The sequence below is a fragment of the Hakea prostrata genome, chromosome 11 (assembly GCF_041222555.1).
Source record: "Hakea prostrata isolate BN-2017 chromosome 11, UWA_Hpros_2, whole genome shotgun sequence".
Lineage (NCBI taxonomy): Eukaryota > Viridiplantae > Streptophyta > Magnoliopsida > Proteales > Proteaceae > Hakea > Hakea prostrata.
Window position 1 is genome coordinate 9,552,544 of NC_142610.1, and position 144,179 is coordinate 9,696,722.

Sequence of the window (144,179 nt, forward strand, 5' to 3'; positions counted from 1 at the left end):
CGAACCATGAAAATCAATCAAGTTCACAAGCTTTCCTCTCCCTCAATCTGTAAACCTTCTCTTCCACAACTTTTGCTTCTCCTTTGAGCTTATAAGTTTGTTGCCAATCTTACTTCCATCGCTTTTGTAATATTTGATGTCACTGCCATTGTCAAGCTTTGTTGGCTTTAGAAGGATCAACTGCCATCGTCAAGCGTCATTGGCTTCTAGAAGGATTGATTCAGAGATCGAGAGCAAGAGGGAGGGTGAGAATCATAGAGTTTGGAAGTGAATATATGATTTCCTTAGACTTTATTGTGGTTGTTCTTGTTGTTGGAGTTTGAGATTGATAATCAAACTCCATTCTTTATGAAATTATTATACCCCCTTCACTTCTAATGCTATTAACATATTGTTAAGATTAGATCTGTAATGTTTATTTTGCCCTTCGTTAAAATGACTGATATCCCCTTATACTATAGCTTAATTACTATCTTATCCCTTGTACTTTTTGAAATTAGTAATCTAGTCTTAGACCTTGTTAAGCTCTATTAGTTAATTAATGACGTGACATCTTTGTATTTTTCAAAAATTCAACAATAATCCTTAATATATATATATATATATATATATATATATATATATATATATATATATATATATTTATATATTTATTTATTTTTTTTTTTGTATGAGAGAAAAATGTTTTTAACAATTTTATTTTCTTTAACATGTCATTTTAAATGGATTAGTGAATATAACTTTTAGATCCCTAAGTACATCACATTTTCGCAGTGCACCATGTGCGATGAAAAGATTGATTGATCTTTGAGTGAAAAAAGCAGAATCACTTAGATAGTACAAATTAGAGTGTTTTAGTACCTTTAAGAAAGTGTCAATGGGCACATTTTAACTTAAGAGGGATATGCATAACTATTAGAAGACCATTCATGCCATTTGAAACATCCAAGTTTATATATGTTGTAAGTGTTTTATTTCCTCATAAGATTGTGGTAGATAAATTTCCAACAGAGACACTACTAAAGTCCACTCCAGCCTCATTATCCTTTTTCTTGCATTGGGCTAAAATCCTCCGGGCTTCTCTCATAATATCATTTTACTTGCATTTCATAAGTTCAATGTTTGTCTGTGGTAACCCTAACAAAGCAGTTCTTTCTTTTGGTAAACCAACAAACCAATTCAACCACCTCTGTATGGTGCAGTGAGTAGTAGATCCACCACTGCAATGCCTGATGGAGGAGAACCCTGTATCCGAGGAAGGATCCCATCGTTGATGAAGTCGATGGTTGTACCTGCCATTAGCCGCTATCCGGGATCACAGTCAATGAATGATTAACAGTTGCTCTACAAAAACACAGGCATTAATATTTTTACATGCTAAGGCTTGCTTTAAATTAGAAAGAACTTCCAAAAACTACATGACCTGTGAAAATGAGTGAAAAAAGGAAAGAAAAGAAACATGAGTGTAGTAGAGTAAAGGCAACTCCAATGCCAACATTTCAATGAAGCAGTGCCTGTGTGTATCCATCAAACTGAAATAACATCATAGGTTCAAGTATACAGGCCTGCATGGTAAGATGGATATAAGGGCAAACTGTACAGGCCTTACAACAGGCAATGAAGCATTAAGTACACTAGTAATTGCAAATCCCAAAGGCAGAATCATCTTCCACCAGATCACAACACTTTCCCCGGTAGTTTCAAGTTGGGGCTTTTTTTAAGGGGGAAAAAACTAGTTTTTTTGGGGTGGAGGCGCAAATGAGGTTCATCCTGGACATCAATTAGTTTGGTTGGCATTTTGTTATTTGCAGAGGAACCTAATCATCATCAGCCTCAGCAAAAAAGTCAGGATCTTCAGGCTTCCGTACGGGAATGTCAACACCCTTGATTTTCTGACCCCTCCTCGTGTTTGCAGCAAACCTTGAAGCCAATATTGTTACAGAAAGGTTTGATGATGTCTTGGAGGTATTCGTCAAAGCAGCAGTAGAATCTTCTCCCTCTAGTACTGTATCAGCAACGGCTTGGACATCTGACGGATATGATGAGAAAGACGAGGACTCCTGCATGTAAAGATCCTTTCCCATCTTCCTCCTTTTGTATTGACGCCAAGCAGCCTGTATGAAACAAGCTGCCCATGTCTTCCAATGGTGAGAGTAGTAGCGGAATGTATGTTGCAGCTTCTTACTGTGTAATCGTCTAAACTGACTGGCTACAAACTTGAGATCTTCTGCTTGCAAGGCAAAAGCTTCCACTTCAGTAAGGGCTCTAACTGTCCTTGTTGAAGAAGGCAAGTTAACAGTGGATTTTGGAAGCAAAGCCCATGCAAGCAGCTCCTCTCCACAAAAATCACCTGGTCTTAAAGTAATCGAATTAAAGAAACCTGATCTCCCCCCATTGGTGGTAGAGCTTTCCAGTCTTCCCCGGATTATAAAAAGCATCTCACTTACAGGATCACCTTCACGAACAATATAGGTACCTTCAGTACTCAAGGAGGATACAAGGCGCTCACATATTGCATCAAGTAATTGGTCATCCATCTGTGAGAAAAAGGGGACCTGCAGACAGGAAATAAACATGTTAAATAGGCCAGGGAATGAGTGTATTTTGTTGTTGGTTACCACAAAAGAGAAGCCACCACCATATTAGATAGGTAAGTATATCGCATGTGGAATAACATTATTCCCGCCACCCCATGGTTCCCAACTTCAAAAACAAATTACTGCCTAATGCTTGCTAGCTACACATGTGGGTCCATCATAGAAGGAAGTGAAATTGAGGTTAGCATTATGATTGACGATCCATACTAAAAGTAAGCTCATAGCCATCATAAAAAAGATATAATCAAGGGAAATATCCTGGGTATCCGATTGACTAAGAAAAGTATCCAGGCAGACAACTTGGGTATGCCAAATGCAAACAATCAGGTGATATATGTGCATGCATCTCAAGAAGGCAAATAGGTTCTTCCCTTTGTCCCCTCCCCCCCCCCCCCCCCCCCAAAAAAAAAAAAGGGAAGCCTCATCCTATTCTCATATCTAGTAAGCATTGTCTGTTGAAAATACAGTGAATGGTCCAACATCGAAAAAGTGAACAGTCAGGGAAAGGCCTGATGGCTCGAAAGTGAAGTAACAGAAAATTTTGATGACACATCTAGGTTGTCCAAGTCCATATCTGGTCAGCATACTTCGAGAAAAGTAAAACTATACTACAAATGGAAGCAGAATACATGTCTGGTAGAAGAAATGTCCAATCCAACTGAACAAACCCAAGTTCATGCTAATCTATTTCTTTTGGACAGAAAACAAAAACCCAGGAAATACACAAACGAAAATGATGGCGCAACAGGTGAACATCTTACAAATCAGTATGTTTCATCCAAGATAGTAAAGGAACTAAAACTACAGTCAATAAAAAATAGCTGACAATAATCTATTTCATCCATTTAAACATCTGAAACGCATAATAGTTACGGTGCAGATTGTAAAACATTCACAAGCTGTAAATGTTCTGGTTGACAAGAACTCTCAGATATGCCATGCATTTGAAATATGAAAACAGTTCTCCAAGCACAGCATTCAAGTTCTCCATGAATGTTATTCCCTAGAAATATTCCACCAGCTACACACGAGTTAAAATTACAGATTTGAAGAACTAGACAGTAAACCAGGAAGTGTATGGCGACAGGCAAGGTTCAACAAGAGATTCAGCTAAGCCAACCCCATCCCAGAGATGATTGAAGGGTTCATAATGGTGGAGGCATATAAGAGATATTGAAGAAATTCAAGGGAAAAGATAATTTATGAAAAAGAGGTATACAATACAGGCTACAAATATTCAGGCTTGGAAGAAGGGTCATGGTTTCACACCCGACTTGGACCCAACCTGAACCTGCCACGAGCTAACCCAAATATGGAATCGAAATCCTATTAAGTCAAGAGGGATGATCATATACCCGCCGAACAAGGTCCAAACACAGATGGCGTTGGATGTCTCGACGAAGATCAGTTGGTAACGCACTAAGGATAGCTTCTTCATCAACTCCTCGTGTTGCAAGCCACTTATATTGAATATATTTCCTCACACGTTCTTGCAAATCTGGAGGGAGTTGGCGATGCTCCATCCACTCTTCAGTGTCTCGCCGTTTAAGTCTCCACTCCTCAAGCCTCGCTGTGATGGATTGCAAGTAGGTCTAGAATAGAAATGACCAGTCAAAGCATGTACAGTATATAAGATCACAAAAAATTAAAAACAGTGCCAAGAAAACAAGGAAGAATCGATCATGATTGCCACAACCACTATTCACTTGACAACAGGTGTACCCAAGAAGCTCTAAGAAAATAATATTGTACCAGTTTGCCCAGCAGAAATGAAGACACAACTAGCAAGAAAACAAATGACTGAATAAATAGGACTCCACTTTCTCAGTCCAGCATAAAGCCAAAGAAAGGAGTGTTATATTTCAAGACAACATTAGCAATCTTAAAATAATTTTTTTTCACTTCATATAAACAGTAGTTTTATTAATTAAACAATAATAGCTTTGACAATATGGTTCATCATGGTACATGAACATATTATTATTAAACAAATACATAAAAGGAATAACTTCCAGTCATTCCAATTCAAGAATATGTAGTTCTTTCCACATCTTTCTTTTTTTTCGTGTGGGGGGGGGGGGTTGGGGGTTCTTTCCACATCTTCACAGAAGCAGATATTGTGATGCGGAACTGTAAAAAGTACCAAAAGAGCAAAAAGGCACCGAGTCAAAAACTCACTGAGCTGACCAGGTTTTATTCATCCAACTTAATTATCTATTTGTTAAGGCTGGATATTCTTTTAAGTTCCAGTCCTATTCCTAGTTGCTTTTCTTCATCATTTTTTGAATTTCTAGTCTAAGTAGGAAGGTCCCTTTCCAATGACCTGAAGTGGGATTCCTAGTCTATTTTCAACCTTTGCTATTACAATGTCATTTCCCATTGGTATGAAGCTTCCTTTTGGTGTACTTCGTAAAATATTTGACATTTTATTCAAGTTTCTCCATTTGGAAAAGCTCCTATCCAGTAAACCCTTCGACAACAAAAGTTTTAGTCATCCCAAACCCCATTCAAGCTACTAATCCTCTACATCATAACCCTAGAATTCCCCATCTGTGCACTTCTTCCCTAAACCCTAAAACATCCATAAGCAAATCCAGCCATAAACCTTGACCCAAGCTGCAGGCACAGCTGACAATTCTAACCCCAGAAATTCCATCTTTTTTCAAAAAACTCAAAATCCTAATCCTGTGGCCACTCCTTTCTAGTCTACTTCCCACCTTCAATACTCAAAAATAACCATCAGTGTAGACTCCCCTACTTTAACTTTGACGAAGCCTACCATCAAACCTAACACTCACCGTAAGTTGACCAAAATCCCAGTTTAACCTAGCTGAATTACCTTGTTCACGGAAGATCCTAGTTATTGGCTTCTAGTAACTCTCGTACCAATCTAAAACTATAGTAGAACAATCTCTAATATATCAAAACTCTTCAGTTATTGGGTAAGTAAGGAGGCTTCAAGTTTGTCTTTAGATCTATACACTGCAGGTTACTCTACACCACCCTTAAGTTCTAAATTTTTGAATCTGGAATTATTTGATGAAGTCCCATTGATTCAGAACTCTTCCATCGACATCTTCCTTAAGTATTAATCTGCTGCTGTTTCTGTGGGTCCAATACATAATGTCTGCTGTCCCATCAACATTAAACTTCAGAACTGATCTGCTATATTCCTAAGTAAACAAAGGAAGCTTGTTTTTTCCCTCCAGGCAAGAAGAGAGCTGCCAACTTAATTACAGATCCACCGTTTATACTTTGCTGATTTTGGAGAGACAGGAACAACAGGGAGAAAAGAGAAAAGGGGGGGGGGGGGTTTGAAACACTAGAAGCTTTTGTTATTCACCATAGCAAAGGGGATTTTTATTTTCTGCAGCAGTTGAAGCCTGCAACAAGTTGTTATGATTGCACCACTTTTACGAATTTTGCATCCAATGGGTTATAATCAAGAGTGCAAGGGCGTGTTAGTAAATATAATATTTCTTTTTTTTATTTTTTACTAAGGACTTCAAATTTGTAAATTTGCAAAAAGAAGCATCTGGCTTTTTTCTTGCCGCAGCTTGAAAAGCCCAAGAAACCCTATATGGTTTCTATCCAAAATAACAACTAACTTCCTGATTACATGGATAACCAACCAGACCTTCCTACCTGAATGCCTATCTCTTCCAACCTTCTTAGATTCTTCTTCTTCCCTCTCTCCAAAACCCTCGCATGGAAGTTTTTTCTTACGGTTTTTTCAACTATCTCACTGTTATTGGTAGTTCTTTCATTTCCATCTGGTTTTAGTACTATCTTTTACGTGAAACTCTTTGCTCAGGCTTCTGGTTCGATCCCTCTCTTCTCACTGAAAGTGTGGGCAGGTTGCTGGTATTCTGTTATTGGTCAAATCAAGTCTGTTCCTTTCCCTCTTTCTTTGTAGGCATTAATCTAGGGTTTGGTCTCATTGACCTTGGATACAACCTAGGGATCCAGTATTCGACTTTCCAGTGGATCGCAGCATCCTTGCAAAATGTAAAGATCTAAAATCTGCAACCTAGAGTATGGGAATGAGGTCGAAAGTCAGGTATGAGCCAGGGGCTTCTTTTTGTAAATTTAAAAACTTGAAAACCTTAAGCATAAAAACAAAAATTATATTTACTAACACACCCCTGCACTTTTGAATTAAACCGTTGGATACAAATTTGTACTTGTGGTGTGATTATATCGACTCGCTGCAGGCTGCAACCACTGCAGCAAATAAAAATCCAGAAAAAGGGGAACCAAAGATCTTTTCAGTTAGATAAGATTAACCATCTAACAGGTTGGAAATCTTTGAATGGCTGAGAATGCACTACAATAAATATCTAGAAAGAAAAAATCTTAACAGTGATAAAAGATATCTATATATCATCCTAGCTAGATTATACCTGATCAACTGTTAACAAAGTCATACCTGTCGTACCATATGAACTATCAATTATTTCTCAGAAAGTATCACACATCAGGTTAATGGTTTTAAATAAGTAAACAAATAAGTTTTAATGGTTTTAAATAAGTAAACAAATAAATGGAACTATTTTGTGGCAAGATATGATCATGGAGGGATGGTTTCAAGCTGTCCATCCCTTAGTCATACTGATAGCTGGACTGGTACAGTCAATATCCTACTGATGAGAAACCTGGCTAAACCCCTGATGCAAATCCTAGAAGTTGCTAAGCTCGGAGACAAGAAACACAGATTCAGTGTCAGATTGGCTTGGAACTACTCCTTATTGGAGCATTGGACATCGAAAGGAAAAGAATAAGACATCTCTTGAAAATTTACAGGCTGTGTCCATGGTGATGCCAGGGTACTACAATCATTGCATACGGGATAACCATTTATCACTGAAAATTTACAGGCTGTGTCCATGGTGATGCCAGGGTACATCTTGCATGTTTGAGATAGCTTCAGGTGCATCTAAATACTCAAAAACTGGCTTCTGACAGAAAAATGCCCAGACCAATCAGAGACATCGTTTTGGGATAACCACTGCCTCCTGCCACCACACAAGCCTGCCCTTCTCTCTCCGTTCCCCCTACTTCTTGGATTTTGGCACTAGGGGCAGTGATCATTCCAAAGTTACAATATTTGGTTAGTCCTGCCTCTCTTGCTATTACAAAGCCAGCTTCAGGGTATCCAGAAACAGAACCTTCAGAAGCCCCAAAAAGCTGTCCCATACACCAAGAACGCATACTGCAGTCAAGTTCCCAGAGATACAACCCCTAGAATTACAGAAAAGACAATAGAACTTAAGTAAACAGTCACATGGAAAATTAAGGAGCAAGCATACATCGCCTTACTGAATACCTGCATGTTCCCAATCAAATGGGCGAATAAGACCAGACCCACAATGACAATGAGTATAGCAAATGAGGTCTCCCCAATAAATGTGCTTGTAGACAGAGTCTGTCCATATGAACTGGAAAATAACAAAGCAAACCAAATGTATCACAATTTTGAATAAATATAAGTTAACCAGGTGGATTTTTCCCCTCCACTGAAGAAAGCCAAACAGTTTTACATTTGATAGAATAAATAAATCTATTTGATATGGCATTGGTTTTATGGGTCAACTCAAACAAACCTTGATTCCAACTACTTGGGGTCGCTTGGGGTCCATTCACTAATACACTTTATCTAGGGCATTAATCTAAGAATTGGATTTAGGACTGGATTGATTTTTATCTGATCTCAATCAAGTTCACTGCATATCGACCCAAGCCCATCAATGTGAGGCTGACCAACTGTGTCGAATGTGATGCAAGATTGATCCAGATAGACCTATAGTAGAAACCATCATGATCTAAGGCCATAATTATTACAAAAGATTCGAGTGGCATGGGTTCAATTGGGGATGGTGATCTCTAATGCAAAACCCAGCCTAATAAGATAGTTTCAGCCACATGAAAGGGACTTGCCAGTTCCATTAAATAGCCAAGGTGATGTATTCAAGAAAGGAGGGGCTAGTGGCAAGCTGGGTTTCTCAAATACCATACCTGACCCAATGTGCAGAAGCCATGGGAAACCCAACAAATAGTAATGGGGCAAAGCTACCCTAGGATTTGACCCCTCCCTTTGCCATCACTTTATGTATACACACTACTTAAATCATACATGTTTCATTAGTCAATAAAAATGTCAAGCAAAATGCAGAAACCAGCTTTCTAATAAGTGGCACAGAAGGGAACAATTTCAAAATAAATACCCTGTTATCAACATTCCAGTAAGAGTACGTAATATTAGTTATCATAAGTTCTATAGCAGATTCATTTCCAGTTGCACAGGCAGAGCAGCAGAAGGTTCATTTTTGAACTAGGAGACCAAACTGAATGATGAAAATAGTCCCCAAATCTGCTCATGGCATCTGACCCATCTCACCCACCAGAATAATTTTTGTTATAATAGATTTCAAGGAATAATAAATGATAGTAGTTTTTTCTTCCAGACTTTTTATCTAGCCTGCAAGAACCAATATCAAGCCTACTGTTTAGAGTGCAAACTAAAACGAAAGCATGTAATTTCTCTGTTAAGTCAAACAGAGTTGATATAAAAAGCAATAGAAACTATTAGAGCACCATGATCGGTTGATGCATTTTATAGCGTTGCAACTTGCAGGGGGCCTTTTTGAACCTACATCCAGAACAAGTAATAAAATAAGGAGACGAAGTTGAGTGCTTATGCTGTTTAATACTCATCTAATACAGTAACATGCTATCAACTTCTTTTGCCAGCTTATTCAAAAAGTGCACATTCCATGTTTCCCAGCTAAAGATGGCAACAGGACAGCATATTACTAGCTGGGCCAGTTTGCTTATCGACTTCTTTTGCCAGTTGATTCAAAAGTGCACCCTATGTTCCATGTTTCCCAGCTAAAGACAGCAAGGACAGCATATCACTCCCCACAGCCCTCCTGCTTGCTACAGTTCATTCCAGAGAAATTGCTGGCTATTCGTTTCTCGTCACAAAGAGTGTTGGAAGAGTTGGTCCAGTGGAAAGGGCTGCCTTCCAGTGAAAAAACTTGGGAGCACTATAACGAGCTGCATCACCAACTCGGAGCTTTTCACCTTGAGGATAAGGTGAAACTGTTGGAGGGAAGTGTAAATAGGCCTCTAGGATCATGGGCATATACTTGCAAAAATAAAAGGAGAAGCAGGGGATCACATGAGCAGCATTAATAAGGGAACCAGATCTGAGACAGAGGTTGTAGGACCGCTGGACCAACTGAACTGGAAAGGAGGCAGAATTCGTATGGAACAAGCTGTTATATTGGGGAAGGGAAGAAAGGGGGAGGGAGATTGCATTACCGTGAGGGAAATTGCAAGGTGGACCTTGCAGGGGGAGAGCTGTTGGTCTCTGGTTGCTGTAAGTGAAGAGTGGAATTGCTGCATTAATCTAATTCTATTTGCTGATCTTTGTAAGCTCTTTTTATGTTCTTGAATGAATAATTAATAGAGTTACTTTCATCACTTTAAGCTAGTTCTCTTTTTTTATTATTATCATTAAAAAAAGAAAGATAAAAAGAAAGAAAGAAAGAAAGAAAGAAAGAAAGAGAGAGAGAGAGAGAGAGAGAGAGAGAAAAGGAGTAGATGCAGCTGCTCGGAGAGGGCTACCTACCGCTAAAGTGTGAGCTTCCTAGAGTGAGAGCCATCGAGGACGACGACTATGGAAGCGTGGTGGTATATTATGTGCCTAATAGGGTCCACTTTGGCGGGTGGACACTAGATAGGGCCAGCCTAGTATAGGATAGGTTAACAGGCAATGACTCAACTCGTTCCATCAGCTTTGGAGCTTTTGGCACATTAGTCAAGTATCTAAACATGTCACTACCCAAAAAGGCTACAACTGCTATCAACAGATGTTTGTTACCATGGGTTCCATATTTTCAGGAACAAGCCCTTCTAATCCAACGTTCCACTGCTTGAAGGGGAGATCTGTTGAAGTAAAGAGATGCCCTTGTTGATTGTTCTACTGGAGATTATGTCAAACGTTTCAATCCTTCCAGATGATGTAATCCTTGAAGATGGCATTATTGGATCAGAACAAGAACAGACTTTGGTTCAAGGGGAGCAAGAGATTTTGGCTCAAAGGGAAGAATAAGAAGAAGAAACAGTGGTTCAGTTTCCACTCTAAGTTTTTGCTCGTGATTGAAAGAAGGGAGATTAGCCCATTATCAAGCCTACCATTATTTCTCCAAAGCAATCACACCTACCAGATCCAAGTCCAACACATGATTCTCTTCCTAGTAAGTCCCTTCCTACAGAAAAGAAATGAAAAAGAATGCATTGACCACAGAGAGTCCCAAACCAAAAGCAAAACAACCCCTACCTAATCCCTTTAACCAACAAGGAGGTGTAAAACAACCAAACTGATTCCTTCCCCTCACCCCCCCCCCCAACACAATCCACAACCATAAAAAAATGGAATGCTACCAAAAGCCCTAAATGTTACTAATTCTTAAGGAAAAGACAATCCCACCCTAACTTAAATGGGACCCAAAATTAAAAATAACTTCAAGCAGGAGGCTGGTCCAACCAACTAACATGAAAGACATAAAGTAAAACTAAAATAAACTATGGGAGATTTTTTTAATTCAATCCATGTACCCTTGTTTTAGGTCCATGAAGTTGGCTGATTACAAAACCAGCCAATGAAGCCCAAACCATTCAAGAACCTAAAGAACCATGTCAGTGATCAATGGTTGTCAATAAAGTGTTACTGCTATTCCTATTGAAATTCCAGACCACATTCATATGTGCATGTATCTTTAAACATATTTATTTCAAAAATTACAATAACATAGATTATGTCCACCACAGAGAACAGATCGCATCAAGTCAAAGGACATTGCTTAGGAAAATCAAATGCTCATTGTTTGCTTGCAAAAAGTAGTATACAACAGAAAAGAAAATTGTATAGGATATACCTCAATATTTGTAACCCCCACCACAAACAATAGAAGTATTTCTCAAGGAATTTTGAGGAGACCACTTGATTATCCAATGCAGGTTTAAACATGCCAAAATCGAAAGTTATGTTTGGATTACTATCATCACAGATATCAAATACATGTGTATTGTTTGCCCAAGAAATGCGATCAGGAATTTCCAAAGAATCACAGTCTAAATAACTAAGGCTGCACTTTAAAGGATCAAGCTCATTTCTGCATGCTGATTTCCAACATGTTGTATACCGCTCAATTGACAGTAAGTACCATGATGCCCCTAAAACCTGCAAGTTATACAAACAGCACAACTAATCAGGAACCTCATCTTTGAAAAAAAAAATAGGGAGGGAAGTGATGAGAAGTAGATGGAAGGGATGGAAGCGATGGACTAAATGAAAGGAGATGGTCAACTCGTGATCCCCATGGGAGAACCTGTTATTCGATTGGAAAAGCCAGGCTCGACCCTTTTCTTTTTTTCTCATTTTTTTCTTTTTTCGTGGTGGGGGGTGGGCAGTTGGGTTTATGGAGATGGGAAGCATCATATACTGCGCTACCACTCCTTTAAAGCATATTGAAATTAAAAGAAGTAATACTGAACAAAGGAACAGAAGTTACTTACATGACTAGCTATCATGTACAGTAGTAGATTGTATGCTGCCCCAGCCCAGGCAGTCTTTGTGATAACTCCATTAGCCTTGATAATTTCGGCACTGAGAGGAAATATTTGATAAAATCTTGGAACATATTGGAGCAGAACAATGAGCGCAAGGGCATTGTTGGTATGAGCACTTTGGGAGCTTCTAGTAGCTGGTATTATAAACCAGACGACAAACTGCACAACCAAGACTGCAGTTAGGTTTCATCAATTCTCAAAATTGACTAAACTTGGGTATTAAACAACTATGATAAACAAAAATAGCTATAGACTTCCAGTATCGTCCATAAAAAACTAAGGGAACATATATGGTCTTGAACTTGGGGCAGGCCTTGGCGCAAAGGTGGGTGAACCACAGTTGTAGCCTGAGGTCAAGGTATTGAAACAGCCTCTCAGCAAAAATTGTTGGAACAAGGCTGTGTAGGAAAATTTGCCCACTGGACTCTGTTTATGCAGAAGGCTTTGGCACTGGGTTCGCCCTTCATATGGTCCTGAACTACAGGATGATTAGAAGGGTCTGGGTTTGGGTCTAGGTCTTGGGTCACAAGCTCACAACCCATGACCAGGTCCAAGCTGTAAGATAAATAGGTACAAACATTGGCATGAGCATATTATTGCAAATATTATGCCCCAATTGCTTACTGGACCGTCAAAACAGGGGGTGAGGGGTAGAAGAATGAACTACATGTGCCTTGATATGCTTCTCTCAAAACAATTATCCTCCATGTACACCTTCATAGCAAGCTCTCCCAATGTGTTCATTCAGATTTCCTCGTATAATATTCGTCCAAGTATTCCTAAAATTGTAACTTAACGCTTTCGTCCAATCCTACTTGGGGGTGCATAAGAATTAATTATATTTAACCTCTTTCTCTAACATAAGATTAACTGGTATAATCTAACATCTAATTCTTTTTAGCTTCCACCATGTCATTTTTTAAATGTTATACACTACCATGCCTACTTCACTCTGATTATCCCCCTATAACACAGTTTAAATCCGTATTTCTTAATTCTTTTTACCTTCCATCTAGTTTCTTGGATATATGCCATGTTAATCTTTTTTTTTTTTTTTTTTTTTCCCTTCAAATATCCATTAAAGATCCAATGATCCAAGCTGCCAATCTGATCCTACACTTTTGACTAACATATTTAACAACAATGTCCATATAAGAGCTTCCAAGGCAGCAGCTAGGAATCCAAGCAGATTTGGGCTGGACGAGGCAGTGGCTGCCTAATTGGCGTTGAACACCTTGGCCCTTATTTATGCCTTGAGAAAGGTGGTATCAGTGCACACTCATCCATAGCAGGATTTTCAAGGCACCAGCTAGGCATCAACCGGATATTGGCTGGACTAGGCAGTGGCTGCCTCATTGGCATTGAACATCTTGGCCCATAATTATGCCTTGAAAAAGGTCATATCCAATGCACAATGCTCCTGCACTTAGCAACTTCTGGTGACAGTCAGATGTATGCAGCCTTACCCTATTTATGCCTAACAACATTTAAATCAAACCTCTATTTGAGATTCATAAATAAGAATATACCCCCTCCCCCCAAACAAATAAAGAGAAGTTCAAGAATAAAAACTGCATGTTTGGTAATAGGTGAAATTTTCAACTATTGTTTCGATATCTAAATTGCTATTCCATTCGATGTGATTTTGGCAACATTTGCTCACATCAAATAAAATTTGACCGGAACTGAGCATTTCTTGTACAAATCAACTTAAACAATCTTGGATTCGTTTGGAAGCTGGTTTTATGATCTACCTAATACACACACACACACACACACACACAAAAAAAAAGGTTCTACAGTTCTACCAACTAGTGAACAAACCTGAACATGCCAGAATTCTCTCCTGAACACACCAGAACCTTCCCCTTTTGCCCCTCCTGGGGCTCTTTCTTCACCTGCAGATGCTCCCCTCCAACACCAACTATCCATCTCACCCACCGCCCCCCAAGAGTGCCACAACACTCCCTCCTCGCCTTCCCTTGCCATTGGTAAATCCTGGTCCTCCTTGTTCTCAACTCAAAACCCCTCCCATCTCTGCAACACTAACCTCTCGTGTGTTCCCCCTTCCCCTGAAGACCCCTGCCTCCTTGCCCACTATCCTAAGGCCACCCTTGAACCTGGAATTCTCCATGCCAGTGGGTCAATTCCTTGGCCCCTGCCCATCATTCAATATCATCAATTCCTCCCTTTTTAAACATTGGCATGTTTAGGGGAGCATGGCACAAATTTCGACTGAAATTTGCAAAATCTCGGTCGAAATCTCTGTTTTTGAGAAAATCGAGATTTTGCAGGTTTCGCCTAGTTTTGCGTCTTTCGCTAAGGCTGTTTCGACCTCAACCTTTTTGCTGATTTTTTTTTGCTTTAAACACATTTTTCACTCAATTGCAGTCACTCTTTGGCCTTCCATCTCACCATTTGCTCATCCTTTGGGGATTTTGGAAGATTTTAGCAAGGTTCTTTCCAAACTTCCCATTTTTTTATTTTTCAGTGGCTTAAGTGGTCGTGAATGGCTTCGAGATTAATATATGTTTAGTCCAAAATTATGACCTATGATTGTAAGTTGTTCACTTTTACAAAGTTTGTATTTTTCAGAACCACTCATATGTTAGGATACTTGAATGAAAACTTCTCATTGGTTTTTTTAGAAAAATACCAATTCCGTTGTGTTCATTATGCTTTACATAGGTAGTAGGCAGGAAATCAGATGAAAAAACCATCAAAAAAAAAAGGCCAAAACTTGCAAGGAAAAGTTTCAACCAAAATTTTGATCGAAACCACGATTTCTGCCATGGTCGAAAATTGATAATCGGATCCTTGTAGGGGCGCGTAGACTCTTTCCTCCTTAGTAGTGGCCTTTTCATCTTCAAGTTCTTCTCCCCTCTACTAAAGACAAGCTCTTGATGGACCACCTTGGCTTGTCAGTAACAACATGAATTTTTCTCTGCCAGTGGGAATGCTCCATCCTTCCCCACGAGTTTGACCTCAACACCATTCCCTTGTGGATTAATTTTCCAGTCTTTTCTTCAAGTTTTGGAACATTGAGTGTCTGAGTCGGATAGGCTCGACCATGGGTATCCCCCTTTGCACTGACACCAAAGCTAAAAAAAGGATCATCTCTCTTAAACCCGATAATATGTCAAACTCTCTACTTCAATACCGCTACCTTCTTCCATCAATATTGAAGCCAAATATGGGTTCCAGTTCAAGCAACCATCATCCTCAGGTAAATTCCTTCATGCAGTGACTAGTCCCAGGTCTTTGGTCACTCCCTTGCAACCCACACCCAATCAATTCCAGCCACTAATCCTTTGACCGCCCTATTGTTGAACTTGTTTCGTTTGCCCACCATAATCGAAGCCGAATGTCCCTTAATGATGCTATCCATGCTATTGCTGGTTATGACCCGAGTCATGGTCAAATAAGAAGCCGTCGTCAAGATTGTCGACAAAGAAGACAAAGTTCTACCCTGCTGCCACCTCGAGACAATCTCTCCTCTCTAGTCTTTGAGGTTCTAACAAAAGTACCTTCTCTTGCTGCTATAAACTAAATACCTGCTGCTGTCAATTTCGTGTTCCTACCCTGGTGGTCAACCTTAACATTGTTGCTCCACCTACAGTGACCTCCAGTCACTCCTTTGAGTCTACTAGATCACTTCTTGGTCTTAGTCCCCCCATTCCTCTTATCTCATGCAACCCTAACCCCTGCATCCTCCTTTCCATTTCTATGCAACCTCTGTCTCTTCACAGTACCACCCCTTGAAATTTCCCCTAACTCTTTTGTTTTCCATTTTCCCATTAACAACCCTTTGCAACCCCCCCCTTGCTAAACCATGTTGTCGCGAGTTTGTTGCCCCTGGTGGGTCCCGCTTCCACCTCACCTCCCCCTAACCCACTTGTTACGCACTCCAATTTTATACCCCCACTTTCGTAACTCCCACTTGGCTAGGCCCCACCCTTCTTCATGTAACTTCCACTTAGATGGTCCCTCTTTTGTTAGCCCACCTTTGAACCAAACCAACCTTAACCCCACCTACTTCACAACTATCTTACCTATCCCCCTTAAACCAAAACAAACCAACCTATCATAAACCTTTCCATCCCTCTGGCTCCCCAAGCCAATTAACCCACCCCTCTCTCACCCCATAGACCCCTTCCACTCTTCTCCTTAGCTTTGGATCTTCAATTGGTGCCAATTTATTTTAAGCCTCCTCCCCCATTAGTTCAAACTTGTATGAGTCTCCCCCCAGTGGATGTTAGCTCCCCCTTAGGTTTCCCCTAGTAGGTTGTTCCTACCCCTGCCAGTGATGTAGGTTCCCACCTCCATCAGTATAGCACCCCCCCCTATCCTTGCTATGTTTGATGCATTTTATGGAATGTTACAGGACTATAATCCTTTGCCAAACGAGCGGGCGTCAAAGCTGTCCTCTCCTCCTCCAAGGTTTCCTTTGTTGCCCTCCTTGAGATTCGCATCCTTCATGACAATGTTATTGGATTGCCTCTTCCATTGCCCCTTTGTGGTCCTTCCTCTCCAACTATGACCACGCCCCCAAGGGCCATATTTGGATCCCTTAGGACCATTTTGAAATCCGCATGTCCTCTTTTTCCTCCCAAATTTTACATCTTTGTGTGTCTTTCCCTTCCTCCCCCTCCCACTTCTTCCTCTTCATCATGTATGACCACAATCGCCCTAAACTCTAGTCGAATTTATGCTCTGTTAGTGCTTCTATCAAGAGCCGTCCTCGAGGTATGGGGGTAGACTTCAATGTAGTCCATTTCAATCATAAGAAAATGGGCCGCCACCACCCAAATCCTATTGCTATTGACTCCTTTAGTTCTTCCATTGAGTATTTGTCTATGATTGACCATAGATGATCAGGCCATCTCCTTGCTTGACACAACCGCAAGATTTGAGGATTTGAACTTATTCTTCCAACCTTAATCGGTTCCTTGCTAATGATGCCTAGTTCCCTCTCTTTCCCTCCTCGCATGGTCTTTTTCTCACCCTCAGTCTCTCTGATCACTTGCCCTACCACCTCCACATTCAGACGTGGCCCTAAAGTCTTCAAGTTCATCACTATGTGGACCTCCAATGCCTCCTTTCTTCCTGTTGTCCGAACAACATGGGATAAGCATGTCCACTGTTTCTCCTTTCCCCCACATTATATTTGTTCATAAGCTCCGCAATTCCAAATTGGCTCCCAAATCTTGGAAAATCACCTTTAATAATGTATCCTCCCAAGTTTCTATCTATCAAGCCAATCTTACTAGAGTGCATACTCTACTCCAAGAGGACCCTCTTAACCCTTCTCTTTTGCCTCATATGAGAAATCCCTCTATACTAACCTCCCCTCTCAATATGCTTAAGAGAGCTTCTTTCATCAAAAGTCCAAAATTAAGTGGCTTGAGCTAGGAGATTCGAATTTTGCCTTCTTCCACCACTCCCTCAAAGCTTTGCCAAAACTAAAATTCTATCCCCCTCCTTTCTAGTAATGGGATCTAGATTTCTGATGCTTCCCAATATCAAATCAGAAGTGGTTTCCTTCTCGTCTCTCCTTGCTTCCCCTAACTCCCCCTTCCCCCCCCCCCCCCAAAAAAAAAAAAATTACTCCAAACAATATAAACAAATTTATCCACCCCTCCCAAGTCCCACGTTGACTCCCTCATGCCACGTTCATAAATTCTTGCGGCCACCCATCGCGACAAGTCCAACTATGCCCTGGGGCCTGATGGTTTCCACACGAACTTCTTCTTGGCTACTTGGGACCTTATCCTGGAGGACCTTACTAAAGCCATCCGCAGCTTCTTTTTAACCAAACTTCCCTTTGTCTCATCCCCAAGAGGCCATGCCTCTCTCACTAACTTCAGGTCCATCTCTTTTGCAATTTCTCGTACAAGTTCATTGCTAAAATCCTTGCCACCTGAGCCAAGTTGGTAATGCCTACTCTTGTCAACCAAAAGCAATCCACCTTCATTTCTAGGAAAGCATCACTAACAACCTTCTCTTTTATGTTGAAATTGTCGAAGGGTTTGATTCCTCTTTGCACCCCCAGCTGTCCTCTTAAAGGTTGACTCTCCTAGGGTGGTCGATAACCCCCTTTGAGTTTTAACTCAGCTATGCCTCCCTCCTTAAAACCTTTTCAGACCTGCAATAGGTCCTACAGGGGTTGCCAGAAACCTGCGATCCATCTAGGCCCATCGCCTAAACCTCTTAGACCCTATGATTGGCTCTAGAACAATCGCCTCCCCTTGTGAGTGCTTCTAGGGCCATCACCCTTATCTCCCTATGTTCTGAAAATTTGTTACAAGCATGTTTGTGGTAGTGAGCACTTTTCTCCAACCCAATCTGTTTTTTTCCTAATACATAATCCTTTTCTGTTCCAGGGATGGCCGATTCAGTCACCTCCGCCTCTTCTAGTACATCTAGTATTGAGGATCCTCTTGTTTTTTCTGTTTCTTGGGATCGAGATTTTTTTTTTCCCATTCAAAGGACCACTGGAAAGCTCAATGGGACCAATTATCTTTGTTGGTCTTGTTCTGTTTCACGAGCGGTTAGTGATCGTGGTTTGACTCATGGAAAATTGGTCTTCTTCCATTTCTCTTGTGGTTAGTGCTCGTGGTTTGACTCATGGACAAAATTTCAATCAAAATTGGGGAAATTTTGGCCAAAATGCATGCATATTTTGAAAACAAAATAAAACTCCCAAAATTCCGTCCCAGTTCTTTGTTTCGACCAAAACTTTGCCGAAATTTTGGTAAAAACAAGTTTCAGCTAATCAAAATTGATGGAGGGATGATGATGATAATGGAGGGGATGATAATGATGTTGGACCTCATGATCAAGCTTCGGCTGATCCTAGGGAGAGACCACCACCACCACCAAGAGTCAGGGATGGGGAGGACAACCATCGAGATACACGAAGACGACCATCGATATTCACAAATGAGAGTCAGTTCACCCATGTAACACAGGATTCAAACCATGGTGGAGCTACATCTCGAGGTCGTACTGCATCGACATATACCAAGAAAGGTAATGGGAAGGGGAAACAACACGGCTATGGCACAAAGGACAAATTATCATATGGGTCTTACAGTCTAGTTGATGCAGGGATCTTGGTGGGCTCTATGGGATCCATGAGGCTTAGAGGATTCCAGAGCCTCCACTTCTAGAGGATTAGGATGGTATAGACTGTCGATTCCCCAGTCACATGATAGTGCTATTGAGAGTGTTAGTTCTACTTTTGGTTCTAGTTATAGACCTTATGGCCATAGACCTTATGATGTCCCTCCCAACTATCAAAATCAAACACGAGTGGGACCTTATCCTTATGGTTATGCTCATTATGGTATCCCTTCTAACTACCAACACCAGGGTTCTTCAAGTTCACATAAGTTTGTGGATCAAATCTTTGACATTCAACAACCACTACCACCAGCCCCTCCAATAGCATTTGTTTATTCAGACATCCCACCATTAGGACTTCTTAACCATATGGATGAGGTGATGTATAGAAGTGCAATTGTCAACTATGTAATGTAGTACTGTATTTGATTTATCAAAACAGTAGCCAAATAGGACTTTTCACAGGGAATCAAGTTCAGATTTTATAGACTTAAGATGAAATAGAATTTAGATGTGAAAGAGGGTAGAAACTAGAGTGATTTTATAAGGATAAAACGGGCTAAATAGATCTTCAAAATAGGGGTAGAACTATGATGAAGAAATTGAAAGGACAATATGAGGGAATTGAAAATAACAATATAACACCCGGGCTTCACACCATAAGGTGGGTCGATTGGATTGAACACCAACCTACCTTGATCAAACACAAGGAGTCTCCATAGAGAAGGAATGCTAACAAAGCAATTTGATTTCAATAGATGAATTGTGTCTTCACCTCTTACATAAGTCTATTTATATAGCATTCTAAGAGACAAGCATTAATGGTAACATTCAACCACTAGCTGACACCACCTACCTATAAATAACTCAACTACTACCTAACTCTTTGACAATGAGTTCTTTTTATTTTCAAACCACAACCCCTTTTATTGACTTTTCAAAATCTAGACTTGGGCTTAGGTCTAGACTAAGTTCAACATATGTGGGCTAACTTTAACCCACTAAAATAGTCCTAGCCCATGAAAGCCATGGGCTGATTCAAGTTAAAGCTTTAGGCCTTTAATGGGCTTAACCCAATAGGCTTCTTATTTCTTAAATATGTCTTCAATTCAGCATCAACTCTCCCGACTTGAAAACATTCGTCGGAGACAAATGAATGAATGACATGTAACATTCATACAAATCGGGATCAAGTTTCTTGAAATCATCAACATGAATCCAAGTACTATCATGTCGTGGACGATTCTTCCATTTGACAAGGAAAGCATAGTATCCAATGCCACGACAAGTGGTTTTGTAATAGTCATCCAAAACCTCCCCAATGATGTCAGTGATTGGTGGCTTGAGTTGGGGCAACTTCAACATTTGTTCAATGTCTCCATCATCAGAGTGGTGTCCTACATAAAGATGTAAGCCAACCACGTTGAAGACATTGCTTATGTTCATTTCTAACATGGCATCAAGCTGCGGTATAGAAAACCTATACTCGACTGTAATTTTATTGACTGCTCGACTGCCCACACACATACGCCATGATTTGTCCTTCTTTGGAGTGAGTAATGTCGGTACAACACATGGACTTAAGCTCTCTTGAATGAATCCTTCATGTGGCGACTCATCCACCTGTCGTTTGAATTCATTTTGCTCCGCTAGGCTGAGGTGATAGGTCAGTAGGTTTGGTAACACTGAACCTGATACCAAATCAGTGGCATGCAAAATATCACGCATAAGAGGTAGCTCCTTAGGCGACTCATCATGAACCACCTCAATAAAATCAGAAGGTAACTCTTTGATAAGTGGAGGGAATGGAGCATGAGTAGAGGAAACAACTCTAGCCTCCATTGCTGAGAACCTCTCTTCCACTTGCTTGTGGCTTGCAATGATTTGGTTGCTCAGTTGTTGCAACATCCTCATCATTGCTGCCATAAGGTCAGTATCCAATCCAGAAGTTTCACTCCCTGTCATGGCTCTGATACCAAATAATGTAGTACTGTATTTGATTGATCAAAACAGTAGCCAAATAGGACCTTTCACAAGGAATCAATTTTAGATTTGGACAGAATTCAGATGTGAAAGAGGTCTGAAACTAGAGTGGTATTATAAGGATAATAGTGTAACAAGATGGGCTGAATAGATCTTCAAACAAGGGCAGAACTATAATGAAGAAATTGAAAGGACAATATGAGGAAATTGAGAATAAAATCTAATACTCGGGTATCACACCGCAAGGTGGATCGATTGGATCGATCACCAACCTACCTTGATCAAACACAAGGACTCTCCATAGGGAAGGAATGATAACAAAGCAATTTGATTTTAATTGATGAGTTGTGTCTTCACCTCTTACATAAGTCTCTTTATATAGCATTCTAAAGAGACATAAGCATTAATAGTAACATCCAACTACTAGCTAACCCCACCTACATATTAATAATTCAACTACTACCTAACTCTTTGACAAAGGAAAACTCCTTTGACAATGAGTTCTTTTATTTTCAAACCACAGCCCCTTTTATTGACTTTTCAAAATCTAGACTTGGGCTTAGGTCTAGACTAAGCCCATGAAAGCCATGGGCTGATTCAGGTGAAAGCTTTAGGCCTTTGATGGGCCTAATCCAATGGGCTTCTTCTTTCTTAAATATGTCTTCAATTCTGCATCACTATGTCAACAACTATATGGTCCATATTTTAAGGGATATGTATTGTGCTTGTTATGGGGAGCAAACATTACGAGGAGACATGTATTAGACGGTAGTAGTCTATCACTTTTGTTCATTTATTGTCCACTTGTTTATGTACTTGTAATTCTTGAAAGTTGAAACTTTGTGACTTGAAAGTTTCAAGTTCTAACTTGAGTAACTTCTAACCATTACCATGCTATGTAAATGTAACTATGTAATACAGTTGATACTTCTTGGTTCTTGTCATATGGTAATATATACTTGAATGTTAACTCTTCAGTGGGTTTTTTTTTTTTTTTTTTTGGTAAAATAGTATTTCCACTATGTTTATTATGATTTAAATAGGTAGAAGACAAGAATTCAAACCATTTGCAGGTCATATAAGGCACGACACCCAAGGTGAAACTTTCAAAAAGAAGTACCAAGTTTCGACCAAAATTTTAGTCAAAACATAAAAATTTTGGTCTCGGTTTAGGTCAAAACCTTGGTTTCAACCGAAATTTTCTCCATGGTTTGACTAGCCATCTTTATGAAACTTCCATGAAGCCCTCTTCACCTAGTATGGCTCAAGACAAGTGGGAAAAAAATGAGTACTTGGTTATGGGATTTCTTCTTAATTCCATCGAATCAAGTATTGTAGAGAGTTACCTTTTCCTTCCTAATGCTGCTAGAATATGGAAGGTTGCCAAAGAGACTTATTCCAAGGTTGAGAATGATGCACAGTGCTTTGAGATTAAAAGGAAGATTCATCAATTGCAACAAAAGGAGCTTACTTAATCTCGATACTATAACCCTTGACTTCTACGGGCAGTTTATTCCATCCTGTGCTAATGATGTTGCTGCTTATCAAAAGTGGGAGGACAAGCTCCGCGTATGTGATTTTCTGGGGAGCCTTAGTATTAAGTATGATCAAATCCATACACAAATTCTTTCATGGAAGCCTTTTACTTCTCTAGAGCAAGCCTATGCTATAGTCAACAATTGACACTAAAGATAGTCACAGGGTAGCTATGGCACATACTCAGACATCTGACGGGTCTACACTGGTGGCTGGCTCTGGCAGCAATAAGTCTAGTTCTGGTTACTATTGTGCCCCAGTGAAGTGTGAATATTGTGATAAAGAGCGTCACAAAAGAACAAGTGGTGATGTTGTATAGACATCCATCAAATTCCTAATGAGGAGGTAGGAATGGAAGTAAGGCAGCAATCAAGCATCCGCTTATCAAGCTAATTCTGACACCCTGAGTACTCTAGCACCTCTTTTCTCTGACAAGCTTCAGCACCTTTGCCAATTGATGTCCAAACATGATGTATCATCTTTGGCGCCAACTTCCACTGCGAGTGTAGCCTCTGCCATAGTTCCCCCTACTAGTCCACAATCTTCCACAAGTATTTTTGAATACCACAGTGATAATTCGACTTATCCCCCCTAGATGATTGATTATGGGGCAACCGACCATATGACTAGTTCATCATCCTTGTTTCATACTTATTCTTCTATTCCCTTGACTCAGGATATTAGAATGACCGATGGGTCTCTTTTTCCGATCTCCAAGAAGGGATTTATTATCTATTCACCTTCTCTTACCTTGTCTTCTATTTTTTCATGTTTCTAAGTTTTCGGCTAACCTCTGATTCAGTAGTAGCCTTATTCATGATATAAAATGCAAAATAACATTCTTTTCCTTCTCAGTGTGTTTCCAGATCTGGAAAAGAATATGATTGGCAATGGTAAACAAAAGGGGGGGATTCTACTTATTAGATGGATCTCTATCAACTTTCCATGGCCTCTAATTCCATCGCTCCTACACTTTTTACCTTATTACAGTGGCATCATTGTCTGGGCACGCTTATTTACCTATTTTGTCCAAGTTGTTTCCTAAATTGGTTACATGATGTAATCTGAACGGCTTCTTATTATGAGGCCTGCATTTAAGATAAATAGACTAGGCATGTTTACCCTGTTTCAAATCATCATAGTATTATTCCCTTTTTTGTTATTCAGTCTAATGTGTGGGTCGTTCTTGGACTATATCTCTTTATGGTCATAGATGGTTTGTCATATTCATTAATTGTTGCACTATGACTACGGGGGCTTATTTCAACCAGAAAAGTGATGTTTTCCATGTTCTAACATTTCCATAAGATGGTTAGGACGCACTTTGGGGCCACAATCAAAATCCTTCGCATAGATAATGGGACAGAGTACTTGGGTGGTGCATTCCATCTTACCTAGCAAACCATGGCATTATACACCAAACTAGTTATGACAACACTCCACTTCAAAATGGGGTTGCTGAACACAAGAATAGACATCTTCTTAAGGTAGCACATTTCCTACTATTTATTATGCATGTGCCTCCTCAGTATTGGGGTTATGCAGTCCTTACTATAGCTTATTTGACTAACCGAATGCTTTCCCGAGTTTTGGACCAACGCTACCCCTTTGAAGTTCTTTTAAGGATAGCCGCCTTTACTGTACCACCTAAAGTTTTTGGTTTTGTTGCATTCACCAAAAACCACCATGTTCGTGGTAAGTTGGATCCATGTGGGGTGCGATGCATCTTCTTGGGTTATCCTCATACCCAAAAGGGATATAAGTTTTATCATCATAGATCCCATCGTTCCTTTGTCTCTATGGATGTTGTGTTCTAGGAACACATTCCTTTATTTGCCTCTATACCTCTTCAGGGAAAGAGTATAAGGAAGAGGCTCCAGTGTTGATTCCTCCTTTAGATATTTCTCTCGAGATTCCTATAGATGATCCTCCTTCAGAAAATGTAGTAATCTGACAAGAACAACTGGTGGATGATGTGCAGGGGGAACAAAGACCTCTAAAGACTTATCAAAGAAAGTTGTGAGAACCCCGTTTTATGTTTAGCCAGTTGGAAGCTTCGGCTCCTAGTCCTGAAGTACCCATTCCTCTAAGTGAGTCTATTTCTAACCCTTCTCTTAATCCTACTTTGGACTAACCAATTGCATTGAAAAAGCAACCACAGACTTGCACCAAATATCTTATTTCCAATTATGTTTCATATCAATCCCTATCCCCAAAGTTTCAAAGTTTTGTTTCCTCTTAGTCCTCTACTTCTATTCCTAACACTTGACAAGAATTACCTCACTCAAACTATAAGGAAGCAATGGATGAGGAAATGCAAGCTCTAAAAAAAAGAAGAAAAAAAATACGAAAATTGGTGTCTTTGCCTCCAGGAAAGAGGACTGTTGAGTGCAAATTCATGTTTGTTATCAAACACAAGGTAGATGGGACCGTGGAAAGGTACAAAGCAAGATTGGTGGCCAAGGGCTTCACTCAAACTTATGGGATTGACTACCAGTTGACATTTGCCCTTGTTGCCAAGATGAACGTAGTTCGGGTTGTCCTTTCATGTACATTGAATAAAGGGTGGAGTCTATAGTGTCAAGAATACTTTTCTACATGGAGAACTACAAGAGGAGGTGTATATGAATGTGTCACCTGGGTATTCTACTACTAAGACTCATGGGAAAGTGTGCAAGTTGAAGAGGGCATTATATGGGTTGAAGTAATCTCCAAGAGCATGGTTTGAGAGATTTTATAAAGCCATAATCTCTAATGGCTAAAAGCAAACTAATGTATACCACACCTTGTTCTTTAAAAGAGATGGTTCCCACACTACTGTACTTCTAGCGTACGTGGATGATATTGTGATCACAGACAACAATGAGGATGAAATTTTATCTTTAAAAACATTTTTGGGAACTAAGTTTGAGATTAAAGATATAGGAAAACTCAGATATTTCCTAGGACTAGAGTTAGCATACTCAACCAATGGTGCGTTTCTCTCTCAGAAAAAGTATATTGTGGATCTACTGAAGGAAACTAGGATGTTAGGACATAAGCTAGCTGAGACTCCTTTTAACTCTTAAGCCTAATTTACACTTGAAGGCAAAAGAAGGAGAAACTGTTGATAAGTCAAGCTATCAAAAAACTAGTTGAGAAGTTGACTTATTTTTCACAACTAGACCAAATATCACATTTGTAGTCAGTCTTGTTAGCTAGAATATGCATGATCCATATTCCTCACATCTAAATGCAGTAAATCGGATCTTAGGATATTTGAAGGCGACTCCAGGGAGAGGTATTCTGATTTCAGGCACCTTAGAGTTAAGGCATACATAGATGTGGATCGGGCAAGATATCCAGATGACAGGAGCCTCAGGCTACTGTGCATATCTAGAAGCCAGTTTGGTTGCTTAGAGGAGCAAGAAGTAGACAGTAGCAGACAGTAGTTGCAAGGTCCAGTGTGGAAGCAAATTTTCAAGCATTAGTTCGAGGTATTTATGTACTGTGGTTGAGGGACTGCTTTAAGAGCTTAGGACAGACTTAAAAACACCTATACAGATGTATTTGGACAGCAAATGAAATCAGCATAGCTCATAATCCAATACAGTATGAAAAAAACCAAGCATGTGGAGATTGACAAGCACTTCATCAAAGAAAATATTGAAGCTGGACTGATTCATATCATCTTTGTTACCTCATATAATTAGTGGGCCAATGTGCTTTCAAAGAGCTTAAGAGTTAAAATGTTCAATAATATCACTGACAAATCGGGCACGATAAATATCTATGCTCCAACCTTAAGACTGTTGTAAGACAATAATAATAGTAGATTTACTTTTCATACTAAGGATAGATTTGTTAGGATCTTTCATTTTCCCTTGTAACATTCCACACTAAGAAGCATTTGATTTGTCCTATTGGTATAAATCAGCTCCGTCTCTCCAATTCTTTCAACGAAACATTTTAACAATCGAGATGGGAAATTGTCTTCTCTTTGTACATAATTAACCGACTATGGAACTCTGTCAAAAGAAGCAAAACAAACCTGCGGGAGAGGTAGTGTAGCCAACAGATCGATGAAGAAATCTGTTCTCAAATATCTTTCTGCAATCTTCTTAGGATCCATTACAAGCTCACCCCTCCCAAACACCCGGGAGGTCGGCGCTACATATGCTGTCCTGAACTTTATGAGCATATGCAACAGATAGAACAGATCGGCAACTGTTCGGAAACATGTCACAACAATTCCAAGAGACACATCCGTCTCCATACATGTTGAGGTATCAGTCATGTTACCGGATATTTTAGGGAAGTAGAAAAACAATGGGTCTAAAATCAGAGCCAGCAAAGACGAGAACAGGAAAACCCGGTTCCATCGCAAGACAATATCACTACCTGGGTCAAGTATCTTCTTCCTCCATGTCTCATTGTCTTCTTGAAAGACTTTAGACCTTCCAAGTTTGAAACTTCCTGTAATTTTTCTTCCGAAACCTCCTCCAGTTATAACTCGATCGTGGTTAAAGCCAGCTATAACTCGATCGTGGTTAAAGCCATAGTCTTCAGATTTTAAGCCATCAGATTTCAGCAGAGGAGCTGAAACCTTGTGAAGTGGTGAAGGTGAACGAAGGTGCAGAGGTTCAGACACTGGGGTTCCATCAGGACCGAACCTAGTAAAAACAAACCCATTCAATCGATTACCAAAAACAACACCAGCAAGAAAACAACAATACAGAAAAGAAAGAAAAGAAAAGGGAAAAACAGAGCAAAGCAAGACCCTGATCATGCTTACCTCACCATCTTCGCTGTATTCAGTTCCATAGCATCCCCAGAAGGACCAGCCACTTAATCCTGTTAATAAACCTTTAAAGATTGTACCCAAATTCTCCACAATCCGGAAAAGAGAAAAATCAAAACTCAAAGAAACCCAGGAACAAGAAGCCACTTAGGCCCCAGCATTCCCATTGTTCTGCTTCAATCTTCGATTTTTTTACGAAAGAAAAATTGGGTTCTCAAAGTAGAATACAAAACACTTTCGTGGAAATCTTTCCAAACTCCTATCTGAAACGGATACAGAAAGAACCCAAATCCTGATCTTGCGACGGTGAAGTTTGAAGGGAGAAGCTCCTCCCTGGTTGGTATGTGTTGACGGCATGAGGAAATTAATAAAATAGGAAACGTTGGGATCCAACGGGAATTTTATAATAAACAAAAGCGATGACAACCGGGCCAAGTTGCTACTACAACCTATGAAATTTTCTAAAATGCAACAGTGAAGAGTTTCTGAGATGTGTTGACTGCTAAACGTGAAGGCAACGAGGTCACGATTCACGACACCAGATAAAATACTAAAAAACAACACTATAATTGACAAACTGATCAATGAATGTTTCTTTTCATCCCTTGAGATGTGCCAGAGATCAAAATCAAAAAGATATCCGGTTCTCAATCTGGAATTTTGGAAAATGACTTGCAGAAAGCTTTAACTTGATGATGTTGACTGATGAGGACTGAGAGTCTAAGACCCACTCCAACATTTCTAGGCTACATTGCGGTGGAAGTGTATAGAAAACGTTTGATAATTCACTGAAGAATTAGTTTATGGGGTTTTTTACTTAAGAAAAAAAAACCCACAAAGAATTGTCTGATAGAATTATTTTATTTTTATATTTTTTAAAATATAAATTAAAATTTATGATAATTTATCATCAAGAAAAACCTTTGACTGTAGTAATTGTTTGTTGTTTCGTCAAGAGTTGATAGATAGATTTATCTAAAGCATATGACAGATTAGAATAAATTTTATTTTAAATGTATTTTTGTTGTGCCACCCAAGAAGATTTGGATGGTGATGGTTGGATGCAATTAAGGTTGTCCTTGATCTCTTCTTGGTTTTCTTTCAAGTACAATTAAATTATCAAAAAAAAACAGAGTATTCTTATGTAAGAATGTACACTTTCCAAAGCAACAAATCCCTTAATTTAATCACTGAAAGTGTCTCGGAACTTTTTTGTTTCCCCTTTAAATCTCCAACATGTGATTTTGATATTTTTTTAATCCATGAAGTGATTTTAAACTAAATAAAAATTGAAGGCTAACCTTTTAAGTTTTAAAGGGAGGCAATTACGTTAAATCATAATAGCTTGCATCCCAACTTATTATATGAGTTGCTTTAGTATTAAGCAGGTTTGTCCTAAAATGATTTTTTATCTATAATGGTTTTTGGAATGCTAATTTGGATAAATGAGAATAACTTTGATGATTTGCTAGGACAACTTTGCCTTCCTAAAATGGTAGGTGGGTTAGGTATTCGTAAAGCTCTACCAGGCTCTTCTTAAGCATACTTGTGACTTCTTTCTAAACCATATTCTATGTGGGCTAGGATCATTAAAGGTAAATACTCCCTAAGTTTTTGATTTTCAATCCTACCATCCATAAAAAAGAGAGGATATAGAATTTTGGATAGCTTGGCATTCGTTTCCCTCTTAAAAAGTCAGGGTTTTTAAAATAATCTAGGATGGACAAAACATTTTCTTCCAGCTTGACCCTTGAATCCTTAGAATACAAATTAGATGCCCCTCTTGGTCTTGGAATAAAATACCCTGTCGAACAAAATTCATTCTAAAAAACTATTTGATCGACGTGATTTTTGTAAATGTGCAAATGTATAGCTTTTTTGAAATATTTGGATTTCACCTCTTACCCAAATGTATAGACTTTATTAAAAATATTTGGATTACAAGTGGGTTTACCCATCAAATTCATACCCAAATTCACGTTTTTAATGTCAAGGTGAATCTGTGGGAGTGGATGAATCTAGAGATTTTTACAACCAAACAAGTATAATTCTCAGATTCATGAATCCAGAGATTTCTGGATCTCTGGATTCATGTAACCAGACAGGCCTAAACAAAGTGGGTTTGCATAATTGCATCTCAATGGACGTACCAAGAGGTACCCTTCTGGATCAGTCAAGTAATTGTGGGAGTGGAGATTCAGTGTGTTCAATTTGTCATTGTGATGGATGGGGAGATGCTACAAATGATGCCTAACTGTCGACGATGCTTGTTTGAGGCTTAATTAATGCTTCTTGCCCTATTTGTCGCAATTCGCACTTACCCACCTTGTTATCCACTCCACTCTCTGAGCTTGTGCTGCTATCACAGTACCTAGGTGATCGGAGGAGGTGATGCTTTGTCTTCTGTTATTCTACCCTTTTTTGTAAATTTTGAGTTAGCAAATAGCAACTAGAGAAAGGAGGAAGAAACGAATTCTCAAATCAAAACCCCCTTTTTGGTTTGCATATGGCTTCATCATTGTTGCCCGTTGCTGTTTGTATTTGTAACTTTGAATTCGTTTTGTATCTTGACTCTTCATCAGTATTTGGAGAATCGTTAACAGTTGAAAAGAAGAAATCGATAACTACTAATCTTAGGATTTGCGAATCGGTTAGAATCAAGGGCTTGGTTTGTAAATTTGGAAAATATAAAATACTTAAATAGAAAGAAAAAAAAAAAAAAAAAGAATTGTATTTACATATTTATCCCTGCCAGCTTAGCTAACACCGTCGGATCATCTTGGCGTCATCCTGGCCGTTGGCTGCAGCCAACAGCCGCGGCCCCAAATAAAAATCCTATAAAACCATTGAAGTTGATTTGTTCCTTCACAATTTCCCGTTTTCCTCTTTGTCTTCCCCATTCTTTTTTCCCCATTCTTGTCTCCCCTTCTCAGAGTTCAATGGCGGACAGGGTACGGATTCAGTCGCCAAATTTCTGAAGAACTCGATGGATGCAGCTGATGTCCCCCTAGAAATTTCGAGGGAAATAGACTGGTTTACTGGAAGAGTACTTGCACATGGTCGCGGTCCTCTGGTTCTTGGAGGCTGTTACTATCAATGTATCTACTGCAAAGACGTGTTTCATAGCCTTGATGGCGATGAAACAGATCTGAATTCTGTGAAGCGTAAAGAATTCGAATCGCATCTGGTGCAGTATCATGGAGTTCATCTCATTAGTTGGTTTAAAGCTTTTCTTGAGAGGGTGGAAGAAGACCCCTCCGTTAGAAATAACGTGATTCTTCCCATTTTTCGCTCTTTCACACCGACTTTTCGCTCTTTCACACCGACGCTTTTTGAAGCTCTTCTTTGATCGTTCAGAGCAGTGTCCAACCCTGTCAAACCCTAACCCTAGATTGTTTTGATTTGGTGATTTCGTCGTTTCATACTGCTGTGATTTGGATTCGAAGATTGTATTGAGTTTCATACTGGATCTCTGGAAAGACTAGAGACATCAATATACAAACCCTTACTTTCTTGATTTGGTTTCGAATATGGTATTGATTTGATGATTTCGTTTCATACTGGATAGACATCAATATACAATGTGAAGATTTGACTGTTGTTCTTCCAGTTCAGGTTTCTGAATAAATTATTAGAATAACACGACCTCTTAAATCAAGAGGAGGATTGTTGTCTTCTACCTCCAGCTGCTCTCCTAAAATGCAAGTCATAAGAACTGCAACTCACCACGTAGCAGCATAAATCAGATTGAGATCCAGGTTACCCCCTACTTATGTTACCCTTCATATTATGTCAGTCATTTTTGAATGAACACCAACACCAAAAGAGAGGTAGAAATCCAGTTTCTTGGAGAGCATCAGATGTGAAACTTTTGAAAGAAAAGTAAGATTAAATCAGAGCTGGTAGAGAGGAATTTTTCTTAAATTGTATATAAAAGCTACATTCTCTTCAAAGGTAGAGAAAAACCAACACGTATTGAAACCAACCCAGAAGAAAACTCAGGGAATCAACAGAGAATAATATTCAGCACCAGAGGACAGGACCAGCAGGCTAAAAACGTATTGCTTCCAAAGACACCCATAACATTTTCGTTGAATCCCAAACATCAAATTGAATTTAATCTGTGGCTCTGATAACCCAACCCCAAGTGGTGTTCCCTAGAGAACATCACAGAATTAATTGTGCTAATATTAACAACAGAAACACCTCTTAAGAATTTTGACCTCTAAGTAGGACCATGGACATTGTTTGACACATTGCTCCCAGGATTCATTAATCCATTTAGATCTCAATCAGTTGTTGCTTGAGATTGGTTTTAAGAATATTGTCACCAAGAAACCATTATAAAGCTCTGGCTGGGCACTAGTGTCTCCGCTTGTAGACGTAGCAATAGCAGGTTTCAAATAACTGAGGACGCAAGCTTCATATATTTCAAAAAAACATATCAAGGTCACCAATCCCAATGGGTAAGCAAGCCAGATTGCATTACCTTACCTCTACCTGACTTGCATCAAAGCACAATACACTTCTAGCCTCCTGAAGATTGAGATCAGAAGCCATCAACAAAAACCAGATCAACCACAGCTCATCATTTTTGGACGAATGCAACTCATTTTGATGTGGTGAGGACCAAAAGCAGGATGCTCAACACTTCTGGGTGCTGGTCATAACGTCTGAAACATACTATAAATTCTGGAAATCACATCACACCACACCAAAACCATAAAAGCCCTAACCAAAGAAAACGTAGACAAAGAATGAACCAACATTTGAAAAGTTTTCCTAAACCTTAAGAACCACAAAAACGAGCCCCAAAAGCCCAGGTTCCTATTAAAATTTCTCAATCGATGAAGTCTACAATTAAAAAAAGAAGTAAACTATGACTCTCAAGAGAAACTATTGCGTAATGAGTTTTAAAAATTTCTCATCCCATAGAATACAGGTTCCTCTCTTACTTGAAATTAGAGATCATTAAACAATATTTTGATTTGGCATCTTCCCTCCCTCCACCCCCTAAGTCCTGGTAATTTCAAGACAAAACCAAGCTCCCAAACTGTAGAAAAACAACCATACCTGCAAACAAGTGCCTGAAGCAGCTTCTCAATCCTTATATTAGGTTTGATAAACAATTAACCATCAGAAATTTGAAGATGCCTTCATATGTGGAGGGAATGAATCATGGAGAGAAGCATCTATAGCAGTAGACAACCAGACACTAAATCAAACAGAAGATCCCCAAAGTAGATCCAGCAGATGAAACCATATGGGTGGAAGCAACAAACAATCGTATAGCGAAGCAGGCAGCATGGGTTCTCTAACAAGTCCTACAAGCAGAGGGAGCTCGCATCCTCGAAACACAAAAAGAAGGTACAGAACTCAGTCACATACTCTGTTTTAACCTTTACTAAAATTACCCTCTAAACCCTCATGTCTATATGAATCAAAGTGAAGTGTAAAGATGGATAAAAGGAAACAACAAAAGCGATATCAAAGTAAGCAAAGAAACTTAACCAACTCTTTGAAGTTGTCCGAGGGCGACGCCCCAACAAAAAGTTTGCAACGATGTCCAACAGTAGTAATTCTTAGCTCATTAACAATCTATATTTTGTCACCTACACAACTGAGTTCAACCTTCCCAAGACTTAGCTCCTGCTTCTGCGTCGGCCTCTAATAGCATGACTGCATAAAACAGACAGACACAATGAGTTTAAAACATTAACATGTTAAGTACTTAAAACGATATATACTCTTACATGATATAACATCTTGTTCTACCAAAAAAATAGCAATAAAAAGGGGCATACCCAGTGCCCAAGGCTCCCGGCACTGTAGGGGTCTGGGAAGGATCACAATCCACGAAGCCCTCACTTAGCAAAGAGGCTGTCCCAACTCGAACCATGACTACTAGGTCACATTGGAGCAACCTTCTTGTTGAGCCAAGGCCCGCACTCACCAACGAAATAGCAATATGGATAGTAACATAAGGAACAATAAGGGTGAGGACCAACAGTCCACTAGATCAAATTTGTAGTCCGAAACAGAAGTCAAACTGACAGCCTCAATTGAAGACCCTCAGGGGGATTATATTTATGACCGCCCATGTGGATTAGAAGATCCAGCACTAAATATCTCTGACCATCCAATCCAAGCCCTCCTCCCAATTGTCAGAAGATAAGGAAACTGAATGGAGGATCCAACTTCATCATGCACACAATCAGGCTGTTGGTGTTGGGTCATCTTTACAGTCCACTAACAGAAATGAGTGTCCAATTCAATGTGTGAATTAGCAAAATCCAACAGTTGTAGGCTTTACCCATTTGCATACGGAGAGTCCTCCCTGCCACGGTAAGCTGGTGACTTGCTATAGGGTCCACGATAAGGTGACGGACTGCGGCGCCTTGGAGAACGACCACCAGGACTATAACTCCTGCCCAAAGTCAATAAGCAAATGTTCTACAGTTTAGTAGTAAAACCACAACAATGACAATCTAGAGCATTACACAAAACAATTGACAGAGGGACTGAAGTTCAGTTTCTATAAGCAACATTTTAAAAAGGAAAAATACCAATATATCGTGCATTTTGATGGACATGTAGCCCCTATTTTTTACAATAGTTACCCACTTACCCCCCCCCCCCCAAAAAAAAAAAAAAGAAGAAGCATAGAAGCTACTCATAAGAATGAATCTGCTGATTCTATCAATTCCAAAACCCATCACATGCAGATAAAATTCATTAAGCAGATGATTAAGTGAGAACAGTTGAAACTGAAATTCACCTATGACCATAGCTTGGACTCCTCCGGACTCTAGGGCTGCGGCTACGACGCCTTCCAGAACCAACACGCAAGCGGCATTCTCGAGCAAAATGACCAGGCTCACCACATTCATAGCACTTCAAATCAGAACCTCCTGAACGACCACGGCCACCACCACCACCCCTGCCGCCACCACCATGACCCCCCCTGGAGTTGTGAGACAGTTCAACCCTCCATCCATTCTTACCTGTTTCAAGTAAAACACGCCATTATACTCCATCCAAATTCGAATGAGACCTGGACTGGAAAATGCATTTCAATTTGATGCATCATCTAACCCAACAACAGGTTCAGCATAAATCAAAAGAAGAAATGGTAATTAATCAATAATTTAACTCAAGCGAGAATTTAATTGTCCATATCCAGTGATCACTTTAATAGAATATGTTCCTAGTCTGTAAGAAGTGCAGCAACAAAAATTAAAACAATTAAAAGTCTTGAAGGAAAAATAATCAAACTATAGTAGCTGAAAATTCATCCTATTTACAGATCCAGACTTCTCTTCAATAGATAAGCATGTTCCCTCTATGAGCTCCGATCCCAAATGTTAATGAAATTTAATACTGGACAAAATTTTGAACAAGTAAAAACCCACAAGACACAGAGAAAGGAATAAATACAACAGTCATGAATATTCATACAAGTGATGTGCAGGTGGCACAGATCCTCAGTATGCCGTTAGTATACGCAAGCCAAGAATTTCACACAAATAATAAGATATTGGCGGCATACTTCCCATGTTTGTCATTGATACATATAATTAAATGCACTTCATGGGCTAGTGGTAAGATCAAACGAGCATCATTAGTTGCTACAACTAAAATGCACAAGCAAGAATGTACTTTGAACCACCTTGTTGAGCATTTCGGAAGGGCACAAACCCACCAAATGCAGACTGCCAACAAGCTTCTCCAGAAAACGTATTATTTCCATGATAAAAACCAAGAGCAGTTGTTCTAGTAGAGTGAGCTTGCTTCCATGCCTCAAGACATCCTTCAGAACCCTTATGAAACTAGTATAGAGCCATACATTTAGACCACCAGATTGTAGGTCCCATCAATGAAGATACAGAACAAATCCAAATGTAGTTGGAAACATGATTAAAATAAGCAAACGAAATTTTGAAAACTTGGAGATCAAAAGCATGATAGCCAAATCAATACAAATACATTACATGTCCCTATATGCTTAAGTAAATTATTCCCAGCAGCAGTATCAGTTTCAAATACAAAGAATTATGCACAACACCAAAAGACAAGTATACGATGTTAAATATAATTATATAACATTGGTTATGTCCCTAGTGGAGTAACAAACATCATGCGCAGGACCATCAGCAGTTCTACAAAGTATATCAAAGAATCACATAAACAGAATCTTTAAACAGAATCTGTTGTATAAACTTGGTAATTGGCAATTCAACCTAATTATGTATAACATCAATTAACTTACCGATATAGAACATTCAGACATTAATGTGGTTATTGCCAAGATAGTACAAAAGTCAGCGCTTGCCGAATTGCCAAGTACATTTACATTTCAAGTGGATTTTAAATAGAAAAATTTATACATACCATCCAATTCCCGAATTGCATCTTGAGCATCCCTACGATCATCAAAATCAATAAACGCGTAACCTGGTGGCTTTCTTGCAACCCATATACTACATCAAATCACAAACATAAATAAGTCAAAACAAATCATTGCAAAACTATATTATCTAAAAAAATGAATGTGAAGTTAAATAAAAATAAAAAAAAAAAAAAAAAAAAGAAGAAGAAGACAACATTCCTCCAGAATTGGTAAACAAGTTAAGGTCATGATATATTTTCTAATAAGGTCTTCCTAATTTCGCACATAAAATAATCTTGCAACAGTTCACCTTCTCATACCCTGTAGACCGATACAACATGACAATAGCATTAGTGAGAGAGAGAGAGAGAGAGAGAGAGAGAGAGAGAGAGAGAGAGAGCAAGGGATATGTTTAGCCCACTAGCAGAACTAGTTTCCTAGTGCATCTCATTTTTCTTCATACCTATGGTTTCATAGAATAACTTTGGATATCATTTCCTTTCACCTTTCTAATCCAAACAAAATTATTAACCAGATAAGAAAGAATAAAGGGGCACATTCTGTGCCATTAATAGACCATCATTCCCTACTTTTTTATATTTTTATATATGTGATTACATAAGAATTGAAATAATTCCAGACCCAGTCACCCCACTGTGTAGCCATAGAATTGCCATAAGTTCCCAAGTCACGAAGCTATCCAGAGGCAGTGTGTCAGAATCCAGCAGAAGTGAAAATCAAACAGTAAAGAAACAACCTCTACAAGTTTGATCATTCTTCTGATATACATAGAAAGTATGATAAGAACTCATCTAAAAGTTTGCCATTGATTTTTATGCATAACTACTCAAGTTATATAGGAAAAATTTGCTCATTTTACCTTCTAATAACTCCATAGACTCGAAAATCATCCTCGAGTTCTCGCTCAGTCACTCGGGGATCTAAGTTCCCAACATATACACGAGACATTGTTACAGAAGGCACCTATCAAATAGAGGGAGAAAATAATTAAAATTAACTATATAAAAATTCAAGAATGAGCTATTTAACAAAAGGTAATGCTCAGGATAACATATTAAGTTCACAAACCCACCATAAATCTTGGATCAGCAGAAAGTAAGCGTTCATATTGATTTACATGATCTTAAAAACCCTTTCTATGGATTTAATCATTTAAACAACTCATTAGTTAGCATGTAATGAATGTACATTGTGGATGAAAACATTAAAATACAAACTTGAAAAACAAACTGAAAAACATGGCAGGCATATAAAAATTATTCATCCCAAAAAAACATGGCAAGACCAACAAAATAAGTAAATGAATAAAACAAAAATTAAGTTTATTAGGAGAAACAAAGTTATCAGGCATCACACGAACTATAGACATGGAAGGAAGTCCAGGGAGCACAGAAGAATTTCAGCATTGCACAGAAAAAAGAAATATGGGTTCCACGCTATGTCAAAAAAGGTAAATCTCAGTATACGGAAATGATATCCCCTAATGGAATCCTATAGGTAGCCAATTTCCGTCAATTTGTCAATAAATAGCAAGACATTAGGGAATACAACCGAGTTCCCTACGAGAACCCCAGAGGGAATGACTCCCCTCATGGCTTTCCTTGTCATAGAATAAGTGGAAGTTATATATCTCCGTTTTAATCTAAACAAGAATATAAAATCAAGAATTCACTCTACAAATAATCAACATAAAAAACACATTTTTATGTGGAGAAACGAACAAAACTGTGAAAATAATAGATACTACATAAAGCAAATCTTTCGAATTCCATGCGTTAAGGGAGCATTACAATGACGAGAGATCGTGACCCAAGACAAGGTCTTTCTCTATGATAATGTAACTTCTCGGGAAGAACAGACAAATTACTTTCCCCCAAACTGTATGTGTTCAGTAACCCTAGAAATGACCCCTAACCATACAGGTAGGCAAGATCATACTAAATCAACACAGTTAAAGATATGATTTAATCAATAAAAGTGAAATCTTTACGTCTAGGGTTCCATAATCTGAAGATCAAATGTATCTGAATCCAGAAACATACGCCGAAGAGTATGAATTTTATCACTTTTGGATCTAAGAGAGAGAAAGAGAGTTAGATCAATACCTGAACTGAAAAACGCTAGCAACGAAAATCCCTTGAACAGAAAGTCGACGAAACCGTAAAGCAACTCAACAGAGGATGTTTCGGCCGTCACGGTCGCTATGTAGATTGAATGTCCTCAAAACTGACGCTTGATCTTATTTATACAGAGAAGATGACAACGGCCCCCTTAATAGGGAAATTGCTTCAGTCCTGCGCAGGACTCTCATGCCGAATTTCGGAACGTCGGATCCGAAATTTCAATTGAGATTTCGATCTCGACTATTGAATATCAATGGCTCCACCGAGATCAAAATCTCCATCCTTCGAAAAATGTTTTGCTTGACAAACCTGCGCATTAAATGCACAGGACTGAATCAAGGTACCCTAATAATAATGCCGCACTTGAGGTGTGGGACCTAAAGACAGAGGGCTGCCTTTGTCAGGTCAAGCAGGATGGACCCACACTCATGTGAGTGTGAGAGCATAGATGTACAGGCAAGTTGAGGGCCGATGATCTGTTTCAATTAATAATCTAGTTTATGTTGTAGACTGACGAATATGACCTTTGCCTTTAATTTTAGAGTTTTTTTTTTGGAACGGGTAGTTTTACATTAAGGGGTACTATTACGTATACCACTAGGAAAATTTGAACCGTGATCTCTTCACTAAGAAGTGTAGTTCATTATCAACTGAACAAACTTTTGATGATAATTTTATATCTTCTTAAGAATTCACATATGTTATAGCCATTTGCACAATGGCAATTCAATGGTTTATGCTAATTGAATTCAGAATTAAAATCCCAATAAAAACCGTTTTTGTGTTAATCTAGGATTCATTCTCCAAAACAACTTAACCAACAGAAACCGAGTTACCAAACTTGGAAATTAAAGGTGCAAAAACAGATGAGTTCCTCCTACTCGGTAATGACTAAGAAGACTGCTGCTATCCTAGCCTGAGAGCAAAGGAAATTACTTAACCGTGTTCCAGACTCGATATCCATTACTAAATTACTTATGATGGCAAAGGAAATATTGTCCTCTCCATTAGTGGCAATCAAATGATCAAAACCTCCAACCAGGCATTCCAACATTCCTTCACTTAAAGTGAGGGCTTCCCCTTCAATGATTTTGTTCAAGCCCAAGGGAGAGGCTATACATAGGGAATTGCCATCTAACCCTCGAACAACAAATCCTAGGTAGCCCAAAGACCTTGTCCATATTGCATTCAAGATTCAATTTAACTTACAAAGGGGTGATGGCACCCAGATCTTCTCTCCCTATCTACATTATCTTCTTCGATAACTTTTGCCATTGAATCGGATATAAGATCCATCCTTCTTGGCATGATTCAATCGAGATCATCGATGGAAGAAATAAACTCATCCAAACCACCACAAAAGAACTAGGGGAGGAATAACTACTTTTTATTAAGACAAAAACTCAATAGATTAAGAGAGTGATTGAACTTACCTCCACTTAGATCCAAAAGTCAAAAAGAGTTCAGAAGACCTTCGTGAAAAGGGGTTTCCTTCAACCAACCATGTGTTCACTACCTCCACTCAGTCCACAATAGCCTTCAAGAATAAAATAATACAAATTTAGATCGTGGAAGGCTTTTAAATAGGGTGTCGGGGCAAATTAGGGTTTCTCGGCAAACTTTTCCAATCAATTGCCAAGGTGGCTAGTCGCTTGGTCAATCAACCACCTTAAGCAACTGCCCACTGGTACTCTTCAGTACTTGGGCATTGTGCTCTCTAGTTGATTCTTAACACTACTCCAACCTTAACCAACATGTTGAGGGGTCTTACCTTGTTTTTGGACATCTCCCGACTCGACCTTTCTTGCGTTGGATATCCATTTGCCCAATCGATCGTTCCGGCTAGATCTTTTTTCGGTTCCTAGTAGGGCAAGTTCTTCACCAACAATATCCAGATCCATGAGCTCTGGGGTCAAAACATAAGCTTCAATTTGGATGGCCCACAACTTCCTCCGACTAGAGCTTCGAATACTTGGACCTGCAATTCAAATTTCGGGTTATAAACATGGGTTTTTTACAAAACTTATACACAGATCTCTGTTTAATGTTAATGACTTTTCTTGTGAAATATATAGCAAAAGTTGAGCTCGCAGCATCCTGACCCATGTTGTCGTGATTGGTAAAATTTATGAGAAATGAGGGGAAGAATGCATTAGAACCACTTTTTCATCATTTTTCAATTGGAAGTAGTTCTCTAGGTAGTAAAAACAGTTTTCCTTTATCCATCTGAAATGAAAATCTCCTCACCAACAGGATTTGAACATGAGATATGATTCACTGTAGGAAGAATACTTCAAGTCATTGGCTACAATAGAGACGCTAAAGAAGGCTTTCAAATTTCAATTACACGTTCAAATCAATCAACCCTCCCACAAAAGAATAAAGTTTGAAACTCTAGCAATGATAAAGAAAGGCTTTTTACTTTGGATTTAAAAACATATTTAAAAAAAGAAAGCACCTTAAACTTAATGATTTTCTAGCTGTAGATGGTAAATGTCAAATAATACATTGAGAAGTTGTAACACAACATCAGATCACATTAAAAGGTTTTATTAATTTTTTAACCCCAAAAAAAAAAAAAAAGAAAAATTAGTCTGTGGAAAAAGCATCACGACTCTGCTGGGGATCGAACCCAGAATCTCTGGTTCCGTAGACCAGCGCCTTATCCATTGGGCCACAGAGTCATTCTTCAAATGAAATCTTTAAAAACATTAAAAGACCTCTTTCTTTTTCTCTTCTTCCTGGGTCAACAATTTCTCACAGCCAAGAATGACTGTTTTGGAGATAAATCTCTGACAGGGAAAAATCCCTTGGATCTCTCGGGAAATAAAGAGATTCCTTCTTTTGTATTTCCTTTGTTAACAGCTGCTTTAAAAACAGTAACCCATTAATTGCTTAAAGTTAAATAAAGATTATATCATTAATTATCATATTTATGAATAAAAATTTATAATCTCGAACATCATTTAATAATACCTTGAAGATTTAATGCATTGAATGGATAAGGATAATTAAGAAAATGAAAATACAGCCATCCTTCTTTGAATTTATGAAAATATAACCACTCTCTGAATTCATGCTTGTATGCATGCTTTAAAAATAGTAATATGATAAAAGGCTGACATTAAACATGTGAAAAATTATTAAAATTATATAAGAATCATCACCAACTTTGGTTACATCAATATTTAACCATTATAAAATCAAAACCCCATATCACACGAAAGTATGACATGTTGAGACTTAGTTATATATATGCTTGCATTTCGAGATTATGGTCAAAATTATTATAAAATATATTCAATTTTACGCTCTAAAAAGTTAATTTAATTGCATAATATTGTTTTGTTTTGTTCTCGTCTTTCCTTGGTTTCTTCCCATTGAGGAAATTGGTGGAGAAGTTGAATCCCCTGCTTCCAATGGTGAGAGAGTAATAAGAACGGAATTAATGAAAGAAGAAAAAGAATATGGAAAAGAGACAAAATGGTTGGATATTGTTAGTAGTTGCCAACTAGGATGCCATGATGTACCAGAGTCAGCTCAGCCATCTGTTAGTGTTTGGTTAGAGAAATGCTGCAAATCTTGATAGGAAAACAGAGCTTATGACCCAAAAATTTCAACTCAAGGGTATTTGATAGATTAACCTCAATCGAAATGTTCTTCAATTTCACTATTGGGTTTCAAGTGACAAGTTGATGTATGCATATCTGTACAAAGAAGGCAGCTTTTGAAACTTTTGTCAATTACCCAGACCAATTTCAACAGAGAAGTAAGTCTGCTGAAGCTTTTCCCTCATCTTGAATCAACAAATGATACCAAAATGCAACGCAATTCAAAGAGATCCTTCAAAGGACACATGAAAATTTGCAGACTTTGGTGGCTGCACTGCTTCTGTTGCAAGACCTTGAAGCAGCTTTATAACATCAACAGTATCATCGAGGTAGTATTTTGCCTTACTCGGCTTCTGACCAACAGTGCAGTCAAACACTTCGGCAATGGTTTGGAAAGATGGATTTGAGACTGACCTCGCAATGCTCTCGAACATGTCTTCATCCGACCGATCATCGCCTATACACAGCACAAAATCTGGTGGCTTCTTCTGATTCAACATTGATATAAGGTTCTCAACAAAAATACCCTTGCTCACACCCTGCAATTACAAGATAAGAGGTTTCATTATAACCAACCATTCATTAAGCAACCACATACCCACATTATAGGCAAGGAAGATGGAGGTCACTGATCCTAACCTGAGGCTTCACTTCTACAATGTGTTGACCTTTTTTAACAACAACAGGCTCATTAGCAAGCACACTCTCAAGGTGATTAAGCAGCTCCTTTGCCTGGCAGGACCCAAAATCCGGGTCAGCTTCTTGATGGCGCCAGACCAATGCACTCTCTTTGTGCTCTATATAAGATCCATCGGTTGTCTCTGTGTAGGGTTCCATCACAGGCTCAGCAATCTTTTTCCAATCAAAGTCCGTCACCAACAAGGGTGATTCCCATTCAGAATCCCCACTCCATCTACAACAAAAGAAACAGAAATTTTCAAGGGGTCACATGAGAAAAACAGGGAACAGAAGTGAGCAGACCTTACCTATATCACCAAAATAAAAGAAATTTAGCTGTTTACCTAATGAAGTAGCCATGCTCAGCAGCAATACCCAGCTTCTTGCAGGGAGAAAACCATTTGCTCAGAGAATCCTTTCCTCTGCCACTCACAATGAAGACGATATTCTTTGGGTCACAACATAAGCTATTCAAGATTGAGATGACTTCATTGCTAGGAGTCTTGTCGACAGATGTTTGTGGCATCATGGTACCATCATAGTCCAAAAGGATCACTCGGCTATTTGTCCTCTTATATGCGGAGACAATGTGCTCAACTGAAAGCTTCCTGAAATATGAGCCCAGGGCAACCACCCTGAAGCCCAAACCAAACCCAATACCCCAAAACCTCTTGAGGAAATGCTCTCTGCAGGCTCTCTCCAGGTCTTGATCGAAACTTCGAGCCCAGTAGGCAACATCATGGGAGCTAATATATTTAAAATGTTTCTCATGTCGCATTTGCTTTTCCACCTCTGGAAGGGTGATGGCCGAATTCATGGCTTCAGAGACCGCATCAATGTTCCACGGATTGACCCTAATTGCACCACTGAGGGAGGGCGAGCATCCGATGAACTCGGACACAATGATTACACTCTTCCTTGGGGTGTTTGATCCATCAATACCCAAGGCCTTGTCCAAAACATGACTACCTTGCCTGCAAACAGTGTACTTGTAAGGGACCAAATTCATTCCGTCCCTCACAGCATTAACCACACAACATTCAGCAATAGCATAATATGCAGCCTTCTCAAGCGTAGGAACTGTACGATTGATGAAGACAATTGGCTCATAACCGGGTTTTCCATACTTCTCATTGATTGATTTTGCAATGAGATGCGTCTCCTCTTGAACTTCTTCAACATCCTTTCCCCTAGTCCTTGCAGGATTCGCAATCTGAACCAAAACCACCTTCTCTTTCAGTTCAGGGTGCTGTTCCAGTAGCTGCCCCATTGCAAGAAACTTGAAACTGATACCCTTAAACATATCCATATCATCCACACCCAACATTACAATCTTCCCTTCATATCGTTCTTTCAGCTCCCTAGCCTTGTTGGCAGTGTCCGAGAGTGAAAGAACAGATTCAAGCTGACCCATGTGTATCCCAACAGGTAAAATCTTGATGCTCACAGTACGGCCATAATACTCGAGCCCAATGTAACCCCTCTTAGATTCATAATCTAAACCCAACATCCTACTACAGCAGGACAAGAAATGCCTTGCATAATCAAAAGTATGGAAACCAATAAGATCAGAATTCAGTAAAGCCCGGAGGATTTCATCCCTCACAGGCAAAGTTCTATAAATCTCTGAAGAGGGAAAAGGGCTGTGAAGGAAAAACCCAAGCTTGACTCGGCGGGAACGTTTCCTCAAGAAGGTGGGTAACACCATGAGATGATAATCATGAATCCACACATAATCCTCATCTGGGTTTATCACTTCCATTACTTTGTCTGCAAATATCTTGTTGGCCGATACATAGGCCTGCCACAGAGCTCGATCAAAACGGCCTCCATGGTTAGGCGATATAGGCAACATGTAATGGAACAGAGGCCACAAGTGTTGCTTACAGAAGCCATGATAGAACTTATTCTGAATATCAGAAGGCAAAAAGGTAGGAACGCACCGAAACTTGTCGAGAAGCAACTGGGCTACCTCGTCTTGCTCTGCAGCATCGATCTCAGCCTTCAAGCAACCAACGTAAACAACTTCAACTTCAGGCGAGAACCCATCTTTGAGCTGCAACACAAGCGCGTCTTGGTCCCACTCAAAGGACCATCTTTTGCTCTCTGAATTACGCTGAGCTTTCAATGGTAGCTGATTTGCAACAATAATCCTCCTTTCCTGCGAAACAGAGGAGACTCCATCTGAACCTCCACATTCACTCCGATCCTCATCGTCATAATCGCCGTCAAAATCAGAGATTATCCCAGGAGCCGTCATAACCCTTGGAAGCCGATTCATTCTTCTGCCGATGTTAGGGAAATCCTCACGAGAAGAGACCAAATTCAACAAATTTGCACACGATCCAGAGACCATCTCTGTTCTTTTCCTTCCGAAATCCACAGAACTAAAACCACAGAGAGCCCACTCCCTGACCAAAATGAAATCTGGGTAGTCGAGATTCTTTAGGCTTTAAGAATTTTTGAGGGTGTCTCTCATAAACAGGTATTACAGATAAGAAGAGAAACTTTCATCGGCCGAAGAAGAATCAGAATAATCAGAGAAATAAAGAAACCCATATAAAAAAAAAAGAAAAAAAAAATCCCCTCCCAGAGAAGAAGACCAAATGAAGAACAGAACCTGCTAAACAAGGAAGGTTTATGTGTGAAATTGACGAATAGAAGCAATCACCATCAATGCAACTCCTCGCTCATCTACTGTATCCGTTGTCGATTCTTTTGATCTCCTGATACATCCGGAGCTGCTTTTGTTGATTTTTTCTTCTCTTCTCTCTCTTATCTGAGGCAGCACCGTAAATTGATGGAAAACCTAACCTGTTTAATCACCTCGGGTATGTAAATAACGAATTTACCCTCCACAACGATGGAAGGCCATGAATCATTTGTGGGGGTTGATTGGTAATTCAGCGATTGAATATTCTCACAGCTAGAACAACTGGACACGTGTCTGAACTAATAAGTACAGCTGTAAATGCCCCCCTCGGTCATGCACTTCTGTTATCTCCAGCTGGCATGTAGCGGATAACAATTACATCTATTTACATTCGTCTTGAAATTGAAAGTTGAAATTGAAAGTTGAAAGTCCACTGTTTTATTTTTTCCTTCTCATTTTTAGAAAAAAATAAAATAAAATTACAGAGGCATGTGGGAAATGGAGTGGACACGTGGCAGTTAAACAGAGTTGCCGTGAGTGGTTGGACCGTTTCCAATTACTTGAATTAAAGAGGGACACATCATGTCGGCTGCCACGTGGATCAGTTAGGCAAATGGAATGACGTGGACAACACTCAATGGAGTCACGTGGGAACGCAGAGACGAGAAGGAGGAGAAGGAAAATAAAGGGATTTGGATACCGTTAGGTACATAGTTATCCAAAATCCCTAGGTGGGGGCCACGTCACAAAAGTGACGTGCAAGGGCAAAGTGGGACCCACTATATCCATAGAGTTTTATGGCGATACTTTATTATTGTATTATTATTATTTTATATTGTGAAGAGAAGTTTATTTAAGAGAACGTAATAGATGACACGTGGAGCCCACCGAACCAGAAAATTGTTGGGGTCTGGTTTAGGTCGACTCAGAGGATTCATAGATGCACACGTCTTCTCCTGAATTCGGTATTTCTTGAAAGTACAGGTGCGTGTTGCACAAGCAATAACGGTAACATTTTGACGCGTTTTATAGTTAAAAGCAAAGGTTCACACCGGGTCACAATCCGGTTCACTAGTTGGTTTAACCTAAATCCTTCTCTCGTTTTTTCTTTTTTTGTTTGCCAACCCGGTTTTTAAGGCTTTGCCCTGACTAATTCGGTGTTCGACCCAGGTCGCACACCTGGCTGTGGTAGGTGAATCTCCCAGCGGGAATTATTTACATCCACACAAGGTTTTGATATCGGAACTTTGCTTAAGCAGACCAAGTTGTTTACCGCTTGGACCAACCTCCTTGGTTAAATCCCTTCTACATGTCACAACTAGGAGTGTAAACGGACCGGATTCAGATTGGATAATGGTAATACCATATCCGCATCCCATTATATTCGAACGGATTCAGATAATATCCTATCTGGAGATTCAGTTATATTTAGATGATAATCAGATAGTTATTTTTTGAAGTAGATTATTATTCTAAATGGGCATGAATGCAGAAGAATATTTAGAAGGGGATTTTCAAAGTTAGGTTTTGTATTGCTGTAGGGAGGCAAATGCGCTAGCAAACTTCTTAATATCATCTGTTGCAAGGGAGGGAGAAATCAAGTCCTAATGTAGTGTGGTCATGTAATATTGTAATGGAGCTTGAGAGATTGCTGCTACCTTACAATGATACAAGTTCTAAATTATTGAAACATCTTTTTCGCCCTTTATGTTGATTATGTAGAAAGCTAATTTGAGCTCTCATGGTTAGTGTGATTGATGCTTTTTTGGCTGAATTCCTTAACGAAAATGACCTATATATTAGTGAAAAAGAAAGAACAAAGATGCACGCAAGCTTAACTTCTAATCTCCAGTGAGAAATTCTAAGTCTATTTCAGAGGGTCTCATTGTCTGTTCAAGATCTAGAAAAGTCGAAGAAAGAAACTTGAAAGTTTATAACATTATTTTCATCAATGATATATTTTTAATTAGTTTTTTTTTCCATAGGACAAAAAAAGACAAATACATCATATGATTATATTAAAACTGAAAATGACATATTTAAATGAAAATTATACTCAATCTTGTTACTTGTTAATAAGAAAATGTTCCATTGACCAATTCAAACGAATCAATAGTCAAAATCATATCCAAACCGGTCCAACTATCTGATCTAGTGATCCATAAAACCAGGGTTGATAAAATTAATTGGAAAGTGCTTGTAAAATTCACCGACATCATTGTTAATTAAAAAGAAAAAATATACATAAGATATTCGATTAAGATAAGCATGCAAAACCATATATTATTATGTAAATCTCTTTGTGGCCCTCTCTTTATTCTTTATTTAGAGAGATAACCAAAGAGGTGAGATGGAGTAAGCTATCAAATCAATTTTTAATTAATATCATACATGGAAAGGATAACCTAACTACGTTAAGGATAACTCCTAGCCCTCTTTCTATTTCTAAATAAATAAATTAATTAAACAAAGTAAAAGCACGTTTAGATTATCTGTTGAAAAGTATAGAAAGTGGTTTATCCTGAAGAATATTCATTAATTGTTCTCTACGACTTCTTTTTGGTTTCTATAATGTTCTTAGAAATTTTTTGTACTACCCTTAGAGTCATTTTTTTTACTTCTGGGTGGATCTTGAGTTACCTTTAATATTAATATTTTTCAAGTACAAGCAGCTTCGTAGAAGAACCGGGCCGGGTGATAATCATTTTACGCCAGCCCGAGTTCTAAAAAGATTTGAACTTTTGATGTCCAATGGGTTGAGTATAAAAAGGCAGAGGTAGGTGTAAAGTTCACACCGGGGAGAAAATGCCGAGTCTGGATCCTCATTCCGCCGGGGAGCACAGACTGCTCCTCGACGGCTTCCCAACCACATAAACACGTGGGGCCTACAGGTGAAAATTTGAAGTTGTTTTTTTAATTTTTTTCAAAAAGTGTTTTTCACCCATGGGCCCCACGTGTTTGTGTGGTTGGGAAGCCATCGGGGAGTAGTCTGTGCTCCCCAATGGGGTGAGGATCCGGATTTGAAAATGCCTTGTCGACCTGTCTGGATTCTTTGTTTGGCTTAGAGAGGATTCTCTTCAGGCGGATAAGTCTCTCATTACTATGAGTTAGTTTCTTTTTGAATCTCTCTGACTCCGTCTTTTGTTTGGGTCCTCGACACCATTGTTTATCAACAAAAACAAAGTATACCCATATGATTTGGTTCACTGTATCAATAATTTCTTGATGGTATGAAAGTGAAGGGATAAAGATAAAATAGGCGTCCAAATACAATGCATTATATAATTAGTCTCACATTGAAAACAGTGGTCAAAGGAATCCTTATCTAATGGATGGTTCACATAGAAAATGGATTTGCTTTAGAAAAATTTAAAGAAATGTGGAGGAAAAAGTGGATAAATTTAAATTTAGAGCTTTAGAAAACTAAAGAAACCCTTATTTTATAAATTTAATTATATAATGAATAAAATTTTTGTAATTTATAAAAAGTTTGTAATTGTATCATGTGTAATTATTAAAATGTCCTAATATGTTCATCGTTAAATTGTTCAATAACACGTGTCACAATATCACACCCCATCGACACCGGCGCGAAGAAAAAATCAGATGTACCATCTCACACATTAACAATCTCACATGTATAGAAAGTTGCTACAGCTCTACTAAAAGTTTAGCCACATGGTTTGGTTCACTGTATGAGTAACAAAAATCAAATTTTGATGGTATGAAAGTGAAAGGATAGAAAGTGAAAATAGGCGTCCAAATACAATGCACTATATAATTAGTCTCACTTTGAAAACAATGGTCAAAGGAAACCTTATGTAATGGATGGTTTATATAGAAAATGGATTTGCTTGAGAAAAACCAGCTTCTTTGTCACACACGTAAGTCATGGAGGCAAATTTGGAGAAATGTTGAGGAAAATGTGGAGAAATGTATCTCTCCTAGTAACTCAAACTCAATTCGATTTAGTTATTCTATTCTTAAGATCTTGTTCAAGTTTTTGTGAGTTTTGCTGGGCTATTGAATAGAAATTTCGATTTCAACCTTATAAACAATTAGTGTCGAGATCAAAATCTTAACCGTAAAACATGTGGTATTGACTGATTTTGAGGTCTCCAAGATCCAAGATTTATAATTCAGAAATTGGCTTTTTTGGTTTTTTAGGTAGAGAGTTCAGATCAGCTACTGTCGGGGAAGCACTCTGTGCTTCCCAACGGCCTTACCACCATAAATACCGAGGGACCCAGGGGTTGGGTGATGGGATATTTTTTTTTATGAATTTTACAGGATTTGTGGTGGTAAAGCTATCGAGAAGTTCAGAATACTCTCCTGATGGGATGATGATCCGATTCAGAAATCTTGCGTGTTGAATGTTGATGCTTACCCAAAAAAACAAAGAAAAAAGACAAGGATATACCTAGAATCACGTGTGAGAAGATGAGCATTTAATAGTTCAGAACAGCTTTAGTTACATATGTGAATCAATGGAGTCTGGGATTTCAGAGCTGACAAAATGGAAAGTGATTTCTCACAGAATTTACACTTCTGGAAGTCATCATTCCTGGGAGTTTGGTTGGAATTTTCTCCTTATTAGATCTCCTAGGGGTCACTTCAATGTCAATATTAGCACATTCAAAGATGTTTTATTTTGACACTTGAGCCTGGCTGGTACCATTGTACCAAGTTGTCTTAATTAAGACACCCAATATGTTTTTTTTTTCCTTATTTTTTTTGGTAGATTTATTCAGAGTCCGGATCTCTGATCCCGTCGGGGAGCACTTACAGGGGTGGGTGATAGGAATTTTTTTTTTATTTTCAGCTGTGGGACCCACCGATTTCAAGTGGTAAAAAATAGTAAATCATGTTTCCAGGGTTGATGATCCAATTCTAAATCATGAGCCCAAACGGTTACTGGGGTTGGTGATCTTCCTCCGCTTCTTCCTTGGTCTTAATTTCAAATAATAAATCACGTTTCCAAGTTCTATTAACTTGATCAAGTAGCTCCCCAACCTTCATTCAATGCCAGTTATTTGATTTCTTCAAATACAACCCATACCCTGGTAATGTGGGCACTGGTTTCCTCCCATAAATGTATAGCTTCCCTAGTTTCGATTCTCCAACATAGGCCTACTTGAAGGCCTTTTTGCCCTCCTGTAAGCTCCTCTATGCCCAGGATGTGCTTTGTTCTAGTTTTGTAAATAGTAAATTGCCTTCTGGAAAGTATGTGTTTTGTATAATTTCCCCCCATAATGAGTTTGGTTGTGACCATAATCTCAACTACATTCTTAGAGTAACTTCTATGTATAATTTAAATATATGACGAAGTTTCATACTTGAGAAAATTCAAACTCTTGATCTCTTATTATGGGGCATTGTTCTTTTGCCAATTGAGCCAATTCTTTAAACCTAGTAAGTCAAATTTAATTATACCCATAAGAGTTAACCAACGTATTTCTTTTAAAACTGGAAATACATCATATAAAAACATCTAACGAGACAATTCTGGAGAGAACATTGCTTGAGCTTGGATCAAACAATGTGTTCAATTGGATTGCAAGTTGTTAACAACCAAATTCATTCATCAATTTTGATCTTGTTTCCGCTAAAATAAATGCTAACACTTCAACTAGTCGAGCTACCAAGGCAATTTTGAATAGTCTTAGATTGCTTTGAGACAACTATACAATATTAAGGACTATTAGTAAAAGACCAACCCTTCATAGTATGGGATCAAGGGATTAGGAGTTCCAATCCACTTAAGAGTTAGAGCGAAGTCTTACCGTATCATTAAATTATGAGCAAATTGCACTGGTACCCCAAAATGGTTGTCTTAAAGCACTGACACCCCAATTTATATTTAAAAAGCACAAAGACTTCAAAAATGGATTTTCATTGGATATATTTGTCCAATTTGTCATTAAAAACCTTTTAGACACGGTTTATTATAGGGATATTTTTTAAAATAAATAATGATTTAACTGTTTTCAATGATAAATTTGACAAATATATCGAATGAAAATTCAATTTTGGGGTCTTTACGCTTTTTAAACATAAAATAGGGTGTTAGTGCTTTAAGGCCTCCATTTTGAGGTGCCAGTGCAATTTATTCTTAGATTATATATAAAATCTACTTGAAGATGCAGGTGGAGTACGAATCAACTCTTTGTTAGGGGGGAAAACAATGTGCTCCCTTGACACTTTCCAACCATCCAATATAGGGTGGAGCCCATATGATATATTTTTACTTTAATTCTTTTTCTAATATTTACAAGTGGCCCCACCACTTCTTGTGGTTGAAGAGCATCAGGGAAGGAGAAATCTGCATGATGCAAATCTTATCCAGAATTCGAGATAAACAAGAGCACAGAGGAATGATGTTAAGCCGCAGAGCAAAACAGGGAATTTCCCGTACATTTTCTGTTAGACGAGCGGAATCTCATCTTCGATGGAGCCAAAATTTTGAAAAACAGTTAATTCGATCATGTCTTCGAGCATTCACTTCCTCACAACCACCACACAAACTACTACTCACAATCCTTCCCTTCCATTATCGATTAACACACTCCCTAATCAGCTACTCCGAGTTGATCGAGCCTTGTTCTTGATAGACAAATCCAAAACCATCAACCAACTTCTACAGATCCACGCGGCTATTATACGCAATGGTTTAGATCATCACCTAAGTTTGAATTTCAAGCTCTTACGTTCTTATTCTTACCTGGGTCGCCTTGACTATTCTCGCTCCATTTTCTATCAAACCCATGACCCAAGTGTCTTCTTTTGGACTGCAATTATCCATGGCCACACTTTTCATGGTCTTCACCAACAGGCTCTACTCCTTTACTCGCAGATGCTCACCTATGGTGTTGAGCCCAACGCATTCACCTTGTCTTCCATCTTGAAGGCCTGTTCTATAGAACCAGGAAGGGCCGTTCATGCCCAGGTCCTCAAATCTAGATTTAATTCTGATGTATATGTTAGGACATCACTTTTACTTGTATATGCGAGGGGTGGGGATGTTGTTTCTGCACGTCGTCTGTTTGATAGAATGCCTGATAAGAACTTGGTTTCTTTGACGGCAATGATTACTTGTTATACGAAGCAAGGAGATGTTGATGGGGCTAGATTGTTGTTTGACGGATTGAAGATGGTGGATGTTGTCTGTTGGAATGTGATGATTGATGGGTACACCCAGCATGGGCGGCCAAATGAATCTCTTGACCTCTTTAGACAAATGATATCTGCAAAGGTCAGGCCTGATGAAATTACAATTCTATCTGTTCTCTCTGCTTGTGGACAGCTTGGTGCTCTTGGGTTGGGTAGATGGTTGCATTCTTACATTAAGAACAATGGGATACCATTCAGTGTTAGTGTTGGGTCAGCATTGGTTGATATGTATTGCAAATGTGGGAGTTTGGAGGATGCACAATTGGTGTTTGATAGAATAATCAATAAAGATGTTGTCGCTTGGAATACGATGATTGTTGGTTATTCAATGCATGGATTAAGCCAAGATGCGTTGAAGCTGTTCTCTAGAATGTGTGCACTGGGGATTCAACCCACAGATATAACTTTCATTGGCGTATTGAGGGCATGTAGTCATGGAGGCTTGGTTGTTGAGGGACGGGAGTTTTTCCACTCAATGAAGAAAAAGTATGGAATTGAAACTAGAATTGAACACTACGGATGCATGGTTGATCTTTTGGGACGTGCTGGCTTACTGGATGAAGCATATGAGCTTGTACAAAACATGGAGATTGAGCCTGACTCTGTTATTTGGGGAACACTGCTTGGTGCTTGTAAGCTCCATGGAAACCTCACTTTGGGAGAGAACATAGCTGAATTTGTTTTTGCGAATGGTCTTGCAAATGCAGGTACTCACATTCTCCTAGCAAATATCTATGCTGCAGCTGGGAATTGGAATGGGGTGGCAAAGATCCGGAGGATGATGAAAGTTAGTGGGATTCAAAAAGAGCCAGGATGCAGCTCAATTGAAGTGCATAACAAGGTGCATGAATTCTTTGCTGGGGATATGAAACACCCAAGCAGCAAAGAGATCTATTTGATGTTGGAGGAAATGAATGGATGGTTAAAAACCCATGGTTATACCCCACAAACAGAAACTGTGTTTCAAGACATTGGAGAGTCAGAGAAGGAAAAGATCCTTGCTGTTCATAGTGAAAAGCTTGCCATTGCTTTTGGGCTTATCAGCACTGAACCAGGAACCCCAATAAAGATTATAAAAAACCTTCGTGTTTGTACTGATTGTCACACTGTAACTGAGTTGATGTCAAAGATCACAAAGCGGAAGATCATTGTAAGGGATCGAAACCGTTTCCATCACTTCGTTAATGGTTCATGTTCTTGTGAGGGTTATTGGTGAACCACACTATCAACATGCTTTTTAGCTCCCTGAGCAAAACAGTAGCATCTTGCTGGTCTTTATTTGGTTTTGTTAACTAATTTGGTTTATAATTATACAGGTAGGTTCTAATGAAGGCCTATTATAGTCCAAAGAGTTTCTTTTGTTTTCTTGTTTCATTTTTTAATAATAAGGCCTTTCTCTGGAAAAAAATCCACTTGTTTTGGTGAACTACTGTTCTCTGCCTTGCTGAAGGATGGTTTAATGAACATCATAGAACTGTGGGCAGTAACACTTGATTTTCCTGGTGAAGAATTCTATTATTTGGAACAATTAGAAGAGATTAGGTGTCTGGGGTGAGGTTGATAACTAAAGATAGAAGAATTTGCTAAAAGCAAATCCAAAAATGGTCCTTGTACAATTTGTACATATAACAGAAGATACAGGTATATATGGTATACTAAATCAAAGCTCTGGTATCCAATAAAACAGAGTGTACATATGGAAACTGCATTCTGTTCAAATACTAAAACCATGCTTGCTCAAAGGCTTGTTTTGCATCACTAATCATGAAGACAGAATTTTCTCCAAAACAAACCTGGTATTCACAAAATTGCCTTAATTGCATACTGTGAATGCAGTAAATTCTCCTAACTCAGCTATGTCACTACTCAGAGTTGATTTTGCAGAAAACTGGAATACAGAAACTATCTCCAGCTAAGTCCTCATCTATTCTGCCATCATCCTCGTCCTCCTCCATAGACCTCTCATAATCATCTTCAGCTTCTACCTCATGCTCTTCATTTTTCTCCATCTTGGCCTTGTTCTTCAAACAAGTGCTCAGCACCACAGTTTCTTCAGGGGGATTTCTCCAAGTCCTTCCCAGCTTTGCCATGTTCCCTTGCCAATGCTCCTCCTCAGAATGTTGCTTTCTCTGTGCGTCCCTTATCAAGCTCAGTCTTGAGCATTCAAAAACAATTTCAAGTGAAGTAAAAGCTTAATGTCAGTCATATTCATCTTCCTGATTAAATAAAAAAGTAGAAGAGAAGAATGAATATAGTTATACCTGTAAATTGTCCTTCAACAGAATTGATGAATGAAAGATTAGATTTTGCCTTTGGTTGTGTGGTGATTCTGAATCTCTCTCTGCTTTGGTGATTTTGCAAGCCTTAACTGTAATTGCAAGTGAGCTGCTAGGTTGTGCAGTACCAGCATCACTGTAGAAACCAATGAAGAGATGCAAAAGGGAATCAGGTCTTTCTTCACCAAAAAAAAAAAAAAAATCAGGTCTTTCACTTTATAGAGGGATAGGGACAATCATTTCAAAAAGACTATCTAGAGGAGAGGGGTGTACGTCGGCCCTAATGATTTTTTTTTTTTTTTTTTGGGTAAAAGGACCTAATGACTTGAGGTTGTCTTTGTCCATCTCAGAGTCCAAATAGTGTCTAGGCTAAAAATCTTGGCTCTAAGGGCAGGTCAGGGTCATGTCAAGGTGGCCTTAGATTAGGGTCAAGTTGGGATTAGGTCAAATGTTTGACTTAGCCCGCGCCGAATCATCTTACCACTTTGTAAGTTATTTTTTGATAAACAAGAAAGGGGGGATCTGGTAGTAGGGCTTGGTATAGTAGAAATGATTATACACCACCAACACCCACAAACCAAGTAAATAATATGAAACTGTTATGATACAAAAACAATACTATCAATATCAAATTGTTTTGATATACATATTATTGTACCAATATTTTGTTTATAGCATCTATCAATACCAATAGTCTGTATCATACCCACACACGTTAATTAAGAACCATGTATTAGGTTAGGACTAAGGTCAAGTTTTAATGCTTGATCTAACATGGATTGATAGTCCAATAGAGTCATAGTCAAAGTCAAGATCAAATTAGGGTATTTAGTTAGGATTTTAAAGGTCTAACTGAACCCAAACCCTATTATTGCCCTAATAAGACTGTGAAGGTGGTATGACCATCTTGTAAACTCAACTCAAATGAGGCTATAGCAATTGGGAGCTCTCTTTTCACAAGGAATGTTTCACTTATCCCACTTTGTCTTATTTGTGATTATGGTTTGGAGAATGTATGTCATGCTTTGTTTTTTTTGTCATTATACAAAAGAGTGTTGGAGATTACCCCCCCTCTTTATTAATACATTTGACTTCCTAGGATCTAATTTTTATGATTGGATGGAATTTATCAAAACAACACAAGGGCTATGACAATATTACTTCAATAAATTAGATGTGATGTGTCCTAGTTTGGTGTATATGGAATACTAGAAATGCGGCTCTATTTCGAGGGGTGGATGCTTCCATAATACATTTAATGACTATTTTTTACTATTTATATGCAGATAAACAATTTCATATCATAGAGTCTTAAAGAGCTATGAGGATCCTCATCCAAAGCCTAGCTATGTCATCTCCGAAGAACTTGCTCTCTTTCAAAATTTTGTAGATGATTCTTGGGATAACACTACACACAAAGGAGGTAGAGGTTGCATCATATGGGATTACAATGACGATTTTGTGGCAGCTCAAAGCAAATTTGGACATAGTTCTCGGCATCTTTAGTTGAACTTGAAGCCATTATAGATGGCATTCTTCTTGGCTCTTCTTTAGGAGCTGTTGACTTGCATATCTATTTGGATTGTTTACCTATTATCAATGCTCTCCCTGGTCTCCAATCATTTCTAAATTGGATATGCCGTAATTTAGTTTTGAAATTTTTGATTTTTGATTTTTGATTTTTGTTTGCCAACCCTGGTTTCCAAGGCTTGCCCCGACATCCGGGCGGGGGTCCACCGGCGTGGTGGGTGAGTCACCCAGCGGGATTTTTTTGCATCCACAAGGTTTGATACCGGAACCTTGCTTAAGCGGACCAAGTTGCTTAGTAGGGTCTCTTTTAGTTATTCTTAGGATTGGCAATAGTTTTGCTGATTTTCTAGCTAGGGGTACTTGTACATTTTCATTAAATAGGTCTTGGTGGGGGTATTCCTCCTTTAATCTGTTCATTGTGGATACTTCTCATTTGTATAAGTCTTTAGACGTTAACTATTTCATTTAATACATTACAAACTTTATGTTTTGACCAAAAAAACAAACTCAATAATGTTAAATAACTCTCTAGATGTAATGACAAAACACAACAAGGTAACATACTATGTTAGATATAACTGTTCAGATTTTCTTGGTCTAGTTATTCTCAATTACCAAAAGAATGGTACTTAATTAGCAGCATTAGCTTTGCTTTCCATTCCATTCATGGAGTTGTTCTATCCCAATCTCTTTGGACTCAAATCCTACCTGCAACATCAATAGAAAAAGAACCCCCTTAATGGTTTGACGTAAGCTTTCCTAGTGGCCATAAATTTTTACTACTACTTAAGTTTTATATTGAAATCAACAATAAGGGTTCCATACATATATAAATATTATGAATGCTCATTGTCATTAAGTAAATTAATACATTTTCTATTATCGCTTTGGTATTTTAAAGTTCAACTATTTTTTTACTCGACAAACTCTATCCACGCAAATGAAAAAAAAGAAAGTGACATTGATATATGTTATTAACTACTTCAATATTTTATTGAGAAATAAAAAATATAAATATAGAAACGTGATGTGTTGGGATTCTAGCTTGAACAATTCTCATTTAAACAATTTATTATTATTATGGAAAATTGGCAAAATGCACCTTAAAATTATATGAAATTGGTATTGACCTCCTAAAATGTCTTGTCACGTTGTTAGATTTGGTTAAGGCACGGTTAGATAATTTCATAATTTTTATATTTATCTTAATGTCTTGTAACTTTACAGTATTGATCTTAGTAAAATAGAATTTTAAAATTTATTTTCTTTATTCTTCCATGAGTTTCTTCTTGTTCTTCTATTCGTTATCTGACTTTATAAGATATATATAAGAATAAAACTCAAGATATACTTATCATTTCCTCTGACCAACTAACAGTTCTCATGTTAATGGGTAATTTTCATTTGGAGTTCCTAAGGTTTAGTCTAAGTTAGTTTTAGTCAAAGAAAATGATATTTTGTATTTGTCTCCCCTAGCATATAATCTACACCAGTTATCCTCTAATGTACACACGAACCCCACACGTTAGAAATTCCCACCCCACCTTTCTCTCTATCCAAACGTTTTTCATTAAACTTATATAACTTTACTTACAAGGACCTATAAACCCAAATGGTGAAAGACAAGAGAAGCAAGAAACATGGTTTCTACAGCCTTGTGGGAAGCTATCTCTAAGAAAAAACCATACCATGGAGAGCTTCCAGGATCCTAACAACCATATGAATCTACCAGTCAACTAATCTTTTAAATTAATCACCATTAGAAAGCCTGCAAGCCCCATAGCATTTGATTAGGTCATTCACTGTGGACGTAACACCTACAATTAGGTTATTTGAAAGAAAAAAAACACAAGACAAATCATATATATCAAACCATTTCTTTGAAAATAGTATTCCAACAACCAGGGAAATTTTCAGCACTCCCTAGTTATCCCTAAAATTGATTAATGTTACTTTTTGAGTTATTCAATTTATCAATTAGACTCTCTATCGGATGAAAATATATTAAAGACACCCCCAACCGTTAGGAAATCACAATCTAAGTACTGATGTAAGCAAGTTAAACATTTTAAAATGGTAAGAAAACCTTTAACTCCCTCTACCATTTGCTACTTTTTCTTCTCTCAATCATAAATCACACAAAATTTGGAAGATATGGTTCATAGATAGTATTTTTAACTTAGGATGTGGAAGTAATATTGAAAATGGTTAACTAATCGAGACTAACCGTGTTAGTAATAAGGAGTTTGACTAATAAATTCAGTAACTAAGGAGTTTGACTAATAAATTTTGAGGGCTAACTCAGGGATGTAACATTAATATTGAAACGGCTAATCCAGGGTATCGTGAAAAAAAATACTGAAACATCTATAGATTTCCAAACGGATAATAGAAAATCAGGCTATATTCACTATGTTTTTATAAAACCTAATAAAAATGATTTTGATGGATCATATATGATTTTAATTCCAACTACTTGTTGATTGAATCTCTTCACCTTTTGTTTGTTACTTCCTTTCTGGGTACGGAATGGTTCAGATAGAAACTGAATTAGCTAGGTCTTCCAAATTAAATAACCAGTTCACTATAAAGCAAAAAGACCGGCATTAGCAGTGCAAAGAAGGGAACACCAGCAAAGATATTTCTTGGAAGAGAAACTGGAAGGGAAGTCTGTTTATCATCTGGGTTCCATGGATATGTTTTCTGAGCTTATGGGTTTTGTAGGGATTCTAGAAGAATCCCTGAAAATATTACTTACAAGTGGAAGTTTAATGGCTTCGACCACCCTTGTAACCCTAATTCCCAATTTTCTTCTCTTCTTAAGCAACATCTTCTCCATCAAGTTACTGGTATTTGATTTGTTTGCCAAGTCTCATCTCTTAACTACAGTTGATCAGTTTGATGATGTGGATTTCTTTGAGCTGGTTTTTTCCATAAAAGAAGACATCCAAGTTCTTTCAGGAGTGAAGTTAATCTTCTTCCTTAGTTACTCACTCGTCACACTTTTCTCCATTGTAGCTCTACTTCTAGCATCAACAATTTCGCGTTCAAGTAAGAATTTCGAGTCCAAGCAGTTGCTTTCAGGGATTGATACATGGCCTCTTCCGTTGATTACTTGGATATATGCTACTCTAACGGGTGTTTGCTATACTCTATTTCTTGTGGGTCTTCTGGGTTTTCTAATGGTGATTTCAGATGGTATAATTGCCTCAGTTTTTGCCTGCATAGTACTAGTTATTCTCTCTATCTCTTTATTTCTGCATTCAGTAGTTGTTTGGACATCAGGTCTTGTGGTTTTTGTGGTTGAGGAGAGCTGTTATGGAATTGAAACAGTTGAGAGAGCTGAAGATTATATGCTAGGAGGAACACTGAATGGGTTATCTCTTAATCTTCTTACCATGGTGGCTAGTGTTATCATGCTCATTGCTTGCCAATTGCTTACCTTTAACCAGAGATTAGTAACTAGCTTTATAGTTGGTTTGGTTATCATAAATATGGTATCCTTGATGAAGATCTTCAGTTTCATGGCACATATGGTTTTCTACTACCAGTACAAGAAGAACCATGAAGATGAGCTAGAGCTGCCATTGCAGATGGGCTATATTAGCTTAATTGATGCCTTTGTCTAGCTGCCCAGGTTGTGTTTTCTTCTTCTTCTTCTTCGTCTTCTTTTTACTGTACAAATGTTGTTTCATTGCTTTCTTGTAATTCTCAGAAGAAGTAATGCAGATCACACAACAAGTGATTCTGGGGTCCTTCGAAAAGTGTTGGTACTATTTATTTCTTAATCAAAGGGAAGTTGAAAAGTTCTAATTCTCAACCCTAACTTGTACCAATAAAATGTTAGAGATTTCAATGGTAGTTAAAACTTTATATTCATCTTGACATTCATATCTATCTAGAAGAAACTATATTAAAAATGTAAGCATTTGAAAACTACTTAAAATTTAATTAAATATTATCAAAACCCATCTCAGTATAATCAGATGAGTATAGAAATGCCGCTATCCAATACATATTGGATCAATATCATATCTATTTACTTACCCAAAAAAAAATGTCATATCTATTTATATCTCCACTTAAGATAAAATAAATATTAAGAGATGCTATTTGAGCCAAAAGGTGTATATTATGGCTCCTCATAGAGAAATATAAGTAGAAAATAAAAGAAAATTTGAGAGGTCACTACAATACTATACTTGCTCAAAAACCCTCTTCGAAAATTTTGTTTTAAGAAAAAGGTTCTTATCTACTATGAAATGATAATCAATCTATCCCATTTCTCATTAGCATGCGTAGAAGTACGAGTAGAATGCCCAACTCCCAACCTTTATTATAATATGTTTTGTTACCTTATTTAGATTATATATATTTTACACATAAAATAAAAGTTAAATAAAAATTTTAGAGACACTTTAAAATAACTAAAGCGATTATTAAATTACCTAATCATGATTTTCAAAATCTGCTAACCGAGTACACTATTGTGCAAATTTAAGAAACTTTTGGAGATGATTGCCAATTTAGCATAATTATGGGGTGCTTGTGCTTTTTGCTAAATCTCTTAGCTGGGTGTTCTTGAACCTTTTTCATAAAAAAGAAGAAGAAACTAAGGAAGCCTCAAAAAAAGCATTTAGACAATTTTGGTGGACAATGAATGTTTAAGGAATAAATGTAAGGTTAGCTTAGTTCTCTGGTAATCAAGTGGGGTTTTCTCTTAAATGTATGTTTCCATTATTGGAAGTTGAGTGATGAGAAACACTTGATTTACTCACTTGGGATAAGTGTTAATTTTTGTTATAATCCCAATCTAATTCTTGAAACCTTTTTCTTTTTGGTACATTTTGAAGCCCAAAGGTCCAAAGAAAAACAGGGCTACAAAGATCATTCAGATTATCCAGCTAAATCTGTCTCAATGATTTCCTCCCCTCTACTTCTAAGGAGGATTATAGAATGAACATCAAGAAATCCTTTAGCCTAACAGAAACCTTTAACATCTAATCAGGTAATAATCTTAAAAATCATATTCATTGGCATGAATCAGGGAATCCACAATGAAGTCCATAATCAGGTGGCTTTCTTTGGATTAATCCCTAATTTTGGGCTTTGATAATTTATGGACCATTCGAGCTCTTAGTTTGATTACAAGCTGATCCTTCATAAGAAATGAGATGAGAAGCTGACTTGCACGGTTGCACCAATGCTTTTAACTAATTAAATCTCAAAGGGTTGCTAAATTGGGAAAAGATCAATGTCTCATATTATGTGGTCAAAAGTTTGAATTTTCTGGGAGTTAGAGGCAAAGCTCCACTTTATATTCAAATTATATGTATAAACTACATCCATAGAACATAGTCAACCTCTACGAAAATGGTCCAGACGAATCTCAATTCAAAAAAAAAAAAAAATTAACAGTCACTGCTAGGTATTCAAAACAAACCACTTTATTAGGGGACTGATTCCAGACTGGGTTCTACCAGAAAGAAGGAAAAAAATTCAGAAAACCTTCCTGATTTGGTTGGCGAACCTTCACATCTGTTCACATCTTGATTAGTTGATCAATTGAGTTGGAACTGGGTATTTACTATTAACATATACGTTCTCAACCTAACTTTGATCCATTGTCCTCCATAATTTTGGTAGTTGTTGATGCTTAGAAAATTTTCTTCCCTGATGGGTCCCAAGTTGAATATTCAATCAGTCTAAGATGTTGGTTCGTTATCATCAAGGTTGTTGGCTGGCTTATTGTTTATATTTCTATTTCTATTATTTGTCAAGAACTTGTGTCTGTTGAAGATTCTAACAAATATATCAGGGACCCAATATGATTTTGTAGAAAATTAGTAAATAAAAGGTTGAAGTCTGGCTTTAGTGGCTACAACTTTTGGCTTATTATGACTGTAAGGAATAGGCCTTTTTTTGGTCCCTTGGGGCCTAATTCAACTACATGACTTGGCTGGCTTAGCTACCAATTGTGACTTATAAATCAATCTCTCAATCTTATTTTGATAATATTCCTTCTAGGATAATATATGCCGACTACCGGTCTAGCCATTGATTCAAGCATGAACCTATTAAACCGGAAGTTTGATTGGGGTTGGTGTGAACTTGACAACAGCATGTCTAATGTACTCGTCTGTAAGTATTTCCAATCAAAACTGAGACGACGATACCCATTTTGGTGTCGCTTGCAATCTGATTCTATCATCCGAGGCAGCCCGTTGATCAACACGATCGGCCTGCTCTGACTTTTCTTTGATTTATTGGGGGATTCATCTTTGATTCAATGAACCCACATTTGATCCAAGTATTCGATCCAATCAGAGGTCTAACCAGTGATCCAACCAGTTGGTTTGATTGGCAAATAAAGAATAACTATAGAGCCTTCAATATAGAATGGTCAATATTTATAAGCAAACTTAAATCCAAATCAAAGCAAATGTGAGTTGTTTAATAGCTATAAGACAGTACTGTCTTTGTCAGTACAGACTCGGTAATCACAAAATATCCATCATCACCTAATGAAGTCATGATTAGAATTCTTCTCTGACTGGATGGATTGGAACCAAAGCAATAATTCATCCAATGGGTTCAGTATATATAAGAAAAAAAAAGAGCTACACCTGCAGGAGCTGATAAAATTCTTGCTCTTCAATTGATCTCCATGAAGTCCTCCGAAGTGATTAGTGTTATTGGAATTGTAAAGGAAGCTTTCAGAATCTATCACAGAAATGGGAAGTTTATGGTCTTCATTACTGTTCTCATCCAATTGACTTTCTCTTTCTTGGCTTTGGCAAATATCTATTCTCTCCAGCCATTCATTTCTGGTTTGTTCACCAAAGTACTTCAGTTGAAGCACAGAGACAAAAGAAGCTTCAAACACTTTGAGTCATCACTCAAGGTAGAGAGAGAGATCATTCTAATCACTGCAGTTGAATTGATCTTCTTGATTGCTTACTCAGCTGCTTTGCTATGTTCTGTGGTAGCAACAACATATCTTGCAGCTTCCTCTTACCGAAAGAGAGATTTCAATTTCAAGGAATTATTTTGGAAGATCCAGAAAACCTGTGCAAAACCCATGATCAGTTGGTTCTTTATGGCTCAATTGGGTGTGGGTTATACTGTACAAGTGCTTGCTTTGCTTTCTATCTTTCTGGTTCTTACAAACGGTTCTCTTGTGTTTGCCCTACTGGGTGTTGCCCTAATTTTCTTATCACTTTTCTTCAATCTCTATGTTGCTGGAGTTTGGATAATTGGTCTTGTGAATTCAATACTGGAGAACATCTATGAAGTACCTCCAATAGGAGAAGACGATGAACTCATTGGAGGAAGGATGGTAAGAGGATATGCTATCAACCTTCTCTTCATGCTGATCACTCTGCTTATATTTGTTTGTTCTAAGATAAGATCATCAAAAGAGATTATAGCTCCTGGTTTAATCACAGTTTTGGTAGTGGTAAACATGATTTGCTTGGTCAAGATTTTCAGTTTTACAGCTTACACTGTATTCTACTTCCGGTGTAAGAAGATTTCTGGAGAGGAAGAATTAGGTCTGAAGACAAACAAGAGGGATCATAATGGGTCCTTATGCTAGTAAAAGCCCTTGACCTTCAATACCACCATTTTTTTTTCCTTTTTCCTTTTTATATTTTACATTTTTTTATGAGATGTAATTTGAATGTCTCTGGTTTGAAGGACGGAAATGGACAAATTACATTTACACCCTGTGAAGTTTGTAAAGTATTACGTTCAATCTTATTATTATTATTATTTTTTGGAATTCATGTCTCGTGTGTTGTATTTTTATAAGAATCATTTAATGGCACCAAGGAGATCTGAACTCTTGATTTTTTTTATTATGAAGTATTGGTTTTTGCCAACTAAAATCTCTTGGAATCACCACTTTAATTTCTTGTGTTTAATACTATTAGTTTTAAGAGTAAATTATACTGACACTCCAAAATAGAGGCCTTAAAGCACCTCCACTTTATGTTTGAAAAACACAAACACTTCAAAATTGGATTTTCATTGGACACATTAGTCTAATTTGTCACTTAAAACCATTAAATCATTGTTTATTTTTTTTTTCCTTCATAAAGCAAGGTGTCAATGCTTTAAGACTTCCATTTTGAGATAACGATGCAATTTGTTCTATTAAATAAGAAAATACATAACTGTCCTTATTAATTTTCTTATAACTGATGAGAAAAATATCAAAAAGAAACCCAAACAAACAATGTCATGTACAAAGTTCCCCAACTTCTCGATTCAATTCGGAAAGAAAAAAAAATTCATACTTCTTGCAAAGTATAGAAGGGTAATGGGATTTTTTTTTTTTTGGTAATGGGTAATGGGAATTTTGAAAATACAATAATGTAGAGTCACTATTTATCCCATTATTCTAAAAGTAGAGATATGGTTGGTAGATAATTTGAAAAATAGAGAGCATAAATGCAATAACAAAATTCAAAAGATATTCACATAATAATTTACAAACTGAAGGATATAGATGTAATGCAACTGTTTTGGACATAAATATAGCATTCTTGGCTTCTTCAGGAGTCTGAATCACCTAACTGCAAGTAGGTTGAAGTGATACATCTGTGATTTTTGTTTCCGCAGATGGGTTTTGGACAATAAATATTTAAAATGTGGTTAGGTAACGGCTTTTGCTTCTGAAAATGGCTTCTTTTGGTTCTATATTGTTTTGCAAGTTGGATTATTGAAGTTCATCTAATCAAACGTGAAGTGTACACATACAGGTAGGTGATGTGGTCTTTTCATGCTCAATTAATGGTTGTAGGTGGCAGAGAAGAGCACAACTCAGCTTCACGTACAAGATGGGTTTTCAGGCCCTGAAAGCAACCACACTTGAAACCAAAAGAATTTATTTGGACGGATTCGGATAATACCCTATCGATTTTAGAACGAATTTTGTCGGATTCGGATAATAATTGAATAATTATTTTTCTTAAATAGATTATTCTAAATCCGTATAAATACAGATTGAATACAAGTTTTCGACTACCCTGTTGATATCTTTACCATTTTATTTGTGAAAGTTATGTTTGAAATTTAAGAATTTAGTAACTATGGTATTTATTTTAGTAGAGAATCTAGAAAAATAGTCATATATTCAAGTAAAAGGTCTATAAAAATAAGAAAACAAATGTAAATAAGTAATCTAATCGGATAATTTTATCGGACAGATAATAACCGGTAAGAAAGGGGCAATACCATATCCGCATCCTATTAGTAATAAGACGGATTCGAATACCCCTAAACAAATGCGGATGCAAATTCGGAAGCGGATTTCGGTTATCCATTTACACCCTTACATATATTAGTGTATAGAAAAATATCAGACAAACGAAAGGAGTAATATATCTCATATATATGCCACAGTAATTAATTTCTTTAAAAATAATAAAAAATAAAGTTACTAGTAGATCTTATAATATTTTGTCTATAGAGTTTCATATTTGGTCAAACTTGTTATATTTAGATTGATTCAGCTCTCAATGAGATAAACTCATCCCAAATAATACTCGTAGGTGACGATTAGAAATATTGGGAAGACAAATAATATTTAAAACTATGTAATATAAAGTAGTGAATACAAATGAATTAAGCAAACACAAAGAAATGTTTAAAAATTGTGATGGTTATTAAAAATGCTAATCACGTGAGGCATTTTAAGAGTACTTCATCTCCTTTTTATGTTTTTTTCCTGGTAATTTAGAGCTACTTTGTTCATACATTATGTATTATTTTTTCTTTGAAAAAATCTAGGGGGACCCTAAGATAATTGGTGAAAAATATAGATATCCCAAAACTATTCTAAAATATTAGCAATTACCCTTTTATTTATTAGAAACGTTAATAAGTTAAAGAAAATGACAAATGTTACCTTAGTTTTATTATTCTATATGTTATAAGATAAAATGAAGAATTAAAGAAGAAGGAATTCGTGAAGGGGGAAAATGGCAAAATTTAAGACTCAATTTTTTTAAGGACAATATTGTAAAGTCACAAGAGATTAAGGATAATATAGAAAATTATCTGACATTGACTAACAGAATTTGCTAACGTAAGTGTACCATTGTGAAAATGTAAGAGATATTTTGAGGTGTCTCTTGTTAAATTTATATATTTTTGGGGTGTTTGTGCTTTTCGTCAATTGTCTTTGGGTGTCTCTAACATTTTCCTATATTTTTTTTTCTCTTTCTTCTTTTAGGAAATACATTATGAATGATTAAAGATAATAAATATTAGACAAAATTTGCATTAATAATTGGAATGTTTGTGGCTGTTGTCTATAGGAACTAATGTATTGATTATAGTTTAACACAATGATTTTCAATTTAACTTAAAAATAAGTTTGATATACTTGAGGCAATTGAAATATTACTAATTTATAAGACGAAAATCTCAGGTAAATTTTTATTTTTAATTCCATAACCATATGAACTAAATTTTACTATTTATTTTTAATGAGTTTAACATTTATCCAGATTGTTCAATTACAAATTTTCATATATTTTAATGTAAATATAAAATATTTGTTATCATTTTTTTTATTATGAATTATAATTTTGAAGTATTGATATATTAAAATTAATTAAATAAATCACAATTTTTACAATTTTAGAGCAAAATTATATTAGAATTATTGTGGTACTAGGTTAATGTGATAAGAAGACCTTTTAACATTTATTGATATTTTAATTTTGGTGAAAAAATGACATTTTTTCTCTTTCACAATAGTATGCAAGTAACTTATCTCCTATAATTTAGAGGAGGGGAGAGAATAACTGATTAGTTAAATTATACACAATGATAAGAAATGAAAAAAAATACATTTACATTGTAAAAAAAAAATCAGGTATTATAAAATTTAATTGACATAGAAAAAAGAAAATATCATCAAGTAATTATGTATTATTGAACACCGTCTCTCCTACTGTTAAGTAAAACATAAACTAATGTTGGATCCCTTTAGTGCAATAAATTGCGTTTAAATCCAGAGCAATTAACATTGTTTCCATGTTAAGTTTTTTTTCATATTTCAAACCTGTTGCCACCAAGTGCCCCTCATATTATTTAATGACCAAATAGCCCCCTCTGTGAAAAAATGGAAAACGACTTCAATTACTTTGAAACTTTGACGTAATTTGTTGCACAATAAGAACCCAACATTAGTTTATACTCTATTTAATAATACATAATTACTTGATAATATTTTCTTTTTACTTGATTTTATGCTATGATTCTAATTCCTAACAAAAACCATGGCTCTTGATTCTCAGGCAACACCCTCGTTTGATCAAAATGTTACTCTCCATCTTCCTGTGCAACTCTCACCGCACTTCCACTCGACGTCTGCAACCCTCACTGTGATGACTCATACGTGCGACATAGACCCCAATAGAAAATATATAAGGCCCAGCAGAAAAGAAATAGGAGATATGGACTTTATTCTTATATGACTGAGACAAATAAGCCTCATCAATTGAAGTCTCACTGCTCACCATTTCCAAAGTTCAAGTAGATCAACTAATTACCAAGCAAATAGCAGATATGGACTTTATTCTTATGCTTAAAGATTGAAAGGTCACCATTTCCAAAGTTCAAGTAGATCGAATAGCAGATATGGACTTTACTCTTATGCTTAAAGATTGAATGGTAATTCTTTTTTGGTACGCTGGTGACAGCCTTCAATGTAACGAGAAAACTCGCTCCAGAAGGGGGAACCAGCACCTTAAAATCACGAATCCATAGCAGAAATAGATTGATTTTGAGTCTATAATCATTTTTTAATTCTAAACATTGCATATATTATTAATACAGGGGAAGGTGATGCAGTAATTTTTAAAGGTAAACACATGTTCGATGAAATGTCTCAAAGACTCCCAGGGTATTTAATACAGGTGAAAATGGGTTGTTGGCCTGTAGTATTATACGCTAAGACAACTAGCTAAGCTCAATGCATGCTAGGTTGAGCAGCCCAAGTGCAAATTTAACCATCTACAGGTCAGACAGCGCAGAGAGAACACTAATCATAACTACCATTTTAATTATACACTCACAATTCCAAAGGTCTATCGCACTTGATATTATCAAGAAAATTATTTAAACATTCAAATAACAAAAAAAATTGAATGGATCCACGAATGCTTTTGTTAATAAAAAATAACCAAAGGAATACTGTGGGGATCATACAAGGGTACCTGTGCAAGTTCTCATGGTATAGTATCTTTACCCCAAGCAATATAGTTTCAAGAAACCAGATACCCTTAAGATAACTGTAAACTTACAGAGACATATTTAAACTAAAACTAAGTTCATATCTCGTATTCTTCTGCAAGATTCCACTGTTCCAATCAGAAAATTACCTTTTAAAGTTGCAACATATCAACTGAACCCATGTTGACAGACATCAACCAAGTTGCTCCTTTACATTACAAACTTAGGGAGAAGGTAGAAGTAGAACACATCTGCTGCTCATAACTTGATGACTTGTCACCAAATGGAAATATTCATGTGTTGAAGCATACACTGGTTTGCAGCTTACTCAGGATAATCATTTCATATCAAGTTTAAGCATTATATATCAAGCGATCAAGGCTTCACTATTTCCCTGGTTTGGATAAATTTCTGGGAGGTCAGAACTTACAGAGAACTTGACCCATTTCTTTTTCTCAATGTATGTAAGACCAGGCTGCATCACAAAACCGATGAACACAGCTGCAACACTTACTGCTGCGACCTTAACAGAAGCAAGAGCCAAAACCACGCAGATCAACGCAGTTGGAGGAATACACATCAAAATGGCTCCAACTGTCCCCACTGGAATCTTGAATGGCCTTGAGACAGCTGGGTGCTGCATCCTTAACTTTACAAAGGCCACAAATTCCAAAATCATTCCAAAACAGTATAGGAAATTCTCTGCAGCTACAATCTCTTGGAAGCTCAGCCATGACAACAAAATAACCCCCGAGGCAGAGAACAGTATTCCTATCAAAGGGGTTCCATAACGAGACCTCTTGCCAAAGCACTCAGGAAGCATCCCACGCTCTGCCATGCCCAGAAGTTGAAAAGAATCACTGCTCATCTCAGCAATAAACATACCCATATTAGACACTGCAGCAGCCACTTGAACCCACCCTCTCAACCAGACGCCACCTAAGATTTTAGCAATGTCTGAGAAATAACCATCTGTCCACAAATCACGTTCTAGTGGAAGAGCTCCAGTACCAGTTAGTAGGGGGATAAAGTATCCAAGAACAACCAAGATCAAAGCATAAAAGAGAGCCTTTGGAAGAGTTTTCTTTGGCCTGTCGACCTCTCCAGCAAGAGTACTAATTGAGTCCCAGTAGTTCAGATTCCAAAAGAGAGTGTTAAGGTACAAACCCCAGTCAACATGATGCATGTTTACAACTAACCATCTTGATGGTTCAAGTTTAGGGATTGACACAACTCCCATAACCAAAAAAGGTAGCATTGAGAACACCCCTAAGAGGATAGCAGCCCACCCAACAATCGTCAGGCCCCTGTAATTCATATAAGTGAGCGCCAAAGTCAATATTAACACAGCTGCTACCCTTGGTAAACCACCACCCAGAGCCGGGATTGCTGATTTCAGATAATCCAGAAACAGAACAGGGTACAGTGCATTATCAATAACACCGCTTAGCCATTTCATCCAACCTTGCTGAAAACCCCAATATGGTCCAAGAGCTGATGAGACCCAAACAACATATCCCCCATTCTCAGGGAACATGGTACCCATTTCGGCAGTTATTAAGGCTTCAGGAACACTCCATATGAATGGGAAAACAAGAAACCCAATAAGAGCTAGAAGGGGGCCAGCTGCCTGAACACTGTCCTCTATACCGAAGGGCCCCCCAGACACTTCATAAAAGATCAGGAAAACAAGGGGTAAGACAGAAACCTTCTTGTAGTTATCAACCCTGGGAGGAATTGCCTCATCAATTCCCACATATGATGCACCATTGTATTCTCCCATCTGAATGGAAGTCTGTCTATGTGCAATGCTCCTCAACTTCTACAAGCAAAGATTAAATATAATAAGAATCGAGTCTTTTGCAGGTTGCAAAGCAATAAAAAAACTCAAAAACACATCAGCAAGATGATTTAATGATAAAATTAAGAGTCACATATCAGCAATATGGTCACTCTTGCTTTTATCTACTAAATGGGAGAAAGAAATCTATGTATCTCTGTTATAAGAACTGTTTAATGTAAATGATATTTCAAATAAGAACCGCTTTTGCAGTAGGATCAATCAACTGATTGGAAAAATAAGAGAAAATAAAGGTAACAGGAGTTAGCTATCTCAGCCTTGGCCCTCCCACCACATGTCTCAGCTATTGAAAATAACAACATCGGCTATCTCAGCCTGGGCATCTCACCCTTCCCAAGACAATATATTGCAAACAGCAACATAACTTCATTTTTTAAATGAGGCACATCTAAGGACATTACATTCTACTCTCAAGGGTTTAGTCAAAAATAAAAACAATGGCTATGGAAAATCTCTAGAAGAGCTGATACTTGATCCAGAAGTAGTATAACTTTAACAAACAAAACCAGAAGGTAACTAAAAAGGAAATTTTAGCTCATATAGAAACTCTAATTTAGAAACTAGTAACTAATGATTAGCAACTAGGGAAAAGATATCGGAAGCATCTACTCTTGCAAGCAAGCTGTCCATATGAGCCCAAAGTAACATCCATGTGAACAGTAACTCGTGGTACTGTTAACATCAATATTTTTGTTTTCTTTTGGCTTCCATCTTGGCCCCCTTTTCTCCGTCCTCCTATCTAGAATGGGTCTTCAGGATGTGATGCTCCACTAAACCAACCAAAAACCCTGCTACATCATCACACCAAGCTACCTCTCAAAGCAGCTGGATCCCACAACTATACTGGACTTGTTTCAGGGCTTCATTCCCATGGCTACACATGAACTTGTAACCTACGTCAGCTCTCTCCATCTTGAAACAGACTAATTTAGTGTTCTCAAATCAAACAATATGATTAATCTTCGATCAACAGTACAACGTAACAACCATTGATCTTGGCTACCATCTTTCTTTAGCTTTAATACCAAATAATGTAAGGTTACGGAAAGAGTGAGGAGCTCAATCCTATTATCAAAACTGTCCTATCATCTTCTATTTTCATTTTCCTTCATCATCTTTAACTCCAATTGATTTCAGTGAGAGTTCTACTGGGAAACTGAATCAGCAACTTGAATTGATGTTCGACGGTTATATCAAAGCTTGAGGTCACATCGATCCTACTATAGAGGTGGTTCTTACTAGAACTTCTTTTACATTGCTTTTGTCAGATTGAATATCCAGAAAATAATAGTTTTTGCATATTTCACAATCATACCGAATCAAAAAGTGTATGTGCAAAAAGAAAATTTCTCATTCAAACCAGTTGTTCAATGGAAGGGTTCTGGTTAACTGACCTTGCCTAACCAGCCAGTGGGAGAAATTTATGCGTTTCAGCAGTTGCTCTTGTCAGAGGGTTTAGAGTCTCAACTACAAACGTTAGGAACAAAATATTTGCCTATCATTTTTCTCTTGTTTCTCTAGTTGCTCTTGTCAGAGGTTTTAGAGCCTCAACTACAAATGTTAGGAACACAATATCTGCCTATAATTTTTCTCTTGTTTCTCAATAGGAGGTGATATTGAGTTCTAATGCAAAAACGGGTAGTTTATACAATGAGATCATGAAATTTAAACGACAAAGGACACGTAACAGAGATGAGCTCTTTCAAATTTCAATTGTATCGGCAAAATTGAGCAGGTTAGATTTGCAAACTGGGTATAATTTACAAGTTGGACAAACATGCATTGGAAAAGGACACGCTACAGAAAATAATGTAAAATTTTAAAATTCAAAGAACAAGCTACAGAGAGAGGTGAGGGACGTAGATTCCCTTTTTAAGTACCAACAAGGCAACACTTCAATTTGAATAAGTGGAAATTTGGGATATTTTAGTTCTGGCCTTGAGGGAAAAACACAGCAGTTCACAGGTCCTACAAAAGAACTAAGAACCTACTAATTACCCAATTACATCTTATCCCAATCATGAAACTAAAACATGAAAAAGCGTATTACCCAATTTTCACAACAGACAAATGATTCGCAGAGAAAACACATACCAAGGATGCATTTCCACAGTTTAATAGTTTAAACTAAACAGGAATAATGAAACTAAAAGTTTATGCAACAATATTTATGAGCTGCAGCGATTAAATCAGACACATTTTACAAATTTCTACAACAAAATCCATAAAATTTTCAGAGAAAGATGAGTAGATAAAACAGAACAAAGAACTACACATGCGTTCTTCCAAATTTCGCCAAGAAATCTAAATTTAAAGCAAGACAAAGAAATAATATGTATACCCTTTACGACCACCCCCAACAAGGAAAACTTGCTCGATGTGAATCAATCGAACAGCGAGAAGGGGTGGGGACAAGAATTCATCAACGACAGAGAATACAACTTTGATGAAAGAATCACCTAACCATTTCAGGGGGGGGGGGGGGGAAATCGCTACCCAGTTTCCATAGCCGAAACACAGAAGGAATCGTTAGGGCTCGGAGCTTTTATAACCATTCCAAACCACACGAGCTCTGGAAGAAAAAAACATCCTTGGGAATGAGATCTTATTCTCCTCTCTGAAAAAGCTGCTTTAGCCATGGCAGAAGAACAATTACAACATAATTGTATATAACGCTTTTGCGCTTACACTTAAAATGCGCCGGGGGACCACCGTGAAAATATACACCCACCTTCAGAGTCTTAAAGTTTGCCTTACACGCGAGTGTAAATTGATCAGTGTTGTTAGATAAACCGTTAGATTAGAATCTTTGGATTGCAGATGAATTACGAGATTCTAAATGTGTGGCAATGTCTATCTCTGAACCTAGTCTAAGCACTGTTTCTTTTTCCCTTCTTCCACGCTGACTCCGCTTTGTTCGGGGGGTTAGTTATCAGCGGTCGAGCCGGAATGGTTTAACCAAAAATATCTGGTTCTCAGTAGCAACCAAATCAATCACCACAAGGTACAGATACTGGATGACAATCAAATTATCGCATCCAATTATTGTGGGAAAGCATTAATTTGTGGGTCCCACTCTATCTCCTTTCTCAACTTGATAAGCAAGAAGGTTAGGTTGATTTGTTGATTCAGAGATCACCTCTCCATGAGGCTAGAACAGTATATTTTTAAATGATTTTCTATCATATAATATAGCAGAAGGGCCTACCTGTATTTTTGAAAGAAAAAAAAAATCAGAAATAAAAATTTAATGGGTCCCATCATCTATTCTATAGTTCAAAATCGTCAGGAGAGCACATTGTTTTCTCTAACAAGGAGTTGATCCTGGACTCTGATTCATTTCTCTGGCCATAAGTGGAAAAGGAGAAGAAGACGTGCATTTACCGAAAAGATCGATATCATAGCTACAACATGTTGTGCCTTGGAAATTTGATTAGATTTTGAGCTTTGAAGAGAGGAGGAGATGGAGAAAGAAAAGACTGACTTCTTAATGAAAACCAAAAGCAAAGTCAAGTTGGAAAAAATTAGTACCCTATTTAGTTTGGTTATCTAAGGATAAGTGTTGTCAAAGGAGACGTGAGAAAGTACAGACCTTTAACCCATCTACCCAAGAAGATAAATGTTTTGGACTCTCTATGCATGAGATGTGTGTATGAAGTAATAAATGCAAACCCAATTTCTTGGATTCTTGCCCTTGAAGGAGAAGGGCCAGAAGTTATTATTGACTTAAATTGTATCTTTTTCTTTTTTGGGGAAAAAAGAAAATTTAATTGGAGTAGATGGATTTTGCTTCATTTATTGCATGAAGCCAAGAAGTGGGTATTGGTCAATTAAATAGCCTGAGTTTGCTTCCCAATCTCAACAAGAACTAAATTCCTCAAAGTCAGATGCAAGATGTCAAACATCTATTAGGACCAAACATAACAAAACAAGAAGTAGGGATGCATTAGCCACAAATTAAGTGTATTGTTCTTTTCTTTTAGAGGGAATGAGTTATAAGATTCAGTTACGTATAAAATTCTAATTCAAGGGCATTCGTTAGATTTATCTTAGACATTGGATAAGAATATGCCATTTGGTTGAATCCTATAACTTATTGGGGATAGCCCTCTCCGAGAAAAGAATCTAATCTTTTAGCCATGCAGTCAGAATGGATCTCGATTGCTATAAGACTATCAAGTCTCCTATTTATGGGTTTGGAAGTTGCTTTGTTGTTGACCAAGCAAACACATGAAATCCCTTTGAATAGTATAATTTCAAAGCCTACGGACGTTGACGAAATAAGATTCTTCACATTAATTGAACTCCTTATACATCACAAAATATAATTATTCTTGAATTTTTACCCTTGAGCGAGTTTTAATAAATCTAGATGAAGCTGTAACATGTTAGAAGTGCCTCTGTTGTGGATGTAGTTGTTACTGAAGTGGAACATTAGTATCTATGCATACCAATGCACTTAAAAGTAGGCTAAAAGTAAAAAAAAAAAAATCCCTAAGGAATGCAAGGAAAACCCTAAGGTCAGGTATGTAGGGTATCCTCCTAAATTAATTTGGCATAAAATCCTTTATAGAAACTTTTGTTCCTTGATGTCTATTTACAAAAGAGGTTAACCTATGTTTCCTTATAAACATTCTATGAAGAAAAAAGAGAAAAAAAAGGCAAACATCAGCTGTTGAAAAATACCTTAGTAATACTCTTTTTTTGATATTTCAATGGAAAGTTGCCCAATTGTGTGGCTTAATTCAATTAATGGAGTCCAATTTAATGCCTAGCAAAAATATAATATAAGATGTACTTTATAAACACTAAATATAAATTTTTTCATGCATCAACCAAACATTTATTAATCAAGAGCGAAGTGAAATTGCTTCTAGATCCTATGTAGTGAGGTAGTCAGCATTGAGCGACCCCATCTAATTGTTGGATCTTCTTATGGTATCAAAGAGGATCAAAATGTTATCAACATGAAATGATGTCGCAATTGGGTATTGACAAGGATTGACAATAAAGAAGTGGATTTTCTTGATTTCCTTACACTTTGTCCATACCACACCAATTGATAAGACATCGACTTTATATTGATATATATCGACGAGAGACAAAGACATACGTTTGCCCTATCAAAGGACCGGCTCTTTCTGATTTCCGCACCATCTCTAGTGATGTCCATTTCTAAGTTGCTTATAACTAGTGAATATTGCTAAATAAAGACCGATGATCAAACCCAATGCCAAATCTTCCACACAAGCAACGAGAGACAATAATTTTCATACACAGTCTTACCTCATCAATTCTATTTGAAAAACTATCTTGATTAAGGGGTTTTTTTTTTTTTTAGGTTAGGCAATACATTAGTAATACATGTATGTATATTTTAAACGATACCGGTTCAAGAAGATCAAAAGTTGAACCAAAACGATAACAGATTAGCAGGGCCCACTTTTCTGTTATAGAAGCATGAGTGTGTGAGTGAGTTGCGCAGGTTAAGCCTAATAACCACCCAGTGCAACTTAGAAATCATCAACTCTTTCATCATCAGACTTCTAGTATCATGTTTCCTTACCTCATCCGTATCGATAGGTGTTGCGTCAGAATCTCCGGTGTCAGCCGTCGCCGGAGGCAGAGAAAGGTTAGTGACAAGTGTATTTTGGACGCTTCCGCCGCCACGGTCACCACCGCCACCACCACCGCTAACGACGTTGTGACCAGACACGTTCAACACTAGATCTCCACCTTCCATAACTTACAGAAGAAAGCTCCAAAACAGGTGTTGTCAGGAACCGAAACAGACATAGAAGAAGAAGAACAAGAAGAAAGCAAAAGAAGAGACCATACAGACAATTCGAAACACAGAGAATTAATTTTCGCTCTCTCAGACAGTTCACACTTCAGAATTATAAATTTAAAACAGAGAGAGAATTAACTAAAATGTACCTTCTGAACAATATTTATTTAAATATTAGCAATACAAATAGGATGAAAGAGACGTAAACCTCACTCCTAAATATATGGAGGAAGAGTGTCGAAAAACTACACTATGGGTAGAGAACCCTAACTCATTACAAGTGTAATTGAAACTAAAGAAGCTAAGAATAATGCCTAGAAAAGAGAAGAAAGTTTCTAAGAAATCTCCATATATAACAACCCACTTATAAAAACCCTTTTTTTCTTTTTCTTTTTCTTTGAAAGGTGAAAGGTAAGTCAGGTTTTCTAGCTCCACCAATTTAGTTTAACTCCAAAAAAAGCTAGCTCACAATTCTGTGGGCATGGGCACTCCATAAAGTCAATCTAGAGTGTGCTTCACTGGTTTTACTATAAATATTTTTGATTGCGACTGATATTTACTGATCTGAATTCAAGAGCCAAGAGTTTCAATTGCTCAAGAATGAGGAAATTCTAAAAATATAATTCATATTTTAGGTTACTAGGGTTTGAGGTTTAACTCAAAATTTATTAGGACAACACATTTTAAGCCAAGTTTGAAATATTTGGATGTTTACAAAGATAGAAGGGTTGTACAAGCCAATGAACGCTTTCATAAGATGAATTTGGATTCTCGTCTTGGAGTAATTCTCCTAATGACTGTCCAAATGAGTTATAGAATTCATTCATGTGTAATATTCTAATCCAAAAGTAAAGATAAATACAATGAGATAACTTAGATTAAAATATTGCAGGTGGAAAATTTTGGTAACTCATTGGCAGATATTCCCCAAAGGGACGAGTCAAATATTTTCATTGAAGGGTTGTTCAGTCAATAATGATTGGCACCTCTAAATGAAGAGGTCACATGTTTAACTCTCTCTGTGATATATATATTTCATTATATCCACCCCACCATTATTTTCATGACTTATATTAAAATATAAATTAGGTATACTTCAAATATTTTAACATCACATGCTTGTAATTCAGAGTGATAGAGTTGATCCATTGTTACTATTGGCCGATTTTAATACACATCTCACTTGGCAATAAAAGAAATGAGGAAAAGTGGATTTGTCCTATGATTGTTCCAAATGATGCTTAATGATTGTGGATTAATGGATATGGGTTTCAAGGGGGCGATGTATACATGGATTAACCAATGAAAAGGACCTGCAAATATTCGCGTCCGGTTGGATCGAGCTCTGTCAAATAGTCACTGGCGATTGTTGTATCAAGATGCAATGGTTTCTATGAAAACGTGCTTTGGATCTGACCATAATCCGATATTGGTAGATTTCATAGGGGAAAGATGCATTGGTAAGAGACCCTTTCGATTCAAATTAGCATGGTTTCGACATTCGAAAGGGAAAGGAATTGGGGTACATGCCTGGCAACAAACATGTGTTAGGGACCGCTACTCAACTAGGAAAAGAAATGGAAAATTGCATGTTTGCATATAAAAGATGAAATAAGGAAACATTTGGTCACCTTCAAACAAACATCAAAAAGCTTAAAGACAAGTTGGATGTCCTACAATCAAACCCTGATGGCACTTACTCAGAAAAACGCGTTCAAGAACTCATGGCCATGTTGGATGAAGAACTTCTTAAGGAAGAGGAGTTATGGCTTCAAAAGTCAAGAACGAATTGGATTAGGGGAGGAGACTCGAAAACAACATATTTTCATGCTTGCACAATCCAACGAAGACAATATAACCAAATCCTTAGGCTAAGGAAGAAGGATGGGGAATGGAGTGCAACATTACCTGAATTAAGGAGACCCTTCAACAACATTTCATTGTTGCATTTACTTCAGAACCAGTGGATCAAGCAGCTATGCAACATGTGCTTCAATGTATTTCAACCCTGTGTGTTGCCCCCTCTATTGAAGAGATCAAGCATGCATTGTTCTCCATAAAACCTTTAAAGGCCCCCGAGCCTGATGGCTTCCCCCCCCCACCCAACCTCCTTTTTCAAAAGTTGTGGGACTTGATTCATATGGATTTGGTGCATTTTGTATTAGTATTTCAACACTGGCAATATGAATGCAGAGCTAAATGTTTCTTACATTTGTCTCTTACCAAAAGTTGCAAATCTAGAGTATGCAAATCAATATAGGCCCATCATTTTAGGAGAGGTGGCTACTAAACTCATCTCCAAAATCTTGGCTCTGAGATTGCAAAAATATATTGATGAGTTAGTCTCACCTTGTCAATTAGTTTTCATACCTTCACGTCCGATTTCCAATAATATTTTCTTAGCACATCAGGTATTTTATTACATCAAGAAAGGAAAAAAGGTAAGAAGAAATTCCTTGCTCTTAAGTTGGACATGAAGAAGGCGTAAGAACAAAGGGGGGGGGGAAAAAAACCAAGCCTCGCGGGGGGGGGGGGGGGCCCCCGCGGGGGGGGGGGGGGGGGGGGGGGGGGGGGAGAACCAGCTACAACAAAAAAAAAAAAAAAAAAAACAACAAAAAAAAAAAACCAAAAAGAGAAAGTGATGGGGGGGGGTGGGGCTTTGTCTTGTTCTTTTTTTTTTTTGTGGGGTGCGGGGATGGAAGAAAGGGAAGAAAAAAAAAAAAAAAAAGGAAAGAAAGAAGAGAAAAAAACAAGCGTAATAAATGCGCTTGACGGTTAAGAGCACCGTCCGATCTAATCGGACGGTGCGCTTTATCCCTGGATTAAAATAATGAAATAATTCATTAAAGCATGGGTTTTGGTGCTGACGGTTCGGTCTAACATAACACAACGGTTCAAGTTGGGCGGTTCGAGTGATAGTTTTATACGTGATTTAAAATACGTAATTTAAAATACGTAATTTAAAATACGTATATACGAATTCAAAAACCAAAACCAGCGGTTCAATTGAAAATTTCAAAATGTTTTGAAAAACACAAAACCCATGGCTTTCACCGCCCAACTCATTTTTCGTGTGAACGATTTCGAGCTCTGAAAATCTGGAGAAGAAGAACAGCAAGCAGGAGATTTGGAGGTGTTGCTGCAACTCACATGAGGAGAAGAAGAAGAACAGCAATCGAAGCTTTGGAGCTCTGTTGATCGCATCTTCATTTGAAGATTTGGAGGTGTTTCCCCTCCCACAAGTAAAATTCTTCTATAAACACAAACACCATATCAGAAAGAAGGCGAACCAAAATTCTTCGTTCAGAACGTCCGACGGAACGGCTTCTTCTTCCGAAGAATCTCTGAAGGGAAGATTGCAGGAATTGCAGAAGCAGCTTGGGAAGAAGCAGATGTTCGAAGAGGCTGTCTCTTCCATTAAATCTTTGCTTATTGAGAACTATCCATCCGCTTCACCTTCTCTCCGGTTAGTCTCTCATCGAACCTCCCTTTTGATATTTAAAAATTAGGGTTTGCTTGTGTTTATCTGTTTAGTTGTGACCTCTTGTTTCCCAATACGTTGATGAAATTTCAGGGTTGGGGAATTGTGTTAATGTACCGGGTTTTTTTGGGTCAATAAGTGTGCCGTTGATGTGGATTTTTTTTAATTGAAGTTCTTCTCGGTTGTTGCTTGTTTGGCTGGATTCCAATTGGATTCAGAAGATATGTTTTTCTGAGTTGTTTCTGGACTGCCCCCAGCTTTCTCTGACGCTTTACCTACTTTGGGAATTTGTTGGATTCAGTTCAATTTCTTGTCAGATCTCTAATTCTGCAGAAAAGGTTGCATAGAGTTTGCAGAGAAAATGATTCTAACTTTCTCTGCTTTATTAACTGGGTTAACGGCTTTCGTATATGATGTCGTTTCATTGGCTCTCAAGGCTCTGCCATCTTTTCTCTTGCATATGTGATGACCCAAGCTGCAGCAGCTGTCAAACATTGTATTCGTAATGAATGTCCTTATGGCTATTTCTTTTAACTACTTTCTAATTTCATGGTCCACGACATTACAACCACAAGGGAATGGTAACTCGGCTTATTCCAACTAAATGAGATTGGCTTCACGGATCTCTATCCTCTAACCATCTTTGTTTGAACTCGTACTTGATACAAGGCCTAGCCTATGATGGTCTTTCCTCTCCACTTGCCTTAGTTTCATTGTAGGTCTCCCTCTGGCTCTGTTAGCTCATTCATCATAAATCAAATCGCTACTCTGTATTGGAGCATCCAGTGTCCTCCTTATAACATGGTCATGCCACCTAAGTCATCAATCTTATTTTAACTCTTATGTGAAACATCATGATCTATGGCATCTTTCTCATTTCTGATTGATTCTAGATTCCTAGAATAGTCACGTTGCAGAATCTCCCTCATCAAACCTCATTATCTGTCCTAGTGTAACCAAAGTTTCATACCATATAATTCGTGTTTTCATCTACTTATATTAGTACTTTTTTATTCCAAGGTTGACCTCCATAGTTCCAACTTAGCTAATCCCCAGTTTATGTCTTATCTGCCAAAACATATTAACAAAAAGTTTGCAAGGAAACCCATTGTGTATGTGTCTAGTTAAATCATCCATGATATGCACAAACAAATAAAGTTTGGAAGTGATTGTTGGTTTAGTTCATTTGGAATCTAGAACACTGCCTAGATCTCCCCGTAGTTTTTTCACCTATCACGGCACCACTATGCATTTATTAAATTATGTCTACCTCATGACAGTTGATAACAGTAGCTGAGTTTCAATAACTTTCTCCTTAGTTTTGTATAAAAATTCATTAGTTTTATTCCTTTATGGCTGTTGCAACTTTTACCTTCTTTATTCCAAAATCCAAATGTTTCTCCACCATTCATCTGTCATCTGTCATTTCCTTGTGCTTATAATCTAGGTATATCAGTACTCTGCATTGTGTTGGTGGGGTGATTTAGAAAGATTTATTGTATCTGAGATATGTATCACTCACTGTAGATACTTTTGAACAAAATAACCGGTATAAAGTCATGTGTGCCTTTTTAATGTGCATATGGCAACATATTATGCTGATATGATGTGATATGTACCAATACATTATCTTTTTCCCCAATTACTAAATCAATTGCATTAGGGGATCGAGTGTCATGTCACATCACATCAGCCAATATGATGATATACAAAAACCTGTTTTTAATTATTTAAAAGAGAACAAAAGAAAAAAATATGTATCTCATTGTATCATGTCAATACTCTACGGGACTGATACTGATCAACCAAGCCGAAAGGACATGGTGCAATACTTAAAGTTAAGCTCATTATCGTATTAAACAGCTTGGTTAGCCAAGATAAACCATAGATTTCTTAGTTCTTCCACACTACTATTGGATCCCTATCTGGACTTGTTGCCTTATTCGCTTTCATCCTCTTTAAAGCTTCTTTTATGCCAGTCACCCTAATTTTTCATATGCATCTACAACATGATATCTTGAAGGTATGCTGTTTTTTGGGATTCGATTACTTGATTAATTTAGTATTTTGGCATTATTGCCACAACCAACCTTCCTCATTGCTCTCTAGGTGAAAGAAAAATGAAAAGAGTATAATCTAGAACTTCCTGTTGACTCAAATCAAGGTATCGAAACAGCCTTTCAAAAAAAATTGTTAGAGTTAGGCTGTGTAGGAAAATGCCCCCATGTGCTTGTGCAAAAGCTTTCGGCACCCAGTTCCTATTGACTGCCACCTTCTGCAGTTGAAAGCTTGTGTCAGTGAGACGCTATCATTAAATTAGCCATAAATTTCCTAGCACAACTCCTATTTAGGAGATCTTGGTCTTGTTGGTAAGCTAATTGAGTATTAAGTAAAAGATGAAGTCGCATATCAGCTGTGTTAATTAACAAGTTTTGACTTTTTAGGTTTTGCCAACTTGTAGATGTTAGAAATAACCTGCATATTGACTCAACATCGTTGAAACTTTGATGCTTCTGCATCATTAAACTAATGAAGTGATGGAAGGCAAACATAAATAAAAATATAACAAGAAGAAGAAGAAGAAGCCTTGTCCCAACTAAATGGGGTCGGCTACATGGATGCTTACCTTCCAATCAGCTTTGTTTAAGGTCATTCTAGATATAAGGCCTAAGCTATACATATTGTTTTTCACCACTTTTCGTAAGGTCATCTTATGTCTGCCCCTAGATCTTCTAATTCCTTCAATTTAAATTATATTACTTCTTTGTATAGGGGCATTTCTGTGTCTCCATTGAATATGACCATGCTACCTCAAATGACTTTCTTGAAGCTTATCACCTAGACCATCTCGAATATGATCATTTCTTATCTTATCATTCTTAGTTTTGCCACTCATCGATCTTAGCATCCTCATTTCAGTTACATTGAGTTTATTTATATGTTGCTTCCTAACAGACTGACACCATGCACCATACATCATAGCTGGTCATATCATGGTCCTATAGGATTTTCCTATGAGCTTGAAGGGCATACATCGATCGCACAAGTCGGGTTGAGTTTTATCCTTAGGGAGGTAGATATTTTTCTGAAACCTCCATCAATTTCCAATGGTTGGATAGGAAATTATAGAGGAATCCTATTAATACTAGGATAGGATCTATTTTTCAAAATAAAGTCCAGATGATGGACAGATTTCTGAATCATTAACACAATGGAAACCTCAAATGAATCAGATCTTGGGATATAGGGTATCAACTTAAACGTTCAAACCCAAAATCCTACTCAAAGTAGGACTCTGCTAAACAGCCAATAGATTTCAATTCAGACTGCCGATATGGATATGCACCACTTGAGTGGAAGATTCTCAAATCAGACTAGAGACTTGCCCTCAAATTCATCAGTCCTAGTGAATATAAGATTTGGCAATCACTGGCAACGGTAAGGGCAGAACTGGAGACTAGTAAGCAAGAGACAGTACTTTAACTGACTGAAATAGTGGAGCAAAGGCACCTGGCCTCTCGCTGCAAGGTGTTGGCTGGATCACACACATAGTCACACCTTGATCCACACAAGGAGCAAAAAACAGAAAATTTAATAGCTAGAAATCATCTCTTGTCTTTATTTATGAAAACCTTTAAGCGGTGGAGGAGTCAGACTAGAAAAACTTCTAGTCAATTCTAAGTGGCCATTCTTTTTAAAGTCTTAAGTGGTTTTAAGAAGGATGTGGATCTAAACTTAAAGACTTGAAACAAAAGTGAATGTTTTTAACTAAAATTGGACCAATGAAACCCCTGGTCCAACTGGAACAGACCCTTATGACTTAAAACATAAAGAAACTCTTAAACTTGAAATAGAAGTGGGTGAAGGCCTGAGAATAGGGAGGACCAGACCAAGTAGTGGCTTTCTTGGCCCGCTTTTCATATATATTATTTTCAATTATTAGTGATTTTCATGCATTAATCTGAACATTTGTTTGATATAGCATAATCTAAGTGCTAATAGGATACTGGTTTTTGCTTGAACCGCAGTCTATGAAGAGACAGCTGGATTGATGGTGAATGATCCTGTTCTAAGAACACACAAGGTAATCCTAAGTTTCATCCTGCTTCTGTTAGAGATCAAAGTTAAGAGAACTTCACTGCATATTATTTGTTGTCATCGCAGCCTCTTTCTGTGGAGTTGGGACCTGGAATTTTGGGGAACATTTTTTATGGAATTCAGGTTTGACTCCAACTGCCATTGTTCATTTCATTGGATCTAGTACTTTCTTGTCTCTTTTTTCTTCCATTTCGCAATAACAAATTATTTATTATAGAATATTTTATTTTTAATTTTTTATTTCAAGGAGTCTTTTCTCAACGGGAGCTTAAGTCTTCACTTGTCATGAACTAATGTTTGTTTGTTCACTGCAGAGGCCTTTGAAAACTATCGCTAGAATATCTGGTGATGTCTACATACCTCGTGGGGTCTCTGTACCAGCTCTGGACAAGGACATCCTCTGGGAGTTCGAACCCAAAAAAATTGGTAACCTATCAACATAGAGTTCATTATGGCATTTTGAATTTGACTTGCTAGATACTTGATTAATTCTTCTACTGGTGCAGGTGAGGGAGATCTTCTAACCGGCGGACGGGCGGAGACTTATATGCTGTAAGTTTGTGCACATCAGTTTAACTTTGCAAATATTTGAGGGTCTTTTATGACAAAAAGTGGAAAAAACTGTAAAATGGTGGTTTGGTGTGTGGTACTGCACTGCAAACCTCTGTTATTTTCTCTAGTATTGTCTTTAAGCAAATTATTTTGTATTGCAGACCGTCTTTGAGAACAGTTTGATGCAACACCATGTTACACTTCCTCCTGTTGCTATGGGGAAGGTCAATTACATTGCACCTGCTGGTCAATACTCACTAAAGGTTGGTCAGCCAAGATCCTTTGTATTTATAATAGGCCTTCTGAAGGCATTGATGGTCAATATACTTTTTTTCTTCCTTTCCCTATCTATCTGCAAATATGTGCCAGTACAAGTCAGTGGTGTTGATCCAGAGCTTAACACTGTTGATGCATCACAAATTCTCAATCTCATGTTTTCTTCTGTTTGTTCACTATATCAAACAAATTTCATCTGGATATATGCTTAACCTACTATGTTTCTGCAGGATACTGTGTTAGAGCTTGAGTTTCAAGGTGTCAAAAAGCAATTTACCATGCTTCAGGTATTGAATTTATTAACTTTGGGTATTCTTTCAACTTAGATGCAGATCTTTGCTTCCTGATACTGCTGCCCTGCCCCCCCCCCCTTTTTTCTCTTCTTTATTAATTGGGTTAAGTAACAATTCAAAACTTGAAGTCTCCTTACACCGGTTTTTGTCTACCTTTTGCAGACTTGGCCTGTCCGTACACCACGGCCTGTTGCATCAAAACTTGCTGCTGATACACCTCTCCTAACTGGACAGGTTCTGTAACAAATAAAATGAATTGTTTGATGTTATTATCCCTGACAGCTTCATTCAGTGGGGATAAGGCTTCGGCTGTTGTTTTACTGCTTCATTTTAATCAGGAGTTTCTCAAATTTTTGTTGAATATTTTATACAGCGTGTCCTTGATGCCCTTTTCCCTTCTGTTCTTGGTGGGACTTGTGCCATCCCTGGAGCATTTGGTTGTGGGAAAACAGTCATTAGTCAAGCTCTTTCTAAGGTTTGTTTGTCTTTTATATGTTGGAGTATGACCCATTTCAGTTTGGTGACAGCCTTGGATTCTCCTTTGGTTGGCTGGGGACCATTGCAACCTATCATTGGAGTCCTTATGTTTTAATTTTTGTCCATTTGCAGTATTCCAAATTCAGACACTGTGGTTTATGTTGGTTGTGGAGAGAGAGGAAATGAAATGGCAGAGGTGTGTAGCTCTTTGACCTTTTCTGTTGTTTGCCAGTCCTTTTACTGTCTTCAAAGCATTATACCTTTAAGGAAAATTTTGCAGGTTCTTATGGATTTTCCTCAATTGACTATGACACTGCCTGATGGCCGTGAAGAATCTGTTATGAAGTGCGCACAAATTTTTGATTCTTTTTCTGCTATCAACATAGGATAATTGTTTCATTTGATGTGATTTATGACCAAATGGCTGACTTCTCTTTGCCTCTTTTGGTGTTCAATATGATATTCCATTAAAAGATTATTAGTTTTTAATTTTCATGTCGTTCAATTCTTATGCAGAAACAGTTCAAGAAATGGTGTGATCTGCTTAGCGAGGGAGCAGTTCTAAAGTGGGAGAGAGTATATTGTCCATACCAGGATTGTTCACCGTTGATCCTGAATGAGTGTGGAGAGAGTAATGTTAAGAAAACTAAATGCCCTAATTGCAAGAAATTGTTGTGTTATCTCTGCAAATTCCATGGCATGAAGTGTGGAAGAACGGTGAAGATAAGGGAGAGGAATGATATTCTGTTTGCTGAGCTTGTTCAGAAGAAGAAATGGACCAGATGCCCTATCTGCAAACACTGTGTGGAGCTTGTTTCTGGTTGCCCAGTTGTTCGATGCAGGTTTGCATCTAATTCAACTCCATCCTTGCTTTAATTTCTTCCAATTTATTTTAGTATTAGTTTGTTGATGGATTTTGAAGGGTTCTTCTTCAATCTTGCAACTCCAATTAATTAAGATTCAAACTAGATTAACGAAACTAACATTGGCTCCAGCAATTTGTTATTGGAGAGGATCTAGATCTTGGAGTCGGTGGGGAATTCTTGAGCTGTATAGCTTCTCTGCCATATGTGGCAGCAGTGATTGAACACACCTGATGATATCAACAGTTGTGAACAGATTAATTGTTAAAGCTTTCCTTCTTCCCAGGTAATCTCAATTTCTTTCTTCTTCTGAATCGAACTTTTACTTCTTAATCGATAAAGCTTTCCTTTTGAGTTTTATTTTGTTTTGTTAGTGTACTGAAAATCTGAAGTACAAACCACTCAGTCTTTGATTTTTCCTTCTAAACTTTATATTTTTGGAGAACCCTTTAAGTTGGTCAGTAATTGAATCAGTTCTCTCTTTATCTCCTACCCTTTTGGCTGGAAAGGGGAAAAAAGAACAATCTAGCTTTTGGGTATGTGTTTTTGGTGTTATTTCTCTGCTTTCTTGTGGTATTTGTGTATTCATATGTTGTTCAGTATAGTAGAATGACTTGTTGTGTTGTCAGTATCATATTTGAACTATTGCCCGGCTGCTTTTGGTTGGGATTTGGTTTTTCGTGGTATGAATCTCGAAGTGGAATAGCCCCATTTCCCCCCCCCCTTCTTGCTTCTGTTAAGGATAAAGACTAGAGTTTGTTGTAAATTCAAATTCAAACAAATCATACGAGACCTGGACTTGTGTTATTTAGTCTTTGTACCATGATAGGATTGTGAGAGACTAAGTATTATAAATAGATAACTCTTCTTCCTGGATCAATCAACGGGAGGAGTTTCCGAGACAGAGTTCTATTCTCATAGCTGCTATCTTCGAAGGTTTAGCTCTGGAACTCCTATATAAGATTTATTGTTCTTTTCATGAGCTACAGTTACCAAATCCTTATACCCTGTTTGGCAAGTTGCTAGTTTTTGGTGTTTGATATTGTTCCTGAATTTGGGGATGAGAACGTCTTCTGAATAGCTGTTGACTTAAATGTTGTCCTGGATTCTATGATATAAACTAATTCTTGGCAGATAGCCTATACATTTGTATTGAGATCAATTATGAATCTTATTGGTGCCCATATGATCATAGTTATCAAGGCATCCAAACTCTTGCTTCTTGGACCCTCTCCACTGCCATGGTCACTTTGTCTGCCACCTTGACGACTATGCCCATGATTTTGTCTTTAAACTCCCTCAGTGATAAAGTCGTATGTCTGTTGGTCAGTTTTATAATGGTCTTGTTGCCAGAACTGACAATATGTAAATTAATGAAAAAGGATCCATGATGCTTAAATGGCTTAACCAAAATGGGTTCTTTACTTCTTTCTTTATTTGGATCTTGATTGCTATCATGCCCGTTGTTTTGATAGTTCAATATTACATCCAAAGATTTGAGAATGGAAATCCAGTTCTACTTTATACATGTACAGAATGTAGAGGAAGATTATGGCCAACTCTTGATTAATTCACCCCAATTCTGATGTGGCCCAGATTGATATTAACAGGAATCCCAACTCCAGTTCCGATCTTAACATGTTCCTTGTATCACATTCTTTTTTGTGATTTTTTTTGTATTTGTAATACTAGGACTAGCTAGGTTAAGAATTGAACAATTTTTTTTTGGTTGAATGGTTGTCTGTGTCTTTCTAAATCCACGATAACAACGGCAACTCAACCTTATCACTATCAAAAGGGTTGGCTGCATGATCATGCCCTCCAATCAACTATATTTTGGGCTTCTGGCCTTACTTGATATAATATATAAGCTATGCTGATCCTTGTTCTAACGACCTAATTATAATAGAGAATTCAATGCCTTACAAGCTTGCTGTTCTTAAACTAGTCACTACATATAAACTATGCTGATCCTCTTTTTTTTTTTTTTTTTTAAGTTAACTCTACAGGGAGTTCATTATAAGCTTTTGTTTGTTCAATTAACACGATATGGAGATTCTTCTTGATCTGGTTTTAGCCATTAATTGTTTGCAAACTTAGTTATTTCAAAAAATTCTTTAATCTATTTTAAATGTGGATATGCCATTCTGGCATTCTGCCATTTGTTTATTTGTTTATTTGTATGAAACTGTGACTGAGAACACTAACCTAATTATAAATTGTCCCTTTATGCACATCTCTCCACGGCGTCTAATTTGCTTTACTAACATTTTAATTACTGCTTCCCCCCCCATCTTAAGCTGTGATGTATCAATCTGTGTCTTAACTGCTACACATGGGTGCTTGTTTTCTTGTTTTGTAGATAGAGCTCTTAATGACCATTTCTCATATCTGTCGCGTTGATATAAAAGATTTATACCATGAATCTTTTTTTTCTTAATAGGTCCTGTTGCGGAAGACATGTTTCATTGGCAAGCAACAATTATGGGATCAGTCTAACCCAATTTGATCCTTAACTGCTTTATCTGATCATTCCCATTTTTGCAAGTGTACGATTCTCCTAGTATTCATTGCTTAATATGTGCAAGTGTACGATTGCCATTTATGTCATGAGCTGTTAATTTGTATGATTTGTGTACCTTTAATGGCTGTTAAGTTATTTCTAAATCATACTTGCTGAAAGCTTTTATATTGCTTCTTTAATTAGAGAGTGTTATGTGTTTGAGTACTTTGCTTCTTTAAATTATAAGCCTCATCTATCTAGCAAAGTCTTTGTGATTGGATGCTACATTGTGATAAAAACTCCACATTTGAGAAGCCGTTATTACTGATATAAAATTATTTTTGACACTCTTGGTCTGCTTTTGTATTTATTGGTAGGATCAAGCTTCCCTCTGGTTCCAAAAAGATTGTACCAACCGGGTGCAGAGCCATGATTGGGCAAGTTGCAGTTGGAGGCAGGACTGAGAAACCCATGCTCAAGGCTGGAAATGCATACCACATATTCTTGTTTTTCATATATCCTTGCAGCTACCTTCAGGATTTTTTTTCCTTTGAAGTTTTGTAGTAAGAGGATTCAATTAGTTTTGATATTGCCTTGAGACCTCAAGTAATGTTAATGGTGCATCATCATTTGAGATTTATTCTAGTGTTATATACTGGTATTTTTTATAAACATTGTCCACTGAACGATTTTCCTTTTGAATTGCTTACTTTTTTTATCATGCGTTGTTTTTGCAGTTTGCTGCTGCTGCTGGGATGTGGCTGATTGAAATGCTTTGATCTATCTTGTGGATGACAAGTAGTTGATCTAATCCATGTTGTCAAGTGGTGAGTTGGTTCCTCTTCAATATTCCATCAAAACTAAGTGGTATTTTTCTGCTCCAGTGAATTTAAATGAAGGTCTACACGCATATGGCAGCTTATGTATAGTTCATGGTTGAACTGAACACAGTGGATTTTTGGGTTTTTGGGCTTTTTTTGGAAGTTAGAAATTGTATATCCACCAAATTATGATGTTGCCGTTATTTCTCGTTTTGCAGCCTGGTACTTACCTTGATCAGAAAGAGAAGCTAATAAAGTATAGTGATTTTGTCAACAAGGAGCTGATATTGTTTTCCATGGCTGATCTGCAAAGATCAATCCCGTCTATGGTGGATGGTCTGAAACCAGGCCAACGGAAGATTCTGTTTTGCTCTTTCAAGAGGAATTTTGTGAAAGAAGCAAACATTGGCCTGGGGTAAGACCACATATGTGATCAGAGATTCAGAGAGCGAGGAAGAACCTGCTGGTGATTCTGATTTTGAGGATAATGAAGAAGATTCTGATTAATTCTTAATTTCTTTGGTCACCTCAGAAAGACTAAAGCAGGTTTCAAATCTTATTGGTTTTGAAACCTGCTTATCTTGTAATCTACATTCTTATCTAGTGGATCTAAAAAAACTTCTCCCTTCAACTAATTACCATGAAAAATAAGATTTTGAATAATAACAATGGCAGGTTGTATGTGGTACTTGTGATTGTACCTTGCCCTAGAGGTGTATGGGTTCAAAATGGTGTGTTGGAAAGAAACAAAACTCATTTGTAATAAGTTGTTTATGCTTTAATTTTTGCGTGTAATGTCCCATCTCAATATTAGAGCGAATGAGTGATATGGTTCTCGCCACTGCCTATCTAACAAATTATGTGGCTGCAGTTGTTTGCCATGGACCTACATTGCCTTCATATACTTTCGATTGTAAAAAATTATGAAATCCCACAAATTTATCATTTTAGATGTTTGGGGTCAAATGTACATGAGAAATGTGATGTAGAGGAAGATCACCTATAGAGTATGAAAATTGGATTAGCCAACTGAAAGATGCCTCCTATGTTCTATGTGATCCACATTTCCTATAAAGCTTAAATCAATTCATTTAACATTTTAAATATTTTGTTTCAAATACAGTATAAATTTAACTTGTCTCCAATGAACAAAGTGAATAAAGCCGTCGAATGTGATGTCTTTTTGTTTATAACACACTTTGGAGGAAATGAACATACTTTGAAATTACGTTTCTTTTTAAACAGAATGATGACACGGAGTTGTTCCGTTTAAACAGAAACCATTCCGTATTATCTATAGAGGATGACGAAACTGAGTCGTTCCGTATAAAAAGACACGATTCCGTTTCGTCTATGGGTTTTATAAAACGGAGTGGTTCCTTATAAAACGGAATAATTCCGTTTCGTCTATTTTAAAACGGATTGGTTCCGTTTAAAAAGGAACCACTCCGTTTGGTAAATTAGTCTTCCGAAACGGAGTGGTTATGTTTAAAAAGGAACCAGCCCGTTTCGTTTGTGAGTCTTATGAAACGGGGTGGTTCCTTTTAAAATGGACCAATTCCGTTTCGTCTATGTTAAAACGGATTGGTTCCGTTTAAAAAGGAACCATTCCGTTTTATCACTGGGTCTTATGAAACGGAGTGGTTCCTTTTAAAACGGACCCATTCCGTTTCGTCTATGTTAAAACGGGTTGGTTCCATTTAAAAAGGAATCATTCCATTTGGTAAATGAATCTTCTGAAACGGAGTGGTTCCGTTTAAAAAGGAACTATTCCGTTTTAACACTGGGTCTTATGAAACGGAGTGGTTCCTTTTAAAATGGACCCATTCCGTTTCGTCTATGTTAAAACGGGTTGGTTCCGTTTAAAAAGGAACCATTCCGTTTCATCTGTGAGTCTTATGAAATGGAGTGGTTCCTTTTAAAAGGGACCCATTCCGTTTCGTCTATGTTAAAACGGGTTGGTTCCGTTTAAAAAGGAACCATTCCGTTTGGTAAATGAGTCTTCTCAAACGGAGTGGTTCCGTTTAAAAAGGAACCATTCCGTTTCATCTGTGAGTCTTATGAAACGGAGTGGTTCCTTTTAAAAGGGACCCATTCCGTTTCGTCTATGTTAAAACGGGTTGGTTCCGTTTAAAAAGGAACCATTCCGTTTCGTAAATGAATCTTCTGAAACGGAGTGGTTTCGTTTAAAAGGAACCATTCCGTTTCATCTGTGAGTCTTATGAAACGGAGTGGTTTCTTTTAAAAGGGACCCATTCCGTTTCGTCAATGTTAAAACGGGTTGGTTCCGTTTAAAAAGGAACCATTCCGTTTGGTAAATGAGTCTTCTGAAACGGAGTGATTCCGTTTAAAAAGGAACCATTCCGTTTCATCTGTGAGTCTTATGAAACGGAGTAGTTCCTTTTAAAAAGGACCCATTCCGTTTCGTCAATGTTAAAACGGGTTGGTTCCGTTTAAAAAGGAACCATTCCGTTTGGTAAATGAGTCTTCTGAAACGGAGTGATTCCGTTTAAAAAGGAACCATTCCGTTTCGTCTGTGAGTCTTATGAAACGGAGTGGTTCCTTTTAAAAGGGACCCATTCCGTTTCGTCAATGTTAAAACGGGTTGGTTCCGTTTAAAAAGGAACCATTCCGTTTCGTAAATGAGTCTTCTGAAACGGAGTGGTTTCGTTTAAAAAGGAACCATTCCGTTTCATCTGTGAGTCTTATGAAACGGAGTGGTTCCTTTTAAAAGGGACCCATTCCGTCTCGTCAATGTTAAAACGGGTTGGTTCCGTTTAAAAAGGAACCATTCCGTTTGTAAATGAGTCTTCTGAAACGGAGTGATTCCGTTTCATCTGTGAGTCTTATGAAACGGAGTAGTTCCTTTTAAAAGGGACCCATTCCGTTTCGTCAATGTTAAAACGGGTTGGTTCCGTTTAAAAAGGAACAATTCCGTTTGGTAAATGAGTCTTCTGAAACGGAGTGATTCCGTTTAAAAAGGAACTAGCTGGTTTTCTGATTTTATATTTCAAACACCAGTAGGGCAGACGGAAATTCCGTCTGGACTACTAAATCCAAACGGTCTTCCGTCTGGGTAGACGGTCGATCGTCTGGGACTGACATGCATTACCAACTTTAAACACAAATTCCATTTTCTCCAAAATGCGGTTGAAACAATAACACATGGCATTCTTGAATTCCCTGGTTGTACGGCCATTGACGGCTTTACTAACTTGGTTAAAATAAAAATTATATTTTAACTGTATTTCAAATTGGGGTCAATTTATAATGTTCTAATATTTACGTTTGAATCACAAGATTGGTGCTTTAACTGCCACCATACAACATGGGCGTTCATTACTATAACCATACATGATCAGTGAAGCTAGTAGGTTCGGGCTCTTGCAGATTGAAAATATAATAACTAATCGAGAGTTCGACCAATCATGGAATGCAACACATTTCTATTACATTTTCAAATCTAACAGTTGGACCGCATTAATGGCGCATGACAATAGCAAGATTGCAATCCAACCAATACTGAATGATATTCAAGCTCTATAGCATTGATGGGGGGGCATCATAAGTTTCATTGAGATCCATAGGCAGTGTAAATTGACAATGTTGAGAACTCGATTCTTGAACAATTGAATTTGTTTTCTTTAAATGTGATTGGGCAAGTGAATTTTTAAAATGAAGTTCTATTATCCAGAAACTGCCCAATTCACTTACATGCCATGCAAAGTTGATAGCTTAAACATGATTTTTTTGTTTTTTTTTTGATAAGCTTTTCTTATGCTGCAGCTATCTATAGGATGCCAGCACAAGAGGACTGACCTTGAAAAGTTAGAATCTTATGAGGACAGGAAGCTTTGGAGCAACAAGGTTTGCAACCTCTACTTTCTTTTCACCAATCCGTTTCATAAAATTCATATACCAAACGGAATAGTTTCTGTTTAAACGGAACGACTCCATTTCATCATTCCGTTTAAAAAGAAACGTAATTTCAAAGTATGTCCATTTCCTCCAAAGTGTATTCTAAAACATCACTACTCCGTTTTGATTGGCCAAGGGGAATTTCTCAAGTAGATCCAGAGCAGCTGGTGCAAAAGCCATTACATATATAGGTCATTGTCCACATTATAAAATGCTAGAGGTGGGAAGACGACCAAAACAGACAAATGTTAAATTTTATAAATCTTAATCGTATGGAAATCACCACAAAAGAAGACACTGACAAAGCATAATAGTACATAGTAGAATAAGTTGTTTTACAATAAAGACTCCAGGTAGCTTTTTGTGTAGCAGATCAACAAGAAAAATGAAAGTAAAATTGTCATCTCAGTTTACATCTCAGAGCACTCCTCAACCCAAAACCCCAAAAGAGAAATCCCAAACCCAAAAACAAGAAGCCAAAATTGTTCTCACACATCGCATCAAAAAAAAGAAGCCAAAATTGTTTCCTCACACATTGTATCGGCCTCTAGTTGATTTTTGACTCCTTGAATCATCCTGCAATACGCAAATGGGTGACTCATGGGTTAGAAAGAGGACAATCAATAAGCATGAGATGGAGATGGTATCAAATAAGGATGTAATGTTAGCATTCATCACCAAACTCCACTCACATGGAAGCTGTAAGTTATCTTATCAGTAACGTCAATAATCTCCTTCCATTTCCTCCCAATGCTCATCTGCAGAAAGAAAAAGAACCAACACAGATGGAAGTCAAAGATGTATACATAACTAGCGCAAAGCTTTTCTCTTTCAGATTAACTGCACATAAAAATGATTAGAACACTGATAGTTAAGCGGGAGGCATATCTACTCGAACCTGTGAAAATTGAATCAGAATGCAATAGATTACTACACCATCTTTAAAATTGGAAAATCAGCACAGGACACATGTGCAAACATGCTGCCAACTGTCGCGTCAGGATACAGATAAGAATCTCAAATTCAGTAAATCAACAGTGAACAAAACAGAATTTTAGCGCAATACATGGGACAATTTGTGAGGCAAAAAATACAAGGCCCATGTACAAAAGCAGGATCCCAAGTTCCCAAGATGGTTTTTACAACATAACATGTCAAGCACAATTTTGCCACTTTTCCCATGAATTGCCACAAAATATGGAGTTTTTTACTATGATCCTCCATTTAGCTTCTTCATCAAAGTTTGGTGGTTAACCTTGGATCATCCACTTCAAGATTTGGATGGGGAACAACATCAAGCAAAATGCCCAAAATTTTTAACTTCTGGAAAAATAAAAGGTAAATTTACATTGGTTAGTGTTCAGTCTTTTATATGTTAGCCAATCATGAGCCTGTCTACAACTTCACATAACTGCTTACATTTCAATTGTTTAGATTAATATATAATGCATAATAGGTCATACAAATTTTGAACCTGCGACCAGAAAACAACAGAGAAATTCTCCAATGAACAGAAATGTATCTTGAATTTCAAACCAGTCTTATAGGCCACACATCCAATTTGCATACATGCTTCTTACTCCCTCATTTCTAGGAATTACCAATATCAAGCATATTTCCAAGTTCCTTAGGTAAACCAAAAAATATTTTACACGTAAAAGGTCACTGGACTTCTGAAAATGAACCATACATGCAGAGTTTTCTTACATCCAAGCACAGTTAAAGCCTAAAAGTATGATTCACATATGCCCCTAAAGCGTATCAGCTTCCATCACAGCATCCTACCTATGCTGATGTAACGCAAACATCATTGGAAAAAGAAATCACAAAATTCAACATAACCACGCCTACAAAAATTTTAAGGTCCAAAATTATTAAAATGAGAATGTCCCAGTGTTTCCAATTCAAGAAGGGAATCTCAGGTTTTCCTATGACAACTGGGATACCGACATCTTCTCAACAATTCAATTCATGAAGAAAATCTCAGAGTTTGAAAAGCCACAGTATCTCAGCAAGAAAAATGCAAAATACCGACCTGTATAAATGGAGGCCTCTCGAGCAGCCACAGGCATGTTTGAAGTGTTTGCCACAAGTGTTGTGCGCTTCATAACAGATTCTTCACGGCCATCAGGCAGTGTCATAGTCAATTGAGGAAAATCCATAAGAACCTGCAAAATTTTCCTTAAAAGGTATAATGCTTTGAAGACAGTAAAAGGACTGGCAAACAACAGAAAAGGCCAAAGAGCTACACACCTCTGCCATTTCATTTCCTCTCTCTCCACAACCAACATAAACCACAGTGTCTGAATTGGAATACTGCAAATGGACAAAAATTAAAATAAGTTCATACATTGCAGCCCCTGCCATTCCATCTGCAACAACAACAGGTCCAGACACCTGGCAAAGATAAAAATAGTGAGAGGAAATGTGATTCATCGCTACATTATGGTTTATACTATTCAACTTGTTGTAATAGCATAGGAAACGATAGCTCCCACACATAAGAATTTTGATTAAAAGAAATGATAAAAGCAGTTGGAAGGAAATACATCTTCTAGATCCAAATAAGTATTGCAGAAGAACAATAAGAATAAAACCAACAACAATAAGCTAATGGATAACAGTTGTTAAATAACTAATCCAAAGATAAAAAAAGAAACTGTCAGCAACAGTAATTGTAAGCCTAAAGCAGTACTAATCAGGTCCAAGACAATACAGTTCTTAACTTGGAAATGGAGAAGAGAGTGGGACATTCTCTCAGTCCTGTGAAATAGGAAAAATTATTCTAGATAATTAAAAGAGCATAAACATATATTTAACATGTATCAGTGCCATTATTTTCTTTTACGTGCACAGCATAAGAGTTCAGAAATTAGGCTGTATTTTACTTCTTCATTTTTTTTTTCTTTTTCTTTTTTCGGGTTGGGGGGGGGGGTGTTGTAAATTCACCTTTTTTAACCCCACTCTTCTGCAAGAGCACTTTTAGGCATATTATTAAACTCTTTTAGCACTACCAGTAGCATTCTTAAGTTGCTTGTGTTCAAGCAAGTAGAATTACATCTCCCCATATCCTCATGTTCAATCTAACCTTCCATTTCAGTAAGTACCTTAGAAGCAAAGCATGATTAAACTAATAATTAAAGTTAATAAGTGCCTTCAGGACACCTAAAAATAGATATCACAAGAATACCAAATGCGATCCTGTTAGCTCGATTAGCGGCTGATCCCTGTTTGTGCTCAGAGTTCATTAAAACGATGAATTCTTCTAAAATCCTCAGTAAGTGCAAAATTAAAACCTTTTTTGAACTAATTATCTCCAACTATCGAATTGATCGAAGTAACAAGGGCAAAAGATGATGATAACGCTCAAGAAGTCCTTAAGAGAATCAATTCAGCTTCTTAAGGTGCCAACAAATCCACTGAGGAATAGAAGAGGCATTACACTGCTAAAGTTAACGATGAAAGGAATCACAGAGCTATAATTTGTGAAATGAATACAGTTAACGCACCAGATAGAGTATTTAAATAAAAAAAATAAAAAAAAACCAAGCCAACTTCAAACAAAATAATAAATTCAATTCTCAAAAATAGTAAGATTATCAAGTTTACCATTTTAGATTATAAGGAAACACTCTAGTGCTGAATAGAAGATGATCTCGTCTAATGCAATTCCATATTCTGCATCAGCAAGTTAGTTCCACAGTCGCAGTGATTATTGAGTGAGGATTTACTTGGAACTATAACAGAAACACTACCAATTTTCTAGTCAAGAGGCATGGTTCGATTCCACAAACATCTTTCATGCTTCGATTCAATATATCCCCAATATATGAAACGACTTTCTAACCTTCAACCCACAAATGAAATGACAATTGGAGTAATCCAGGTCAATATAGAAGTGAATGACTAGGATTATGCTGTACTTTTCAATTATATTTAATGTCATAAACCAGATAACACCTCAGAAATTGACTTATATAGCAACCATGTCGGCACCTATCCCACAAGTCTGATGAGTGGATCGTCTTTAAGGTTTCACCGCTTAAAGGACAACTAGGAATTGGATAATATTAACGGCCTAATAGCACTATAAGAGGGGAAATTAAAAATAAAGAGTTAGTACCTATGGCTCTGCTAATAGAATAGAAAGCCAGAATTGTTCATAGTCATTACTCATTAGTCATATTTGATGTTTCACCAGCCTTTTTACTTTCTTTGTTAATATAAAAATATTGATAAAGATAGAGTCACAAACAAGTTCAATCAACACCAAAAGCCAGCAGGTGTGTCACCACCTACAACAATTGTTGTCAATACATAAGAACTCCAAAGCAATTGGGATCACAATGGAATACATTTCCAAAACACTAGATAAACCTTATGACTCCTTGCTTGACCATGAAGTCCACTAAATCATTTGCATATCTTTGCTTGAAATGAAATCAGCTGCTTGAGATCCAAGAAAATCTTACAAACTAATACTAATGTAGCCCTAGATTGGAAAGGATCAACTAGGCTCCAGTTTACCAGGATCTTGTGCGAACCAGCCAAGTTCAAGTAGGCTAAAATATGGTGTCCACTTTAGGTTAGGGTTAGGTCACAATTAAGGTTTGAAGGTAAGGCTATGACCAATGAGTGATGACATGTCACGACTTGCATTGATAATGCATAGTGTCTGAGCACAAGAGACAACATGTAATTGGCCCAGCCACATGACAATCTAGTAAGAGAAACAACACTGTAACTAAATTAATGTAGTGATGACATGTAATTGCAACTAATTGCTTACTTGTTGTTGAAAGGAAGCCAACTCAACAGTTTCATTATATCATTTTTATGCCAGTCCTTTTTTTCCCCTCAAGTTGAAGTACAAAGATTCAGAGTAAGCTCAATATAACTTGATCAGAGCCATCAGATTTTGAATTCTACAATACTTGTGGCTGTGCTACGAAAGAAAATAGTCAACGTGCCCTAAATATCATTAAAAAATAATACATAGATACAAACCAAAACCAGAAACAAAACAAAACAAATATGACCAAGGACAGGATAAGAATCACCTCAATCCCCCACCAGTGACAGGGGAGTCATCAACATGACTTCCGCTTGGTCCAAACACAGAATTCTGATAGCCCATGATATCAAGTAACCTTTGAAGCGACCCTCTTTACCTCTCTTTATACAAATGAAAAACAGACAGAATGACAAATCACCAACTTATAGAGAAAAGTCTAGCCGTGCATGTAATTGAAGCGCTTCAAGTATCTCGCTAAGTCTCTCATCACCCCAATCACGATACTTTGAATTCAACCTGGAAAGAGTAGCTCCAAAATTAAATGATACATATGGATCCAATAACACCAACAACAATATAATCAAAATAGAAAAACAAAATCCAAATGAATGACACCGCGACGGACCCAAAATTAGGGTATTCCCAAGTCGTAGGGACTTCCCACTTGCATACAAGTTTCCGCAGCAGATAAACCACGAACAATCAGTTACTTGACTCTCAAGCAAATCTTGAGAGGAGGGATCGCACCGTCGCAGCAACGAGTTTTCCAGCAGGATCATCAAATATTATTTCTACAAATCAAATTACCAAAGAACAGTAGTTCCGGGTCAAACATGTCAGAAACTTGTGAATGAGGTAGGGAAATTAACGAAATCCGAGTGTTTGGACCTTAAAAAATACCATAAAACCCAGAAAAGAGACTTACAAATCAAACCGGATGAATGCGAGTTCAAAACAAAACATCAAACATAAATGCATATCATAATAATTGCGTGTAACAACAAATAAGCATCCGAATATGAAGAATAACAACCCAAAAAAAATCGCTAAAAGATAATTTCTTTCGAAAATGATGAAAATTAGCGTAGTGGTACCTCTTCTGACCACCAGTGTAATACTTCTGAGGGGCATCATCATCATCAGAGCCAGGACCAGAAGCACGGTTCAGATCAGAAAACGTCCGAATACCTCCCGTACGATTACCAGAGGGCTTCACCGGCTTCTTGTCTCGCGAAGACATGGGGGCGGTGATCGGTTGGTAATTGGGAGGTGGGATCAACGGAGACGGAGAAGGAGACTGAAGCGGACGAGGAGGATGAGAAGCTAAATCGCTGATGATATTGCTTTCGTCTTCGTCTTCTCTGTTGAAATTGGAACTGTTATGTTCAAGGTAGGTCGAAATAGCAGAATCAAGATTCCAGTTATGGCTCTCCAAGAAGAAAGTAGCTGCTCAACTTGCAATTTTGCTACTGTCCAGCGCAACTGATTTCGATAACACTTTTCTCAACCTACAGCTTGCTGTTCTTCTTCTCCAGATTTTCAGAGCTCGGAATCGTTCACACGAAAAATGAGTTGGGCGGTGAAAGCATGGGTTTTGTGTTTTTCAAAACATTTTGAAATTTTCAATTGAGACGCCGGATTTTGAATTCGTATATACGTATTTTAAATTACGTATTTTGAATCAGGTATAAAACTATCACTCAAACCGCCCAACTCGAACCGTTTTATTTATCATTGGACCGAACCGTCAGCAACAACAGGGTTTACACTTTACACATGAGTTTTGATTATTTTAATGAAAAGATCAAGCGCACCGTCCGATCTAATCGGACGGTGCGCTTAACCGTCAAGCGCATTAATTGCGCTTGACAATAGCAAAACCCAAAGAATAGGGCTCCCCCTTTGACACACCTCTTATTTGTTGATGATTGTTTACTATTCTCTTATCTTAAACTTAATGAGGTGTGCAATCTTAAAGCTTGTTTGATCTATATTGCAAAGGAAGTGGCCAAGCTGTCAACCTAAAGAAATCCAACCTCTTTTTTAGCCAAAACTCTCATGTCAAATTCAGAAAACGGTTCTCCAACATTCTTAAGGTCACCTACGCTAATGGTCCAACCCGATACCTTGGCCTTCCCTCAAAAATTGGCAATTCAAAAAAACCAAGCTTTTAAAGAAGTTCTGGAATAGGTATTCATAAAGCTTGAGGGGTGGAAAGTGAAACTACTCTCACATGCAGGTAAAGAGACCTTACTCAAATTTGTGATTTATTCTCTCCCACAATATGCAAGTTCACACTTTAAAATGCCTAAGTCTTTGCATGATAAGATCAAGAAATGCTCAACAAATTTCTTTTGTGGGAGAATTTGGAGAAAAATACAAGACACATTGGGTGTTCCTTCCTTACAAGTATATAAGATCCAGCATGGTAAACCTTTGAGAAGCAATCTACAATGGGTCTCTGAGTTAATCGATCAAACATCAAGGCAATGAGATGAAGAAGTGCTTTGGTCTTGGTTTCAGCTAACAGAGATAGCAGCAATATTATAGATACAATTGAGCTTGTTTCCAAGAGAAGATTGCTTGCTATGGATGGGTTCGACAAATGGAAGTCTCTCAATAAAATTCACTTATCATGTTCTCTGTAATGAACGGGATCAGCATCAAGCATAGAAACCATCATCATCTTCTCATCATCACACATGGAGTTCTCTCCCAGAAGTGGTATGGAAAAGTCTATGGAAAGCTCCAATCATGCCAAAGATCAAATTTTTTCTATGATAAACTAAATTCAAATGTATCATTTAAAGCTGACAATGGGGCTATAGGGCTCAGGATTATACTTAGAGATTGCAAGAGTTTACCCTTTTTTGGACGTTGTCAAGTTAGTTTTGATGGTTGAAGCACTAGCAATGCAATCTGAACTCCTATACACTCCAGCAGAAGGTGGACTACGTGTATGCAGAGTCAAATTCGTTGAGCCTAATCCAGTTACTTCAACAACACAATGCAATTCCATATTATGACATCCATGCAATTATCTCGAACATTAAACATTTAAGTTCAAGTTTTTTGGATTGTAAGTTTTTCTATGTTCCTAGGAGGTCTAACAGTGCCGCAGACCAACTAGCAAGGAGGGCCCAGTCTATGGTGGGAACAATTGAATGGCATTTATCCACTCCTTAGTTACAGGATTTGTTGTCCCCTGTTTCCTCGGTTTAGCCGCATTTTTTGAAAGCTTTACTACCAAAAAAATAAAAAATGAAGTAAGTCTGCTGAAGTGACATGCTAATTTTTTCACCCATGACTTTTCAAAACCTACAAAATAAGTGGGATTTTGTGGAAAAATGTAGAAACAACAAAGTGGGACCCACATTTAATATTTTTCCACAAAATCTCTTCATTTTCTTTCTTCCTTTCCTTCTCCCTTGTCCCATTACAGTTGGGGCCCACATGTTTATTTTTTCCACTCATTTTTTCCCAACCCAGCTTTGCAAACGAACGGTGCCCAAGTGTTTTTGCTTCGAGAAACTCCATAAACAATTTTGAGTGTTTCTAGAAGTATAAGAACTCTTTTAGGCATTTGATAACACTTGCATCTGCAAGTAGAAAATTTGATAATCGTAATAAAATTATAAAATTTATCATTATTATGTTTAGAGTGCCAAATTTCATAAATACCCCTTCTAAAATTGTCTCACTGAAACACAATCCGCACCCAATTTTGCTTCAAGAAACCAAGTGTTTTTCAAAGCAAAAATTTTCATAATTTCAATTTATGTTGCAAAAATCATGCAAAATAGAACGGTTTGTGGCTAATTTTTTTGCTTCTTGAAGCAAGAAACATCAGATTTTTTTTCCGGTGGGTTATCAAACGGGTCCATAGTCTTTAAATAATGACACAAATTAAAAGAACAAACTGGTAAAAATGGTTCATTTTTGTGAGTAGGGATGGGGACAGAGACGGTTGGAGAAATTTTTACCATTGCATAAAAAGTTGTGTAGGTTTTAATTAGGTTCTTTTACTTCTTTAGATTGGATATTTAAGGGTTTGTTATTTGAAATTTCAAAACTTGTTGGGAAAATTACGTAATTAACTGCTTTTAAGTTTTATCTTACAAAAATAACTACTCAATGTTTCACTTTACAAAATTAGTCAAAATTGAGTTTGCATTTACAAAACTAGCCAAAATATTGATTTTTCATATTTTTTGACATTTTTTACCCCTAAAACTAATCACATCGAGCGGGAAAACCACTATTTTGTCCAAAAGGGTAAAGTCATTATTTTTTCATACCCTTTGGACATTTTCACCCCTATGCCGGTATGGTCAATTTTAGGGGTAAAAATGTCCAAAGATGTGAAAAAACACTATTTTGGCTAGTTTTGTAAATGCAAACTCATTTTTAACTAATTTTGTAAAATGAAACATTGAGTGGCTATTTTTGTAAAAAAAACCTAAAAGCCAGTTAATCACGTAATTTTCCCAAACTTGTTTCTGAATTTAAATTAGTTTGTTTTCACTACATCCCTAGGTCTAGTAACTCATTTGTTGAGTACCTAGCCAAGAAAACTAGGAAATTCAAGCTTGTTAGGCATTGGTGGGGTGTCCCACCTTCTTTCGTTGTCTCTCCATTCTTTCCTTCTTTAGTTTCTACGTCTTTGAATCACTTCATCTAAAGAAATATTTCATTTATTAACTAAAAAAAAACCTAAATGATACAAATAATTTGATATTATTATTAAATTTTGAAAAAAAATAATAAAGGACAATCAATAATTATCTAGTTTCACAAGTAGTTCTACAATTACATAAAACCCCAAGGAACTAGGTGCAAATTTTCCGTTATTTTTTTGCATGAAAAAAATCTATTGTGACACAATAGGCAAACAGGGCTCAGTCAGGTGCCAAGAGGGATACTCAACATTTTCAGGGTATCTAAAACTAAAATTTTCTTTTCCCTTTTTTTTTTTTTTCGTTTTCTCCTTTATGACTTCCTTGGGTTGAAAGCAAACTAAGGCTAGAGGGAAGTGAAATTTTGACATCTATAAAAGAAAACTAATTTTATATTTATTTTTATATGTGAGTATATGAGTTATTTCAAAACATTCTATATTTATTATCAAATTTTACTTTATTTGCTTCCAATTTATTTTACAAATGAAATTATGTAAAACTTATTATTATTGAATATTTTGCTGCAACCTTTTGAATTTTTATTTTTTGTCGTGGGGATTTTTTGGTGGTATAGACCGTTATGATCGCACCATGTGAATCTAAGCAAAGTGTTGAGTATAGCTCATGCTTCTCATTGTGTTGTCGACGGACACAGGGGTCTTGCTCTAGGAGTTTCTTTACAATTTGGCTTTGGCCCATTAGTAGTTGTGTCTTAGATTTCTAAGCGCCTATATATATTCTCTTGTAACAAAACATTGTATATAGTTGTTTTTGAGAAGAATATAGTGAAAAACCTAATATTGGACGTAGCCTCACATTAAGGTGAACCAGGGTAAAATCCGTTTCTCCTTCTTCCTTGTTTTCTATTCAATTGTATGCGATGATTGATCGCTCTAATCCTAACACAAAGAGAGACTTTGTTTGTCTTGTCTGAGAAAATTGTACGCTTCTCTTTTACTAATGCAGTTCTTAGCGTGGTAATTTCATTATTAATAATCACAAAATAGAAAACAGTAAATAGGGTTAATCTACAAAGATAAAGAGGGTTTTTTTTTTTTTTTTCTCACTCAACACTTTCCTTTGATAGAATAAAATTTTGGGATAAGAAATGAAATTTAGAAAATCAAACACCTCAAGAGTATAAAATAAAGAATTATTATTTACACTAACACCCCCTCTTTTTTTATTCGTGACCATTAAATCCTAGTTTCTATACATCACATAATCCTAATAATCGTGCACAACCGCTAAAAGAAAAACCCTAGTGAATAATAATCACAAGATTTCTTAGTTGCTAATGACCAATACCTCTTAATGAAGAAGTCATGGATTGAACTATCCTTGATGATACCCCTCCGTTATAAGACTCCAGAACCCATGGTAGGCCGGGCGGCGCCCGTCGCACCGCCACCAACCGCCCCCGGGGCGGGGGGGGGGGCCCGCGGGGGCGCCAACCCCGCAAACCGCGACCAAGCCCAGCCCAGGCCCCCCCACAACCCCCCGGCCCGCCACGGCCCCCCGCCCCGCCCAAGGAAACCCGGCGCACCGCCCACCACCGCGGCCGCCCCCCCCGCAGGACCTCGAACCAGCCACGGGGGGGGAGATTTCTTAGTTGCTAATGGGGGAGCAAGTGCCTCTGGAGGAGAAGGGGAGTCAAGTGGATTGGGGAACGCTATCATCCCTAAACAAGAGAAAGTGCATGAAACCATGACATCCCCTCCGGTTTTAGTATTAGGTTAAAAAATTTAAGTTAACCTTCATTGTACCGGCCTGATTGACAAAAAAAAATCCTACCAAACATGTTGAATTTCTTGCTGACCTGGGTCAGCTACAATATTGGTTATTGATCAACACAGCTAACATAATTTCAAGCTGTAACTCAATTTTACACAAGTTAAAAGTGGCATGGGGGTTCAAAGCCCTTTTGAGTCAACTATACATCAGTGTGAGGAAATGACAAGTTTTAGCATCCTTTTCTTAAGCAATGGCTGAAACATAATGACAACTTCAATCATGTTTTAAATGCCTTCTTCAGTGGAATTCTTGCCATTCTACCCACACAACTATGAAGCAAAGTGCATCCAATATTCACAAAAGTGAAGAACAAGAGCTCTGGTCCAAGCTTGGTTCAGACTTACTCCATAGGCTGCACACAAGAGGCAGAAGTCCGACAAGCTCTACAAGGAAATATCATGATCCAGGTGAACCAATTTTAAATAAGTTGTCACTGACATGTCAAGCAAAGAGAACCATCAGTGGCCTCTCCCATTTTATTTCTTTCCTTTTTTCCCCCCTTTTGAAATCATAAATCACAGATAGAAGCACTCCTGCCATAAATCTAGAATGGGAAACTATAAACTTGCAAAGCAACATTCCCCCTCAAATTGTAGGGGCAACAGTTGAACTGATGGTATAAATTTCTTCTATGTTACATTTGTGCTGCAAATAAATTTAGCTCCAATCCACTCCTACAAAATTTGATCACGCTTGTTTATTCACTGTTACAAGCAATTGTGTGATTAAAACCCCTAAGGTAAATAGGGTATCCTAAACTAATAAATAGTTTAAATACTAAAAATAACCCTCTGTGTATCTCTGATGGATCCAACAGAGAACTCTACACCCTTTAAGCTACATTGCCGCAATGCAAATTGCACAGATAAGATCCCGAAGATACACTTTCGCCTACGGTGTTGCAGTTGATATTTCAGTCACGGTAGATATATTGGATGATGTCTTTGTTCACTCGTCGTGCTTCTGTGCTCCTATCCCCCATTACAAGTAGGTCCATGGTTCAGAAATGATGTTGGTTTCATGCTTCTGCATTATCCCTTAATTTGAGGGTCGTTCTTATGTTCATGGCAGATAACTCTGCGGCCAAATACCGGAATACGTAAGGCATGGCCACAGTTTCCATCCCTTTGCTCGTCTTACAAGCATGGCATGTGACCTTCTTTGCACCCTTCCCAGGAGGAAGGCCACCAATTTCCCTCAATGCTCTTTTCTGTGGCTGGATGAAGGAAGCAGTGAGGATACTCCCGCACAGTGAGCAAACATCAGCTATGTGATGATCAGAGCATGTGTGGAGTCTGTCATGCAGCAAATATGCTGCCCCATGAGCCAGGATAGAGTCCCGCTCCATTTCACCAAAACGTATACCTCCACCACGCTTTCTTCCTTTGATGGGTTGTCTGGTGACTTGATCCACCGTGCCAGTAGACCGAACCTGCATAAAGTGGAAATAAACTGATCAGGATGTCATTCACTCATTTCTGTGTTTTGAAGTTTCATCATATTGGGAAGGAAGTAATGCAGGTGATGGCAAGATCAATGTGAAACCAGTATAATTCGATTAAATACAAAAAGCTAAAGGTGGGCCCACTACTCATAATGAATATGAAGCTTCAAAAAACCATTTTACTTTTCATCTCACGAGGAAAATAGAGAGAAGTACAAGTGTGTAACATATTTGAACTGCTTGGTTCACAGTTGAGAAAATAATAAAACCTCGTTAATTTATGTGGAAAGATACAAGTAATGCATGGTTTGAGGACAAGCATCCAACTGTCCATAAATTTTTTTGTCCACCTCTTTTCCTATATGCAAATCAAGTGCATGTCTCTATCTGTAAAGGATTCCCCGAAAATGTAAGCTCTCCCAGGATTTCTTTTAAACAATAAGCCATTTGACAGTAAGGCACATCATCTCTCCCACAAAATCAAGCAATAGGTTAGCTAACACATTTAAATGGTCATCAATGTGAATCAGCAACAAGAAAATATTAAATTCACAATATCAAAGAAACAAGTGATAGCAATAAATAATGACACTTGAAAGAAAGTTCGGGTAGTAAGTTTTGAAAATAAGGACCCAGTCAACTGCTTTCACAGAAGAACTCTGATGTTTTGACGGATTACAAGGAACCATGTGATTTTCAATTTTCAGGAACTCAGATTTAAGAAAAGACAAGGAAAAGAAAAAGGTCAAGAAAATGAAGCAAATCTACGACCTGAAATTTATCAGAGACCATGTGTCTCAGACGCTGATAATAGACAGGCCCAATAAAAATTTCACACTCCAGCTCAGTTCCATAAACTCCACTGTATAACATTTCTACCCCGGAATAATTAAAACCATATGAAGCAAGCACAGAACATAGATCATCAACCAGTGAGCTTGACTCAGATGATGATTTTTCATTCTTCACTGAGCTAGCAAAAGGTGTTGCATCAACAAACTTTCCCTGTAAACTACCTCCCTGTTGCATAAAAAAAAAAATGTATGAAAATGTATGGCATTGGAATAAAAATAGCTCTGAAACATACAAATAATTTTGATCCCAGGATTCCACTAGACAAGCATATAAAAATATGAAAGGAAAAATGACAAAACAAACTGGTAATCAATTTGGTTATAAATAAGTTTCAGTTCTTGGGAGCAGCCAATAGATGGTGAAGCCTTAAATCTGTGCCAGAGCAATAGACAATGAATTATGCACTAAAATATGAGATCTACTGACAGGGTCCTTATGAAACATATGCAGCAAAAAAACATATAGAACCCATCAATATGCAGCAAAATGACATGCACAGACCAGACTGAACTTTCTGACTGTTGAGGTGAAGTAGAAGATATTTCTGAACATGAAGAAACCTGCCTTTTATGTTGGAACAGAGAAAGGGCAGAACCCATGAGTCGGTGTCCCAAGTACATTTGAAAAGCAATCACTGTATTATACAGTAATCTACTAAGAAAGCAAAACAGGGAAGCGTAAAAGAAACAAGCAAGCTCATCACTGTTCTGACTTCAATGTGGGATAACTGGCATATTTGGCAGATGTATGGAATGCACAGAAGGCACTTGTATAGGATAGCCTAACAGAAAGACGCCCTATCACTTTAGGAAAATAATATATAAACATGCTTGACTCCATTGACATAGGAAATCTAATACTATTCTCAGTCTTGATAGCTGCCATTTGTTAATCAAATGGGCATTGCAGACACAAATACCATATACCTATACCGTGCACTGGATAGATCAAATCAAACAATGATGATCTACAAGAAAAAAAAATCAGTTCATGAAAAATTACGTTGGTTGGTCACAGTGGACTAGACGGACGTCCGTCTATTGGTCGGACACTGGGGACCATCACAATAACCAAGATAGAATAGCTGGGCAGACGGACCCGCGGCAAGAAGGCAGACGGACAACCGTCCGGGAGATAGTTTTGTTTTTGGATATTGGTCTTCTCACATCCACTCAGCTGATAATCTACCTGGCATACCCAAGTGTGTGATCCACAGCCCTAAGGATCAAGTACGAGGAACCAACCTCCCACTATACAAAACATAATCATGAACAAGATAAAATCAATATAATATCAGAAACAAGAGATCAAGATATGAATAAGAGAGACAAATAATAGAGTGCTGAATTTAAAGATACCAGTATATTAAAATCAAAGTAAAGAGTATGTGGAGAAATCACCCTCAAATCGAGCGGAAAAGTAGTTCAAATATCATTAAGATTACAATCCAGTTTTCAAAAGAAAGGAATGAAAGGGAGATAAACATCTAAACTAATGTGTCTTCAGTCTTATGCAAAATATCCTCATAAACATAAACAAAAGACACGAGACATGGGTGGGACTAATCCTGGTTTATGAAGCATTCTTAATATATTCTCAACAATGCCTTTTTCTTCCACTTGGAAACCCTTCTGCATTCTAAACGCCATAGTGCACTTCACAAGGCATCCACAAACCTCGACACACAGAGGTGTCAACTGCCCCAATAATCTTAAGACTCTTTGAGAGTTGCCAATTTGATGCTTGGTTCAAGGAAAAAAAGAAAAGAATGCCTTGCATCTTATTCTAAACTGTAAGCCCCGATGGAATTCAAATCAGCTTGGTTATAAACAACGTCCAAAACCTTATTTCGTCTCAATGTCTTGACAAGGTCAAGACAACTGAGATACAGTGACTACAGTGAAATCTCAGCAAAACATGGTACAATGACACCCCATGTTTCATTTCAGGTCTGATTGTTTGTGTACAACCTGATTTGAGGCCAATAAATACAGTGGCAACACAAACTAGTCTCCTAGATTCACACATGCCCGGTTGTACGCAAATGAAACTGGGTCATTTATTTACCCAAATATAAACATGGATATACAAGAAAACATTGAAACTTCCATTAAAATGCAATAACAAATACTGAGAAGTAGTCAAATCTCAGTTATAATTTGAAAATAAAAAATATAATTTTGTTTTAAAATCCATTGAAATTTTAAAAGTTTCACCAAAATTTCTTACATTACGGCGAGATCCAGTCAACTTGTTTTGCCCCCAATTTCGCTCTCACCCTGCTCGAGATTATCGAGATCTCTTAGAACAATGGTTATAAGCCCATAAATGTTTTGGTTATAACTTTGTGACCATCTTTCATATAGAAATAAAATCCCAAATCAGAGCAAATAGTTTGCTGCAGCCTAGAATACCAAGAAGAATGTGGTAGCTCTCTTGGAAGTCAACTAAAATCTACAACTTTTTGTACCACCACTTGGAGGTCCCATGATTTGGTTAAGATTAGTATGTACACTTTAAGTGAAAGTCAAATAACAAAACCACATATACCCCATACCTAACCCCTTGATACATGTTATAGCTTGACCCAACCATCCTAAAACCCTAAATCACCCCCCCCCTTTTTCTTAGTCAACCAAAACCCTGTGATGTGAACCAGAACCAGGGCTGAAATAGGACCTAGGGTAGCACACCCACACCCTACGGCCCTCTAGTACCGGCAGTGGTATTTTGGTAATTTTGCTATTTTTCAGTTGAGTTAACTTAGGGTTTCCTTAGGTCCAGTGCGCTAGTGGGACTTTAGATCTACTTCTATTTTTGAGTTTTCAGTCAATAATTGTTAAGTTATTGAAGAGTCCTTGTTAGGTCGGGATTCCAAAGCTGTAAGGGAGTATCCTAGAGTAGGATATGATAAGAGTCTCTGCATGAGTGTGAGTCCTTGGTCCAAGTAGGAGTCCTAGTTTGAATTATTTCCTAAAGTTGAGTCTTAGTGTGACTTCCTTCTTTAAGGGTTATAAAAATGCTTCTCTAGCTTGTCACAGACCAGATCATGTTTATGAATAAGATTTGAGAATTGAAGTATCAAAGAGCCTGGGGTCGTCAGTTCCCATGGAGGGAACTTGCAGCTGCTACTGCGTGATGAATTCTGCAAGAATCAATCAAGTCCCTTGCATTTTTCCAGTACAAGACACCCCCGGTTCCCACACCTAACCCTGCCACTCCCCTCCCATCCCTTCCTTCTGCAGCCTTGCCCACCCCTCCAAAACCCTAAAATCTGCTGTAACAGCCCCCTCCCCAACGCATAGCATCCCTTTCCCTTCTCCTACCCTGTAGCAGCAACCCTACCCCTCCCTCATCCTATTCCATTAACCCCCTCCGTTCTCCAATCCTAGGTGTCAACAATCCCAGCCCCTCTCTTCTTCCTTCTTACTTGTGGCAGAATAGGAATCCCGGGAAACCTAAAATTCAGAATTTTACCTAACCCCAAAACCTCTTGATGCAACCGAATTTAAGGATTAGGGTTTCTTGAGAGATTTCCCTAAAATTCAGGGTTAGCCCAGAATCTTCTACCGAACCAGTAAATAATTCACAAACAGCTAGTAGGCAATTCTAGGATAACTTGGAAACCTAAGGGAATTGTTATGCGATGAATTGAAAGATATAAGGGTTTTAACAATAACCCAAGGGATGATTTTGGGAGACTAGAAATTATCCTAAGGCTGATGGGAAGAAGAATAAGATAATTTAGACTGACTGCCAGTTAGCCGGTTCTATGAAGATCATAGAAAACTACCCTAGGGACTGTTGGATCATCATAGAAGACTAGCCTAGGTTTGACAAAATACAACTTTTATTTCAAGTTAAGTTCTTTTATTTATGTGTGTTATTTAATTGTAAGGGTACCCTAACTTGCCATCAACCAATATTCCTGGTTCACATTACCCTGCTAGCCAGTTTTATGAAGATATTAGAAAACTAGCCCATACGATCCTATTTAAGCTAGGGATAAATCAGTGTAATTAGGAATCTCCTACTTTCCACGATTCTCGAATGGCATAATGTTCTGTTTTAGGTTCTACTTAGGTGATTACCTAGATTTTAGCCTTAGCTTGTTTATTTTTCAGATTATAGGCTGTTAAGCAAGTTCTTTTTCTATTAGAACTCTGCTTGGAATCTAATAGAAAAATTAGCTTGTTATTTTTCTATTAGAACTCTGTTAAGCAAAGTTCTTTTAGCTTAGCTTGTTTATTTTTCAGATTATTGGCTGCTGCTTCTGCACCACTGTAAGAGTTTCTTCTTGTTTAGTGTTCAAAGTCTGCACTGCTATTAGTTATTTGGTGTTCAAAGTGTTGTTTCCTAATGGGGTTTAAAGCCCAAAGTGGCTGTCGGGAATGATTGGATCAGTCATCCCCTTGTCCATTTGAACCCTGGGAGTTAACTAATCAAGCTTCTCCATCAAGGAGCTTTGTTCAAGTTTCAGACTTAACAAACAAGGTGTTTTATAGTGAATTTTCTGCTCAGCTCAGTCCGACCATCAGATCACCTTCATCTCTGGACAACATCAACACCACCATTAATTGACTCCTCCAAAATTCACTCACATCAGATCTCTCAAAACTCTAGATCTAGCCCCCTTCCAGAACTTTTGAACTTCCAAGAACAACAAATTTCAGACCTAAATTCTGTCAAAATCTAACTATTAGAACTCTCCAAAATTTTGGACCGCGTACATCCTTATGCCTAAACCAAGACTCGACTGCAAGTTACAGCCACATCCACTATTACAACCTTGATTCTTAACCTACCCCCTACATCACCCAATGCAAACCTGTACCCGAACAAGATGTTGTTAACTGGCTCTTAGTCTCGCCTAAGGCTACATCAGAATGAAAATGTGATGATCAAGCTGCAATATATTGCTGCCAATCCAATTTCTTATGGAAGGATGAGTATATTGAGGTTGTTGTCATTGTGAGAAATACAGTTATGCAAAAGCTTGTTTAGCAAGAAAGCTTGGTGTTTTCGATAAGGTAACAAAATTGCAGATTTGTTCACAAGAAAGGCAATGCTATCCAGAGTGTCTGAAGACTTGTTCACCTAGTCGACTTTCATTCTCAGTGACCTATCTTAGGATGCTTAGGATTGGCCTTGTTTCAGAACTGATGAAGAATAGGATTTATTTCTATTAGAGTTTTCCAATTTCTAGCTCATGGCCATCCCAAGGTGAAAATTTTTAAAACTAGTTCCCAAGAGAGTACCATATCCATGGGAAGAAAATAAAATAAAAAGAAAAAAATTCTGTAGCAATTTCAAATCTAGCAATCCACCTATTGACATGTTTACAAAATTTGAACCTTCATTTCTGGATGGTTTTCCTAAACATGGAATCAAATCTCTGCAAAATTTTGACCAGCTGGAACGATATAGTAAGTCAAATAAAAAATGGACCAGAACCAACCGAAATTTCGGAATTTTGGTATATCGACATTTTGAAAATTTCAGTAGAAATCTAGGAAACTTCAAAATTTTCAGTTGAAATCTCAGAAAATTCAAAATTTTCGGTTGAAATCTCAGAAAATTCAAAATTTTCTGCTGAAATCTCAGAAAATGCAAAATTTTCCGGTTGAAATCTCAGAAAATTCAAAATTTTCTGCTGAAATCTCAGAAAATTCAAAATTTTCAGTTGAAATGTTGGAAATTTAGGAAATTAAGGTGAATGCCACTTAAAGGGATGTACTGAATTGACTTTTGTAGCCAAACTACCAATCATACATGCTACTAGAGACATCATATGACTTGTATCAGAATGGATTAGGGTGTTTATTCACAACTTGGTGATCCATATCCTATGATATAATGATAGGTACTCAAGGAACAACGCATGTTAGTTTCATTGGATTTTCACTATGAACGAAACAAATGTGTTAGGACTCTAGGAAAGTCTGATGTGATGATATCCTGGGAAATCATGTAATTAATGATATGAATCTTTGACAATATGTTTTAATGATTTACTTCATTATTTTTTTGGTAAATTTAATGATTTACTTCATCGCTTGTCTAAAACTTTAAATTGCTTATTATTTATGCCCTTGAGTACTTAACCTTATGTACAAATGTGTAATTATGCACAAAGACTCTTGGCATTAACGGGTGCGAATACAAAACACCAATTTAGTAACTACTTTTGCACTATGACCATTTAGATTTGTTAATATAGCCTAAAATAGGGGTTTTGTCTTAGGCCTTAATTTGACCTAGAACCAACCAAAATGACCCATCAAAACTTCACAGATAAATACCATGTTTCGTGAGATCTAACCGAAATTTCAGCATTTCAATCATTTCAGTAGTACCAAAACACCAAGAGATATATACACTCCATCATGAGGACAGAGCGTTAGAACGGTATTGGTCACGATTAGAGGTCTAACATACTTGACTAGGTAGTTTAGGCCTAGACTATTGTAAAACCCTTCTTCCATTCTCAGCTTCTCTCATCTTCTTCTTTGTTTTTGGCTTCTTGAATTCTGAGATCATTACATCACAAACAACACACACTGAGCAACTTCAATTAATTGTCAAATCTACAACATTCTCGTTGAGTGCATCAAATCAGGTAATTTCAATGAATTTCAAAAACAAACTGCATAGTGCAGTAAACTGGCAGTATCTTAGAGCAAAAACAGACATTCTATCCAGACTGCAATCCTGTACGAGTGGAAACAGTGCTGAACAAAACAACTAGTTGTTTTATGTACCTTAGCAGCTATAGATTCCAAAAGCATCCCAATTGTCATCCTTGAAGGAAATGCATGTGGATTAATAATAAGATCTGGTCGTATTCCTGTTACTTCTGAGAAAGGCATGTCGATGTCAGGCCACAACTGCGAGCAAACACCTTTCTGCCCATGTCTACTGCTAAATTTATCTCCGATGACAGGATTTCTCGGGCGCCGGAAACGGATACTTGCCTGTATAAATGTAAAACCAAGAATTTTTAAATGCAGTTTAGAAAGGGAAAAAATCATATTTTTAACGCAGTTTGGAAGTCTAAAATATTTCACACTTTCACCATATTGCAACCAACAACTGAAAAAAGAAAAGAAAAAAAAAACGTTATTTATTTAGAAGAAAGAAAGGAGGTAAATGAGAGGATCCACAAACAGAAAAACTGAACATACACACCGAATTATGAGAAAAATCAATTTCATACAGGAGAAATATTAGGTTGACTGCACCACAATTTATGAGGAAAATGAATATTATCCTGAAGAAATATTAGGTTGACTGCAGATGGGGAATATGACAGGCAATTTTTTTATTCAACCCACTCAGCCATATGGCAACTAAAAAGCATCTTATTGTCTCAAAGAGAGTATGCAATTGACCTACCTACTCTCTGAAACAGGTATGCCAAGGTCAAAACTCTTAAGATACCCCCCCCAAATGGAAACCAATTTGAAGCTTATGCAAATGATGTGACCATCTTGATAATACCGAGAAGTATCAGACTTGTAGGTAAATTAAACAATTTGATCATAAATCAGCCTGATATTGCCTTCCTTTCTAATTGGTTTGATACAGTCCATTTTTGTCCGCTCCTCGGAGCCCTTGAATGTCTCATTGGAATGTTGTCATGTAAATCTTGAGATATCTTCAGAAAGCGCATGGGTATGGACTTCTGCATAAAGATCACAGATGGTTGAAGGTTTTTCCAATGCAGATTGGGATGGAACTTGTGTTGAAAATCAACTACAAGGTATTGTACATTTGTTGGTGGGATCCTTGTATCTTGGAAAAGTAAGAAACAAGTAGTAGTGGCAAGATCAAGCACAAAATCAAATATCGTGCCATGCACATGTGAAATAATATGGATAATGATAGCTACTAAAAGAACTTGGATTTTCTAATGAATCACCAATGAAATTGTGGTGCAACAACAAGGCAACCATTCACATAGCTTCCAACCAAGTCTCTCTCATGAATGCACCAAGCCTATTGAAGTAGATTGTCACTTTGTTCATGAGAAACTACAACAAAATGTCTATCTCCCAAACCATGTCCTCACAGGATAAGAATTACAGACTTGTTTACCAAAGCTCTACGAAATACTAGGGTTGACTATATTTTATAACAAGCTGGGAATGTTTGACGTTTACTCTCCAGCTTGAGGGGGAGTGTAGGAGGGCATTTCGGGAAAAAGAAAGAAGGCTCAAGATTTAGTGCATGAGGCTATTTAAGTCCGTAAGGAACTCTTCTTTCAGTATTTGAATTCTATTGTAAGACTAGTTTTTTCTATTGCAAATAAAGCAGTTCCTTGATGGAGCTCCTCACAATTCTATCACCTTCTCTTTTCTCCCCAGCTTTCTGTTCTTCTTTCCTTCATCTTCTTCCTCTCGACCTCTGGTTTACTGCAGTTCACACAGTACTACGCTACTAAAGACCTAGCTGAGACTAGCATTATTACTGTTGATGAACACAGTATATATGAGCAAAATAAATAAATAACTGGAAATAGAGAAGACATCCAAGCAACCCCCCCCCTCTTGAACTGATTAGAAGAATTGCCAAATGCATAAAAGAGAAAGCAACACAACCCACTAAAAATCTTTAGACAGTTACTTCACATTACTTGGTCAGGCATGCATGTGCTCCGACAGTAACCTGTTCTGCTTCTCTACATGAGTGAAGGTCACAAAGATGAGCACATTTTTCTCTAAAGCTGTAAGTAGATTGTTGATGATGGTAACAAATGAGTAACCAATTAAACATCAGAGCGTGAAGTTTATTAAGTCCAAACTTTGAGTTATAGATATAGATATTGCTATTTTAATCAACTTGTTTCTCTGCCCTTCCCATTTAATCTAGCTTTGTAATCAAGTAATTCAACTGATTCTTTCAACAGAAAATATCAAAATACAACAGAAAATTTTTGGAGAGGCTTTTTATAATTTCTTCAATAGAAATTTCACTTACCTTCTGTAGAGGTTTTTTATAATTTCTCACGTCTACTCCAACATAGTCCACTACAACAGCTTCTGAACCTTTTAATACGGTGTTTTTTGTGGTACTGGTCACTGTATTGTATAGGGTATAATATGGGTCACTTGGACGTAGTAACTGAAAGACAAAAATCAGAAGCATTAACATTAAAGTCTGAGAAATGGACCAAAAAAACATGCAGAGGTGGCACCAACCTGTCCAACATATGGAAGGCCATCAGCGTCAATAAAGGAATGCGAAGACCTGTCTAGGTTACTTCTAGCAAACACCTTCATAGCTTGATCAGACTTGTCACTTTCCGTCAAATCAATTGTCTCCGTCTGCATAAAAGTGCTTGGTCAGGAACTGCACAACTATGTAGCCTGAAACAATCACGCATGTATTGGACAGTTGACACCTTTCTACGTTCATCCGACTTATTCCTGAGGTGGTTTACCCAGGCATAAAAATGAAGCATCTATGCTCAACTGACCAAGGCATCCCTATTTCAAGGGAATTTTGTAATACAATTTGTTGAACAACGAACAACCCACCATTTCTCTGGCCCAGAACAGTACATGACTAAAAGTACTATTTTTTCATCCACAATATAAAGAAATATATCAATCAGCGCTTTCATATATTATTTAAAATATCTTCCAGTAAATTACAGCAGAGTATCACACATTTTCAGAGCACCAACATGAAAAGTGTGCCAAAAACTGTTGTTGTCATCTCCATGAGTGTCTCACAAGAACTGAGCATGAGAGCACTAAAACATAACGGTTTGCCAATCTACTCTTTTATCAATGACATTGTCTACCTTCATTAGAGGAATCTTGGCATTATTTTATGGCCATCCTATTTGCACACTAGATACTTGATATGCAATAAGCTGTTTGGAATAAATGAAGCAAAAAGTGACATTCAAATTGTGATTGTGAGTCTCTTCTTTCTCATAGTTTACTATAGTTGAGAGTCTCCAGACCTTCTTTGAGAGTCTCCAGACCTTCTCATTCTAAAGAACTGTATTATTTGTCCCAACCTGCAAATTTCATTATCCTACTATTGTGTCCTGATCATCACAATTTTAGAAAAATAAAATCATGAATAAAAAGTCATGGTATCCAATTAATTAATTATTTCCACTGTTGTGTAGAGCTAGTTATATGTAAATGCCAATGGCTCTGTTAATTATGCATGCTCTAGGACAAACTTTTATACTGATCTAGATATAAAAGTGAGTAGTTACAGAAAAGGAAAATAATCATATCAAAGTCGTCAGCAACTCACTCTATAGGCAACCCAAGGTATTAGAAGAGTCTTGGATGCAAGGCCATCAAAGTGTCCACCTAGGCATCCAAAGCAACCAACAAACCCAGATGCCAGGACATTGTCTAGGAGATGCCTTGACAATTATGTATCATATGCAGGAAGTAAGGAGACTGTCACATGAGGACCAGCAATACAGTTTCCAGTTTCAGCTGTTATACCAAGCATGGAGAAGCAAATCCTAATAGGACTTAAAGACATAACAATGATTTATGGCTACTGCCACAACACCTGTAACCCTCAAAGGGGCCAGCATCCCCATTGATATGCCAATCAAGTAGACCAGGCACTTCGTGTGTTGCTCTCTACACATGTTATAAATTCTATGTTTTCTATTATGATAGTCAAGGAATTGCCCTAAGCGTTGCCAACGCACCATTTAGGTGTTTAGGCAGATCAACGGGGATACGGGTTGCTGCCACCCTGTTGTTGGGTGCCTTGACAGTGGCAAAATTTGTATTGAACCAGTTTTAGGACTTATTAATAAATCTTCATTTAAGTAAAAAAAATTACAGTGGTATTGCATTTACTAAAGATATTTTGCATAGTTAGTAAATATCACTCATATGAGTCTAATAAAAATAATTAAAAAATGAATTTACAATTTCCAAAGCGGAACAAGATCAACCCCCGAATTCAAGAGAAAAAACTAGATTATTAGTGCTAGGTGAAATTATAAACATTTTATAAACCTTAAATTGATAACTTTATAAACCTTAATATGATAAAACATTCCTAAAAGCCAAAATATAAATTTGTTTTGATGTCTTGAAAAAAATATATACCTTAATTCATAATAATTTAGACAACATTAGCGCACACACATCAAAGTCTAACCAGAACATACTCCAATATATAAATCATATTTAAGCAATCTTAGATTTCTTTGCAAGATTGTTTTGTACTCTACCTAATACAAAAAGTTTTCATCATAAAATAAAATAAAAATATTCTGATCAATCAAATTTCATAGAGAACAAAAATGTTCTTTTCTAAATTGAGAGCAATCTAATTATTTATTGATAAGAGTGAACCAGGTGTCAAAGACTTCCGCACATGCAAAGTCCCAAAGGGGCAATTTCCTACACAGCTTAGCTCAGCAATTTATGCTGAGTTAGCTGTTTTGATGCCGTAACCTCGAGCTACAACTTGAGTTCCATCGACAATTGTGTAGGGCCTGCCCCTAATCTAATTAATTATAGGCAAGCATATATATTCTATGAAACTTATAAACCATATGTGAAACTAGGTATACCTGAAAATGACAAAGTCCAAGAAAATATAAACCAAAGTATGTTTTGATTGTTTCAAGAGAAACAGGGATATAGGAGAGCCAGTTTAGTTTTATGCCAAGAGAATCTTTCATCGGAAGCTACCTACTTCTTAAGGAGGCCCATGGAACTTTGTAGAGCTTGGAAACTCCCAATTCATCTTTATCAACCAAGAAAAGGCATATGATAGAGTACCTAGGGAGCTCATATGGCTAGAACAAGAGAAGACAAGGAGCATAAGTAATATATGGACATAATTAAGGACACGTATAAAGGTGCGGTCAGCAGTGTTGAAATTGTGGGAGTCAAAGTAATGAGTTCTCAATTTCAACTAGGTTACACCAAGGATTAGCCATAAACCCTTATCTTTTGCACTCATTATGGATGATTAACCAGGAACATAGAGGATGAGGTCCCTTGGTGTATGCTTTTCACAGATGATAAATTTTAACAGATGAGATGGTGGAAGGGGTTAACGCAAGTTGAATTTATGGAGATTTTCTGGAATCATAAAGCTAAGTTGAGTATATCAATAACAGAATATATGATTATTTACTTAATTTAACAATCAAAAGCAGTGAGGTGGTGAAACCTGAGGACCAAGAGCTACGACAAAGTGATAGCTTTAGATGCTTAGGGTCAACTTCTAATAAAAATGGTGATATAGAAGATGGTTTTCCCACCCAATTAGATTAGGATGGATGAAATGGAGAGACACCCAAGGAGTGTTATATGAGAAATGCATTCTTGTTAAACTTAAGGGAAAATTCTAGCGGACAATATTAAGAATATGGAATGCAGTGCTGGCAGTTGAAAACAGTAATGAAGATAAAATGAGTGCAGTAGAAATGAGGATGTCGAGGGTGATGTGAGACAAGACTATGAGAGATAGAATAAAGAATGGTTGGTTTATAATCGAAATTGGAGTAGCACCAATCCAGGAAAAGCTTCGTGAAAATCACCTGAAGTGGTATGCACCTCTCCAACAAAGAATATGGATGCACCCATAAGGAAGAGCAACCAGATTCAGTTAGACAGTTAAAAGTAGGGAAGACCAACATTGATTATTAATCATGGTAGTAGTTTTTAAATATATCATCGTGGTAGGAATCAATCCAAGTATGACTATTAGACAGAGGCATATAGAACACAAAGAGTTGAGTGGCTAACTCCCTATTAGGTATGTTCCCAAGATGCAATTATGACATCCACCACTTATCTTCTTTTTCCACTCTCTTCGTCTCTTGTTTATTGCATTTTGATTCCATTATTTCTATTTCTACCACAAACACTATAAAGCTCTTTTGGGTCCACGTAGGATGTAGCTTGACCCCATTTAGTTGGGATAAGGTTAGGGTGGGTGGTTGGTTTTTCCATTAGTTAGGTTTTTCACTTCTGATTTCTTATTTTTCTATATTAATTTTGTATGCCTTGACATTTGCCTAATGTTGACTTCTATGATAATAATTACATAACTAATATATTTAAAATTTCGTAAATGGAACACAACTTAAACCACCTAGGCACTGCTTAGACACCGCTAAAGCGCTTTGGAAGAACATTGAACTCCTTAGAATAGCATGAAATGTGGAAAACTCAATATAATGATTGTGACTCCTCCCTTGGGTAGATGCAGAGATGGTATTACTTCTACCAGTCACGGTTTCAAGTTAAAGAAGTGCGTAGGATCTGCTGAATAGGCTTGACAAGGTTGAAGAAACAATGGAAAGGGACCAATGAAAGTTCAAAAAAACACTAAAAAAATCAACTCAAGCCTCCAACTCTTCAAAAGTCAATCTACCCCAAAGCCCTTGAAAGTCAGTCTCAAACCCAAACAAAATTTTTATGAATGAATGAATCAAATCATTATCTGAAAAGATCTGAGAACCCAATTAGGAAGGGAAGATACATGGTGGTCCAGATAGGGTTTAATTGAAGTAACAAAAAGACAGGAAAGTCAAAGATGAGGAAGAAATGAATGTGAGCTTAAAAGGTGAAATCAAAATAAGAGAACGAGGTGGTGGTGTTCTAGGAATAGGGCAAGAATACCGAGACTGGTTCCCACCGTAAAAGCATGATGGAAGAGTGAGTCGCAAAAATAATGACTTATGTCTCAGGACTCAGGAGAGCATAGCCATGTTCTATTTATAACAAGAGAAAGAGGGTAATACAAGTAGACACCCAAAAGCATGGTTCATGTTTTGGTGAGATTTCACCAAACTTTTCAGTGTTTGAAAAACTCGAGACAAAGCAAACCAAAAATTCTTGTGTTTCAATTGGTTTTGGTTGTTGAAACTCGTTTTGAGATTCAGTCCATCCCATGTCATATTTTCTCATGTTCCGATGGAGATCTGTGAATTTTGCAGAACTTGTCTCGATCACCTTGGCAGTTTCAACTCTCTCGAGCTTCCTAACTGTTTTCTTTCTTTTTTTAAATTCAAACCTCTTTTTCACCCAAATCCATCCATTCCTTTGTGATTCTTCCTCCCATTTGCTACATTAAGGTAGAATAAAGCTCATTTGAAGAATTCTTCTCCAAATCTTGATTTTGTGATAGTTGACCCATCAATAAATGTTAGGTCTTGTTCAAATCAATATATGCTTAGTTTAGGGGTCTGAATACCTGATCTATGGATAAAAGAAGAAAGAAAGAAAGAAAGGAAAAAAAAGTAGTCCTAGCATGGGAGTCATCTGCTGCTACAATGTCTGCACATGGATATGGAGTTGGATCAGGATCATCCCTTCAATATGAGGTTGGATCAGGATCAGGATCAGGGTCATCCATTGTGAGCTCCATTTTTAGGTATCCATCACAACCAGTTCATCTGTCATCCTCTTACAGCTATAGTGACCCATTCCCTAGGGTGGGATATCTCTTTGACATTGACGGTAGGACCAATAGATGGGCAGTAATGGAGTAATGGACTACCAAAACAGCTGGTCCCACACCATGTCATGGATGTCTACGCTGCACATTCAGAGGACAGGCTGAGACAGATACAACGGTATGAGGCTTGTAGCATGGATCCACTGAGATCCTGGCACAAGTTTCTAATTGCTTCTTTAATTTGTGGTTATCAAGTTGTTTATACTGGTTGATTGTATGAAACATTTAAAGTACATTGATTACAATTTACAACTCTCTGTATTTCTCGGAACAGATTATACGTCCTCAATCAGTAGGATATGAATGAGTACTTCTCAATGATAATTAATGTAAAATATCTCACCCATTGAGTTTACAAGTACATGCAGAAACTCAGGTCAAAAAACAGTTTACTAGGGCTGCAACCAGGGACTATTCCCTGGTTTAGGCCCATCCAACCAAGATTTTGGCCATATCTCAATTTCAAGGCAGGCCAAAACTGTCCCTCAAAACTGAGATGTTGAACCTTGCCCAAAACTGTATGAAATTATTAAATTTACCCACAAAAGCCCTAGAACCCACATCGCAATATGACAGAACTAACATCTTCCATCATCTACATATCTGCCTCGCAGGTGAACCATTAAGCCAAATTTTCTAGCTGGAAATCAATTGAGGGGGGGGGGGGAAAAAGAGGCCCAAGAATGCGATTGATTGAACCTACATTACACCAAGTTTAAAATTCAACAAGAATCTGGTAGAATAATCCAATGATCATTGTGTAGGATTGGTACCAGTAAATAATGAATTATAATTCAAAAATCTTCCACCAATATGTCAAGAAAACAGCTGAATGACAGAAAATTGGACTTGGTATCAAGTATTTCACAACATGGCCAACCACCATAGTTCAAATTTCGACTGAGATGGGCCGAAATTTTTGCTAAATCTTGGTTCCCCAAGAAATTGTGACCATGGTTATCAAAGCGTCCGCCTAGGCGCGCCTAACCGGCCGCCTAGGCGGCAAAGCGGTTTTTGAACCTCTTAAATTGTTGCCGCTTAACTAACAGGCTGATTTCTTGCAGCTTTTTTGCTTGGGCACTATTGTTTTGCCACTTTTTGCGCCATATTGCCGCCTAGATGCTAAAGTAACCGCTTTTTTTACATTTTGTAATTTGTGCATATTATTATTATTATTTTTAAATCATAATTTATTCTACAATGCCGTATATAAATTTAATTATGTGAGCCATTTCGGAATCGAGGCCCAATTTGCAAATGAACTTGGAGCCTCGGCAGAGAATGTGAAGCATGAGCCATATTCAACATTGATAATCAATGAATCATTAAATAAACAATGACTTGGAAATCGGAATAATGAGATCTATTAATTTATCATGTCGGCATTGTTTGGTTAAAAAAAGGGAAAAATGGATACATCAATTCTGATTACTGATGTATGCACAAGACTACAAGACACTTACTTGGCATTACACTATCATAGAGGTAAGTAAGAATGTAAAATTACTACTTTCATTTTCATTTTTCACATTGATTACTAATATAGTACATACTACATAATTATTGTTATGAATCTTATGATGCTTGATGAAGTTATGTTTTTAATCTTTTTTTGGATAATTTTTCATAATTGTGATTCTTGAATTTTTTTATTTTTTATTTTTTATTTTTATGAATGTGATTGTTGAATGTTTGTTTAGGACTTTAGTTTATTATAAATAATATTTGTATTAAAAAGTAGTTATATTAAAAATATTGACTAAACCGCTTTTGTCGCTTTATTGCCGCCTAAGCGCCGCTTAGTCGCCTAAACGCCAAGACGGATCCCCAATCACTTTGGTCGCTTTGCCGCTTTAATAACCTTGATTGTGACGAAACCATGGGTTAGTTCTAAAAACTAGTTGGTTTCAATGAGTTCTAAAAAAATTTCAGAAGTTCTGACCAATATCTCGGAAAACTCAGTAGTTTCGGCCAGTATGACCAATTTCAACCGACACAATTTCAACATTTTCCAACAAATTTCGGCAAGTTTTGGAAAGTAATAACCAGTTTCACTGGTTTCGAACAATTTTGACTAGCCCATCACATGTGAAGTTTTACCCACAAGAATCCCTGGCTTAGACGTGCTTTCAACCCATCTTGCCACATCTCAGTTTCTAGCTGGTTGAAACCAGCCTCAAAACCGAGATCTTGATCCTTGCCAACACACTAAAAAGGACTACCAGCCGAACGTAGTAAAATGAAAAGTAAATAGCTCTGCTAAATGACAGTCAAATTATACTAGTAAAATAAACAGAGTAAACCCAATGCACGAAGCTCCTACCACTGCAGGGTCCGGGGAGGATCATAATTAGTAGACCATCTTAGATAAACTAACCATCTTCAAGAAGAACAATCATACAAAGATTGCTGTAAATGTGGACAATAAAAGCACGAAAGAGTGCTAATAACATTTGCCAACATAAAAATTCTTAAAAACCAATTAAATAAGCAATTTAACAACATAAGCAAACCTGGTAAATGGTCCCACGACAGAGCCCACGGTCCACAGAAGACTTATTCAAGATCATGGCATCCTCCATATCATATCTGAAGAAATTATGTCAGCATATGAGAGATGTAGCATGCAAAGATACAACATAAACCAGAAATGCTTACCCTGTATTAGACAAAACTGCAACTATTGCATTTGTCCCTGTGGGGAATTCATCAATGTTGTATGTTGAGTAAGCACGAGTACGTACAATGGGAGTTTGTGGAGTCTGCGTTGAACAAAATCACTGTTATGAAATTAAAATAAAGAGTAGCAGGACTCACAGAAAATATTGTAAAAATTCGAGCAGGAAAAGTGCATCCAATTAACTAGGATGATGGTACAGCAACGCAGGAAATAATGGCATACTAGTAACTAGTAAGTAGGTTAAAAAGATTGCACAAAAAGAATGAGGGATGATATACAACAATCAGAATACATTCTCCAATCTGCAAGTCGCATTACAGGAATCAGAAACTATTCAAGACGGTTCTGTTCTGCTCCACATAAGGTTTTTGTTCCCTCCCCCTCTTTGGCATGACACATAATACATCTTAATTATTTAGAGACAAGAATCTTGTCTCCATCAACTTTTAGATGCAGTGGCGACATAGTATCAACTTTTAGATGCGGTGGCGACATATTGACTGAATAAATAAGACCCAACATCTTGTAAAGGAAAAAAGAAAGGGGGCTCAATCTTAGGGTTCATGCTAATTAAGAAAAGAAAGAGAGGTTAATTCTCGAGACATTGTTTTCTGTTAAGTTACAGGGTTAAAAAGATGTTGATAAGTATTTTGTTTTAATTATTTAAAATCTAAGAAATAAGTGTTTCTTCCCCGCTAATTTTAATGAAACAACTGAATTTGTTTGTAGTTTTTTAAGGGCAGATAAAAACCTAAAGCATCTATAGGAGCATTTCAAGACAAAAGATTAAGAAGCTAGTGACTGAACTGAGAGGGGATTGAACACCACGATGATTTCTGCAAAGAAGAACCATTCCATGTAGTACATCTGGGATGGAGGAGGATGCTTTTCCAAATATATCTTGCTGCTGGGTCATTTGGCAAATGGAACAGGAAGGGTGAAGACTAATGGTCTCTCTGGCATGATTTGTATTTTTAGTTGTCTGATTAATATCTATTCTTGCTGGTGTTTGTATGGTTTATAATGCCTATCCCTATTTACTAAAATATAGAAGAAAAAAAACACAAATAACTCTTAGATATCCAGATAAAGTGGACTCCATCTTCCATGTTAGGTGGGGAGGCACTTTTTACGCCTCTGTACCAGGATGTAAGGGGCTATGCTGCCTTTCAATGTTTTATGCATACAGGCATATCAAACCTATTTCTAATTACACAATACACTGTACAAATAGTAACCAGGCAAATATAATTGGAGACCATAATTTATTGTCACAAACAATTTCTCAGAAATAGGTGATAAATAACAATACATTCCATACACCAGAGACCCTACGTGCTTCAGGAATTAATTCAGCCCCACCTGATCTAGGAGTGCCCAACCATGAGATAGATGACAGTGATGCATAACCAAGCAACACGTAATCAGGACGGGGGTGTTTTGAGTTGGGTAAATTAGGGGTTGTATGGCAATGTTCCTGTTTCTTGTTTCTTGCACCTTTTTTTTATCTTAATTTTATTAAAAGAAACAACCCAAAACATGCATGTGTATCCAATAAAAAAAGGCACAAGAAACAAGAACATTGCCATACAACCCAAAACATGCATGTGTAACCGGCCTGTTTCTTGTGCCCCCCCCCCCCCCCCCCAATTTTTAAACAAACCAGCACTTTGACACACTTCTAAGCCCACTTTGAGAAACATCAATTTGGTGTCTCTAAACCGGAAAGAAAAAAAAAAGAACTTCTGTCAAAAGGCGGCGGGGCATTCTTGTCTTTTTGACATCAAAACATAACCTTCTTTTTGAAACACTAAAAACTCAGTTTTCTTCACTGTTTCATTTGTTTTTTTGTTACAGAAAAGTTTTTCCTCTGTAATCATACACAATCTCAGCACCCAGAAACAGTGAAAATGCGTAGAAACAGGAAAAACTGCTTCTTACCTAAAGACAGGGAAACGAAACAGAATCATTGCCATATGACCCCTTATTGAACCGTTATAAGTTTCAGCGCTGAGATTTTTAACGGAAAATGTCTCTTATGAATGGTTGATGGGTAGTAACCATTCCACCCAGTTCACAGGGAACAAAATCTATGGTTTTCTCAAGCACCCATTACCATTCTTCTTTGAAATTGGATGCAAAAAATTAGATCAGTTGCTTTTAGCTCAAGCCATCCAGATATTTGATTTTAGGGAACACCGGACCCCCGAGGTTGGCCCGCATTTTAGTCCAAAAAATAGACACGCACTACCACCCCGAGGACAATAAGATCAATTAAGGACAACGAATTTTATGACCAAAATACCCTCAATCTATTCTACCGTAAGATTTGCATATTTTACAAAAACCAACGGGAAACAAAAGAGTGGGGGCGTATTCGACCGCATAGACACCCCCATACCTCCAAGGCCGTTAGATTTTAGACAGTGGATCTTCCAACGGATGAACATAAACCATCCGAAAAAATACATTTCTAAATCCCTAATCTCTCAACCTCACGTCTCCACCGCCGGCGCCCACAACCCGCATTTCCTCCAACCCGCGCACGACAAACGCCACACCGGCACAACCTGCTCATTCTTTGGCCGCGGTGGGTTGGAAGAGAGCGAAAGGCCCTCTCCCCGACGGAGGCTGCGGGGCGGGGGGACCCGCAACCACAACGAGCTTGAATGAGAGAGAGAGAGAGGGCAAACATTGAAAAATCGACTCTCTCTCGCCAACTTTGGTTTTTATTATGAAATCTCTCGTTTCTTTAACCCAAACAACGTCTCTAAGTTTTGATTCTCCAATGGCAAAGAGTTGATATCTTCTATTATGAAATCTCTTGTTTCTGAGAACCGCGACTCAATCTTTGGTTTTCATGAAATTCTTATCCGTTCTTTAATTCCAAACAACTCTCTCTAAGTTTTGATTCTCCAATAGGAAAGAGTTGATATCTTTTCTATTATGAAATTCTTCTCCGTCTTGAGAACCCGCGATTTACCGAGGTTAATGGGTCCTCTGTTTCAAGCGGCGGTGGCAAATGGTGTTCGGATTAGAGGGTCCTCAAGGAAATAAAAAAATTAGAGGCGGAAAATGCTCTTATGAAAAATGCGAAAAACCGCTGGATCCATCTTCAAGATGTGCCGTTACTCCGATTAAGATTTCCAAATTTCTTGTTGATCTGTTAGTTTCCTGCAAGAGATAGCAGATAAACGGCTGGCCCAATACACGCGACGACTCTTTTTTTTACCACAAAAAAAAAAAAGGATGAAGGGAAAAAGTGTTCTAAATTCTAATCGATTCAATTGTGGCCGGAGTTGAAGACGAAAAAAGACAGAGATGGCGGTGACGCTGAGGATGGAGACGAAGGAGACGAGAGAGAGAGAGAATTGAAAAGTTAAAAATGTGTATTTTTTCAGATGGATTTATGTTCATCCGATGGAATGATTCACGTTTCACCATTGAATTGAATTGTGAAGAAAATATACAAATCTTATTATAGAATAAATGTGAGGGTATTTTGGTCATAAAAATCACAAATTGTCCTTAATTGGTCTTATTGAATAGTTCAGGGGAGGTAGATGCAAAGTGTCCATTTTTTTGGACTAAAAATGACATGAACCAAACCTCAGGGGGTCCAGATGAAAATTACCCTTGATTTTAAGTATTAACTTGAAGTACAGTGTTGTTAAATGATGACTTGATTTAAGAAGGATCCAGATCTCCCTCAACTCAACTCAGATCAGTCTCAGATTTTGAGGATTGAGACCAGAATACAGAGCTTAAAGCAGGTTGGGCAAGGCTGGTACAGAGATTGATTGGATGTTCAAACATGGAACCTATGGTAACTTTCAGGGTCCCCCACCTCAGGGGAAAATTTTTTGATTCAAGACTTAATCTTTTAAAGAGGGTGAGTATTCAATTCCACTTGATAAAATTTGACACTAATTGAGGCCCTAAAGAATCCCCTGCAAATTCACAACTGGGAGTTTGATCTTGAAAACTACTTTGTTCATGTACCTAGTACGGTGCTTGGTTCAATTGTTCGATCGAGATTCTATTTTCTAAAGTTCCAGAGAGACTGAAGCCCCTGGAAACTTGAAAGTGGGGTTTGGTCTAGAAAACTACCAGTCACGCAGTGCTATGATTGGTTTAATTCTTTCAGACTAGAAACATTTAACCTAGACACTGATAGTAAGAAGAGCTTCCTATTAATAGTTGTTACAAAATAAACTTTAATGAAACAAAACAGTGCACAAGAAGAACTAAGAAGAAGAAAAGGGAAGGAGAAATAAGAATTGATAGGAATCCCACAAGCGTGCGATTCTAGCTTAGCACTCCTAGAATCGCAACCTCTTATTTATAGATAATAGTCTAGATTACAACTTGAGAAGCAAGTCATCTTGCCCTCTAAAAAAGGAAATAAAGAGTACAACCTATGGATAAAATTTTCGAGTCTTCTTACTCCTAAAAGCTATTCAAAATAGAAAGTACTGAAAAAGGAAAGTTCTGAAATTAGTAATTAATAGAAAATAGAAACTATGCTTTCTAGAATACCAAAACATGTGTAGCAAGATTCCTACAATAGAAAGAGTAGTATATCTAAAAAGGAAACAAGGAATAATGGCATAACACTATTCACGTTACTGTTCATGTGAACAGTAACAACCCAAACTTCAAAACTCCCCCTCAAGCTGGAGTATATACAAATAAAACTTCAGCTTGCACAATAAGAATAAACTTGAAAGGTAGCATCAATCTTGAATCGTGTAGCAATGGCAAACGTCAATAAACACTGAGAAAACTTCACCTAGGAGATGATCAACACCAACTTAAAAAAAATTAATTCTTCATGTCCAAAGAACCATCCAATAATGAGAACAATCAACGATGTTGAAGACGAACAAAATCCATAAGTATAGCAGGATCAAAGACATTATCCCCATAATGCCGGTAGTAGAGAGAAATATCCACACTAAATCTTCAAAATTGCAACTCCAATGTCCTTATAAATGTTTCGCAAGAAGGCAAGTAGTAGGTAAAAGGCAATATTGATTACTATGGAACAAGTAGGTAGGTAAAAGACATTATAGGTTACTCTGGAACAAGTAGGTAAGGTAGTATGGGTTACTACGGACCAAGTAGGTAGGTAAAAGACAGTATGGGTTAGAGTGGACCAAGTAGGTAAGTTAAAAGACAGTATAGGTTAATGCACAATATAGGTAAAGGTAGCTAATGATATTGTTGTAGAATGCCATAAGTTGAGGACAAAGATCTTCACAATTAATATCCATCAGCACATCTTTAGTAGATATAGAATACGGTACCATTCTCCCCCTCACGTGTAGCATTACACGTGGACAATTAATGGCAACCAATAACCAATATCCAGTTTAAAAAGATCCCAAGAAATATAATTTCCAAGTTCTCCTCATGGTAGGGAATGTTGTAATGTGGTAAATATATAGTATCAGTGGTAAATGTAGTCCAATGGCGAGGAGTTATGGTATAGATGGGATTTAATAAAAAGCAAAATATGGTCGAGGAGGGATAGGCACAGGTTCAGCTATGGATAATCAAGAACAATAAAAATAAAAATAAAAAGCAAAATATGTGTAAGGACCAAAGGTTGGTTGAAAAAAAAATTTGTTAGAAACAACAATAGTCAATGGAGTAGAACCTAGCTAATACTAAATTCAGGTCTGAGATGTTGAAAAAAATCTTAGAAGAAACAAAGTAGGTATAAGTCTTCAGGGGGAAAAAACTTGCAAAAATTTAATTCTCCCCACGAAATAGGGAAACAGTTGCCCAAGGATTCGCATGAAACGTTGTATAGCATCGTAGGTTATAAACTAGTAGTTGAGATGCAAACACAGCTAGATAGGTAAATCTCAGCCCTTATCATATAAAAAGGAAACAGTTGCCTAGGGATTAAATGCTAGGTAGATCGAACCTTAGAGAAGACCCCCAACAAAAAAGCTTGTGTAGGAACCATCATGTAAAGGATTGCAAACTAAAACATACAGCCAATCTTCATATGGATTCCCTGGGTTGTTAGTATCATGGATAGGTATTATTTGAGTCCTTCATAAGTCATCAAAGAAGCAAACCATATAAACCAATCGCCATCCCAAATAAATCTCCAGAAACCAGCAAAAGATCCCATGATCTGTAGTACAAACTCATGAACCAGCTGCAGCTAGAACTTGAAGAAGAATCATAAAATAAATTCTGCAAAGTGCATAACCGAATAGGGTAGAACAAAAAACTGTAGTATGCAAAAACAAAAGGCTAAGGAAGGGGATAAAAAAATATATCAGAATATCATCCAAGTTCTGGGATCTTCCAAAGGGGTAATAGGTGGGGAAGATCAATTTACATTAATACTTAATCTAACAGTATATTAGTTGCAACAGTAGGTGGTTGCGCACCAAGGAAAACCAAAAGAGAACTTCAGAAGAGAATACTTGAGAACAACATTGTTTTGATTAAAAAAGCTCTGATGACATGTTAGAAAATAAACTTCAATGAAACAAAACAGTGCATAAGAAAAACTGAGAAGGAGAAAGAAGAATTGATAGGAATCACACAAGCGTGCGATTCTAGCTTAGCACTCCTAGAGTCGCAGCCTCTTATTTATAAATATCAATAGTCTAGATTACAACTTAAGAAACAAGTCATCTTGCCCTCTAAAAAAGGAAATAAAGAGTACAACTTATGGACAAAATTTTTCTAGTCTTCTTACTCCTAAAACCTGTCCAAAATAGAAAGTACAAAAAAAGGAAGGTTCTGAAATTAGTAACTAATAGAAGATAGAAACTATGCTTTCTAGAAACTACCAAAACTTGTGTAGCAAGATTCCTACGTTAGAAAGAGTAGCATATCTAAAAAGGAAACAAGGAATATGGCATAACACTGTTCACGTGAACAATAACAGCCCAAACTTCAACAATAGTAATTCTGTGTTACTGGCCAGAAGGCCCCCTATCCTCGACTGGTGCGGCCAATATTTACTCCAAGAGCATCTTTTAACCTAAAGCTTTGTACTTATGAAGTTAAGGGATTTCTAGTTCAAGATCTCGATCTCACTCCCTAAAAATAGTGAGTTGGGCCAAGCTCTCAGCATGATCCCAGGGAGATCCCCCCCCCCTTCTCTTTTTTGGGTGGGGGATGGGGGGTCAATTCAACTGGAACTTAATTTCCTGCCTATTTCAGGCCTTATCAACCCATGCTACGCAAGATAAGGACCATAGCGCCCCTACAATATCAACACAATGGTGCCCCAGATTGTGTATGTGACTATGTGAGTTTTTTTTTTCCTTTGGGTGTGTGGGGGGGGGGGGGGGACGGGAGGGGAGGGGAAGAAGTGTTAATAAAAGTTCCCTTTTGGAACCCAAGTTGGAAACTGCTGTGTTTACGCGAAAGACTAACATACCCTATTGTACACATAATATATTCATATAAAAAAACCCTTAATTCACACATTAAAGTTCATAAAAGTTTGTTTATACAGTACACTAATTCAAAGCTCAACCTAGGGAGTTCAAATTACAACCCAAAGGGATAATTCATGACCCTATGGTCGTCTATTCCACATGATGCTAAATTGCCAATATGTGCCAAGCAGCTTCTGCTAGATCCGAAAAATATCAGGCAGTGGCTTGTCCTACCAAAGAACAAGAGAAATACTAGAAGAAATTTCATGATTGGATCTAGCAGCAAGAACCCAGGAGAAACTGTCCAAACTAAGCAAGATCTACTGGCTCAACTCAAGGGAAACCTGAGCCCTTTATAAATGCTGGTTTCATTGAGATCAGTCAAAACAAAATCTCAGTCCAAGATCTCAACTTAGTAGCTGTGGATTTTAATCTTGCCCCTAGATTGTCTTGCTATCTCAGAAAAGCAAGATATCTCGTAAATTTCTGTCTACGAATAGAGACCATACCCTCAGACCAAAAAGTCTAGATGAGGTTTTGGAAGAAAAAAAAAAGAGATTTTGTGGTAAAAAACTAGGAATGTAAAAGGGAATCTATAAAACCAAGTTAGACTCACGTCTGCATTTCTTTGAGGATATCCAAAGCATTGTTGTCAATGCGTCACCAAAGCACCGCTTAGGCATCCAAGCTGATTTACAGGGGGCCTAGTCGGTTGCTGCCTTATCATGGGGTGCCTTGCACTAGTTTAATTAGTATCGGACCAAAATCTAGTGTTTATTTATGCCAAATATCATGTAAGAAACTTCTTTTTATATTTGATATTTCATTTGCTTAAGATATACAGGTAAGAAAACATCTCCTATTTGAAACCAATAAAAATAGGTCACAAAAGATTTCCATAAAAATAGACGGTCAACCCCCCAGGTATGGTTTATTTATGTTAGAAAAGAAGGGGGAAGAGCATCCATGCTTAAATCACCACACCTGCCTCAACATCGCCTTAGCAGGTGCCTTACTGCCCTAAATGCTTCAAGTTTTCAACTGCCCTAAAACGCCTTAGATTGCCTCAGCACCATGACAACTATGATCCAAATTTTTATTTGAATTAGCCAGGAAAAAAAATCATGCAATTCTAACAGAAACCTAATTAATAATATACAAGAACGATGAAAATTCAACAGATTCTAACGAATGAGGGGATGAGAACTCCAAGACTAAAAAACGGACTGAAAGCAAATTTTATCTGTTTTTCAGTTGGGGCTTTTAGGGGTGGGGGTGGAAGATCACGTTACACAATCAATGATGTAAATCAGCAAACATCAGAATCAGGTACACATCTGTATTGTTTATTGATATCCTGGTCCGATCAGATCAAATCCATTTAGGTTCCCAGGGAAAACCCCTTAAGATTTCCAAGGTCTAAATCTCTCATGATGCTAGACAAAATCCATCCCCCCCCCCCCCCCCCAAAAAAAAACCAGAAAAAAAAAAACTAGGGGCTGCAACAATCTTGAACCAACTCAATATCTACCTCTCTAAATTCCTCCTAAAACAAAGATTCCAAGAAATACCTCCATTCTCTCTAAACCTAACGTGCTTGCAAAAAATGGACAACAGTTACAGTCTAGGATATTACCTCTCAAATGTGGGAAATCAAATACATGGAGGATATAACCCGATCCCACAGGCACTCCTGCTCCATGTGAAGTTGTGAACCTCCATGTCTTAGTTGGCAAGCAAAAGGTAAGTTCTGAATTGAAAAACAATATTTGATTATACTGATTCTGAGTGGTAGGCCAAACAGATCTAGATGAAAGTCTGTCCTACGTGAGAATCGAAGATCCATCTGAGCTCTCGGTGATCAGTAACTAATTTCCCCTTGCAGACCCTAGATCAACCTCTGATTATTTCCAGATTTATTTCATAACGTTATATGCCTCTGGTGCTTCCAGTATCTAAAGTGTCCGGCAGCTAATTACTTTTCTAGGAAATCAGAGCCAACTGCATTAGCTTTCTGTTAAAGGAAAAAGGTTTTATTGTTTTTCACACTTTATCTCTGTGCTAGAGCTGCACGGAATCATTGATGCTGCCTGCTGTGAATTGCTGAAAGCTGCTGATCTTGTCATTCTGGTTCAGATATTGCAGCTTAACAGTAAGATGGGCAATAACAAATACTCCTTACAAAAAGAAAAACAACCAAGCATCATCTTTATTCACAATTTTACACATTAATCATTCTGCAAAATTGTACAAGCCACAAAATGTATCCAAGTGAAAGAGAACTTGCAACACGACACCATATTCATCTCAAAGAAGAGCAATTTAAGCTCTAATTAATTTGTAAGACTATAGGCCACCCAAAGCAGAGCCAAGTGAAGGAAACTCAGGAAAGTTTGAAAGAAACGTGCTGCAATAACCATTTGCACAGGAACTTCAAACAAGTAAAAAAATATATAAAGACCAATATCTGCCAGACCTGAAGATGGTACAGTTTCTGATCTGCACGAAACTTTAATGCTTGTGAAGAGAAACCCATTGTTTGCTTTGCCATCTACAATTGAGGCATGCAAAGAGTCAGACACTGGATGAAGTAGAAAACAATGTGGGCAACATGAATAAATAACAGTGGTTCAGGTAGTACAACTTAATTCCAAGCCAAAAATCAGCATCAGTTGTAAGAGAAAAATAACCTGACACTGATACATGTTACGTGGACTTTGATTATGGTCAGACCAGGGGGTAAGGCTGGCAACCACACTGAGCATTCCAGTAGGATGGATCTCTTCATGTGTTGCAGGGAACATGTTTCTCCTTCCTCCATCTCCACCATCAGCACATCTTATTTCCATAAAAGCCTACTAAGGGAAGGAAAATAAATGAGTTTGGAAGCTACAGGAACTTCCGAAAATGAAAATTCCATGATAATCTCAGGACATACACACACAAAATGGAAAAGAAAAAAGGGGGGGAAAATACACAGAAAAGCATTAATTGACTGCACCTGTTCAAATGGTCCAATAAGCTCAATATCCTGATTTTCTTTTGAAGGGAGAGAAATATTCCTAACTGGTCGAACAAACCTTGAAGGAGATGTGAAAAGGTACAAGCCAGGATATGTCCCACCCATGGTCAAAGGAACATAACCCACTTCCAAGTCCTCAAGAATCTGTAATATACTCTGTTAGCAAGTATTCAGACAGAAGTGGAAGAAAATGGTGCTTTGAAAGTTAAGGAGCAGTGGTTTCAATGAAAAAACACACCCCTGAATGCCTTGAAAGCTTTAGCCTCCGTATATGTGCAACAGCTTTCTCAACTTCACTTGAAGGAATTGAGCCAATGACACGTCCATCTAAAAGAACAAAAAGTACTTCAGGAGGACCAGCCCTTACAAGCTTTGGTAGTGAAGGTGTCATTCCCACAGCAACTAAGACCTTCTGGATGGACATCCGGATTTGGAAGAAATCTCTGATACTTCCTTGTGAATCATAGGAGGAGGTGATTCCTGAAATTTCAAAGGAATTAAAGGAAAATCAGCATACTCATATCAGACTAACAACTTAAAGAGACCATGTTCCAACTTCTTTTATCTTAGCATCAACCATAGGTTAAACGCAGTGCAAAAGGAAATTCCCCTGCACACCTAGGCAATTTAAATGAATGATTCTAATTAAAATTCCAGAAAAATATGTGAACTTACGGCAAATAGAAGTCATATGATTCAGCAAGCCACAGGGTTCCCCATCAGGTGTGTGAACAGGGCAAAGAAAACCCCAAGATCTGTAGAGGATAAAAATAACAAATTATTCAAAGATTTTGGTAGTTGGGGAGAGGAAAAAAGGAGGCATGTGGAATAAATTTAGAATTAGAACCAGACACTGCAATACGTTAGCATCAAAACATAAAACATACTCAGGTAGCAACTTCCGAACAGCTGTAGTGCGAAGACCAGCAAATGAAGCACCACGATGAACAGCTCCAAAATGTGAAAGAAAGCGGAGAAAATTGAGCCTCTCTGCCTGAACAGTCAGGCCAGCTCTCTGTAATGAAAAAATAATAGCAAAACTCAGTCTCCCATAAGGAGAACACAAAAACAAATTCAGACCAACTTACAACCCAAAATCAAACTAAAACACAAGAAATTAAAAACCAAGTTGACAATATAAGAGGGGGGAAAATCGTAAGCCAAAACCTGCATCCAAATTAGTATAATAGACCCTTCACATCAAGCCGGACAACTCAAAGAATCAGCACCTCAAATAAAACCAGCTTAATAATGACAAAACACAAAGAAATCATTCTGGACAGGTCAATAAGATTTGAGCAAAATAAAGCGCATATAGGGCTTGATGCAAGTTCGAGGATGGTCTCGATGATAGGTTGAGGAGATGGGTCGTCCAATGTTTACCAGGCCGGATTACCTGGTTCCATGCTCCTTTTCAGGCTTGCATTAATGGGAAGCACAAAAGAGTAACCAAGGAGGGGTACATATACAGGGGTGGTAGTGCATCGGGTAGCGTGGAAAGGTGTAAGGGGAAAAGTTGTTGACAGTTTGCAAGCTGACATCTAAGATAGCACTTGTGAAACTGCTTGGTTGACCTCCTGGGACAAGGAAAGTAGAGAATGAATTGACAGTTGTGGAAAGGTAGCAGGAACTGTAGGGTTGACATGTGGACGAGAAAGAGAAGGTTATTGTTGGTTATGGGGTTATAAATGGGGGAAGGTGTGAGGAGAAGGTATGAGATGTTCTATGCAAGTGTTTGGGTACCCTATGAGTCTATGACTGAGGGGCACCATCTCACCCCCACAGCATACCATGCTGCCCCTCAGCCATAGGCTGCCCAGACACTCGCACAAAACATCTCATACCTTGTCACACCCTCCCCCCCCCCCCAGTTAGAACCCCCTAACCAACAATAGACTTCTCTCTCTCACACCTCCATCTGGGAAAATACCAGGGCCCTAACAGGCTAACTCACTTATAACCATTTTGGAACCATCGGTCGCACCATAGCCATTTAATTCTTATTAGTGTGGTCATTGCAATTCAAGAGAGCAAAGTACAGAAGCTTGTATAAAATGACATCAAAGTTTAGGAAAGTAACCAATATCAAGAACATGTCAAGGTATCGTTATACCTGCTGCAAATCCAGGCCAGATTGTGTAGCCAGTCTTCCAGTTTTCAACATGGTCTCAATTGCCACACCAACTTGTTTCGGAGAATTCTTATCCAGAACCTTCTTGACATCAGCAACTGCAATTAATTCAGGAAAGAAAACGTTGACACAAGTCACACAACAAAACTTACACATCCATGTCACGATAATATAGACTGTCTGATGCAGAGATGCACTACAAGATTGAGATATGATGTATTGATATTCCCCTCTATCCTTCCCCACCCCCCACCCTTTAATTTTAATCAGCGCCCCCCCCCCCAAAAAAAACACACACACACACACAGACGAACAAACTTGATTCTTTTAGACCACACCAATTGTCACACAACTAGCAATAAACACACCCAAAAAGGTGTATCTCCTTGTAAGGGAAGCCAAAAGAGTTGGCTGAGGTTCACAAGTAGGTCAAAACCATACCAATATAAGGCCCTCCGACGTACATCTCAATTGTTCTCAATTTCTGACCAAAGGCACACTACTGAGTCTATCTTTGATATAATCAAAATTTCTGTTTCACTGATGCATTTCTATTTCTGCACTAGGAACCATTTGGTATGATATCTGACCCATATTTCACAATAAAGTAAATCAAAATTAATTGAAAGTCTAAAAAATTGGGAAACAGTTATAATTGAAGTCCACAAATCGTTTGCCTTTATATATGCTAAGTTGTTAATGAACAACTGCGCAATGGTGACAAGGTCATTTCAATGATATCTAATATCTAAATTAGAATGAGAGAGATGGGGCTGACGACAGAGTTGGGAAAATAAGGGCAAATGACTTATTCCTTAAGGAAGCACAGCCACAGCCATGATCTACTTATAATAAGAGAACCAAGCAGGAAAAAGAACAACCTATCGAAAGGGGTGGTGGGAAACATATTTTTCCAAACAAGGCTAGTGCTTAGGGCTGCAGGCCCACAGCTAGTGCCACCCAAAAGGCTATCCCTATAGCTCTTTGTTGGGGGATTGAATGTTCACTGGTGCAGGAGCCAGCCCTTTGGGATCAATCAGGATTAGGTCCCTTGGTAGAAGGTAAATTCAGATTTCAACAGTTGTTCATTCAGATCCCTCTGCAGTTTGCAGGGTTTTAAGACACAAAGAGGTGAGTATTCCCATGATACTCATTGGGCCTATTGGGAAGGGTATTTCATGAGGCAGAGATTCTTTCCATGTAAAAGGATTGGGATAAGCAGATGCAGATTCTTCACCCAAATGGGCCTTTTTTGTAAGGAATAAGTCCAGGGTTCAATCATGTAAGGCTACCAATGCAATAGACCTCTTTTAAGGCTACCATGGGTGAGTACAAAACTAGCTTCACTACTTTGTATATTTTATGTTTTAATCAATTGAACAAGTTGAAACATGCAACAGTTTAAGTAATGGCATTGTAAGATAAGGTTCAACTAAAAAAGAAAAACTACATGCTAGAGGGTGCTTTGTTTTAGTTACAGTTTCCTTTCCTTACAAACTAAGGCTGACTAAAGCCCATGTTTATTACCCCGTTACAGGAAGAGTAAAGAAGGCTTTGATAATCAACATTATTGATCACACAAAGGTGCTGCTGCCGCTGCCTTATTCTTCCCCAGTGAATTGTCCTCTGTTCAGGGTTTGAAGTCTAGCTCCACTGGTTCCTTAGTGTTTAAGTTCTTGAACTAATTGACTACCTGCCACTGAGAAGCCAGGCTTTCTCTTCAACTATGCTAATATCCATCTTATTCTCCACAGTTCTTCTTCAAGTCTCAGACCTAAAAGAGGCTCCTGCCATTGAAGACTGAAACTCCAGAACAGAATCTTCCAGAAAACACAAGATGGTTTTCTTCCTGATTGGCCCAATCAAACTGTCAAATCATCATCCCCAATTGGGCATATCATCTTGACCATGAACCTGGTGCTCGATCCAAATTCACCCACATCCATCAGATCTCTCAAACCCTAAATCCAGCCCTATCTTGAAATTTTGAATTTCACAAGAAACCCAAATTTCTAAACTAAATTCTGTCCAATCCCATTTGAACTGTAGAAGATTTGGAGTACATACATTCCACACCTAAACCTACACTTGATCCAAGTCTCATCCTGGCCCCACTATTATACACTAGTTTGTTGATAACCCTACTCAACTCTAAACCTTAAAGTTGTTCCATAAATGTTTTAGGAAACTCATTACTGTCAGTATTGTTCAATACTTGGAAGCAATTCATTGTAACCTCACTACATACATGACATCCAAATCTTTAATCAAAAGGACTAGCCGAAACCCTAAGGTTGCGTTTGTATGCTGGAATAAAGGTGGAGTGGGGAAAAAAGGGTTGGGAAAATTCTTGAAAAAGCAAAACTTTTTCCTTTAAATCCTAAAAGTGTAGTTTGTTTGGTTGCTTGGGGTGGGAAAGTTAGAGACAAGCTTCCTTAAATTAAGGAAACTTGTCTGGTGAGGTGGCAAGCTAACTTTCCCACCCCAAGCCTTTTCAAAACCCCACAAAATATGTGGGACTTTGTAGAAAAGTGTGAAAAACCAAAAAGTGGGACCCACAATTAACATTTTTTCACAAAATCCGTTCCTTCCCTTTCCTTCTCCCTCACCCCACTACACAGGGGGGCCACATGTTTTTTTCCCACCCCCACCTTTGCAAACAAACGCAGCCTTATTGAGATATAACCCATCTCAAAACCTTGACCATCTAAAGTTATCAACCCTGCAAGAACTTGGAGTCTAATACTATCAACCTATATATATATATATATATATATATATATATATGTATGTATGTATGTATGTATGTATGTATGTATGTAGGCATCACAGTATCTCATCACTATAGACCCACACCTTCCCATATTAAACTGAAAACAACCCATAACCTACATGAGAATAAAAAACCCCAACAGCCAAATCGAGTTTGGCTAACCCCACCCATAAATAGCAAAATTTGAGCTGGTTCTGTTCAATGATCTAGATTTTAGCCCTTTGTTCCTACAGGACTACACCAGATGCAATCAAACATGTATATACCAACTGCAACAGGGAGCAGGAAGACTCAGCATTGACAATAGATTGGTTCATAAGGAGTTCACATTTCTCCAGCATAACACGATCGATCGATCCAGGGAGATTCCAACTGGAAAAATGCAATAGCTTTTGCAGACAAGCACTTTCAGAATGATGAGATCTGTATCGTTCGGCTGAGTATGGCTTACAGCATATTAAGTAGTAACGTTTAAGTAAGATAACGAAAGGTTTTTCCAGCCTGAAGGAAAAAAATAATAACAATAAAGTAGCACAAGTAAAGGAATCATATGCTTCAGAAGCAAAGGCTAGAGTTAAACTGAGTTATTTGAAACAAATATCAACCGAATGAGAAAGACATCTATATATAAAGTTTCATGGAGAAGAATATTGTTACTTCATGTAGTACTAATTTCACAGATAAGAGTTTTTCAGTAGAACACTGAAAACAGAAAATCACTATATATTTGGCATGCATTAAGATAAACTAGGAAATCAAGTCACTTCGTTACCATAAAGAAGCCAAAAATTTGACACTTCACCAAAAGTATTATCAGTACACCAAAAAAATAAATGAAGCTAAATTTTAAAGTAATTATGTATTCCATACAGCTCTTAAAGTCGAACTTTTTGCCCTTATTCTTTATCTCATCCATAAGGAGTCGCCTTCCTCTGTTTAACCACTCTTGTAATTTTTCCTACAATGCAAGGTAGAAAACACACTTATCCCAGCCCCAAAAAATAACAATAAGAGGAAGATTATTTAAGTCTAAAATAGCACAGAACAATAAGTAAAATCAACCTTCGATCAAAATCAAACAAGACACTAATTGTTGAAGATAAATTTGATATGTCGGGCAAAAGACAAAAATAAACAGAATGTTATTACTTATTAGTGAGGTTGAGTCTCGTAATCCAACCATATTACTACAAAGAAGTGAGAAGACATCAGAAACTTTCAACAATGGAAGAATGTTAAGTCAGTGTTTCTTGGTTATGACTGAACCAATTACTAATAGACCGTAGGATACCATTGATGCAGGGTTTTTGGGACAGTTATTGAAGTCTAGGGAAAATCAAATTGCTGATTGGATTGACTCATACTGATATCAAATATCAGTTGTGGGAGTATCTGAATATCTAGTGCCCTAGGAAGAACAATTTTTCCCGCACCTATGAGCTGTCCAATGAGTTCTATAAAACTGATAAAATGGTGGCCCCTTGACCCACAACTTTGCTGATTAAGAGGAAGGATAAGAAGCTGAATTTCCTGCTACCTACTGCTTTGATGTGCAACAAATGCAGAACCAGAAACTCAAAGTAATTATTTTTGGGTGGTTTGAGGAGTACGGTTTTGTTTGCTCCCAGATACATGAATGTGTAGCCACAAATTTAGACATTTGTTCAAAGAGTTTTATGAGCATCTCATGAGACTTCTCATGACTCCACCAATGTAGAAGATTCAGCTTTGGCCTCTTCTACAGCTAACTTGGGTAGTAGATGTGGTCATGAGGCCAGTTCTGGCAGAGCCTTCATATCTGGCAAAGCTCATTTTTTGGGCACTTTGACTGATCCAAATAAATTTTCAGGATTGGCAAAGACTAGTCAACATTATGCTCATAACAAACAAATCCATGCTTTTCTTGGAAACTCGGTGGCAATTGGCAAACCATCTGAACAAAAGTTTGATAATTTTGCATTATGAATTGTGGCATCAGCTCACTAAGTCCATTGCCGTATGGGTGATCCAACATTGCAATGTTTACAGCTTTTAGATTCTCATTTTCTTGTATTTTTTGTTTAAATTGCAAGTGCTGTCAGTTTGGAAAGCTTCACAATGTAAGCTATACCCCTTTCAAGTCAATCACAATATTATGCTGTTTCTGATCAGAAATAGATTTATAAATTACTGATCCATACATGGAGTTATAAGGTCCAAGTTTTAACAGGGTTCACATTGTTTTTATATGACAACGGAAAGCACTTTAAAAACAGTGATGGAGAAATCCTTTGTCTAGGTTTCTGTGGGGCAGTGTAAAGAGATTCAGGTGCCTTCTTGTAATGACTCCTTGTGTCTAAAGACAATTGAATAACATCTTTGTCCAAGTTGCGTTTTTGAGAAATGTTCGAAATAATTTAAACATTCAGAGGGGGAAAAATGTAACAAAGTGCAACAAAGAGAACAAAGATAATCAACAAGGCAAAGTGCAAAAGGTCATTCTTTGTTCTTATAGCCAATATTATTGAAAACCATACTCCTAGTTTAGGAAGCTTTAAAATTTTTCAAACCATCACTAATATGAAAAAGGTTTTATGGAAGAAAAAAAAGGCCACAAGAAGAACAAGCATAAAACATAAACAAATTTTAACTTTCATACCTTTAGATAGATTGTAATCAAGTGTCCAGGAAGTAGCACTTCATGAAATTGCAAAGTATCTGGGTTATCTGGAGCAGCAGTTTGATCTACAAGAGCAAAAAGCTTCTGTAGCATAAAGCTGCAACAAAGAACAACATTAAACATGAAATAGCATAAATGAATAGAAAACATAAGCACATCAAACTCTGGAAACAGGAATATAGCTGAAAAGGGGGGAAGGAGACAACAACTGCTTCCAAACAATTGAAAAGTTTATACAGAGTGGAGCAGGCTAGCGTAACTCGTCAGAATGTCTAGGCAACCCAAGGTGCAGGAGGGAGCGTGGAGACAACACCAAATAGCACACTTAGGTGATCAAGGCGACACTAATTGTCAAAGTCATGAGAGTGGAGCAGCATACCATAAGTTGTTAGCGTCCAGGTGATCGAGGCAACAGTATTTATCAAGGCACTTACACATCAAGGCAAACAAAAAGCCCACCTAGACAATGCCTTGAATTCTTGATAAAGCACCTGCTAGTCATCCAAAATTCGGACTTGTGAAGAAGGTGAAACTTTATTTCCTTACAGTTTGGCGACCACACATCATTGCCCCAGCCAGATTCTGGGGCAAGACCTTGAACCACCTCAGTACAAATTGAGGTCCCAACAATCCCCCCCCCACCACCACCCAAAAAAAAACACCACTGGGAACAAGCGTCTCCACTCAACCAACAGCGGTGACTCATGGAGAAGGTGCAACTTTATCCCCTTATAGTCCAGCCAGCACACATCACAATTCAAGCCAGAATCTAGGGCGAGACCTTGGGCCACCTTAGTACAATCAATGTTCTAACATTGAAAACTACGGATAGTCCATATGAAAGATTAAGATCTCGCATTTAATTGGATGTTGAATTTACCAATGGTCAAGTTCCCTGTAGGCTACAGCAACAACGTAACCATATGCCAACTAAATGGGTCCAGACACATGGACCCTTACCCTACAGTCAGCTATATTCAAGGTCATACTTAATAGTCGATGCATTGCTTTAATCAGCACTTCTGCTAAGGTCATTTTATGTCTGCCCTAGTTCTTTTAAGTTCCTTCACTCTGAATCAAGCCACTCCTCTATACTGAAGCCCATGCAGATCCAGCAGCAAAGTGGCCTTCATATGCCAAGAAACAACCTACGGTTGATATATGTGCAGTTTAGGCCTCCATTGAATGGGTTTCCATTGAAGGTGGCCAACTTAATTAAACTAAAACATGGGTACATGAGGTGAGCACAAAATTCCCCATACTTAATTCATTTCAAAGTCTATTAGTTAAGTCAATTGAACCGATGTTTCAAGTCTGATTAAATCTTTTATTCAAGTCAGTTGAACCAATGGTTCAACTCTTGCTCAATTTAAGTAGTCTGTTCAATTTAAATTATAAGGGCCAACTAGTTTTTAGCATTTAGTTAATCAGTTTTAACACTCTAAAAGGCTTCACAATTTAGAGGTTCTTTTTCAGTCTAAAGATGCCAAGTCCTAATTCAGGTAGAAGTCCTATTCCATCCAAGTTTTCAAGTTATATTTGTAAATGGACAGGCCTATGGCTTCTATTTAAACCCCATCAAGGAAAAACAGAATTACAATTGAGTTTACGAAATCAATTGCCAATATGAGCTTGAAAAGCTTTAATTACTCCTCTCCTGATGAGATCGAGTCTGGCAGTTTGGAACCCAACTGTTTAGGTAGAGGTTTGGAACCAACTCCATTATTGATTGTGGCACAGTCCTCTGAAAGCTCGACAGCAAGCAAGCACTTCCTTGAGAGGCCAGTGACTCAAGTAGGGGATTCAGCCCGTTTTCCATTTGTACACTCTCGAGACACCAATCAGATTTTTTCCAAACTCTAAGCATTATTCCCATGTATCATCTGCTAACTTCGAACTTAGTTATAGCCAATTCTGATCATCCTAACCACAGAAATCAACAAGATCTTGGGTTTCTTTCCTTTCTTTTTTTTTTTTTCTCTCTTTTCTTTTCTTTCTTTTTTTTTTTTTTTTTTTTTGGGGGGGGGGGGAGTAGAAAGATCATGGGAATTCAAGATCTTGAGGTTCTAACATCAAGAAATTCCATCTATCTTATACCCATCCAAATAAAACCGAACTAGGAGGACTTTCTCCTAAAGCCAGGAAGCTCCATATTATTTCAAGAAA

General features: G+C 37.6%; 10 protein-coding genes and 1 non-coding gene across 24 annotated transcripts in view; 4 read left to right on the plus strand and 7 right to left on the minus strand.

The window, feature by feature from the left end:
* Window positions 1–1,059: 1,059 nt before the first annotated feature.
* LOC148999980 (cyclic nucleotide-gated ion channel 17-like) lies at window positions 1,060–28,267 on the minus strand. The gene is made up of 7 exons (XM_089141001.1): window positions 27,652–28,267; window positions 26,908–27,529; window positions 12,180–12,392; window positions 11,540–11,844; window positions 7,924–8,035; window positions 3,953–4,189; window positions 1,060–2,555 (listed from the first exon to the last, which is right to left on the minus strand). The coding sequence occupies exons 1-7, from the start codon at window positions 27,678–27,680 to the stop codon at window positions 1,818–1,820; spliced, it is 2,256 nt and encodes a 751-aa protein (XP_088997127.1). The 5' UTR covers window positions 27,681–28,267; the 3' UTR covers window positions 1,060–1,817.
* A 3,388-nt stretch (window positions 28,268–31,655) lies between these two features.
* On the minus strand, window positions 31,656–38,317 carry LOC148999981 (serine/arginine-rich splicing factor RSZ22A-like). 7 transcript variants are annotated; one of them, XR_016170725.1, is made up of 7 exons: window positions 38,173–38,317; window positions 36,927–37,030; window positions 36,049–36,137; window positions 34,436–34,661; window positions 33,971–34,084; window positions 33,169–33,336; window positions 31,656–33,005 (listed from the first exon to the last, which is right to left on the minus strand). XR_016170725.1 is itself a non-coding variant. In XM_089139938.1 (6 exons), the coding sequence occupies exons 2-6, from the start codon at window positions 37,013–37,015 to the stop codon at window positions 33,300–33,302; spliced, it is 555 nt and encodes a 184-aa protein (XP_088996064.1). In that variant the 5' UTR covers window positions 37,016–37,030; window positions 38,173–38,317; the 3' UTR covers window positions 31,656–33,299. The 7 variants fall into 7 exon arrangements, 1 of the variants encoding a protein (XP_088996064.1); XR_016170727.1 differs by having other exon boundaries at window positions 31,656–32,193; window positions 32,731–33,336; XR_016170726.1 differs by having other exon boundaries at window positions 31,656–32,317; window positions 32,731–33,336.
* Window positions 38,318–40,801: 2,484 nt separating this feature from the next.
* TRNAR-ACG (transfer RNA arginine (anticodon ACG)) lies at window positions 40,802–40,874 on the minus strand. Its single transcript has one exon. It is a non-coding gene; the product is annotated as a tRNA-Arg (tRNA).
* A 552-nt stretch (window positions 40,875–41,426) lies between these two features.
* LOC148999983 (putative alpha,alpha-trehalose-phosphate synthase [UDP-forming] 9) lies at window positions 41,427–45,272 on the minus strand. Its single transcript, XM_089140361.1, has 3 exons — window positions 42,824–45,272; window positions 42,441–42,714; window positions 41,427–42,340 (listed from the first exon to the last, which is right to left on the minus strand). The coding sequence occupies exons 1-3, from the start codon at window positions 44,833–44,835 to the stop codon at window positions 42,023–42,025; spliced, it is 2,604 nt and encodes an 867-aa protein (XP_088996487.1). The 5' UTR covers window positions 44,836–45,272; the 3' UTR covers window positions 41,427–42,022.
* Window positions 45,273–51,450: 6,178 nt separating this feature from the next.
* On the plus strand, window positions 51,451–53,686 carry LOC148999984 (Tetratricopeptide repeat (TPR)-like superfamily protein). The gene has a single exon (XM_089140105.1). The coding sequence runs from the start codon at window positions 51,617–51,619 to the stop codon at window positions 53,516–53,518; it is 1,902 nt and encodes a 633-aa protein (XP_088996231.1). The 5' UTR covers window positions 51,451–51,616; the 3' UTR covers window positions 53,519–53,686.
* A 5,112-nt stretch (window positions 53,687–58,798) lies between these two features.
* Window positions 58,799–59,737, plus strand: LOC148999985 (uncharacterized). The gene has a single exon (XM_089139110.1). It carries the CDS (start codon window positions 58,799–58,801, stop codon window positions 59,735–59,737), a length of 939 nt encoding a protein of 312 aa, XP_088995236.1.
* Window positions 59,738–62,775: 3,038 nt separating this feature from the next.
* LOC148999986 (uncharacterized) lies at window positions 62,776–63,705 on the plus strand. Its single transcript, XM_089139111.1, has one exon. The coding sequence runs from the start codon at window positions 62,776–62,778 to the stop codon at window positions 63,703–63,705; it is 930 nt and encodes a 309-aa protein (XP_088995237.1).
* Window positions 63,706–68,464: 4,759 nt separating this feature from the next.
* LOC148999987 (putative polyamine transporter At1g31830) lies at window positions 68,465–72,849 on the minus strand. Of its 4 annotated transcripts, none has more exons than XM_089140506.1 (2): window positions 72,715–72,849; window positions 68,465–70,176 (listed from the first exon to the last, which is right to left on the minus strand). In XM_089140506.1, the coding sequence occupies exon 2, from the start codon at window positions 70,138–70,140 to the stop codon at window positions 68,725–68,727; it is 1,416 nt and encodes a 471-aa protein (XP_088996632.1). In that variant the 5' UTR covers window positions 70,141–70,176; window positions 72,715–72,849; the 3' UTR covers window positions 68,465–68,724. The 4 variants fall into 4 exon arrangements, with proteins under 4 accessions (XP_088996632.1, XP_088996634.1, XP_088996630.1 ...); XM_089140508.1 differs by having other exon boundaries at window positions 68,465–70,179; XM_089140504.1 differs by having other exon boundaries at window positions 72,560–72,849.
* Window positions 72,850–84,141: 11,292 nt separating this feature from the next.
* LOC148999988 (V-type proton ATPase catalytic subunit A-like) lies at window positions 84,142–85,688 on the plus strand. The gene is made up of 7 exons (XM_089140629.1): window positions 84,142–84,224; window positions 84,316–84,400; window positions 84,644–84,700; window positions 84,869–84,940; window positions 85,080–85,181; window positions 85,316–85,379; window positions 85,464–85,688. The coding sequence occupies exons 1-6, from the start codon at window positions 84,187–84,189 to the stop codon at window positions 85,367–85,369; spliced, it is 408 nt and encodes a 135-aa protein (XP_088996755.1). The 5' UTR covers window positions 84,142–84,186; the 3' UTR covers window positions 85,370–85,379; window positions 85,464–85,688.
* A 7,723-nt stretch (window positions 85,689–93,411) lies between these two features.
* Window positions 93,412–99,656, minus strand: LOC148999989 (uncharacterized). Of its 5 annotated transcripts, none has more exons than XR_016170808.1 (6): window positions 99,178–99,656; window positions 98,709–98,874; window positions 95,542–98,599; window positions 95,324–95,456; window positions 93,981–94,046; window positions 93,412–93,864 (listed from the first exon to the last, which is right to left on the minus strand). XR_016170808.1 is itself a non-coding variant. In XM_089140656.1 (5 exons), the coding sequence occupies exons 2-4, from the start codon at window positions 95,788–95,790 to the stop codon at window positions 94,012–94,014; spliced, it is 417 nt and encodes a 138-aa protein (XP_088996782.1). In that variant the 5' UTR covers window positions 95,791–98,599; window positions 98,709–99,656; the 3' UTR covers window positions 93,412–93,864; window positions 93,981–94,011. The 5 variants fall into 5 exon arrangements, 1 of the variants encoding a protein (XP_088996782.1); XR_016170810.1 differs by having other exon boundaries at window positions 95,542–95,685; window positions 98,349–98,599; window positions 98,709–99,656; XR_016170809.1 differs by having other exon boundaries at window positions 95,542–95,685; window positions 98,078–98,599; window positions 98,709–99,656.
* Window positions 99,657–104,750: 5,094 nt separating this feature from the next.
* Window positions 104,751–144,179, minus strand: part of NRPA2 (nuclear RNA polymerase A2) — a 53,456-nt gene continuing 14,027 nt past the window's right edge. Inside the window, exons 11-26 of the mRNA XM_089141068.1 lie at window positions 141,993–142,110; window positions 140,225–140,312; window positions 136,564–136,679; window positions 135,338–135,465; window positions 135,126–135,205; window positions 134,689–134,930; window positions 134,430–134,594; window positions 134,119–134,283; window positions 133,905–133,979; window positions 123,989–124,092; window positions 123,844–123,919; window positions 116,056–116,181; window positions 115,835–115,978; window positions 113,617–113,829; window positions 106,772–107,020; window positions 104,751–105,988 (exon numbers count right to left, since the gene is read on the minus strand). Of these exons, the coding sequence (XP_088997194.1) occupies window positions 105,575–105,988; window positions 106,772–107,020; window positions 113,617–113,829; window positions 115,835–115,978; window positions 116,056–116,181; window positions 123,844–123,919; window positions 123,989–124,092; window positions 133,905–133,979; window positions 134,119–134,283; window positions 134,430–134,594; window positions 134,689–134,930; window positions 135,126–135,205; window positions 135,338–135,465; window positions 136,564–136,679; window positions 140,225–140,312; window positions 141,993–142,110 (2,503 nt within the window). The 3' untranslated portion in view covers window positions 104,751–105,574. The remainder of the gene's footprint in view (window positions 105,989–106,771; window positions 107,021–113,616; window positions 113,830–115,834; window positions 115,979–116,055; window positions 116,182–123,843; window positions 123,920–123,988; window positions 124,093–133,904; window positions 133,980–134,118; window positions 134,284–134,429; window positions 134,595–134,688; window positions 134,931–135,125; window positions 135,206–135,337; window positions 135,466–136,563; window positions 136,680–140,224; window positions 140,313–141,992; window positions 142,111–144,179) is intronic.

Bases quoted from the DNA above. Each gene is read 5' to 3' on its own strand.
- LOC148999980 (XM_089141001.1), bottom strand. From the start codon at position 27,680: ATGGAACTGAATACAGCGAAGATGGTGAG. The intron at 12,393-26,907 runs GTTTGTTTTGCT...TTGGTTGTGCAG, and splicing joins CTACACTACCTCTCCCGCAG to TTTGTCGTCTGGTTTATAAT. The intron at 8,036-11,539 runs GTATATCCTATA...GTTATTTTCCAG, and splicing joins TGGGGGTTACAAATATTGAG to TTCATATGGACAGACTCTGT.
- LOC148999981 (XM_089139938.1), bottom strand. From the start codon at position 37,015: ATGTCTCGTGTATATGTTGGGAACTTAGATCCCCGAGTGACTGAGCGA. The intron at 34,085-34,435 runs GTGAATTTCAGT...GACTTTGGGCAG, and splicing joins AGTCCAAGCTATGGTCATAG to GAGTTATAGTCCTGGTGGTC. The intron at 33,337-33,970 runs GTAAAGCCTACA...TGTTTTATGCAG, and splicing joins GACTCTCCGTATGCAAATGG to TCATGCTATTAGAGGCCGAC.
- LOC148999983 (XM_089140361.1), bottom strand. From the start codon at position 44,835: ATGGTCTCTGGATCGTGTGCAAATTTGTTGAATTTGGTCTCTTCTCGT. The intron at 42,715-42,823 runs GTAAACAGCTAA...CTTTTGTTGTAG, and splicing joins GAGCATGGCTACTTCATTAG to ATGGAGTGGGGATTCTGAAT. The intron at 42,341-42,440 runs GTTAGGATCAGT...TTGTAATTGCAG, and splicing joins TTGTAGAAGTGAAGCCTCAG to GGTGTGAGCAAGGGTATTTT.
- LOC148999984 (XM_089140105.1), top strand. From the start codon at position 51,617: ATGTCTTCGAGCATTCACTTCCTCACAACCACCACACAAACTACTACT.
- LOC148999985 (XM_089139110.1), top strand. From the start codon at position 58,799: ATGGATATGTTTTCTGAGCTTATGGGTTTTGTAGGGATTCTAGAAGAA.
- LOC148999986 (XM_089139111.1), top strand. From the start codon at position 62,776: ATGAAGTCCTCCGAAGTGATTAGTGTTATTGGAATTGTAAAGGAAGCT.
- LOC148999987 (XM_089140506.1), bottom strand. From the start codon at position 70,140: ATGGGAGAATACAATGGTGCATCATATGTGGGAATTGATGAGGCAATT.
- LOC148999988 (XM_089140629.1), top strand. From the start codon at position 84,187: ATGACAAAAAGTGGAAAAAACTGTAAAATGGTGGTTTG. The intron at 84,225-84,315 runs GTGTGTGGTACT...CTTTGAGAACAG, and splicing joins AACTGTAAAATGGTGGTTTG to TTTGATGCAACACCATGTTA. The intron at 85,182-85,315 runs GTTTGTTTGTCT...GTCCATTTGCAG, and splicing joins TTAGTCAAGCTCTTTCTAAG to TATTCCAAATTCAGACACTG.
- LOC148999989 (XM_089140656.1), bottom strand. From the start codon at position 95,790: ATGTGTGGGAGCTATCGTTTCCTATGCTATTACAACAAGTTGAATAGT. The intron at 95,457-95,541 runs GTGTGTAGCTCT...AAAATTTTGCAG, and splicing joins GAGGAAATGAAATGGCAGAG to GTTCTTATGGATTTTCCTCA. The intron at 94,047-95,323 runs GTCGGTATTTTG...TTCTTTCTGCAG, and splicing joins AGAGGCCTCCATTTATACAG to ATGAGCATTGGGAGGAAATG.